The 144179-nt window shown below is 28.0% G+C and overlaps 1 protein-coding gene across 3 annotated transcripts; it reads right to left on the minus strand.

Moving 5' to 3' along the window:
• Nucleotides 1–15144: 15144 nt before the first annotated feature.
• Nucleotides 15145–119482, minus strand: LOC129958832 (splicing factor 3B subunit 3-like). 3 transcript variants are annotated; one of them, XM_056071544.1, is made up of 28 exons: nt 118990–119482; nt 106051–106127; nt 103915–104005; nt 98777–98937; nt 97467–97581; nt 92847–92950; nt 90908–90961; nt 88037–88099; nt 87876–87950; nt 85563–85666; nt 79381–79660; nt 72166–72226; nt 69280–69449; nt 63270–63422; nt 62038–62199; nt 61077–61178; nt 51926–52054; nt 51263–51402; nt 46265–46436; nt 45317–45477; nt 39344–39620; nt 38043–38297; nt 34798–34875; nt 31099–31164; nt 29329–29472; nt 25266–25388; nt 19306–19401; nt 15145–16381 (listed from the first exon to the last, which is right to left on the minus strand). In XM_056071544.1, the coding sequence occupies exons 1-28, from the start codon at nt 119213–119215 to the stop codon at nt 16325–16327; spliced, it is 3696 nt and encodes a 1231-aa protein (XP_055927519.1). In that variant the 5' UTR covers nt 119216–119482; the 3' UTR covers nt 15145–16324. The 3 variants fall into 3 exon arrangements, with proteins under 3 accessions (XP_055927519.1, XP_055927517.1, XP_055927520.1); XM_056071542.1 differs by lacking the exons at nt 15145–16381; nt 19306–19401 and adding an exon at nt 19906–20233; XM_056071545.1 differs by lacking the exons at nt 15145–16381; nt 19306–19401 and adding an exon at nt 23923–24104.
• Between the last annotated feature and the right edge of the window lie 24697 nt (nt 119483–144179).

Below are 144179 nucleotides of genomic sequence, written 5' to 3' on the forward strand. Positions count from 1 at the left end.
ATATATATATATATATATATATATAAATAACGCTAAAGTATTTGGCACGGAAATCGCTCTTATTATATATTGTCGAATGTCAAAAGTTAATAGTAAATAAATTATTATAAGAATGTTTCAGATAGCTTCAATGTATATTTTTACTACTACATTTTTGCTTCGCTAATTAATGAAGCTGTAAAATATAATTAGAAATGCTCTGAATAGGGCTCACTGAAAATTCTATTTTTGCACAGGAAAGAAGATGTAAAAGGAATTAAGAAATAAGCCTAAAACAAAGTTTAATTTAACGCCAAAATGGACTTAACCATTGCCAAATGGGTAATTGTTATGATTTTCTATAGAAAATGGTCATATCTTCTAAAACTATTATTGCGAAAAAATGGCTTTTATATTATTTTAAAACTCAAAAAATTACCTTTTTAATGATATCAATTTCATTTCTGTTCAATTAAAAAAAAATTAATAAATTTTTTAATGTAATACAGAATTTGCAACAGTTAATTTTTAATGTTATAAAATTCAAACTCATTCATCGAAACATTCAAACTACTTTTGCCAATGTTAAAATTTATGTTTACTTCAGACATTAATTCAGAAGTAGGATTTTCATTTCTGTTTTTTTTTTTTTTTCATGTTTTTCTTATATACATTTCTTAATTTGAACATGCTGTAATTTGATTTGACTTATATAATTAATTTCATGTTTTTCGGCCTTATCAAACAATGTGAAATTTTTTTTAAATATATATATTACACATTAATATTTAACATCCTAAAATGTAAACAAAGAGAAACAAAAATAATGATTATTAGACATTCTAGTGTTGCGTTCTAAGCTTTGGATGGATAAAAATCTCAAGTGAACACTTTTTCAGAGTAAATTTGCATTGCAGCTGTGCAGATTCACACATTCAATTGCAATTTTGCATGAATTACGCAACATTCAAATAAATTTGTAAAGTAATTTTATCTCAATCTTCCCATGCTCGAATGTTGAGTTGTCGCCAAAACAACGATGCTCCAAACATGGATTAAAATACATTTTACTTGAAAACGTTTTCAATAGTGGAAACTTACAAATTAGAAGAAAAAAAAAAAAAAAAAACGAAAAATCCAATACTGCAAAATTTAAAAAAAGTTTCAAAATTCTTAAAAAATCATACGCTTTTAGTAAATTAATCGATAGAATTGGTATTGCTAATTATAATGTACAGAATGAGGCAGCATTTTTTTTCTTTTTAAATGTTGCTATATATCATTAAAAGAATGTTCTTATGTTAACAAAGAATATTCTTATGCTAAGAAGCATGAGAATTTATGCTTATTTTTAAATTCTGAAAATACGTTACAATAAAGACTAAATCTTTGTAATGGTTGTAGCGTACAGAGCTACAAATATTACCTGAAAATTTAAAAATAATAATTGATTACAATGTTTTCAAATTAGGAAAACATATATTGTAACACACAATCTTAATAATGATTTCGTAATTAGTTGTACACAGAAAGACGTTACACAATAAGATTTCGAGAGAAGAGAATGTTCACTAGAACTCGAATATATTTTTCTCACTGGCAATCTGCAAGTTTAATCTTAGCATGTGGCGGCATGGTTCGATTCCTTTTCTCAAAGCGCCGATGAATGGAAATCATTTTGTAATGTACACTTCATTTGATGTACATATGAGCGCTGGCTGCACGTAATTATGTAAACCTTGTAACATAATTGCGAATAATGTTACCTAATATTCGATTTCAGCATAATAAATATTGAAAATAAATGCATGTGTGTGTTCTTTCTTCCTTTGGTTGAACATTCTAACACACCAATACCGGCTCTACAGCTGCCACAAATTCAAAGAGTTGCTTATCTTCTATAGCAGTTCTTTTTATATAACATATACAACATAACATATTTTTTATATAACATATGTATTTATATATAAGCTTAATTTTTTTATACCACCACTGAACACACATAGAGCGCAATTTCAAGCATTCCATGATCGCAAATTAGAACTAAAAAAATTTGCAGTATCTTCCAAGACCCAGCAGGAGTAGTCTCCAAAAACTTTCTCCTATACTCTCTAATAAAGGTGTTATTCCTCATCTCTACCGCCCCCCCCCCCTCCAAAAAAAATTGCTGACCTTGGATAAGGCAGAAAACGCCTTACACGGCGTTGGCATACAATAGTTACGAAATATTAACCTTCTTTGAATTGAATTGATTACTTTTACTGAATCTATTACATGATCCTTGGCGAGTTTTTTTGGCGATTAATCCTTTGCATGCGGTTAACAGAATTCCAAAATTGAATTTGTATTTTAGACGCGTTTTCCTCAACCTATTGAAATCAAAATTTGACTACAATTGCAGTCACAAAATCACACACGAAATTTTATATTTTTAAATCAAAGCATTTTTGACCTATCGTGTTTACGTTCTTCTGAAAGTAGACTGAAACCTCTTGGTGGATTTCATACAAAAATTGATAGGTGTTTACAATACAGATGTTAAATGTGTGTACTGAATTTTATCTGTTTAACTTTCTTCGCTTTATAGTTGTCGTGTTAACTTATATTCAAACAGCCGGGCTTCTTCTGAATGGCTCAAAATTTGACAGAAATCTACATATTTGGTGTAAAGATCATATATCAAACTTTAGTCATCTAACTCAAAGCGTTTTTGAGTTATTTTTGTCACAGGCTGTAGTGATTGGATTTTGAAGCGTTAGGAAATAAACGTTCATAGATGGCGCTAGACAACTAGCGAGAGTGTAATTAAAAGAGTGATGTCATTCGAATGTTGGCTCTTGGAGAAGAAGGAGTTACTGAGCAGAGTAACTCGAACGAATCTGCAATAAATTTGTTGTTAAGTTTTTTTATTTGCCTATTTATTCAAAGCACTCACGAACCAGCCACGACATTTGGCGCAGTCGAAAGGATTGAGAATCGAGTGCTATTTTTGACGAACTTGAAATCGAACTTTATTTGATAAAGGTATACTTTCGGTATCGATATGGCCTTCCTAGGCAGTGCGAAAAAGGAAGATTTGAAGTTGTTGGCAGAAGAGCTGGGTGAAACTGTTTCATTAGAGATGAAAATTGTGGACTTAAAAAAATTAATTACTGGAAGTAAAAATTATGAGGAAGAGTTTGTGAAGAAACAAATGATAGTTATCATAGAGGATAGAAAAGAGAGAGAAACTCAAAAACGAAAGCAAGAAGAACGAGAATTTGAAGAAAGAAAAATTAAAGAAGAGTGGGAATTGCAGGAGAAAAAGACACAAGAAGAACGAGAATTCAAACTTCAGAAACTGAAGCTGCAATATTCCAGTGTACCCGTGGATGTCGAATTATCAACTCCCAAGATAGAACTCAGGCACGTGATGCAGAAATTCGATGAAAAGAACAGTGATATCAATTTATATTTGCTGTTGTTCGAGAGGCAAGCCGAGTGAGCTCAAATAAAACGAGAAGATTACGTGTCGCATCTATTAGGATTATTGCCAACGGATATAACCCAACTCATAGCTCGAGAGCCAATCGAGAAAGTTAAGGACTATGACCACATCAAGAGTTTATTAGTGAAACGATTTAAACTCAGCCCGGAAAAATTCAGGCAAAAGTTTGTGACTCATTTTAAAAGACCGGAGACTACCTGGTGCGATTTTACTTACGAACTTAAAAATTATTTTGAGCAATGGATTCAAGGATTGGAAATAACTACTTTTGAAAGTTTGTCGGGTTTAATCATAACAGAACAGATAAAGCGAAAAGTACCTACGGATATTAAAGAACATTTTATTGATGTTTGGTCACAATTCACGAATCCAAACGAAACTGCAAGCAAATTAGATGATTATGAAAATGTGCCATCAAACAGTGTGAGGAAAAAGAAAGAACTATATCAAGAGAATAACTGTTCTAAACATCAAACCTACAACGAAAGAGAAGAGAATTTTTCGGAACGGAAATATGTACCCCCGCATCAACGAGAATTCAGAAGCAAAAACTTTCATAAAAACGAAACTACAAATTCAAGAAAAGTAACAAGAGACTGTTACGTTTGTGGATTGTCACATTTTGCTAGAGACTGCCCAAATAGACATAAAAAATCGCAGTTGAGAGAATCTGCGTCAGAAAAGAAACGGGAAGACATTTTAACCGCGGAAATTCAGTCGGAATTAATTAATGGTGAAAAAAGCTTAAATATCAACCCTTTACAATACGTTGATATTTGTGTGGACAATAGAGAACTGAAAACCCTAGTTGACTCAGGTGCTATGATACCAGTTTTAAATTCTAAATATGTGTCAAGTGAACAAAAAGAAAAAGGAAAAATCATTTTAAAAAGTGCATTTGGAGAAAGGATTAACGCTACTCTTTCGAGTTTTCAAATATCATTAAAAGATAAAAACAACTAAGGATTTTCCAGGCCTATTGAAATAGTTGCAGCTATCACGGATAGAATTCAAGAGCAGTTCATCCCCCCCCTCTGTATTAAACTTATTGGGAGAAAGCATAAACCACAGCCGCACCCAAAACTCGTCTGGCTTAGAGGCGCCGATGGAAGAGAGCTTTGATGAATTTATGATTTGTTGTGGAGTTAGTCAGAGCGAAGAACAACCGAGCGGAAATGAAAGCGATTCTTTGGATAAGAAAAACAAAATTAATGCATTGAAAGAAGAACAAAGAAAATGTGATACTTTGCAGTCAGTAAGAAAAAATGTATTGCTTGGAAAAGGAAACTTTTTTATGAATGATGAATTAATATTCCACCGGGATAAAATATTAGGCGAAAAAGTGAGTCAGTTGGTTTTGCCCAAAAATAAGAGACAGCAAGTTCTTAAATTAGCACATGAATCAATTTTCGGATGCCATATGGGATTAAAAAAGACTAGTGAAAGAATTAAATACAGTTTTTATTGGCCAAATACAGTTTATTAAAAACTTTTGTAAATCCTGTAAAGAATGCCAGTTGAGGAGTCCGGAAAAAATGATTGATAAAATTCCTATTACTCCTGTTCTCCGTCCCGAATTGCCATTTGAAATAGTAAATATAGACCTAATAGGACCCATTGAACCATTCTGCTCGTCGGCATAAGTATCTATTATGTCTAATGGACCAGCATTCTCGATGGCCGGAGGCTATCCCTCTTCGTTCGTTAACGGCTAAAGCTACGTGTGATGCTTTATTGGAGATATTCATGCGGACTGGAATACCCAATGTTATTGCAAGTGATAATGGAACGAACTTTATTTCTAAGTTACCCCAGGAATTCATGAAAAGATTAGGTTGTGCTCCCAGATTTACGACGCCTAATCATCCAGCTGGGAATAGCCTTATAGAAAGATATAATAGGGTGTTCAAAAATTCACTCCATCACATTATCAGAACTGATCCGAGTAACTGGGATAAATACATTCCGTATATGCTTTTTGCGTACAAGGAAGTTCCTAACTGTACGATGGGTGTTTCGCCATTCAAGTTGATGTATGGACGTGAAGCACGAGGGCCTCTCAGTGTTCTAAAATCGAGCTGGTGTGGTGATATTGCCATTCCGTTAAACATGGAGAAATCAGTTGTGGATTATTTACAGGAGCAAAAAATAAACTTTGAAAGAGCTGCAGAGGAAGCATCTCTCATCGCTTCTGGTAAACAGCAGGCATATACAGAATATTTTAACCGCCGAACCGCTTCTAAGAAATTTAAGCCAGGTGACCAAGTTTATTTATTAATACCTGATTCATCGAACAAACTGTATGCCCGTTGGACTGGTACTGAAGAAGTTATCGAGCATTGCCCTCCACATTCATATAAAGTAAAACTTAGCGGTGGAAAAATTCGGCATTGTCATGCAAATAAAATGCGGAAATACTATCTAAGAATTAATGCTGTAGGCATGATCTTTGAAGATGATGCAGAATTTGGAGAAGTTTATTCAGCCCCCAGTTATAAAAATGTATGTTACTGGAAAGAGATATTTGATCAAGTGGATTTGCGACATCTTTCTGAGGAAGTGAAATGTCAAATCCTGAACTTACTGCGGAATCATCATTCAATATTTACCGGACAAGTTAGAGTTGCAAAGGTTGGTCATCACAAGATAAAATTAGAGGACGATAAAGAAAGGAAAAAACCTTACGTGTACAGGATTCCTGAAGCGCTGAAACCTCAAATAGACTCCCAAATCGAAGAACTCCTAAAACTAGAACTAATTGAAGAGAACTCAGCTGACATTGCTTATCCTATAGTCTGTGTAAACAAGAAGGATGGATCTATCAGGATGTGCGTGGATTATCGAGCTTTGAATGCAGCGACTAAAACCGACGATTTCCCCATGGAAGACGCAACGGAATTAATATATTCCATAGGACAGGCAAATGTGATTAGTGTGTTAGATCTTTTGAAGGGGTACTATTCTCTTCCCATGGAAGAAGATTCGCGGGATTATACATCTTAAGACCCATAGAGCACAATATCGTTTTAAGGTAATGCCTTTTGGGCTGAAAAATGCAGCTGCAGCTTTTCAAAGGGAAATGAACAAAGCATTGTTGCCGTACAGAGAATTTTGCCGTGCTTATATTGATGACATTGCTATATTCTCCAATGATATTCCCTCTCACTTGAAACACCTTCATTTGGTGCTGGATAGATTGGAAGAGCTGCAATTCACTGTTAATCTTTCAAAGTGTGCTTTCGCGAAATCTGAAATTTCATACCTGGGACATATAATTGGCTCAGGAAAGCATCAAGCTGATCCAGCTATGTTAGAAACGATCTCTCGTTTGCCAGTATCTGAAACCAAGAAACAACTACGTAGTGCTCTTGGCCTGTTCAACTATTATCGTGATTATATTGCGAATTTCGCCTTTCCATTAACAGAACTAACAAAGAAGCCCTGATGTGTTGCCGTGTTGTGAAATGCATAGTGTTGCTTTTGAAAAATTAAAAGCAGCATTGTTACACGCTCCTACTCTACACACCCCGAATATGAGCAAACCCTTTGTGATGCCTCGTCAATCGGGATTGGCTCGTGTTTATCACAGATTGTTGATGGAAAAATGTGCCCTATCGCTTATGCAAGTCAAAAATTAAACAAAAGCCAACAATCTTGGTCGACAATCGAACGGGAAGCATTTGCTATAGTTTGGAGCTTGAAAAAGTTTGAAACCCTTGTGTTTGGATCCGAGATCCACATTTTTACCGATCATAACCCCCTTCCTTATCTGACAATGTACGCTCCTCAGTAATCTCGATTACAAAGGTGGGTATTTGCCTTGCAGAGATTCAACATAACATTAAAACATTGCCCTGGTTCAAAAATGCCGCATCTCTGTCATGTTTATTACCAAAATAGGCTGAAAAACATTTTTTTTAAGTACTAATATCATTTTTCTGTTTTATATATCAATATGGGATTAATGACTATAAAATAATAATTTGTGCTTGATATTTATGTATATTTGTTCTAATGTTTTTTTTTATTATCATTTTCTTAATATGTTGAATAATTGGTATTCGCAAGTTTGGTTAAGAGTATAATGTGCAAAACTATTTGAAATAGGATTAGTTACAGGAATATAACTTTTTCTAGTGTTTGTTATAAATTTTCATTCAGCAGTTTTGGTTGTATTTGAAATATCATTTGAGTAATGTTTATCAAGTGAAATCCTTTCTTAATTATGTATTAGTGTTTACTAAGTGATTATATTCATTATAAATTTGTTTTTATTAGTTGATAAGTGATTATATAATTATTAAGTATATATTAATGTATATTAACTGATAAGTGAGTTTCTTATTATCAAGATGGTATTTACATTCAATTGTGCATTTCTTATTTTACCTCATTGCTTTCTTAAATGTTTGTTAGTAGTTATTCATTCGAGTTAACTTTGCATTCGTGTTTATTTTTATTTGGATAATTTGATGTTATTAGATACGTTTAAAATCCAATTCATAAGGTATGTTTATGTTTTCATATAAACACTACTCTTACGTTGGGGGTGTAGTGATTGGATTTTGAAGCGTTAGGAAATAAACGTTCATAGATAACGCTAGACAACTAGCGCGAGTGTAATTAAAAGAGTGATGTCATTCGAATGCTGGCTCTTGGAGAAGAAGGAGTTACTGAGCAGAGTAACACGAACGAATCTGAAATAAATTTGTTGTTAAGTTTTCTATTTGCCTATTTATTCAAAGCACTCACGAACCAGCCACGACACAGGCATTCCCCAAAAATGTGTTTTCCGAACTCGGGTAGGTCTAAAACGTGAAGATTCATCAAAATCTCGAGTTCGATTTTTTGACGATTACAGAATTTTCTCCATACTTCGCACACAAGAAAATAAAAAGCATTCCTGAAAGTTCAATAAAAAAAAAAATTCAATTAAAAATATAATGCGGTCAATTTTCATTATTCTTTTAAAATTTAGACGTTAGTTAAAGTTATTTAAAATAGCGACAATATATATATATATATATATATATATATATATATATATATATATATATATATATATATATATATATATATATATATATATATATATATTGATTCCATTTTAAGTTTTAGTGTTAAATTTAATCCAGGCGCTATTTTCTCCCGTTGAGCTTCAGTATTGAAAATAGATTGTGGTACCAAGGCTACCGTTAATAGGTATCTAAATTTCTGGCGGTTCTGAAATTTAGATGTCTATTGATGTTCTAATTTTGAAATGTTATAAGTTATTTATAGTAGTATAATAATGTGTAAAACTAATGTCTTTACGCTGTTCAATGCCAGTGAACTAAAGCGAATAATGCCTTTCTGCTATGAAGATAAAACATTTTTTTCCAAATAAATATGAATATCGGATTAATAAAATACTGTAAAAAATGCTCATTTTTCTCATAATATGGATTTTTAATAAGTCCGAAAAGAAAAAGTTATTTAAATACAAGATTTACTTTTTCTCCACATGAAAAAAATGAATTTATAAAATATTTTTATAATTATTAAACAGTAATTTCATTCGAATAAAAAAAAAATTCTATATCTAATGAGAATATTTATATTGTAAAAAACAAAAGCTATGAATAATATGATGATTCTCTACAACGAGTTAACTCGCAAGAGTTAGATTTTTCAAAATGCCAGCACTCTAAAAGCAAGGTTTTAGAACACTTTTAAATTAAAATAATCCAAATTAGATTCTAAATATAATTGCAGACAAAGACATTTTTGTTTCGAAACAGAGCTGAGCACATCAGCTCGAATCTTAATTAATGTGTGAAAAAATTCTTTAAACAGGAATTTATATAATGAATGAGTCTTTTTTTTTAAAAATATAAAATCTTATAGTATTGAATGGTCAGTCATGTATTCAAATATATATATATATATATATTTGAATACAGAACTGACTATTCAATACTATAAGACTTTATATTAAAAAAAAGACTCATGCATTATATAAACTTTTGAATACAGGACTTTTTTCCCCCTACCATATATATAATATGTAATGATATTTTAAAATTTAATTTCATCCTAATTAATTTCCTAAATTTTTAGCCTAATTCAGCCCATGTCAAAGTCATTCTGAAATATTCTCTTATTTCCTGATCCCATTCCACTTTTTCTTTCTAATATATATAGTCGCTACAAGCAAAACTCGAACATCATAGGAAAAAAAACTTGCTCTGCCAAAATATTTTAACTAAAAGGAATTTAAAAAACAACAACCTTTTCTCGTTTTTTCTAACAGTGAATTTATTGTACAGCTAAAAACAAAAAGTGCCAATTCATAAATTATAATTAAAAATTTAGATATAAAAGTAAAATTTGTGAAAAAGAGTCCACAAGCCAAACAAGTACATCTTACAATTAAGCACCAAATAAATGCAACCCTGGGTAAAAATTAATGCCATCTTTATGGTTAATGTTATAATTGTTCAGGGGAATTTCTTAATTGTGTTATTTTCATTTACTGTGGAATTAAATATTAATTTAATGAAAATATCAAGGCAAAGGTGACAAATGAGCATTGAGTTAGGAAGGTTAGGTTATTGAGCACGCTGAAGATGGAAAGTATGTGCAAGAAATATCGGAGACTGTCCACAGAAGTCATTCAACGGTTAATGACATCATAAAATGCTTCAAAACGAATAATCAGATGGAAAATAAGCTTAAGACAACCCACAATAAGATTTTAAAAGAAGTAGATAATCAATAGAAAAGTAAAAGTAAATCCATTCCTTGGAACACTAAACCTATTTATTATTGCTGAAAAAGAATTAGGAAAAAAAATTTAGCTCATCAACAATAAAAAAAAAAAAAAATGTGCCCCATAAAGCAGGTCTCAATGGAAGAAAAACCAGACAAAAGCCTTTCATAAGTAAGTGAAATCATACTAAGACTTAAATTCGCAAGGAACGTGAAAACAAGGATTTTTCTTTTTGGAAAAATGTCTTATTTAATGATGAGAGCAAATTGGACATTTTTGGATCCGATGGCAAGCCTTACGTCCGGAGAAAATCGAAAGAGAAATTTCACACACACACACACACACAAAAAAAAAAAAAAAAAAAAAAAAAAATTGAAAGCAATTGTAAAGCATATAGGTGGATCTGTAATGGACAAGGGCTGTTCTTCAGTTACTGGCCCAGGAACTCTGCAATTTATTGAAGGGAGAATGGATCAGAATGTATACCTCGACGTTTTAAAGAAAAATTTAAAATAATGTGTGCTGAAACTTTCTCTTCGCAACAACTGACGATTTTATCAGGACAATGATTCAGAAACATAAACCTTATCGAGTGCGTTCCTGACTTCTATATAACTGTACTCACCTTATGGACACTTCACCCAAAATCCCCGATATAAATTTCAACGGAAGGTATTCAATTTTCTTGGAATACCTTGAGAAAAAAAGCCTGGGAACACGCCATTTCTTGTAAAGATGAAGAGTGTTGTTGCAGGAATGAGAAAATATTGAACTTAATTTTTGTGAAAAATTTGTGCAATCTATGCCTAAACGCCTTTAAATGGTTTAAAAAAAAAAAAAAAAAACAAGGACTTGCAAACAAAATAATTTACTTAAAATATTAAGTAATTTTTAAAATCTTCTTATCCATCCGAGTTTCGCTTTTGTATTATTTTTTGTTTTGTTCATTGCCATAATTTCTGGTTAAAAAGAATTAATTTATAATTTTTGTTATTTATTTTTATAATTGCAATAAATATACTATGGAAAATTCATTTAAATATGTTTCTTATCATTTTTAGTTTACAAATTTTGACTGTATTAGTAACTTTTCTTTGCTGTCCGAATTTGGCGTGGAGCGACTGTATACGAGTATATATTACACACGCACACATATAGTTACGAATCTGTGATGCGGCTTCTCAGCAAAGTTGGTGCCATAGGATGTCCCAGAGTTTGGCGCCAAAATAGATTATACTCGAAACATCGAGAATTTTCCCGATCCATCCAGTAGGAACCGAGTTACGCCTCGAACGTTCCTGATTGGTTGAGAGGCTTCTAGCCCCGCCTCCTGAGACCTATAAAAGGAAGCAGTCGCAGCTGCCGGGCAGTAGTGAACCAGGAGTAGTCGGAATCGACGGTAAAAAACTGGCCTTCCAGAGATTAGCGGAGCAGCGACGGAGTCAAGTTAGTGCTGAATTAAGCTGTGCGCTACTGTCTGCAGTAGAGTCTGTTGTGTGCTGTTGTCTGCACGTCTCGGCTGAAGATAATTGTATGCTGTATATAGTTGTCGTCTTTGTGCTGTCCTGTGTGTCTTCGTGTAAATAAACGTCGCTGTTTCTTTTAGTACTGCCGCCTGCAGATTGAGCGTTCTCCACACAATATCACTTCCACTATCCAAGCAACCCCAGGAAATTTCGTAACAATATATATATATATTAAAATCTAATTGCAATTCAAATAAATTTCTAAAGTTTTATCTTAATTTAGCCCATATTAAATTCATTCTAAAATATTCTCCTATTTCCTGATTCAATTCCACCTTTTCTATTTAATTAATTCAACGAAGATTTGTAAAAATGCTTTAGTTAGCGATTCCCACACTCCGAGTGAAGGGATAAAAAATTGTCTAGCTGAGCGAAATCTTTTTAAAATATACCTAAGTTCCTCTTGCCCTAAATCGACACATGTAAAGAAATCTCTAGCAAAACCTCATGGTATATAAACACAGGGAAAAGTATTTTCACGTTCTAATCACATTTTTAACTGAAAACTTTAATTTCAATAATAATAATAATATGTGACAGAAATTATTGCAACATTTGAAACTATTTGCAACTAATATATAAATCCATGACACCAAATAACAAACAGGACAAAATGAAGACAGGACAAAATTTTATTTGACACAACAGTTCATTATAAGCATGTAAACAATTCTAATTAAAACAAAAACGACTGAGGACTAGGTTTCACATCACAAATGATTGCTTAAAATTAGACAATACATTGATGAAATTCTGAAATGAATATTTCGAAACCACATGACAAAGTTATAAATTCTATTTGACAAATTATCAACATGAAAGCTATTAAAAACATTAACAATGTTCACTTCAATGCGTTCGTTTGACCTGGAAATTTTCTTCGATAAATTTTTTCTCAACCCCAAAAGGAAAAACATTCTGAAATATTCTCCCTCTCCACTTTGAATTTTGAAAGAAAAAAAAAAAAAATCTATGAACTTTTGGTAGGCAGTGAGCGAATTAAAAATCAATAAAAATTGTAGAAATATCCAACATTTTCTCATGAGCTCTAGATAATGGTCTTCCTAATTTTTATTTAAGCAAGTTGTTGATAATTGCTTTTACTGGGAGATTAGGAAAATGCCACAAATTGACGAGATTCATTTTTAAATAGGAATCATTCAAGCATCACGTTTTTTAATGGGTAGCAGTAATGAGACCAATCCACTCTACTTTTATTATCAAACGTATATAAATATTCGAAAAATAATTTTTCACGATAAATATTCCTTTTATACACGAAATAGACGGGGGGGGGAGAGATAATCTATATCCACTATAATGTATGAGAATCCAAAATTCTCAGTATGCAGTAAATATATGAAAACATCTGTAGACATTCCTATTCCACAAAAAACATTTATTTTCAAACATTATATACATTGTTATTTTGGCAATTCATGATAGTAAATATCAATGTATAAAATTAAAGATTGATCATGACTTACTCATTTTTAACAATAAAAATATATACAGTGATTACTTCTGCATCTTCTTTCAATGTTTGAATTATCATAAAATTAGAGGGGGGGATACCAAAGTGAATACATATGCAGAATTAAGGGATAATAATAGGTTATGCAAAAGAGTAGCTGCAAACACTTTATATAAACATTTATTACCTGAAAATTAGGACATAAATGAGACTCAAGTCGTCCAAACATTTCAAAGCGTAATTTACAATTTACCTACCTTTTCTGTTCTCCAATTTTACCAGATAATCAGGTAAATCATTACTTAAAAATTCTGAATTGTTTGAAAGCATACTTACTAATGAAAATTCACCACTATGCTTTTAATGGTACTATAGAGTCAATAAATGAAATAAATAATTATTTAAAAAAAAGTCTCATAGGTCTTCATAATTTTAGAATGTAAACAAAATATTGATATAAAATCTGAAAAATTCAGATGATTCAATACACTATTAATTTAAAAGCCTATTAAAACTGGTTGAACCAAACCAAGCCTTGTAAACAGTTTTTCAAACCTCATTCATCAAGTCCCCCTCCCCCATTTCTTCTTTTGGAAATTAAAATGAGCTACTCCTATTGAAAAAAATAAATATGTTTGAAGTCCAAATTTTATGACATAAAAACTATAAAAGTGAACTCAAAGTTTGTCATCTTTAAAAATGAAGGCATTTATCTGTTATCAAAGTCTAAGCAATCTAAAATTACTTTGTCTAATAGGGGGGAAAAAATATTCTGAAAAAACAAATTGCTTTAAAAGGTTGAAAATAATATGTTTCTATGGGGGGAAAATAGATAGTTTGATTTCATAATCTCTAGAAATATTTTTAATTGCAATATTATTTTCGGAAACATAATGATAAAATTTACCAAAATGTGCAGATATTGACGGAAACAAAATCAAGGAATAGGTTTATGGCTACGGCCTAAGTATTAGGAGAATTTGGAGGAAATCAGTATTTTTGGTATTTAATTGCTCACAACAGCATTTACTTTTCTAAAAGAAAAAAAAAAATAATAACACAGAACCAGCGACAAAAGTAGACAATCTTACCCGAGACATAATATGGACATTAAACTATTAGAAAATTGTACTTTTATAATTAATGAGAATCACAAATTTTTCACTCATAATACAGCACATAATTTATTACACTTTTAGATGATATGGAAGGGGAAAAAAAAAAACTTATAATTTAGAAAGAGTAAGGAAACTATTAATCATTTATTTATATTTTTAATAAACCGATAAATTTTATTTACACTGAGTACAGCAGTCAATTCTTATGAACAGTAACAGAGTCTATGTGCCTATATTTATATCTCAATATCGAGTGTATACATCTGGCCCCTGAGTATATACATCACGAGTCAAGGCACATTTTGAAAATGGACTCCAGACATTCCTAAACCCTATACATACTTTCACTGAAAATGAGTAATAGTAATGAGTCAAACTGCAGACCATTTTATAATGTATATTCTTTATAAAAATATAAGTCACAGCCAATTATGTGGAATATTAGATCAAATTTTCTTTTTCAATTTAAAAAAAAAAATTATAATTTGTGCACACCAGCACTTTATTCTGAATTGTAATAAAAAAATCCATTTAAATAAAACAGGAATGATAAAAAAAGTTTTGTATATTATAAAAATCTAAATAAATAAATTGATTTTCGGATTTTCATCACAAAAGCTATGTAGTACAAGGAAGACTTTAGTGAAGATTTCTTGATAATTTATTAAATAAAAACTATGTTTTTAATTAAACTAGTCAAAAACTTACAACCCAAATTTATTTGTAAATGAATTTAAAATACCAAAATACAGAAAACAAAGATATTTAAAAATGATTTCTTTTACCATATTAATATGGAATAATGTCTCTTTAACTTAAAAACTATTTAAAGGTTTTTACTACTTAAAAATTTATTCAAAATTTGGAATATTGCTTTTAATGATGGCAGGAGGTTTAAATTACCATTCAAAATGGCTACTTTTCTATTTTATGTTGCCATTAAATATTTGAATTGCCACTTAAAATATTTACTTAAAGTTTATATACTTCTTAAAAAATATTAACACTTATGAAAAGAATTGTAATTATTAAAAATTACTTGGGATTATTAGAAATCTTTCAAGAAATTTTGAAATTCTATAATGCTACAGATTTTTCTCTCTTTAAAATAAAGTTGCAGACAGCAGAAAGATTTTTTTGTCAGGATTCTGCCAACTGCTAATATTAAATGAATCTTTTTTTTCCCCATACAAGTTTATACAACTTTTAACAACTGATTTAATATGTGACAACTTCTGCTATGAATATGTGTTGCAATGATTTCAATTTTAGCTCATATACACCATGAAGGAATTATCCCATTGTCCTTGGTTATATGGAAATGGTGAAAATTGAGGATAGCATCCTAAGGGCCATCTTATGTCAAGGCCCAACACAATCATAAAAGGTATGTTCTGACATTTGAATGGAGGTAATTTAATCTCACATCCCTGCTTATATAGTAGTGAAGCAAGAATCCATTTACTTGCAGATCTCATCTTCTCATCATAGAATTCTCTCAGCAGGAAAAATACTGAAGAAATGTTTTAATGAAAGTTTTGTAATAATTCAGGAGTTAATTTTTTATTAGTTGAAAACAGAAAATAATTTTTAACTGAATAATGTGAATATTTTAACTCTTGATTTGCACTATTTGAGTATTATTTTAACAGACAAATAATATGTTCCCTTCTGAATAAACAACTGACAATTTCTTCACACTCATTCCTGTCAGATAGCATTTTACGAGTAATTGATTAATTCAAAACTTTACACCACTAATGACAAGTTTGAAAAACCAGAGCATAGAGTTTGTGCAAGAAAGTCTTACAAAATGAATAGAGAAGTTGAAATGATATATATATATTTCCTTTTATTTCATTCATAGAATAAAGAGATAAAATAAATATGCTGAAAAAGGACAGCACATTAATGCGTGAACAGAGACAACTAATATTGTTTAAAAGTAATATTAAAACATAATTGCTTTAAAATCAGAATTGATAACATTTAAAATAAAAAATCTAGCAAACAATCTCTTCTTGTGCTTTCAATTTTAGCCAATATCTGCAAGGTAAAAATAAGAAAAAATATTTCATTAAAGAGAAGTTTCAGCTACAATAAGTTTATAACAGGTGTTATGTGCAAACAATACTATTCTAATACATATCTTCAATACAATAACATATTTGACTCTCCACTGTATAAGCTAAAAAAAAATTAATGCTTAACTTTAGAACAGTTAGATGCTTTCTTTTGCACACATTTGCAATCCTAGGCAGAGCACATTATGAAGCTTTTTTAATATATAAACTAATTGATCTAGTTTGACATTTCAAGTCACTTTCAACTGAATATATTAATGATTAAATTGTGCTTATTTTTTTTTATTTTAGTAAAGAAGTGAAAAATCATATGTTTTAATTTTTAGGACTCATGGCAATGTCATCAAAGTTTGTGTACAATATTTAAACAGACACCTGATGTTTATAAATGCTATAATAATTCAGTGAATATCGTGAAACAGGTAACAGCCCGGCCTATCTATTTCAAAATTCAGTGTTAATATCCTAATATTTACAAAATTTGCATTTTTTACAAATTAATTTCTTTAGTAAGTACATTAATAAAATATTTTAATCCACATAAACCTAGTTGGAAATCCATTATCAATATCATCTTGTAAACGTGCACATATTATGAAAATGACCAAATTCATCATAAAGATTTGTGTCTGAAAAATTTACAAAATAGTTTGATTTCTACAATTTTGTAAAGACAGCTTTAGATTATGATATTCTGAATGAATATTCAGTAGAATAACCTTTAAACTCTTATTTATGTTTTTTATTCTTAATACATACATAATATTTATGGATACAATTGAAATATACATCTAAAAGTGAATATATTCCTCCATAAAGTTCTAAAAGTGAACTTTGAAGGTGAAGTTGACTATGAATTATTATTAAAACCACTTACAACATCCCTATCAGCAAATCTTGGAACATAGTGATTTAATAGTGAAAAACTAAACTAGTTGGGAAAAGGGCTAAAGAGTACGCCATTAAATTTACTAGAAACCCCAAAATTTAGATTCTTTAGCATATGATTACTTTTACAACTAAATAAGAAAATATGACTGAAGAAATGAATAATTTTAGTCAGTTACAAATTAAACCAACATATCAATAAAGAACATGTACAGAAACAAGATATTATAAAGAAAAACATAAAATATAGAATTAATTCAGTAATTATAATAATGTGAGTAACATGGAATATGTGTTTCAAAATTACTTATAAGATTAGAGGATCATTTTATATTAATCCAATGTAACCCCTTATTTCTACAAATGACTTTTACCTCTGTCTGCTGTAATATTCGAGATCATTGATTAATTATTGATTATAAGATTTGTCACAAGGGCTATTGGAATTAAATTCAGGTGACAATGTATGGGTTCTATGCTACAGTCAACATAATTTCTACAACTCTTAGTTTGAATTTAAGTGCACTGTGTAAAGATAAATATAACAACCTTTATTTGAGCAAGAATGAATCTCATTTCTCAAATTTTAGAATGCTTCTGTATGATGCAAAAAGTTGAATAAGGATTTTAATATTCATATCCTAATTTAAAACACCTTATTTCATTTTGATCCACATTGACTTGAATATTTTAAGCTTCTCTCACACAGTTAGGATATGAAATGAAGCACATGTAACTAAAATGTTTTGAGAATCAACAGAAAATGAGTATTATCAAGATTTTAAAAATTTGTATTGAACTTGTCTTTTAAAAAATTCAAGCAAATTTCCCTTTACAAATATTTATCCACAGATTTTGAGTATTGGTACATCAATGTATCTCATTTAAAGAATGTTTTTCCCTTTGCTGTACCTTTTCACACTTGGTTTTGAATAAAATTTCTCATAATATAGAGGCAAGTTTTGAATAAGATGCAAATCAAAAATCTTATGAAAGAAGTTAAATTCATTCTAATGATGATCACTGTCTTTAAATTATAAAATCCTAAATTTTGTATGGTTGATAATACAAGTGGTATGAAGGATGATTTATTCTTTATTTGAATCTGCCTAGAAAATAAATCAATACTGAATCAAGGAAATGAATCTAGTAATACTAAGCTGCTTTATCAAAAGGCAACCCCCACTAATGTTTTTAATGTAGTCATGCCCTTTACATGTTAAGAAAGCCTAACAAAGCTAAATTTTGTCTAGAATATATTGGTAATATAATGGTTTAACATTTCATAACTAGTCGTTAAGACAAATACAAACTTCCTTAAACAATGAGCTACAGGATTCATTTGCCCCCATTTACTTTATTTCATAATTTTCGTTGAATTAACATCATGGTTCCTATGCCACTTATGTATTGAAGAAATTTCCAATAAACTATAAATGAATGACAACAGTTGTAACTGTGTTTGTGATGAGAAGCCTAATTGTAATTTTCAACAGCTGTTAAATCTAACTGCATGCTTAGCTAGTCATGCAACAATGTTCCTATTTTCAAAAATTTAGGCTCTGGATTCTAAGCAATCAAAAGAAAGAGTTTGTCTAAAATAACCAAGGACTCTTTAGCTTTATGTGCTAAAAAATACAATATGAATATTACAAAAAAGTTTCAAAAGATACAATTCCTGTTCTCAAAGCCTTTTTAATGATCATTGACATAGCATTTATAAAAAGCAATGAAATAAAAAAGTATTACAAAAATAACTTCATTTCAGCAACGGCTCCAAGGATCGGGTTAAAATTTCATTTTTTTTATATCTATCTTGATTATTTTTATTATTGTTAGCAAAGGAATTTGGAATTTTTGAATAAATTGTCAAAATATCTTAAGAAACTGATTTGAAAATCCACATTAAATCATCTAATTCATTTAGAGAAATTATCCAGAAAGATATCCTAGCACAGACAAGATAAAAAAAAAAAAAAAAAAAAAGGAATACTATACCTCTTGAGGGGTTTTTCCGACTTGATTTTTAACATAACATCGAAGTCCTTTGTCCAATTTTACAAAATGACCAAGATAATCTCCATCAATTACATTCTACAAAAATATAAATTTTTTGCACTTACTTGCTAACAGCAATTGCAGAATTTACATTTAAGTTAAGATGTATTTAATCGAATATGTTTGTCTAAAATAAATAAGACCATTCCTGAGAATTCAATGAATTCACACATTGTTGAGACAGACAATATCTTAATACAATATATTCACAGCTCATTTTTAAAACAAATATTTTAACTCTAATAAAAAAATACCTATCTAGATATAATAATAAAAGACACTAGCAATCCATGAACAGAAATTGCAAGGTTCATAATCTATTCTACATTGGGCAGAAATGCCTAACAATTTAACTTAAAATTTATGTCTAATCTAAATAATTTTGATGATTTAAAAATATAACATTTTGTTTTTTTTTACTAAGGAAAACTTTTATTAAAGTTTCCCTCTTTTCTTTTTTCATATTCCTTATACTTTATAAAAACTTTTCAGTTATGGCTAAACAGAAAAAAAAAAAAAGTAAAAGTACACATGCAGAGATATTATATTTGTACTTCTGAAAAAAAAATTAATAATACAATTTTTTAAATTAATTATTATGTTTCATTTTTCATTTGAATATTAATTCAAATTTCAAGCTCATGAAAAAATTTCAACAGAAAAATTTTCTTTCTAGAAACAACAGCAGGGAAATTTTAAATGCCCCATCTATTGTCTCAGAAGAAAGGAGATACTGCTCTTCTGAAGGCACCTTCTCTTTACAAATCAAAGAACACAACGAATGTGCCCAGAAAGATATTGGTACTTCTAGGATTAATGAATAGAAGCATACAATGTCCCACTGCAATTTTCCTGAATACTGAAAATTCTGAAAGAACAACAATGGAATTTTGATAGATTTAGATCAATTGAGTGAAAATGTTACTTTATATTTGCATTCAATTTAATTTATATTCAATATTTAAGGTGGTGAATCTTTTTTTTTTTTATCGATAAAAAACTACCTGCAGCACACCCTTTGCATTTGCAATCCTATGTTCAATTGCAGAACTGTAGATTTGTTTTTGTAAGCCTGCTTATCCTTCAGATTTGCCTATGCCAAACTCAAGATTTGTCCCATTATTTTAAAAACGTACAGTGTATCAACACAAAATGATTCTCCAACAGCTGAGGAATATATTATACAAACCATCAGATCCCTTCAAAAGCGGCAGAGGAAATACTGAATTATAATATTAGGCTTCTATGATTTTAATCATTTATATCTTTTATAATGATAGATTTCTTTATTACAGTTCCTATCCATTAGCTTTATTAACTATTATGTTTTACTTCAACAATTGCATGCAATAAATATCTTATGCAAATACATAAAATGATTTTGCAAGTAAAATAATTTCTCATACCATTTTCCCCACTTACCTTCATTTGAGTTATCACTTCCATAGACTGTTACTCCAAAATATAAATATTTATTAATTTACTATTCAGAAAAAAGATTCATTGAAAAGAAATTACTATGAAACAAATTTGAATTAAAATGAATTATATGAAATTAATTTTTAACAAATTTGAAACTTCCAAATCTTCCAAAAATCAAGAAAAGTGCAAAAAATAGATTCTCTGACTACACATGCAACATTTATCTGAATTGCAGCTAATAATTACATTAGTTTCCTGCCTTTCTCCATACTCAGAACCACTTTATGCGTACGATGAATTACATTAGTACATTATTACTCTTATTAGTACATTATTACTCTTTGCAACACAAATAATTTTAATAGCAAAGATGATTATGATCTTTGTTCAAAACTTTAAAACAATTCAAGAACTAATTAGCTGCTGTAGCAGAATTATAAAAACAGTATGATTGTACACATCTAATAATATATAATTTAGCAGATTTAAACAAATGAGACTACTAAATATTGCTTCCAATCTTCTTTCACATATCATAAATTATTTCCTCTAATCAAAATCTTATGCTTTTATAAATGAATAAAAGTATTTTACTTTCATTTTTATTACAAACAATACTAGATGTAAAACACTAATTTAAAGATAATAACTAAAAATTAACTAAGGCTTATATATTACAATTAGAATGTAAAAAATTTACAAACAATTAACAATTATAATTTCAAAATCAAAATATCAATTATTAGGGTACTAATAAAAAAAACATTTGGTTTAAAACAGCCATTCCTGCTTTAAGTGAATTAAAAAGTTCTAAAACCTTAGTTTGACAAAAATTTGAGGTTTACAATTTCCTCCTTAACTCTTAAAGTCTCTTTTTGAACTGCCCCAAGAATTATTATTATTACTGCTTTTGATTGTTTGAGCTAATACTCAACTTTCCTTTCTTCCTTTTCAAATTTTCACATAATTGCTTCCCTTCCTTTATTTTCTTCATATTTAGATCATGAATTCCTCACAATTAAAATCACTTGTTTTACACTTCAAAACTTTTCTACTTTTTGCTTAAATACTGTCATAAACAATTCTTTTTTGCAATGAATGTGTGTTCTTTCATATTCAGCCATAAACAATCTTCATTGATTGAAAACCCTTTCTCAACAATACTGTTGCAATGGGAAAGTATCCTTATAATCTTTAATAAAAATATGGCATCATTGCAAGTTTTGAATTGAGAAGAGGTTGAACTATAATTTATTCGCACTCTGCTTTTTGAAAAGTGAAAACCGGTCTTTCCGATAATTTCATTAGGGTTGCTGTTAGCAGCAGTCATTAGATTATTGCTCTTCTTAAGAGAATGAAATTCCAAAAAATCACCATACCCTTGAAAGAAAGCTATCTTGGGTTGCTGTTTTGTGATCTTTTTTGCGACATTAGGCTTCGTACGTAGAGAAATAATAACGTGAAATTGCCGATTGCGCACAAGTTTGGCGCGAAATGCTGTCGAGCACAATTTTCCATGAGTTTTGGATATTTTTACGAATATCTCCGATTCTTCCCGATTGATAAAATTTACTGACTTTCTCCTGAAAAGTTCCTGGTTCTATCGCCACCCTGTATTAGACAGTCGATTATTTTTATTTTTCCAAATTTTTGATGTATACAGATTTATATATTTTATGTAATTAAAGATTAAGTAAATGCTTTTATCCATCAAAACTTGATAAAACCTTATGAAACAAGTCACATGAAGAATCTACAAAATCACTTTTCAGACATCATCACATTTTTTTCTTAAAAGGATAATTTTTAGTTAAAAACTAAGCAACTCCAAAAGTAAGTATAAACAATCCATAATTTTATTCATGGATTGCAATAAAACTAATAGTTATCAACCTACCACTTTTATTTTCAAAATATAAATCATTATGATATGAGAGTAAAAATAATATATTACTTAGACTTCATACTGTATTAAAATGAAATTAAAGAAATTTTACAGGGGATTTAAAGAAAAACAAATAAAACCTCATGAATAACTAAAAAATAATATTATTTATGAATTATTTTTATGAATTGTTATTATTTATTATGAAAAATTTTAAATGTGGGAATCCCATGGTATATAGTTTAACGATTGAAATCTCCAAATTGGCGCAATTTTTTCTTGGCACTTTTTGGTCGCCGTTACAATTGACAAATACCATTACTTCTTACGACCCATCCCTTTATTGGCCAGACAGGAGAACAGATACATGGCGGACATTCACGCCAAGTTGTAACTTTTTGTTGGCGATAAGTCGCCAAATGTGACTACCTTCCTCATCATTTTCAAATAAGCTTCAAAGCGAAAAAATGCTGCCTTAAAACCGATAAATCACCAATTTTCTGCCAAGGCATTTTGTGGCTCTAAAAACCTGAAACCAAAACAACATCACGTTCTCACATGATAAAAAGGAAATTTATTTTCAAAGCGATTTTAAGCAGAATTTTTTAGTTCCTTGGACAGAATTATTTTTAAATAAAAATTTATAAAAATAAAATATAAATTTCAAAAAATTAATATTTTGCCTGATTACAATTACAGGGTGGCCAGAATTTCTGCTGTTTGAATTTCCTTGATATTTTCAGGCTTTTTAAGAAATTTCCCTGACATTTTTTGGATGTTTCTAATATCTTTAGAACAATGTTACTTTATTTTATTCTCTTTAATTATTGCACAATATCTTCTTACTTTTATTTGAAAACTTGTTCGACTTTTTTACTAAAAAAAAATATAAAATATAATTTAATTCTACGAAAAAAACTCCCATCACCTTCACTAATTGAATTTCAGATAAGCTTCAATTATGTTAAATTCTTCGCTTTTTTTATTGCAAATATATTAACCAACACTAGAAGATACATGCCTATTCCGACTTTTAGCCAACCAGTCATATCTCAGAACTGTTTGTCAAATTTACTCAAGTAAAAAGCAGTAAAAAAATATATGCACATTGATGGAGTGCTTAAGAATGAAATGATTTGTTTTTATCCAGAGGGGTCTCCCCTATCCATACTGTTTACCATCATGCCAATAGAACTGAAAAATAATTTCACAAACAGAAAAAAAAAAAAAAAAATCATTTACAAATACAAAATGAAATCTCTGTATCGAAATAAGAAAAATTCATCAATAAAATCAAAATTGCATCGACTTTTAGCTTACCAAATATAATAATAATAATTTTTTTAAAAATCGCTTGTATGCTGGCTCAATGCTTAACCCATAAAATAGAGAAAAATGTAGAAAACTGGTCCTCATCAATTTTTTTTCTTTACTGCATAAAAAGAAAAATGTTTTAAAGGTATAAGTCTCAAAAAAGATAGAATGAATGAATTTTGTAAATTTTTGTGGCAAGAAACCATATAAGAAAAATACTACCCTTCTCTTTATTAAAAATTTTTGGAAAAAATTACAAGAGGCATTTGTATCTACAATGTATCAAACAAATTAATTTCTCGTTCAATATTATTTTAAGATTATAGAGCATTTTGTTGAATGTATGGTAAATTAAAAAACACACACACACACAAATTTTTTAAAAAAGTTATAAGAAAATATTAGCATTATTATTAATAAAATATTAACATTAATTTCATGTTGTCCTTTATATCCATTCATATGAAGAATTTAGTAATCTGTGTTCATAATGTTCCAAGACCTCCAAGCAGAGGGGAGAAAATAATTGTTGCAAAATTTTTATTTAATTAAAATAAATTTATATGGAATTACAATAATGGGTCAATATTTTACAATCAGTTTTGAATACTGATACCCAAAATTCATACTTTTGCTCTTGTAACATGTGATAAGATCGATTTGACATTCGATGGAAAAAAGGGGGTAGGATAGCTCCATATATTTTTTAAATAAAAAAGACTCATTAAAGCTTAAAATCATAACAGTAACAAGAGTTGGGCTTTCGTTAGGCTGCCTTTTCCCATAGTACGCAAAACTATTTTCACTGATTATGTCAATAACTTGTCATTCTGAAAAAAGCAAACAAAAACTTTCGGCAAAAATATTATATATTTAAACATTATGCAATGAATTAGATATGGTGGTTAATCTTCCTATTCCATAGTCTGTTTTACACTATCAGTAAAAGTTTGATTTTCATTAGTTGCCAATGCTGTTTCATATGAAATAATACCAGCGAATAATCTGTTCGATAAAAAATACCGATTTATAAAAATTTTTCCAGTTTTACAATAAATTTCCCTAACTTTTCCTGATCTTCCAGAATTCCCTGGCGATTCCCGGTCAGCAGGCCACCCTGAATTTAAGATAGAAATTGAACTGTCATAAACATGAATAAGATTATTTTAATAAGGGGTATATATTAATCTTGACAATATTTTAAAATTCTATTTTTTGCACTCTCAGATTAAATATAAAATAGATCATCTTTACCTTGCACAGATATCCATAAACTTACCTGGCATTGATAATACTGTGAACGAAACTTTGCATGTGAGCAAAGAAAATCGGTGCTGCTTCTCTCAACTCCTTTTGTCGTCGCCAACATAGCTTTATACACTGAGTCCAAAAATCTTACATTCTATAAAGATAAATAATTACTTCATGCTAATTAACAGCTGTCAGTTCATGCAGCTTTGAATACTAATGTACAAAACTAACAATATTGCTTTATTATTTACAATAAGAAAAAAAATACATAAACAGAATAACTGTTATCTATACATTATTTCTTACAAGCATCAGGAAGGTTAATTAAGTTGACATTTATTAATTCTTTGAAAGTTCGGATACAAGTACTGCCACATATTTGTTTTAAATTTTATTTCTCAGAAACAATATGTGATAACAGAATGCTAGATACAGACACAATGACTGGTGTAAAAATGTTTTGTATGGCAGTTAATATCTGAAACATATTCATAATTTTATGCATTAATGATTCTAAAACTTAGAATGTTCATAGTGATTTAATAGAGCATTTATGGAAAACAACAGAATTTGAATTAACAAAAATAGGGGAAACTTCTAATACACAAAAAATGTTTAACAATCCCAAAATTTATCAATGCAAGTGAAATTGCCACTTTACTAATTATCTTTTTATTTATGTCCGGTATTAAAAGAAATTACCTGAAAAATTCTAGCATCATTCTAAGAAATAAACTGATTGAAATTTTAATTTAATACAAAATATTTATAGAATAACCATCAAGATTAAATTCACTGTACACAGCGTGGCCAAGATTTTTTAAGACAAGTGATGGATTTTAATTTTATAGGCATTATTGTACATGCTGAATGCTCTTTAACTATTAGTTAATGTGCTGCCACAATCTCAATGCATTTTCTATAATCTCATACCATATGGATATTTTTTAGAAAAGTGCAAGATTTTTCATATTTAATTTTCAAAATGGAATAAAATTGTAAGTAAACTTCAAGCAGGTCTTGGAAAAAGTGCCAGTAAAATGTAACATTGAAAGAAACAACTTTACAGAAGGTTTGTTTAAATAGATCTAATGCTTCCCTATGACACAGATGTCTTTTAGACAGAAGAAATATTCTAAAGACGATAAGTATACAGGAAAACCAAGTTCATCAAAAACACCATATATTATAGAAAAAAAAAAAAAAGTGTGATTTCATGGCAAACCATTCTTGTGACTCCCTGAGAATATTGTTTTCCAATATTCTCAGTGAATATCTTTGAACATCAATAAAGAAATAATTCGAGCCATCTTGCATGAAGATTTCAACAAACCAAAAACCTGTGCTAAATTCACAATCGCAACTCATTAAAGATACGGTAATTTGTGGCAAAAAATAACACCTGCGTATTAAATCGTTCTTGGTATTCACCTGATTTTGCACCCTATTTTATTTCCATAACTTAAAATGAAGTTAAAAGGATACCTTCCGATGACAATGTTAAACAAACAGCTTCCCACAAAGAGAGCTCAAACTACAAAGAGAACTCAAGCAGACATTCAAGTCATTATTGAAACACAGTAACAAATACACTAAAGCAATCCCCCCCCCCGATTTTGAAAAAAAATCCCCAAAAAATGCAATTACTTGTTTTTATTTAATTTATAAACAATCTGGAAAATTTTCTGACACACTATATGTTTCAAGAAATACATTAACTATAAAAATAATCTATAAATCACAAACAAAAAAGTTTCATTTTTTTTAAACAGTACATTAAAAATATTTCAACTGTCTTCTTTTTATTACACAATACATTTCTTTCAAGATGTTGAAACATGTGATTGTTTATGTTCCTAAAAATATTGGTAAAAGTTCAGGAATACATTCTACCTAGTTGAAAATGTTGGCCCATGCACAGGTTTCAAAGAAATTGCAAAACATACAGTCTACAGACTGAAAGGATGTTAAATCTCAATCCTTACATCAATCAATCCAAAGTCAAGGGACTACAGAAAAAATAACCTTGTGCTGCAAAATAACTCATGTGGAAAAGTGAATGTATAGAAATAAAAATTTAAAACATGCTAATTCCCTCCAATTGGAACTAAAGAATATAATTCATATTTTTAAAATGATATAATTTCAAAATCCAAAAATTATTTTGTAATTCCCTTGATTTAGCATGACAGTTTATGAGGCGTAAAATTAATATAAAATGCATAGAATATGTTAAAAAATCCATTTCTAGTTATAAAAGAAATTTGCTTTCAAGTAACACAATCAACTTTTCCATATGAAGGTAAGAATTTTATTCACATGCATGATGTGCTTAACAATTTAACAAAAATTAAACATTGGAATTAAATGAGCTGTTACGAAATTGAATCATTTTTTCAATCACCATGCTATATAATAAAAGTTAAAGTTACTATTTATAAAAATGCTTGTGCTGGTTTTACCTCCTTGTAGTTTCTATAGACATTGTATGATAAAACAAAATCAATTAAATCTGCTGTTCATAATTTTTACTAATGAGAATATTATATAAAGAAATTGACAATTATTTCAAAACCTAACACACAATCTTTCTCTTGCAACACTCTTCAATATTTTTGTCTGAACTTTGGTAGTGTTGGATTTTTTAGGCCATCACCATCATAAAAGTCAAAAAAATTTACCTTAGCAAAAATTTCACTTAGGGGTAGATTCCAACATTTTGCAACCGAAGATATTATTCATAATGATAACTACTCTTTTAATAAACATTTAACTTTTAACTTTCATTAATTTCACGTTATGATAAATTTTTAATGATTCACCATCATATTAAAGACTAATCACTTCTGGCGACTAAGTGGTTCACCAGAGATATTGGTCACTTTTAATCTGATTTAAATCATGTGGATAAAACTTCTTGTCTATTTTCTTTTGCAGTATAGCAACTTTACTTTTTTTTCATTCGTTTTAATAATTACACAAATATTAAGCAGAAACATTCTTCTACAGATTTGAACACTGAAAGAAAATCACATGATAAAATAAGTGAAGAAATAATGAAAAGGATTTGAGTTTCAAGGCAACATGATAATCTATTGTTGGAAATCATTCAAAATATAAATTTAAAAACACTGCCAAAACTTCAGAAACTTTTGGGTTATTCTTAAATTGGCATTATTAAAAATAATAATTTTTTAACTTTCAAAATTCTTTCAAACTGAAATTAATTTCTGTGCAATAACATTTTTGGAAGTTATTGCAGAAAAATATCAAATCTCAGCTTAGTTTTTTAAAAAATCACTCTGGGATATATATTAAAATTCTAATTTAATTTTTAAAGAAGATCACTCTAAGATGATCATTCCCTCCCTCCATGGTACATCCATGGCAAATTTGATAGCTGTAACACAAATGATCTAGTCTATAGAGCACCAATACAAATTTTTCAATTTACTAACGTCATAAAAGTGCATATATTATTATTTAACACAACTCATAACTGGGTAGCATGCACTATAATTCGTTCGGTATTTGTAAAGGTTATAATGGCGGTAAATACTGCAATGGTAAGTTTGTAGTTATAAAAATGCAAACTAACAGAGAAACAAGTAGCAACCTGACCAAATATACTTAATAAAGTGTCAATATTTTTCCAACTATTTTATAATTGGTGGAATTTGTATCTTTCATAAAATTATTTGCAAGGCAACTAGGCTAAACACCTTTTTTTAAACAGCATGTCTTCAGCTCAATGATCTTCATCAGTTATCTTGTCTGAAATCTGTCACTGTTTCTATCGACATCATTTTGTGTTAAGTTAACATTTCGTAAAAGAGATAAACTCTATAAAATATTACAATGCTGATGCTTCTCAACTTTTTCTTAAAAATTAACAATATTGCTCTAACTTTGAAAAATACTATCAAAAATTTAAACACTTTTGTTTGCAATAGTGCACAAAATACGAAGGATGTTAATAAATAAGAAAAAAAAAAATTATATTGACAAATATGTAATTTAGTAAACAAACAACAACTACTGCTAAAAAAAGAAAGAAAAAAAATTATGCACAAATAAAAAAAAGGATATACCTCTTTCAATTTAAGTTCTGATAAGATTCCAACAGATCCCGAGAGAGTTGCATACACCACAGTTTCATATGCTTTACTTGAAAATTTAAATGTCTGTATGGATGACACAATTTCTCCAAGATAAATACAAGCAAGCAATTTTTCCTAATTAAGAATAATAAAAAGTCTTTAAAATAAATTTTTAAAAATGCAGAAAATAATCAAGAATTAATTTAGAATTAAGAATAAAATTTCATTGCAAAATATTTTTCCATTTTGATGATATAATAAATCAAGAAAATATAAAAATCCGATTTACTAAGTTTTAAAATTAATAATTTTACATATTATATTTAAAGTTGATTATTTTTCTATAACAGAGAGTGTCATAAAAAAAAGATTTTTTTTTTTTTTTTTTTTTGTAAAGGTATTGAACTTGAAAAAATATCCATAAGCAGTTGCAAAAAATTCAATAAAAATAGTTTCATTTATTTATTTATATTACCATTTATTTTCAGTTGCACTGCAGTTTAATTATTTATTAATGATGCTTAGCATGATTACACATTTTTGTTGGAAGTCCAAATTTGATTATTTAATATTAATAATCCACACAATCTTGCTGCATCTGCTTTTAGAATAACATAAAAAAAAAGTTGCCAGCATGCTTCATATCCACTAACTGCAACATGGGACATAGAGAAGTTGAAACATAAAAAATATATAAACACACCTTAGTTTTCTAATTAGATTTTCTCTGAATTATCTGTAAAAGCATAGCTCCTAAATTACATGTGTGGAAGCCATAGTCACAGTAAGTGCTTCCATTCCCTTATTACTAGTCAGTAATATTTACTAAAATTGTATCTTATATGACATATTTTTTGGCAAGGGGAAATAGAATTAACCGAAAAAATGTTTAAGCTATTCACAAGCCATTATGTATTTTGGAGAATGTGAAGACGGATTATGAAGCTGTAAATACCCAATAAATTCATAAAATATAACAAAATCTTCAATCAAAGGAGAGGCATTAAAACCACTGAAATTTCATTTTGAAAGTTCTATCTAATTTGACAATAGTAAAATCTTTTTTGTCCAAAAGTAATATATTATTATTGTTTTGCCAGAAAATGTAATAGATTTTGTAAGAAAATGAATGAATGTATAAATGTGAATAACTGGTTAAAGCAGATTTTTTTATGCAAATACTTAAAATATGTTTTTTAAACGAATTAAAAACTTACAAAATATCTTAATTTATATACTATATTGTAAATATAAAGAAAAATTTGACATTAAAACAAATAAAAATAAGTTTTAAATATAGCCTCAATATGATACACTCGTTCATGTACTTACTAGCCATTTCATTTTGCACAAAATTCTATTGAAAATCTATGAAAATGATCCATTAATTATTTGTAATATTCAAATTTTATTTCTTCTGATGTTATTAATTCATGCCATGCATGGTGTTAAAATCTAAGGATAAAACCGCTTAGAAACAAACATGTATTTAGTCAGAAAACTTATTAATACATTATTATATATATTAATACATTTCTTCAAGTTTTAAAAACAACTTTTAGAATATAAGTTGCCAAGTTCCCTCAGTATATAACAGTCCAAATTGAAAATGATTCAAAATAATTTATTCGTAAAATTGATGTGCTTTCTTTGATTCATTTCCCAGATTATGAATATTTTCATTTCAGAAAAAACCCTTTGTATAAAAATCATTACTAATTTTTTTTTTTTTTTTTGAAATGTAGTAACTCATAAACATACTTGAGAAAGTGTAAAGATAGATCCACTTTTAGTCAAAATTTTGGCTGGCAAAATCTCACGTTGAATCTAAAAGAGCAAAACAAAGACCAATTGTAAATTTAAAAATTTTTTTAATAACTTTCAACTTAAAAGATTAATTCAATAAAATATTAGATAATTAGTATTTCATATACAAAGAATTAAAAAAGAATTATTTTTAACAATTTTAATTTCAAACGCTGACATGCAAGTTTTTTCTTGTAACACTCTTTAATCTTTTTGCCTGATCATTAGTGGTGTTTGATTTGCTGGACCATCACCAACAATATATAAGTCAGTATTAAAAAAAAAAAAAATGCCTCTCTGGTCTCCTAATTACTTTTGATGACCAAGTGGTACACCAGCGATATTGGTCACTTTTAATATGATTTAAATCATGTGGATAAAACTTCATGTTTCCATCAAATTGTTAGTTATTAAAGCCTTTGCTATTTTAATTGTCTTACACATGTTCTGATCATTATGTATATGATTTATTTTAATGGAGAAAAGCCCTATGCCATCATAGCGCAGTTAGAAAGGAAAATGTCCAGTTTGTCCTTTTCTGCACTTTTGTGGTACAGTAACAATATTTTCTTATTTATTGAATATTATACAAATATTAAGCAGAAATATTCTTTTTCAGATTGAACACCAGAAAAAAAATCACATGAAAAAATAATTAATCACATGATAAAATAAATGAAGAAACAATGAATGGGTTTTGAGTTATAAGGCAACAATGTAACCTATTGTTGGAAATCATTCAAAAAATAATTTTCCATTTTCAAGAAATATAATACAATGCAATAATAAAATATAAATATTTGATTAACTAATGTTTAAAATTAATAATTTTATAAATTATATTTTTAAAGTTGATCAGTATTTTTCTATAATAGAGGATAACATAAATAAGTTTTTTTTTTTTTTTTTTTTTTGTAAGGATATTGAACATGCAAAAAATATCCACAAGCAGTTGCAAAAAAAATCAATAAAAATAGTTTCATTTATTTATTTATATTACCATTTATTGTCAGTTGCATTGCAGTTTAATTATTTGTCAATGATGCTTAGCCTGATTACATATTTTTGTTTAAAATAACTCCAAATTCTTAGAGTATATAATGAAAATAACAAACCGAGCTTTAAAACAAAACGAATTTGATAACTTAATATTAATAATCTGCATGACCTTGCTGCATCTGCTTTTTGAATTATACAAAAAAAAAAAAAAAAAAGTTGTCAGCAATGAGTGATCTACATACTTCATGTCCACTCACTGCAACATGGGACATAGAGAAGTTGAAACGTAAAAAGTATATAAACACACCTTAATTTTCTAACTAGATTTTGTCTGAATTGTCTGTAAAAAGCATGCCTCCTAAATTACATTAAAATCGTAGTCACTGTTAAGTTAAGTGTTTCCTTTTCTTATTATATTTTAGCAAGTTACATATTTACAAAGATTGTATCTTTAAATATGACTGATGGGTTTCTTGTGAGAGGGGAAAATATAAATAACATGTGTTGTAAGAAATTGCTGCAAAAATTAAATACTTTTAAGCAATTTTCAAGCAACTTAGCCAAATAAATTAAGCACCTATGTATATGTAAATCTCCATATTTTCGATGCATAGGTTATTTTTTGTTTTATAATATTGCACAGTTTTTATTGAAAAAATTTTAAAAATTAATTTTAAATGTGCATTCAATAAATTTTAATATTTATTTCTGTATTTGCACAACATTTTCTATTGTAAGACAAATTATGTCTTTTTGCTCTTGACAAAAACAAAAAGATCATAAAAATGAAGATCTATTAACACCAAAAATTTAGTCAACTTTTATAAGATTAACAATCAAGATCTGTTATCTTTTCTAATATTTTTAAAATAACACATTACCAGTTTATTTAGATGAATACATCATTTCTAAAAATGCCATCATTAATGCAGAAACATAGCATGATCAAACAGTTTGTATTTGATTTTTTATAAGTAACAATAAATAACATTTGACATAGCTGGAATAGAAAGTGCAAATTTCATCATGCATTAATTTATTACAATTAGAAATTTTTGTTGCAATCTTATAAATAAAGCTAAGAACAAAGAATTCGGTAATAGTTACAATCATAAAACTAGCAAAACGGTGGTGTAATTGACAATAGAGCAAGCAATGTCATGTTCTAAACAAGTTCCGTAAATCATTTTTTTAATAGAAAAGAATAGTAATGTTTAAAAAAATGTTCATGTTATATAAAAAAAATGTCTTAGCATTTCTAACTTCTGAAGTTTAGTAAAGCTCCCCCCCCAACCCCGCTTTTTTTTTTTACATTTAAGGCATGTGACTACGTTCAGGGTGAATTTTTTGAAAATTTTCAAATATAGTTAGTTATATTTTTTAAACTTTTACATAAAAAAATATCGGAGAAAGAAACAATTATGAAACCAAATTAGATAAGTTAAACAACATTTTTTTTTTTTTTTTTGGCTAAAAAGATGTATAAAGCAAAAATTATCTAGTTTAGAAATTTATCAAATGATTCGCTTAAAACTTTGCAGATAGCTTAAGAATACTTTATATAATTATTGAACTAAAAAAATGCTGTATTTTTACCCATTCTTTAAATATTGGAGTTTGACAGATAAATAACAAGAAATTTTCAATTTTTTCACATTGTAAAGCAATAAAACAACTATAAAATATTTCTTAATAAATAGATTGCTTATTCTCTAGTTTAGGAATTTCGGAGCATACTGAGAAATTATAATTTTAACAAATATTATGCATTAGATTTTAATTTATGCATTAGATTTTAATTATTTTTTATAAGAAAATTCTATCAAAGATTAGAATTGGTGAAAATAGCATCTAAAAATGTAAAATAGCATCAAAATGTATTTAAATGCAAGTATAAAGATAAATGTAACTACCCAAAAATGGACCTAAAAACAAAATTCTAATGATTTTATAAAGAAAATTGTTCATATATTAAGAATATTAAATTTTAAAAAAATTCATAATTTTGAAAAAAAAATCGCATTTTAAACATAGTCATCTACCTTAACTTTCTGAACATTTAATAAAAATTTGCCTTTTATCCTATACTTTAGCTTTAAAAAATTTACAAAAAAGTGCGATTATATATTTTATAAAAGAAATGAAAATAATTTACAACTTCTAGTTTCCACAAATAATGGAAACAAATTCAAGCAATAAAAAGCCACTTCTGATAATTAGAAGCAAAATTAAAATAAAAAATTCTAATTGAAGCAATATTTTAAAAGCATTTTTTTAAGCCAGCACGAGACAAATCACATTGCTTTAAAATTTAGCAAAACTCATCAAGTCAAGAATATTATTCATGACTTGATGAATAATATTCATTATATTCATCATTATATCATTCAATAATATTTGAATTCAACGAACTGTTTTAAAACTTGTAATTTTAAATTAAAGCAAAGAAAGTATTTTCTTCTTCTTCTTTTTTATTTATCATGTTAACAGAGTTAAAATAATGTGGCTCAACGATTCAAAGCAGCCGTGACATTGTTATGAATTTCATCACAATAAAAATCATTGTTACAAATTATGTCCAACACAAATTTTTCAAGAAATACTCTTTGAATCAAAATCATTTTTTTTAAAGAATGTTGTTATTCATTAACTTACTAGTGGAAGTGTAATGACAGGAGTAGTTTTTTTAACCACTTTAGAATTGTTTTGGGCCTGCAAAGTCCCAAGTTGAACCTAAAAGAGCAAAACAATAACTATAAATTTCAAAAATCATGAATGACTTTCTACTTAAAAGATAATTTAAAATAAAAAAAAATATTCGATAATCATAGAATAACATTTAATTAGCATTTCAGATATAAAAAAAATTATTATTTTTAACAAATTTAATTTTTTTTAATGTGGAATGGTACTTATCAAAAAACATATGTAAAATAATCTACCTCTGGTTTCACCTCATTAACTGAATAATGCAGTTGTATGGTATAATGAGTAACATCCCAGAAATTTCATAAATGCTTCAATAAAAATTTACTAAATTTTCCCTTATTTCACATTTTTGCTTTTTTTATTGTTAAATTAATTCTTTTATAATACATTATCGATCACCCATAATCACAGGATTCTTCTTAAAAAATAACACTTGCTTTATCAAACTTTTACTGCATCTTCGCCACAAGAAAACGGTTTTATTTCTATTGTTAATCATCAAAATGATGCAAGCTTCTATGCACCATAAAACTGTTTCTAAAATTAGAATTAGTTCAGAATAATTCTTTTAGAATTTTCAAGAGATAATGCAAAACAAAACTCAGTGCCTACAACTCTACAACTGGACTGCTTTCACCCCTTAGGAAACATAAGCTAATCTATCAGAATGCTCTATCACTGTTATGAAATCATAACATAAAACAGTCCTTTCAGCTTGGATAAGAACCATTTCATCCAAATAAGTCAACACGAATATGTTTTTCATTAATATAATCGGGTAGTATTAATCAGATTAATTTAGTCATGTCAATCAACTTTAGATAATATTAAGTTGAATCACAAAAAAAAAGTATTATTTTAAATTATACTTCCACAATTATAATAGAGCATTCCTATTGTTAACTATACTTCAAAAATGGCTTGTAAGTATATCTGCTGTGGATAGGTCGGATTTCTTCATTTTGAATACTTCATAGTAGCAAACAATTTAGGAACAATAATTGGCAAAGTTAGCACAATTTTAAGGTGTTGTGGGCTCTATCAATGTTTTATTTTGTAATATCTCTAAAAATGAAGATGAAGGGGATGGCTGGCCACTGATCTTGGAAACATAAAAAAAAGTATGAAACAAATTCTATATCAGTACAATGGTTCTATCTGGGGAATTTGCTATTTTTGAACCTGTTGCAGTTTTTCTGGATACAAAATGCACAGTAAAGTAGTGCTCTTCCAATTTCTTTCAAAAATGGTAATTCATGAAGGATGGGCAGTCATCAATGGCATATTTAGAAATATTGAATTTTTCTATGAAAAAAATTAAAGAAATTGGTTGTTGGTTAGAGCTGTTTAACTGGCTCTTTGGCTTTTTTTCTTTCCTTATTATTTCATAGATAAACTGTTCATTATTTGATTAAATCTTTGCAAAATGTAGAATGTTTGTTCCATGGAAATTTAAAAAAAGTATTTAAATGAATATTAAGACTAGAAAGATAGAAATGATTATTTTGATTGTAAATGAATTTCAAATGCTCATTTTCTTGTCTTATTCTTAGATTTGTTTATTTGTTCATTGAATTTCCCCCAGTTATTCAAAGAAAGGATAGAACAAAACTTATTATTATTTATTTTATTTATATATATATTTTTGCTCATTAGTATTGACAGTATAAATGTGTATAACTGGAAAGACAGACATGATTATTTTAATTCCTATGATGAATTTTGCATTCAGGCTTAAATTTATTCCTGCTCTAATAATCTTTCATTTCACGGGCATTTGAGGATACTTGATTGAAAGGAATGTAAAGAAATAGAGTTGGTTAAAAAAAAATCCTGCTGTTTATCTACAAATTCTTTTGTTTTTGGAAATATCTGCTTAATTGGAATAATCAATATTCCTTTCTTCTGACGCTTTTCAATTTGATTTATTCTTTTCTTCACCTGTTCAATCTACATTCTACCTCTTGATCTGATAAAGAATCTTTGTTAAAAGAAATTCATCAAATAAAAATTTACAAATCTAGTGGAATTTATGTGAAACTGAGCCTGGTTCAAATATAAATTATTAATCTGAGGATGTATATACTCCTGCCGATGACAGTAAGCTTCAGTAGCCAAATTTTTATTATTTAGAGAAACTGCAATGAGCCATTTCTTCTCAAAATCAGAAAAATGAAGAAAATATATGTTTAAACATTGATATCCAATATGCAAGTATTTTCTGAGAAAAAAGTTGAAGGCAAGGATGAAGGGAGTTTAAAAGAAGTAAAGTACAGAAAACAGGCCATGAAAATCTCTTTCAAAATGATCAAAATAAGTGAAGTTAAGAAGCAACAACAGGCGAATTATACAATTTTATTTCTAAAGACAATCTATGTGATTTGTGACCTCAACTTTACATTAGAAATGGATTGAAAGAAATCATGGAATATTTGCTCAGTGACATGATCCAAAGAATTTGAAGGTCTTTGAAAATATTAATTTATTCTAATAAAGGAATCTGGAAAATGTTTAGTGAAAATTGTTTACTTTGTTTCAAAACAGGTCAAAACATAACAACAAATGAACAACTATTTCCTATATGAAAGTCCATTTATATAAGAACCATAAAAATTGCATAGCCTTGGAACTCTTGGAACTAAATTCAGGGTAGCAGTTTATGTTCTATCAAAATATTTGTGGAATGCCTTTCCATACTTAGGAAAAAATGCATATAGATCCACTGATGAAACTGTTAGAAAACATGTAATATGAAACTTAGCAGAGACATTTCATAAAGTTAGAATGAATTTCAGAATAAATAGCTTTTTTAGATCGTTAAAATTAGCAAAAACTTTATGGTGTAAAAAACCTCATTGATAGTGTGAAATGCATTAAGTACCCAAATAAATGAAACTAAAAAAAGGAAGAATGCTTGAGCATTCTGACAGCCATACCCCCCTCCCCAAAAAAATGCAATTAAAATATTATAAAAACTTGTTCAGCAAAGAACAAAAAAAAAAAAAAAAAAAAAAAAATGTAGTTTTTTGTTATTTGAAAAGAATAATCAAAATGACTGCTCTTAGTCTTTCAAGGAATATAAAAAACTATCTCTCTAGTGTTAATCAATTGCTTTGGAACTGAATATTAATAAGTAGAAATGGTTGTTTGAACAGTTGAGCTAATGATAAAGTTAATTTCACTGTACTTACTATAAAAATGTTTCCAGATATAGTAGCTCGAACCATTCGATCACCACTTAAAATACAGGCTGCTGTTACTTCGTTAGGTTTTATATCTTTTTCTAATAAATGCAAGGCCACTTTCTTGATCTTTTCTTTTTTTCCTTTAATGTGGATTAAAGTTTCTCTTGATTCGTACAATAAACAAGACATGCCACATTTCAAATCATTGACCCAAATTCTTTCATCAACAGGATATATGGCTGTTATAGCTCGGAACACACACTATAAAAACAGAACAATCAGCACATTGTAAAAGATACATACACCCTATAAAAATATGTTAATATTATGCATTTAATATGAAAAGCTTGCTTATCAATATTTCAAATTACATTATTATCCAATGACAGTTTTGTAATTATATGATTAAAATATTTTTTGAGAATACGTAAAATAGAGATAAATTTTGGTACAAGAAACTTTTTTTATATACAGATTTAAGTTATGTCATGTAAAAATAGATCAGAGCATCACAGAATTCTTCAAAAATATTTTACGCTAAAATGTCTCACCAAATTTGGTACATAAAATTAAAAGTAAAAGGATATGAGAAAACATTTTTAAATTATAAAAAAAATTATGAATATTTTTTAAGACAAATTAACAGGCTTAAGACTTCTCTTTTTAAATGTCAATTAATAGTGTATATTTCAGTAGCAGCTGGAAATAATAGCTTCAAATGATATTATTTAAATAAATACAATTGATTATAAGATGCATTACAAATAATTCTAAATATAATTACATTCCAATTTTTTTACCACTAAACAAGAAAAACTTTGTGTTTACTGCAATCTTTAATAGTTATCTTAATAGAAATCAACTGAAATCTATTTATCATTAAGATGGTTTGTTCCATAAAATCCACTACTGCACAGTCAAATAAAGCTTATTTGAAAACTAAATTTCAAAATGGAGTGCTATGATTTTTTATTTTTTCATTAAAAAAAATATCTCCTTACTGGAAGTCATAATTTTTTTAAATCATAAAAAAGATTTGTTTATTTCTGGAGAATCTTGATATAAATCTCAATCTAATGGCAACTCCTAATTTCTTATTTTTTTCTCTGTCTTTATAAAACAATAAATAGTATAATCACAGAAATTTGTCCAAGAAACTTCGTATTTTAAGTCTTCAATACAAACTGAAACTTTAAATATAAGATTTAAGTGCTAAACTTTAAGCATAATGATCTTCATAAGATTCATGAAGTACCCTAGGAAGGAATACAATAGAGATCAGCAAATAAAAACTATTAAAAACTTACTTCCTTTTCCTCACATACTAGCTGTAATCCATCAAGCCTTACAGAATAAAGTGCAAGTTTCCTTCCAATTCCAATTAATACTTTTTTTTCATAACAGCACATAGCTAAAGGGGCACTTTTTGTATGTGTTTTGTGTAAAAATTTGATAATTTGCCCCTCCTCCAAAATTTGGAATGTTTGTATTGCTCCTTCTGCGCAGCATCCATAAGAAGAATTAAAATCTTTAGCCAATCCCACCAAAAGGAGATTATCGTTGCCTTGTTTAAAATAACAAAGACTGAAATAAAAAAAAAAAAAAAAACATAAAGGCTGCATGAAAATAATAAATATTATATATATTTATAAAAATATAAAAATAATATTTTTATGACAGAAATATTGCAGTCCACATGTCACTGAATATCCAAGTAATTCATTTAGTAATTAAAATTTCAAAAAAAAAAAAAAAATAGTTTCATACAAAAATACTATAAAATCAGTTTTCTGCACAAAAAGGGGGGGGGGGCAAAAATATAAAAGAATTTGGTTCACAATTTTTTCTATCATTAAAAAAAACTCTTCAATGTTATCAAAATAGTGAATAATCCCAATAGCAATACAATTAATACATTATTTGAATGATATTACCTTACTGAAGCACAAACAAAATTTTATACTTCTACCTGTAAAAGTTTGCAAAGCTATCTTTATTTCCACAGTAAGGGCAACTTATCATAAATTTAGATGGAAGCATTTATTTCTGAAATGCAAATTTATTCAATGCAGTAAAACTTAATATTTTGCAAATATCTGTCCAAATGCACATCATTCAATCATTATGATTTTTAAAAAAAAGATGCTACTCATGTATACTTTCATTCACTTTGAAATGTTGACAGTTGTAAATTCAACTTAATAAAGAATAGAATAGAAATTCAAGAAATTGGACATTTAAGGTACCTCTGAGAAACAGTTTGAACTCGAAAAGAAAATAAAACTATTTACTCACAATTGTGTGAGTGAGGTTTATATATATTATATATATATATATATATATATATATATAATGACATTTTAAACTCTAATTTCAATTCTAATTAATTTCAAAGGTTTTATCTTAATTTAGCCCATAGTAACTTCATTCTAAAATATTCTCTTATTTCCTGATCCCATACCACTTTTTCTGTTTAATTAATTCAAGAGAAACTTTGTAAAATGCTTTAGTCCGCATTTCCCAAGCTTCGAGTGAAGGAATAAACATGACTGATCTAAATAAATTCTTCTAAAAGATCCCTATAATTCCCTTACCTAATTCGACATGTGTAGAGAAATCCCTATCAAAATTTCACAGTATATAAGCACTGGGAAAAATACTTTCCCTCATTTCGTGTTGTGCCCGTCACTTCTGCTTATACAAAAAAACATGCCTCCCGGGATAAAAATAAAACAAAGTTAAAAATTCAAAGCTTCTTCCCTCTCTTTGGTCACGACTCTGCTTTAAGAATTATCATATATATAAACAGATTTTTAGTAACAAAAAAAACCCCCTCAGAAATGTTGATAATTTATACTGCATGTAATCATACTGCAGCTGCATGCATATACATAGTTAAAAGAATGCAACTTTACATAGAAGTGGAAATTTTTCATTTTAAACAAGTTTCTCTACTCTGACTACTATTAATGCTACTCTTACTTTAATCTCTTATTAATTTATTGTAATATGTATATTATCCTTGAAATATTCAATTAAACTCTTGTAGCATCAGGTACAAAATATAAAAGAATTTCCCATGTCAATAAAATTCCTTTTCATATCTTTGCAAATTTTATAGATAAAAGTGTTGAACAATATGAGTGTACAGAGAGAAAGTGATATGAGTGCAAGAGAAACATTTTAATAAATGACAATTTTACACTATGAAGAATTCTTTAACTTCCTAAATAAAATTTTATATTTAATATTTTTTACTATCAATCTCCAAAGAAATCAAATGGTATTTAATCATTTTCCTATAGTATTTAATGAAAATTTAAAATTAGAAGTATTCATTAAAATATTTAGAGAAATGCAAATTTGTTCTGCTTTCTTGTAAGTATATCATCATCGTTCAAGTAAAAGTACCAATTTCGAACTTTTCAGTTTTGAAATCTATACCTCATCTACATCCCCAATTAATTCTCTATAGACTGTATATCTTTCTTCTACTTCCTTTTCATTACAGGATTGTTTGTATTCAATAAGTCATATACTTATCTCATGGCACTTATACCATCAGCTAGAAGTCACTTAGTCCAGTGACTTTTAGAAGATTTATTGTAGATGTATGTGAGGCACTGAAAGTATTTAGTGATTGTTTGATACTAATGGGAAGAGTATGCTAAATACTAGCCTCTGAAGGAGGACACCAGGGGTCAAATGACTGGAAATGATTGAAGGCAAAGTGGGCAGGCCTGTGTGAGACATTATGAAAAAGAATAAGTGCTCGAATATAATACAGTCCCATGAGATACAAGCTGCAAGATGCATATTAAGAACACAAATATCATGAAAAATGTAGCGACAGATGATAAAAAAAAATTATGAGTTCATTCATTTGATCCTCAAAGCCTTCTTCAGATTCTATTCTATTCAGTGATGTGTCATCAATATATTATAGCAGGAAGTTGTAATTTTGCAGTACATAAATTAACCAATCTCCCAAGTAATTCATAATGTTTTATGTGGCATGAAGTACTCACAAAAAATATACAAGTGTCCCTTCTCCGACACATGTGGGGGTCAGAATCAAAACCAAAATATAGCATTTTTATTGATGTATTTGGTTCAAACAACTTGCATCGAAATTATTGAGCGAAAAATGTGTGAGATCAGGACATCTGAACTGATGGAATGTGATAGTATGAACAGTTCTATTTAAGCTACAAAAAAATTAATGCCAGTACACTCTAATAGGAAAAAAAATGCCCTCCCATATTTTGCATGGAAACTTAAGATAGTGATTTCCTTGATTTCTTAAACCTTTCTCAAATACTTACACTGAATAAAACAAAGGATAATGAAGGAAATAAAGTCAATTGGCTGAAGGTAAAATTTTTTCACTGAGAAAAAAAAATAGCCTAGATGACATTTTTCATTTAAAGAATTATTCAAAAATCAATACTTATGATCAGGGTATTTTAAAAACTCTTACACTTTTAAAGACTTGTATTTCTCCCATTTTAATCTTTAAACGAAAATATAGTAAACTGATTTAATAACAAAAAGAGAGATACCACAAGAGTTTTCATTCTTAGTATAAATGTCTGCCAACTCTGCTTGGTATAACTCTTAAGAATCTGAAGCCAGAAAATTATGCAAAAAATTAGGCTGATTTTGCTTGAATGTATAATTAAGGTATCTCTAAAATAAATGCAGATTTTTGAAATAATTGTTTATTACAATGACAACACATACTACATAGAGAACATTAATGGTAAATAGCTAATAGCTATTTGAATGCAATGAATAGCTAAGGCAATGCATTGGGATAAAATATTAATATAAATTATAATTAATAAATTATTTGTCTGAGCAAATATTGTTGATACACAATTAAACTGAAGATACAAACAAATAGCTTAATTGAATAAGGTATTTGACTAATTCAGAAGAACTCATAGAAGCAGTTTACATTTTGGTAGAAAAATTATGGATGGACTATTGCAGGCTAGTTATAATTTTAAATTATTTATTTAATGTTTAAATCAATAATCTAATCATCAGTAAATCTACCATGATTGCTACAAGCATGCAAACCGTTTAAATAGACCATGCAACAAAACTATATATTTAGACTTGGTGATTTTTTTACTTGAACAATGGTGATAAAATGAAATGAAAGAAATAAATCGTAGCATGAATTAAAAGAGTTTCTTTGCAATTTTCCTTATCTTTTTTACACACTGGATTAAACCTTATTACAATTTCCTAATTGAATAATTATTTTAAAATTTGAAAAAAATTCTTCAAAGAATTAACATTTTAATTAGTAAATAAAATAACACTATAAGTCTATGAACATCTCAGCAAAATTAGTACAAAAATATAAGGAAGAACAACTTTTTAAACAAGGCACATCAAATTCAGAATGACAGGAGGAAAGAATGTTTTTAATTTATGAAAACTGAGAATTAAACAGGGTGTGTAGTGTGAAATGGATGCAAAAATTAAGTACTTTTAAGCACCTACGCAAAAAAAAAAAAAAAAAAAAAAATTTCATACATGCATAAAAACATAAACTAAAAGTTTCCTATGCATAGTATTTTTTTTTGTCATATAATAAATTACAGTTTTTACAATTTTTTTTAAATTAAATTAGATTTAAAACAGTTTTTCAGTTTTTAATCGATGCTTAGATATTGAATCCAGCCTTATCTCCTATTTAAATTGACAATATCTTTAGCAATAATTAATACTGTTTTCGATTTATTGTATTCATCATCTGCAGAAACAAAAAAAGAATATCTTCTTTCAACTTCTCGAGAAAATTAAGCACTTTTAAGGTGCTTAAAACTGGTTTTAAAATTTAAGCACTCTTTAAAGAACTTTTCATAATGCTACACATCCTGTTAAAACAAATCTTTAAGATAAAGCAAATTTACTCCAAAAAAGTTAGAGAATGATTGCTTCTGATTTCTCTGCTATGAGAAGAAATAATGTCAGAAATATTTTCAAAAGTGATCCAATTTCCAGTGATTCTGAATCTTGCAGGAGTTATTTTCACTCTTACAGGAAAAATTTTTATATTGACAATACCCCAGACATGAAATGTTCATATCACGTCTATGAATGTCATAACTCAGATAGTAAATTTTAGTGAAATACTTAAAATTACAGATAAAATTTCAATAGAACATAGAATATCAAACAACAAATTTTCTCGGCAATTAACTAAGATGACTTCAGTACAAAAAAAAAAAAAAAAAAACTTTAGCTAGCAATTATTCAGTAAAAAATCACTAGCTAGCAATTATTCAGTAAATGTTAAAACATTCAAATACCCCTTTCTTCATGCAGATAAGGCAAGAAATCTCAATAATGTCACAGCTATAAAATGTAGTAATCTTCCAACATAAATATTAAGTTAAAGCCTATTTCCAAACTAGAAATTTCTGGAGAGACTGATATTTTTGAGTGATTATTGATATATTCACCTAGTCAACCAGTGATAAGATACAACTGCTACATAACATTGATCGCTTGGTCATATATCAATATTCCTGTTTTCATGTTCATTAATGTTTGACATACTGCGATGGAGTTAAAAATCACCTTGACAGAACCTGAAATGGTTGTTGAAACGATATAGAATTTTTTATGTTACTACTTTTACATTTATTTAGATAATTAACCAATGAAATATTTATATTTCTCTAGTTATAATAAGGCTGTAAAATTACTTGGCACTGACTTGTTTCACCATGTCATAATATCAAAAGGGTGAAAACTAGTCATTACTAAAAAAACAGCTAGAGAATGAAACATTAATGGCATTTATTTATTCTAAATAACGAATAAACCGGAAAAACAATACATACAATCTAATCACAATAACAGGTTTCATTACAGATGTAATTATTGAATTTTTCAAAGGATTGCTGAAAAATCAATACTTCATCTTAATTTACATAGGAACTAAAATGCAGACTCCATAATTATAAATAACAATCAAGTGATCAGAATTTGAAGATACATTAAAACTTCCATGATAACTATATCACATCCAATTTTTTTAAATCCAATTTTTCCAAAACAAAAAATATTTTAGTTGCATTATACATGCACATTATTTGGAATTTTCTAAGTATTCTTTAATGAATTAAATTATTAGTAAGCATTTTATATTATGATATTACATATTAAAAAAAGGAAAATTTTTTTAAAAATGAATTCCTTTCATGCAATAGAAAGTGTGAAGCACAAATCTTTAAATATTATCCAAATTATATTACCTCAAAGCTGCTTCGCGTTGTTTCGCACGTATTTCCGCAACTTCTTTCACATTTCCCTCATGAAATTTTATAACTCTTATAAGGGAAGCCCATGATTTTGGAATCTTCTCAACAGCAGGTGGACGTGAGGTCGAATGTGGGTTTTTAGCTGCAGCTATATGCTATCAATAATTAAAAAGTACATGAACTCAAATTATAAAAATAGCATCGCATCACACACACACACCATATTATATATTTAGTTACCACTAATTTTGGTTTCTGAAATCTGATTAAATAAACTCTGAAAGTATTAAAATTACATGTAATAATATATTAATTAAAAAAATGTTTGTTTTTTTGAGCAAAGCACTATTTTTGTTCTTTACTTTCAATTATAACTTATTTTGCTAATATCTTTTGTTACTTATTAACTTGAAGATCAATTTTATAAACAAAATACAATTTTCTTCTTAAATAATAGCATTTGAAGAAGCCTATAAAAGAAATCACTTAAGAGTTCAAGTTGAATAATCAGATATAATATCTCAATACAGCAAATGAAATAAAAAACACAAAAGTTTAAGCATTTTTAAAGTCCTTTCTTATGATTCACTCAATTTTACACTGTCTTATATTTATTAGTAGCTTCAGAAACTAAAATTTTATTCAAATATCTAGAAAACATAATAATTACATAAAAACACATTGAGTTGCTTGGAAGATACTATATTTCAAACTTTCAGACACAAGAAAAATTCTTTATCAAAACTTATTTTATAGTTACTTTTGCAAATGCTTTATGAGTTCTTCATATTTTGAAGTGCACAGAAATTCTAAGAATAATAACTAAGCATATTCCTGGTAAATGAAATTCCCAATTATGGTTCTGATTTCAAAAATGTATTGCATAATATAGACATTTTCAGAATTACTTTGCCAAAAGTAACAATACTTCTAAAATAGTACCATTTCAAGTTCCTTTCTCTTTTTTTCCTTTGTTTCTTCAGTATAACTGTTATTATCACTTTCGATGATGATAATATTTCCAGAAAGAGGATCAGTAACTAATTTCTTAGGAGTATAATCCAAAGGAATGGTAACTTGAGGTTTACAGTGGAGATTTTCCACTTCAACGGCCCTGAAGAAATACACAAAGCATTAAGACTCTTTATCATCATATGAAACTATTGGAATTGTAATAAAAAAATCAGTTACTACAAACAAAACATTTAATAATATGAGTTCATGTTAAAAATGCATGATCTTGAGATTATAAAATACAACAAACAAGATATTTTTAAAAAAGTTGTCAGTATGATATTTCACGAGAATTTTAATTACACATTTAAAATTGTTCTATTTAATAGATTTTGTCTAATAGAAAATAATCAAAATAAGTACTAAAAAAGAAAGAAATGAAAGAAGCATATATTATAAAACATTTGGTAGTCGCAAAATCTGTGCAAAACTGAACAGTCAACTAATAGGAACTTGCAGTGTTCAAAAGAAGGCATCTTAACTCTTTTAATATTTTTTTTATGAAAGTCATTGCATCACAGTTATCTTCTTGATTGACTACAAATCTACAAAAAGATCTGGTGTCAACATCCTTTTTCTATTAGCTCTAGTTTTTTATTTATTTAAAATCTAAACATTTGAGTGAATGTCCATGAACAGATTAATAACCTAAAGAAAAAGGAAGAAAATATTTAACAACAAAAATAAGCTCACAAATAAAATTTTAGAATATCATGAATACACTTGGGGGTTTCTTTAAAATCACACAGCACAGTATTGATTGAATGTCAAAAGATTTTATTAAAAAAAATTATCAAGTAGAAAGTTTCTTCATATTTCGCAGATAGCTATGTGGTTGAATATCTACAATAATATTAGTTCAATTGGCAAAATTTAAATATAGTGTGCAAATTGCAAATAAAAAATCAGTTTCAATTTTTTTTAAAGAAAATTATTATAGATTGAAAAAGGATGGAAATAATTAAGACATTCTATACATTTTCATATAAAAAAAGATGTGGGAGAGGATGATACAAGATACAACTTAAATAATTTGTGATGCTTATCAGATACAGTTTAAGTATTTTCTTTCAGTCTGGAAATTTTGATATCAAATATGCTCAATTACTACTCATTCACTCAATAAAAGAAAGCAAAGAAATCTTAGAGATGAATGGCACCATTTTAACTCAGCAGTGCTATAAACAATATTTCACAAGATCTAAAATGCATTTTTTTATCTAAATCAACAGAAGTGTTTTCTCTTCGACTCTTACAAATGCTCACACAATTTGATGTATTTAACTTTATATAGTGAAGAGAATCGTATATACATTTCAGACCTCTTCTCATCATCCTACTGGGTCCAAAATTAACAGCTTTGGTATCAAAACTACATATTAAAATTCATTTATCACGCTTAATTTGTTTCAAAATTACCATGCTCATATATATAAGAGCAATCTGTTCAATTGAAAGTTATGGTCAAATATTAAGGGATTAATTCTAGAATAAAGACAATATATTAATATTCATTAATCTACAGTTTGCTGTGATTATGAATTATAACATTTATGTATGAACAAACATATAAACATTCAACCATATAAAAGATTTAGTTCAATTTAGAATTCTAGTAATAAAACCATATGCTGAATTTCACCTATAAAGCTTGCTGCATTTTTAATTATCAAACTTTACATACAAGCTCACGGATGCAGGGATAGATTTTCTTTAAACAAATTCAGTCAAAACTTGCTGGAAATGTATAATTTTGGTTTAAAGATATATATTAAATTCATTCATCTACCTTACAGGGTTTTTGAATTATGTTTCAAATAAAGGGTTGATTGAGGGTGAAGTCAAGAAATTTAATAAAGTGTGCAGATTCATTAAAACCTGGAAGCCAAATATTTTTGATGATTATAACTCACCTTTTATAAATTGTAATGAGAAAATAAAAATTGAAATTAACTTGCATTAAGCAAAAATTCTTAGATTCAGTATAAAAGATGAATTTTACAATAGAGCATAACAGATGAACTACAATACAGCATACTTAACCTTTTCTAGGGCCTTGGGAAGTATGCTTCCCACCAAATTTATCAATCTTTGTATGAAATTATGTAGGTTGGCATAAGTTCTGACAAATTTTTTTAGTATGTCAGAAACTTGGATGCTTCAGTTCTTTATCTCAGACAAAATGATGTGTCTTGATTTGTTACTTAATTACTAATTAACGAAATTAATTAATTAATCAAATTAAATTTATCTAATAAGTTAAATTAATCCCTTTTCTTCTTCTATTTTCAAGTCTAAAACTATTTTAACATAATATGACTAGAAAAAAAAAATGGCCCCTTAAAGGGTTAAATAAGCAGCACTTAAAATTTTTTCTAACCACTGAAATAACTATATTGAATTGAGACAATTTAAAAAGTGCATATAAATTGTTCTTTCAGTACTCGATTAACAAAAACTCCAAAATAAGTTTGTTTTCCCTGTCATATAAAACAATCATATATGAACATTTGATTAAAGAGAAATAAAAAAAATATTACTATAATCCTAAACAGGAAACTCTTACATTCCCCGAATGTTAAAAGGAAGTTTATATTATATTATATATAAGTAAAGAGAAGCAAGGCAGGAAGTCGAAAAGAAGGATGCCAGCTTGTGATTTTTCATAGTTAGGGATGGTGTCTCAGGGCAAGTCCTCTTTAAGATTAACTCTTTGAAGTTCTTTCCTAATATAACAATGCTATCTTTTGAGATTCGATATTTACATGAAAAACAGGAAACTGACTATTCAAGGGAAAGACAAAACTAAACAGTAATAATCCATTCAAAATATATCAATAGTCATCAAAGGTCCAAAAATAACTTAAGCTAAGGCTTTTACATTTCTTTTAAGATATGTTAAAATATTTTTAATAACTTTTTATCAAAACCCCACTTTACGATAGCTTGATTTATCAGATTCAACTCAAAATTTCTCATACTTTTTTTTCCCTTGGGTAAAATGATTTTGGAGAAGTATGGTTAAAAATTGTTCACATCTATGCTTTTATTGAAAAATTGCCCAAAATAATCCTAAATATCCACCAAACCATAACTTATAATTCCACTTTCGATCTTTAAAAGGGTGCAGAATGCATTTATCCTCTTAATCAAATTATTGTGAATAGAGATTTTAAATAAAACTAGCCACCTGTGATGATCAGTTATTCATCCATCATATTAATAATATTTATTTAGTCAAGTCAACCAAGCAATGAACTACATTTTATTACAAAAAAAGAAGGTTTTGGTTTCAATTTTACTTGCACAATAAGAATAAAGCAATTTGATTATACAGCTGTGTTTAAAAAGTGATAAAATTATTTGGTTGATAAAGTAGTGAAAGTTACTCTAGTTGTTGAGGCTGAAGGCTTTGCAGAAATTTTATTTCATAGTATTTCTTCAAACGGAAGAGAAGTAGGAACAGGCAATCACTGATAATTTATCTAGTGTCATAAACTTTCATATGAAAATAAAAATTTGTAAAGTCAGAACAGTGGTTAAGAATGGGGTACTACTTATTTGGCAAAAAGCGAAAAAACACGCTTTAACTAACAGCACAAGGGGGAACCCGAATTAACTAGGAAAAGCACATTCTAATTGACAGTGCTAGGGAGAACTGGCTTTCTCAAGTTATTTCCCATTTTGTCCATTTAAAACTGCATCAATTTAAATTGTTACTTGTGAAATTTTCAAAGCAAGTGTAGTTATCTAGTTTTATTCTTGGTGAAATGTGCTTGTGCTGGTTCAGTTATAACTGGTGCTATTTGATCAATAAATATATGGTTATTACTTATATTTAAATTCTATGAATATTTATACAGCAGACAACAGGTAATCAGGGTACAAGTTTGATAAAAAAAATTTATCATATTTATTGATTTTCAAATTTGAATTCGATGCGATTCGATTTTTTTTTAATGTCTTGTAAACTACACAGATATTAAATAGAAGCCTTGTTCTTTAGCTTTCCAGAATGAAAAAAATAAATAAAAATCATGCACTAAATTAGTTGATGAAACAATGAAAACAGTTTGAACTTTAGGGCAGCAATATAATCTATTGTTAGAAATTACAATACTTTTAAACAATTGATAAAAATTCACATGACTATTAATTTTTTTATTAAGAATTAATTTTTTAAATTTTGAAGTGATGTAAAATTTATATTTTTGTGATAATATTATTGGAAATTATTGAAAAATGCCAAAATTCAGTATAATTTTGTATAATTAAAATTTTTAAAAAATGCTGAGATTCACATTCCTGACCTCAAAGGTATAAAGGTGCCAAATTTGGCAGCTTTAAGTCAAGTGTTTTGGCCTCTAGATCACCAACATACACATTCATCTTTATTATAAATATAGATATATTATACAAATGTATAAATACTTGCAATAAAGAAAACATGCAGTAGCCGCATTTTGAAACCATTTCAAGCAGATACCGATATATTTTGACAAAATTTCACAACATCCTTTTCCGTTAAAATTTTTTAATAGAATTTTAAAAAAACAATTATTCTTCTTTAACGTAATCGTGTTATTTTTATAAACCAAAGCTTATATTAACACATCATTTCTCAATGTAATCCTTTCTGGAGGGTTTTGAGAATTAGACTAAGAGCAATCTAAAAGATATGAAATGCTATTTGGAGCAAAATTATTAAATATAAAATTAAATGTGAATACTTATTTTTTTGTATACTAGTTATAAATTTTCTTTTATTCTTCTTATATAGAAATATTTAGTGCCAATAAATTCTTATAAAATGTATAAATGCATATCTTTTTTTGTTAAAAATGCACTATAGTAAAATTAACAACAAACTATATTACGTGGAATAATTAATTTTTCAAGTAAAATTTAAAAAAAATCAAGTTTTACCTCAATAAAGCGTCAGAAACTGTTGCTACACTTTCAAGCTTTGGTATAAAACAAATGCACCAAAAAAGTGCTACTCTTACTTGAGTGAAATCCTCATCAACAGTTTCTTTGCACCAAGATTCGTCTGAGATTGCTAGAACCTACAAGTATATCAATACACTTTAAAAACATGAGGATATATTTCAATAAAGCTGAACAGAATCATAAAATAAATATTAAAAAAATTAATAAAAATGTTTAACAATTTTTTAAGGCAAAATTTAAAATTTATTCTGTTATCAATACTAAACCAACAGCTTATAACAGTATACTAATACACTATGGTTACACAGTGTCAAAAAAAAAAAAAAAAAAAAAAAATGCAATATCCTTAATATGACCTAAGAGTTTACACTTTTTAAACTAGAATTCAGGAAATAAAAAAAATTAAATATAAATATGGGTGAAATAAAACAAGTAGTTTCTTTTATTATTATTAAATGGAACAAAAAAAATCTTTCAGTGTAATAAACTGCATTTTATTATAGTAATATTTAGAAATTATCCTCCCTTACAAATTTTAAAATATACAAATGAATTAAAACATGTTATCTAGCCTAATAATGCATGAAATTAATTTAAAAGTCAATAACTTTCTATATAAATAAAGTAAAACCACATTACACTTTGTTTCTCATCAGCACACACTTGCAGTAACCGCACAGATCTTGCGCCAACAGCTTCAATCTTCATTATATTAAGTTGACATCCCTTATATGTCTTTTCCATAACAATAGTAAGCACCTTTCCATTCTGTTAAATGAAAAGCATAATATCCTTAAATACATAAATGCTATAAAACGAAACAAAATAAAAATATTATTTTCACATGTTTTTCAAAATAATATAGAAAACCTAGTCTACAATTTAAGTACTACCCTTTTTCCATCACCTCAAATTTGATACATATTCAATATCCCGAAATAAAAACTACCTATTGCATACACGGCTAATTTGATGACATTTTTGAGTCATTGTGCTCACATACAAACTACCAGACAGACCAGTCTTTTCATTTGAAGAAAAGATTAAAAAAAAAAAACTATTAATATAGTTAGATTATAGTGTTCTATTATGTCTGAATATAAAAAAATTACAAAAATATTATTCATTTTTTAGGAGGGGAGGGGAAGAGAGATTAAGGGAGATCCAAGACATTGAAATTCAAATATTATGATAATGTCATTAATTCATAATTAAAGATTGTAATAAAATAGGTTACAATAAATATCTATTAATAACTTACATTAAGCAGCATTTTTTAAGCCAGGATGGGTGTTTCCTCAAAATAGTATTAATCTTGAAATGTTTCAAAATGCATTAATTCTATAATTCATCAATATATGTATATTTCTCCAAAAATTGTTCAACGATTTATTAAAAAAAAATTAAAATGTTAGTTTTTAACATTCACTTATTTTAAAGCATTTTCTCTCAAAGTATAGGATGTTACTAATTTCCATCCAATATATAGTATATGGTGTCAAATGATGTATACTTACACAAAATGGTATGAGGCAAATACAAAAACTGTGCCAATCACTCTTTTTTGCAATGTGATCTTAATCCCTCCTCCCCACTCTTTTCATCAGGCTTTTTAAACCTTTCTGGGGTTATGGAAAGTATGCTTACTACTAGATTCATCAAACTTTGAATTACGTTAAATAGGTTGGGATAAGTTCTCCCAAATTTTTCAAAAACACATTATCATAGAAGCTTCAGTATCTTATCTCCCACAAAATGATGTGTCTTGATTGGTTACATTATTTATTAATTAATCAAATTAATAAATTAATCTAATAGGATAAATGAATTACTTTTCTAAAGCCTATCTCAATCTAAAAAATATTTAATATACCATGAATAGAAAGAAAAGACCTTTTAAATTGTTAAACCAATGAAGTTATTGTTAAACCTTTAAAGAGCAATTAAGCTTAATTGCTCTTTAAAGATTAAAAGAGCAATTAAGCTTAATATATAAAACATTTTTTGAATTGATATGACTGAAACATTACAAATAACTTGATCATTATAGAAAATGGGAAGCCTTTAATCTAAAATGTAGTATAAGAATATTTCATAAAAATGTTTGAAAAGCAAATTTTATATTTAAAAATCCATTATAACAATTCGAATAAATAATATTAGGGAAAATAAGTCAACCAAACGGTTTTTTATGCAAAACTTTTGCTATACTAGAAAAATACAAATTATACACGATTTTTATTTATACCAAGTTGAAAAACATAAAATGTATATAAATCTCTTAATCTGCAGAAAAAGGTTATATACCAATACATACGAATAATAATAAAAATTTATATTAATGTTTTGTCTATTGACTTATATAAAAACAATGAATATTGAGATAAATCTTTCAAAAAATATAAAATCTTTCAAGTCTTAGTAACTGATATATATAATTATACAGAATTGTTGACATATCTTAATCTATCAATGTTAAAAAAAAACAATGAAAAATCAAGAGCATAATTTTCTAATAAAAGTGAATACTGGCCTACATAGAAAAAAGAAGTTAATTTATAAGTAAATTGATATAAGGATAAAGTCGGGAAGTGAAACATTTGATCTACTACCTTTGCATTTTGAAGTTTTTAAATTTTTGTGAAATATTTCTGATTTCAATAAATACTTTGAACAAGATCAGCTCAATTTATGTAAAACTGGAAGCAGCATTAACTGGTAAAAATCAAAGTATCATATATTATAGAACTTATGCATGAACTACAAATTTTGTAATTGAAAAATTTTGGAGAAACTATAACATTGCATATTTGAACTTTAAGTTATTTCAACAGTTTAATGCAGTCCTTTCTTAACATTTACATTACTTCATGAATTTTATTAACAATTCCAGTATCAGTTGCAACAGCAGAAAAATCATTTTCAGAATTGAAAATTAAAAATTACCTGAGATCAATTATAAGTCAATATATTACAATTATTTCTATAGATTTAGTTCCAAATCAATTTCCTAAAAATAAAGTATGCAAAAAACAAAATACAAAGTATGTAAAAAAAAAAAAAAAAAAAAAAAAATACAAATTAATTTTCAAAAAAAAAAAAAAAAATGAAAAATTCAACTTTTATCATTTAACTTCAACCAAATGTCGAAATTTTTCAAAATTGTTTTAGTTTATTTGTTTATCATACGTAAGCCATATGCTTTATCACATGTTATATGATAAAGAGCTTATGTGAAAATAGATTTTATGTATTAATATATTTTAAAATTAATAAATAATCAAAATATTTACTCATCTGCATAATTCATCTCTTTATATATTTTTCAAATACATAACATATATATGTAAATTAATTTGTTTCTAAAGGTAAGAAGATTGTGCTAAGCAATATATTTGGTATTAGATCTGTTTACAAGTAAAGTGAGATAGTATACTAATGTTATTTTTTTTATTTTACTTATATATATTATTCAATAAATGTGTCAAAATATATGTTTTAATAAAACACAAAATATTTACACATTAAAAAAATTATGAGCATTTTTTTCATATTATTTTTATGTTAAGAACAACTTTTGTCAAGTGTTTACCATAAGTCACTTCATTTCCCATTAATATTGCCATTGCATACAAGAATTTATTAGATATTTACATGATCTCACCAATTAGGCTTCAAACAGCCCTGGTAGCAGCCTATATTACACCTTAGCAATCTATATGACATTTCTTTTAAATATTTTGATAGGCCATTAAAAAAAATCAATTCCATGATATCTTTTCTTTTGGATAACAAAATATTACATCTTTCTGGTATTATTTAATCATATTTAAATAAGTTAATTAATCTTCCTTACTTTGCTGCTTTTCAGATCTATCTTTAACACTTTTTAACCCCAGCTTCTTGCTGAGCATTTTAAGAATATAAATTAAACTAAAATAAGAAAATAGAGTTAAAAAGATAATCAAAAGAATTTAAACTTTACTTCTAGGGGCATGGCAAATAGAGGAAGGCGAGGGATTGCGATATTCACTCTCCTCCAGTTTTTTTTTTTTTTTTTTTTTTTAAGAATCGGCATTTTGACTACATCAATAAATTTTGAAAAATAATCAAACGTAATATTTTATACTATACATCTACAACATTTGAAGAACATGATTATAGTGTTAAAAAGCACTAGGAAATTTTAGTTTCTAAATCAGGTATTAAATACATTTGAAGATCAATGCTGTTCCCTTTTTTCCTCTTTATTAATTGCCACTTGTTTCAGAATTCAACAGTTTAGGAAAATTTTTGTATGCAACAGCAGAATACATTAACAAGCAGAAAAAAAAAATGTAAGGTACTAACAACCGATCAGCAACCAAAATGCCAAACAATGTCAACTGAAGAGGTGACATTGTTTGGCAGAGGAAGCTGGGTATTTTTGTTTCCTATTTGTATCCAACAGGAGTGGTTTTCACGATATCTTCTCATATGCTTCCCTTTTAAGTGTTATACCTCCATGCCTACTTGAAAACTATATACATTAGACAAGATCATGAATCTCATGAGTACTGATATTTTTATTACTTTAAGAATATGAGAATGGACCAAAGCAGGAGAGTGACAAAATTTTGATATCAATTCTTTTTATCATTGAGCCAAATACTGATTACAACAAGTAACAAATTATTTCATGTTGGAGTATAATCTGAGAAGCAAAATATTAACATTCAGAAAGGAAGTGAAAATCTGAGATAAGACATAAAACAGGCTTGCAGCAAGATTTGTAATAAAATTCTACAAGTGGAATTTAATTAGTGGAAGGCCTTTCTGCAAATTAAGCTATCATAACTTGCAGCTGTCTTGCCAGTTTAAAAGTAAAGAAATAGATTTATGAATGGATAAAAATAGTTGATTAATTATTAGTTATAATATTTACATCATTTTAAATCATGTTACATATTTTTAATGTTTATAATTTCGGTGATAAGTCCTTTTATTTAAAAAAAAAATTATTTACAGTTTTTACCATTCAATTTAATTTCCAAAGTTAGCTTATTCAGAATACTATTGGGTCCCCCCCCCTCTTCTTTCTGACTAATGAGGTCTTTCAAATAATGAAAATGAAGAATGTGATCTTTTGGTTTATTTACATTGTGTTTGATGCCCCCCCCTTTTTTTGCTTTAACTGACACTTGAAAAAAATAAAGCAAGGGAACTTAGTTTTATTACAAGCAATTCCTTATTTAATCATGAGATATTTGCCTCAGTTACCAATTTAAAAAATTAATATTCATGATTCAATTTTAAAAAACAGTTTTCTGTTTTACTATCAATTTACTTGAAAATCAACACCTTTCTAGACCAAATTTAATACTTTTACAGAAAAAGTTTGAAATCAATATAACATTCATGTTATTGGGGATGTTTGTTGCTTAGAAAAATCAAAAAGCATACAAAAAAAAAAAAATTCTTCAAAAAACACATACAAAAAAGTCTCTCATTACTTTTCCTGCAAAATCAGCATGAATGATCTCTATTAACTCTCTTATATAGATGCTATTCCCCCTTCCCCATTATAAAATTGTGGACATTAGACAAGCTCGTGAATGCCAAAAGTATTCATATTTTTATTTTCAGAGCCCTGTACAGGAAAGCTGTATGTTTTGTAGTAGAGAAAACTAACACTTGTATATTAACTGCATGTAACTGGAAAAGAACAGTTACGAAAGATCAACCTTTGGCATAATAAACAAATGCCAGAAAATCACATGTTTTTTGGATGACTTTGACAAAATTTGATTTAAAAAAAAATACAATTTTAGAAATGAGATCATATACCAAATTTCAATAATTTAAATCAATGCATTCATGAGTAATCATATTTGCATCTATGTGCAGGCTGATAGACAATGAAATCTTTGATGAATTTCATTCCAAATTTGATAAAGATTCAGATTTTAGATGCCAAAACTGTGAACTGAATTTCAACTATCTAGCTCTTCATGTTTGGCAAATATTTTCATTTGTTCTTGGGCAGCAAGCTAAACTAACTTCCAGTGAATGGAATTCCTTCAAAATTCGAAGGAAATCCACAAATTTAATATAAAAAACATAAAACAAATTTAATCTGTCTAACTTGAAGTGTTCCTGAATAATTGTATTCACAGGAAAACAGATATAATTCCAAAAATGTATTTTTCAGACTCTGAAAAGTCTGAAATATGAAACTTGTGAAAATATTAAGTTTGAATTCTATTGTACATTTTAAGCACGTTTAGAGAAAAAAATTAAGAACCAGCCTTAACCTTATTTTTTTTTTAATTATTATTATTATAGAACTATCAGTTCAAATGGAATAAATTAAGTTGGGTATTAACTAAGTAAATGTCCAATTTTATACAAATATAGACATAAAATATAACCAGGAATCAATGAACATTTTTCACTAACATTGAAATTAAATTATTTAAAATGTCTTTTTATGCAAGTTCTGTTTGAAAAACCTTATTAAAAGACTTTCATCACATATCATAAATTATTTCATTACACTGCAAGTTATTATTATAAGGGGAGGAGGAGGTTATACTGCAACTTCATTAACATTCCAATTCCTTGAAAAGTATTAAGAACACAAGTAAACAAGTCTAGAATATAAAAACCATGCTAATTCTTTTTAATATATAAATAAAATATAGCTTCTAATCAGATTACCCAAACACTTTCAACTTTTTCATTAACAATTTTTCCCATCTAATTAATTTTGTTAGTAATGAAAAGTATCTGGCTTGTTGAACAAGTAAGTGGATTAGCTTTATATTCAATTCCAGCAATTTCTTATTCCAAAAGATATTTCTTTTTCATAAAGAGTTTTAAAAAAAATCAAGAGTCTAATTTTCTTTATGTCATTGACAACTATTTCTTTCCCCAGAAATAGGCGATACTCTGAATGGGCTGATATTGTTAACTTCATCAATTCTTTAATAATGTTTATGGATTGATTCTGATATTCTTTATATGGTCTTGTGTACATGTTGTGAAACAATATTTTTCATTCAAATTTCCCAATTCAATATTTTAATTAATGGCAAATCCACTTTAAATAGATGCTTGTTCACAAGAAAGAAATGACTCTCCACAGTTATTTTAAATTTATTATCTTCAAACAGAGAATTTAAGAAAACTCATTCAATCTCATTTTCCTGACATGAAAATTATTGACACTGAGTAAAAGTGATTTGACTAGGAAATTGATAAGCTCCATAAGAATAGTATCTTCATACCATCTTTTATCCTTTCTGATGAATGTACAACACAGTACATGATTCATTTTTCATATTCAAAATTCCTTATACTGATGCACAAGTTACTGAATTCATCATGCATTCCAACATTTTTAAAAGAAACTAGAGACAATTCATGCTTGAAAAGCATACTAGCTTACGCACATTGTATACATAAAAAGGCAAAAATGGGTCATGACTCATACATTTGAAGAAATGGCTTAATGCATTTTGCCATAAATACACGTGAAAACATTTGAGAATGTCCCATCACTATTTGGTTGTATATTTCCTAATGAAGATTATCATCCCTCTCACAGGCTTTCAAATTAGACATTAAGGGAGGCTGTGAATGCAACAAGTACACAGTTTTTAATTTTCAGAGTTCCAGTTTAGAAGGGGAGGAGGGGGGACAAGTATGTCCCGAAACTTTTTGGTTGGCTGATTGAATCCAAAATTTATGATAAAACAACAATTTTGGAAACAAGATAAGAAATTTCCTGTATCTAAGTTGTACTTTTTGATACAGTGTTTACATGCAGATGAACATACAGACCAACAGGGTTAATTCTTTAATGGATTTGGCATATTTATACTAATGTATAGTTCATTTGAACTATACTTTAGACGCTAAAGCAGTGTAACAAATTTTAACAGTTTGCATTTTGAAGTTATCCTGCTCATTTGTACTTGGATAAACAAACTAACAAAAACTCCATGGTAATGGATTTCATTAAAAATTTGGTTGAAATCAGCAAATTTAGCATTAAGAAATTTCAGCTCAAAATATTTCTCAAGTTAATTCTTTCTCTTTGAATCTCCTTCGTATACGAAAAAGTAAAATAGAATTTTGTTAATTTTTTTTGTATCATTTTGCAAATGTAACAAATAGCCTACAAATAACTATGGAGAATCATTACCATTCTACTCTATTTTTATTTTTGGAAGCCTTGAATCATTCAGCATATTCACTTTCAAAAGTCCATAATGAATCAAATGTACATTTTCCGATATACTGTTAAGTTTGAAACTTTTACAAAAAAATTAATTTAAACAAAAAATTTTTAATAAATTACTAATGGAAAGTCACTAGATGATGTTGAAATATAATAAATAAATGCTCTACACACAAGTAATCACATGCAGAAAAGCAAGAATATGCTGAAGTTACTGTTAAAAACATAACATGAATAGTTAAAATTATTTCTGAAAAGAAAGGATTTTCCCATTATCTAAACAAGCAAAAGGAAGTGTAAAAATAGTCAAGTAAATGTAAAGGATATATTTTTCTCATTCTATCAGTATGTCCCTAATCTGAGATTAAACCTTTTTCATTGACCTCTGGATTCATTAAATCCATTAAATATCGAAAGATCCAACATTGCAAAGAAAATACAGCCCATTTTCAGGCAGATCTAATATGGTGAAATGACTTTTTTTCATCCATCAGAATATATAAGCACTTGTATAAAAAATAAGTCCTTTAAAGGCCCTTATGTAAGGACCATAAAAAATAAGGAGTTTTTAAGGAGTTTCAATGATGCTATGCACCCTGGCTTGCTTCCATTTATCTTGATTTCATAGTCAACTCATGATGATGAATTTATATGCAAAACCTTAAGCAATCTCTATCTTTTTTTGTAATCTTTATAATTTTCTTGATAGATTAAATGCACCTAGCTTCTGCCAGATAAATCAATTTTTACATAAACCACTATCATGATTCTAGCATACAAATTATGCTAATATTGCAAATAATCAGGATTAAAAACAGTGTAAAAATAGCGAAAAATTAGAGTGAACTAACATATTTGGAAGTGTTAATATTTTTTCAGAACTCTGGAAATCATTTTGCACCTTGCATAAACATTATCCTCTATGTTTCAATTCATGACGATTGAAAATAAGAACACTTTTTTACTAATTTACCCTGTAATTCAGGCAAAGGCAATGTTCAAATATTATGAATAATGATGATATAGCTTTATTTTAAAGCATATCATGTGTTAATTGGTTCTGAATTATTTCTATGATTATCCCCATTCTCCTATTCCTGACCCACAAATCTTTTATAGAGACTTTCCTTTGAATCGAACTTCTCACAGAAAAGGTTTTTGATCATCAAATCATCGTAATTTCATATTATTTGTTATTTCAAATAGAGAAATCTTATTTGTGCAGATTCCTGCACTGCATAAAACTTTCTCCTTTTGATTTTTTCTCAATTTTTTTCAGCCATTTTAATTTTAAAGAATCTTGGCACTAAGAGCCATATTAAAGAACTATTACATATTTAAATACAACAAACTGATTTCTTAATTTTGCGTAACTAGTAACTATACCTGGGATACATGCTTTACCTTCCCCACCCTAATTATGCCATTGTATGTACAAGGTATGAGTACAAATTTGTTAAAAATTGTAATCCATAAAACAAAATTCCAAATCAGGAAAGAAATCAAATATGTGATTTTATAAGGCATTTTCAAATAAATAAGAAAATAATAAAGCCCTTCTAATACCTCACAACCAACCAAGAAAGATGGTTGATTAGGATCTATATTCATAAAACAAAAAGAATAAGGAGAACTTTCCACACACAGCTTGCATAGAAGTCTTGTTTCCTATAAAAAAAAATCATGGAAAAATATAGGTAACAAAACAACATAATATATTGGTATTGAAAAAAAAAAAAAATTAAGCCTGCAATATCTCAAAATTTGAAATAATTGCTTCATAAGTCTAAGGTCTTCATAAGTTGCCTAATAAGCAATCAAATTTCTAAAGACCTCTGAATTAATCATAATGTCTCATTATATTAATAACTAGACATCTCAAAATTCATCAAGCAAAATATTTTAAATAATTCGATAAATTACCATCAAATGAATTATTATGAAATATGTATAATAAATACACATTAACAGATGGTAAAACGTGATTTTAAAAATAACTTCTTTACTTTTCAAAAAACTGGTCAAATTTTTTTCTTTAAGTTTTCTAACACTTTATAAATACACATTTGATGGGGGAATAAAAATCTTTGAAAAGATTTGTTCAAAGTCTTGAAGGCAAAAGTACTATCTAAGATTGTTTCGTTTATTTTGATTAATGCTCAATTTTCAAACTACAAAATTTATTTTAGGATAGAATACCAAAATTCTGAAGTATGGTTAAATGACAAGAATGACACCAAAACTGATATCTCATCTATAAAATCTCACACTATAAGAGAAATATGTTTAATCACAAAAAATAAATAAACAAAAGACTAAGCCTCTGCACACAACAAATGTTTGGTTTAGCAAATTTTAGAAACCATTTGACTTGTAAGCTAAGGATATGGCAATAGGTTGCTGCAACCTTAAAATCAAGGTGAGAAAGGTAGACATAAAAAAATACAATGCAATTTTCAAAGCACTAATTTATTTCATTAACAAATATTTGAAGAAAATATTTTTACAAATATGGAATGATACTTACTGGAAAAACATTAAATAAATGAACTTCAGACACAACAGGATTAGAAGTGCAAAGGCCAACTGCCAACAGCTGGTCATTTCCACTATTGGCAGACAAAAGCAAACAGGTGACATTTCCATTGACTTCCCAACTGGGAATTTTGGAATCCAATAAAGAACCATTCTAGAAAATATTAATTATTGGATTCTCAGATATAACTGAAAATGTTTTAGCCATGTTAAATACTGATGTTATTTTTATACATATGACATATTAAAATCAACAGCGAGTTTCATATTCCATAGTAAAATGTTATTCAAAAGAAACATAGTGAGGATTCTTTATTAAAAAGCATAAAATTAAAAAGATAAAACAGATAATAAATTAAGATAAAGTTCATTTTTAAAATTTTCTTCCATTGAAATTTCAAAAATTAAAAATGGGTATTGCAGCCGTGTATAACATTTGATTTTTGATTAGCAGCATTAACAAATTTTACACATTTTTATTCAATAAAATTTGTTCGTGTTAATAAAAATGAAGTGATGCAATCAATTGGTTATAGATTTCCTACATCAGATAATTTTGAAGTTTTGCCTAAGTGTTTTTCTTATTGATACACCAATCTAAGCACTTTCAACAGTTAACTAATCAAATTTTTATTCTATAAATAAAGAGAAATCAAAGATTTTAAAATATATATAATAATAAATTGTTAATATAAATTTTTAAAAATAGTAAAATTTTAAAATAAAATTACATTTCAACAAACAATTCAAAGTTTGTTCTCGAAAACTAGTTTTATTAAATTTGCTTATTCATTTTTCATTCAGACTTTCAAGTTGCCAAAATAAAACTTTATTACATTATCAGTACTTTATAATGATTAATTTTTTTAATCTTAAGATAAGGAGCCTTTTAAATTAGGATGACAAAAAAAAAAAAAAAAATTGAAGCTTTATTTTATCAAGATTTTTAAAAATATACATCAAAATAATCTTGGTTTAAAAAGCATTTTATTGAAATTTGCTAAATAGCATTCTAATCAAACTTTATTTCAGCTATAATAAATTATGTTTCATATTCTTATTTTTCAATTCCAAAACAAAGCAAAAATTTCATAAATTTAAGTACAGGCAGAAAAAGAATTTTAGTTGAAAAGAAATCACAAGTAAGAAAAAAGTTTTAAATGCTTTCCTCTCCCACCCCCTCTTCTCAAAAGATATTTTTGGAAAATAGAGGGGGAAACTCACCTCGCCAATTTTACGAGGCTCCAAAAATCTATCTCTATAAGCTAAAATGAGAGTTTGCTTGTTCATTGTACAAGCATGAATTAAATTCTCCTTAACTGGAACAACAAGATGATTCTTTTTAGCTGTGATGAGACAGACCCCTACAGGGCATACCTGTCAGGGAAAAAAAAAAAAACCTAATTATAAAAGTGTGGGAATCAAATATTTGTATAAAAATAGCATTTGCTCTATAGTTATAGGATAACAAAGCACAATGAAATTTTGATTAAAAACCTGATTTTGAATAGATGCTATTTTATTATGAAATCCTTGTCACTTTATATAGTAAACTGCAGAATATTTAAAAACATTTAACATTTGATACTGGTTCATATTTTACAAATTATGGGCATTTATAGTTTGCAGATTGTAGAAAATGGACAAAAAATCAAGATATAATATCTTTTGTCTATAAAAATCATGTAAGGTATTAAAAGTTTGAAAATTTTCTAAAATACAGTTTTTACTATAGAACTACATAATTCCATTGCAAAAATGCAGCTTATTCTTAAAGTATTGAAAAGATTTTCTAATAAAGTAAAAATCAACTAATCAATCTCTTTTCAGTACTGACAGAATATCACAAATTATTTATTCGAATTGGTGTACGACTGTGGGTAAATATGGCTATCATTATTCATATAAGTAAAAATATTTATATTTGAGATGCAAGAAATATGTATACAGAATATTTGCCAATAGAATCCACAGCATATACTGGTTTATCAGGCAACAAAGGAATTCCATGAAGGAAGAAGTGTAGTCATTTTGAAATAATCCAATCAAATTAGTGTTGCTAGCTGCCAATTTTCGATCTCATCACTAGAGCAGAATTGTATTCTAGAAAAGATACCTTGCTTAGTTTGAAAAAAAATGTAATACAGAAGAGTAGACTTTTAAGAAAAAGCCAGCTGCTGCAATGAATTTTTATGAAGTAAAATCTGGTGTGTAGTGCAGCCAGAAAGCCATTACAGCTCCTCTTTAGAAAACTTACAAAATACATTTTTTTTAAAGTAAAGGTTGTATAATTTACTTCCCTGAAACAGAGGAATCTGTGTTTTGCCTTTATCCTCAAAAATATCATTGGTATTTCAAATTAATAAAAATAATATATTGTTGCAACAGCAGTAGGAATGGTTATAAACAACAATGTATTCTATGTTTTGATTCTCAAAGCCATTTATTTTCTGTTTTATAACTTGGTTCTGATAAACTGCTAAGTGTGGTGTAATAACTGCATAATAACAGAAAAGTATTATGATGCTAGGAAAGCAACAGATCTAAAGTTGTTAGATCTGCATTCCATTCCTGGATCATGCTTAATTAGTCAAAAATATTCTTAAATAAAGAAAGAGAAAAAAACTATGCTGAGATCAACACAATCATATTTATTGCAATTCTATTATTCACCACTTCATACTCTCATCCCTCTCAACAAATTCATTTGTCTGTCTGGTGTAAAGGTAAACTGCCAAGCCATCACAGTGTTGCTAGACGGAGTTGTTTGTACAGTCACTGGGAGGGGGAAAAAAAGGATGTTTGAAGGGCTTGACATATTCTTAAAGATTTTTTAAATAATTTTCTAAGGGTCTAACTATATATTGAAATAAGAACTAACTTCAAAATTTCCAACGACAACACACATTTTTCTCATCAAATTTTAAAACTTATTAAAGAAAAAGTTATTAATGAAAACCAAGTTTTATTAATTTAGGTCTTTTAGCTTTGAAATCATGAGCTAAAAAATTGAGTTTTTAAAAGATTTTGAAATTTTGATAAAAGAATTTTGATCAAAATTGAATTTTTCCATAGCTTAAAAATTGACAAAGTTATTATTACATTCATTTTTTCATTTTATCAAAATATGAAGAATTCTACACATTTTGCATATATATTCAATATGGAAGAATAATTTTTAACATATGAAAAAAATTACAAAATTAAAGTTTAAAAATGTTTAAATTGTAAAATGCTTAAATTTTTTGCATAAATCGAAGGACAAGACCATTTTATAAGCAGAAGCAAAATTTCAGCTTATTCCCAAGAGTAGTTTCTCCATTACATTGTCTTCCGTATTGCCCTAAAACGATGCATTTAAGGGCACATTTACAAATTTCAAAATATCGACAGCTTTTTATTCGGTATTGAAATTCTGATGATCATTCAATACTTGAAACAAATATTCTTTTTCACATAGTTACAATATAAAAACATATTTAAAAAATTCATTAGTGGCAAAAAATATGAAATTAGATTAAATTCATTACCAGTCGCTAATTTCTAATATGGAGGACAATCCTGGTCCTTGTAACAAGCTAGACTTTTTATTCATCAGCTCATATAATGTCACTTAAGAGAATATAATAAAATTCCATAAAAAAATGGGAATTTTATTTCATAATAAATACTTTATAGTATTTCAGTATTTAATTTTACAAACATTTTGACAAATAAAATCTCTTAATAATTTACCTTAAGAATTTATAAATAACAAATTCTATACTTTCTGACAAGAAAAAGGCCATTTGTGTTTTACTGAAGTTTGCTGTTTTTGTTTAAGTGCACGATGTTTCTTACACAAATCTCATGTTTCATAAGATTAATCTGCCATAATTATAATTATTGTAATATTGTATATAATCACAAATGCAATTAAAAAATTCAGGTATCAAAACATTATTGACATATTTACCATTCACATTTTGTAATACATTTTCACAATTTGTAATTCTTTTTATTGTTTTTATTAATAATTTTTAATACAGTTGGTTGTTAAAAAAAATTTCAATTTAATTAAATTAACCTTGAATAGTATATACTAATAAAGTAATGCAGGAATAAAATGCAAAAGAAAGAAACCAATTAATTTCTTTCTCTCTCTCTCTCAATCAGTAAGATATTAATTTTAACACTAAAATTGACATTTATTTAAAATAATAAAAGAATAATTAACATTATATCTTTTGCTCATAAAAAAGAAAATTCCATTTTGGAGCTTTCAGGTTCAGGTGCAATTTACTCAAAACTAAATACCTTTGAATATTTCTTTGTGGAATATAATCAAAATTCTTCAAAAAAATTTCAATATTAATATTTTGTTATGAATGAAGCAGCTTTAAAAACACTTTTAAAGAGCACAAAATAAAAAACATGCTATGACCGACGTATAAAGAGTATCAAAATCTTACACATCTAAATACGAAAACAACCCCTTAATAAAAAATGGTAGATATCTCCCAATATAATCTGGTATATGAAACAAACTTTATGCTCTGGGCATTTTTTTCCCATAGGAAATCTATATCAAAAAAGGGTGTTACCATGGGAAATTTTAAAGTTTGTACAATTTCAAATATGCAGCAACTCAATATGAAAATTTTAGGCATAGCATCTTTCAGAATTCATAGCTAAGTTTAAAATGGTACTTTTAGTTTTCACACAGGATGATCAATCACAAAATAAATCTAAGTGGTTCTCTTTTTTTTTCTTTTTTTTTTTCCTTTGCGATCGTATATAATACTGAAATAAAATGTATTATAAAAAGGTCGAATTGTTTATGAACTCAATCTATTCCAGATTAAAGACATGTTACATATTTTTTTTTATCTATAAAAGAAATTTATTATATTCAATAGTGTTTTCTACTAGGCTGCTGCATGATATTTGTTTAGAATGATGAAAATTTTACAGCATTAGTGCACATTTTTGATCAACTGGCATTTGCCAATATGATAAATCTGGAATTGTATTTAAAATTAAATTTGAGTGTCAGCTTTTTATTTATATATATGCAGGTAAATAAAAAGTTTGGATGCAATAGAAATATAAATTGTTGAACAGATTAGCTGCAAATTTTTCTCACAAAAGCCACAAGACATAAAGAACATCTTGTGAAAAATAGTTAATTTTATTGAATTAGAAACAGCCTTATAAGCCCATATCTATAAAGATTTTATTATTAGTGGTACTTGTATTAAATGAAAATATTTGAAATAATTTTATTTATTTTGTCCATCAGCTGCCACTGCCAAGGTTTACTTGAATCTTATTCTTTAATATTAATAAAACAGAAAAAAAAAAAAATCTTATAGAAGAAAAATTAGTTTTGGGCTGTTTTATAAAATTGCTTGGTATAATCTAATTTTTTAAGAAGCAAGATATAAAAATAGTTAAATACATTTGACACCATCATTTAAATTTTAGAAATGCTAATTTTTTTTATGTATTATAATTTTATACATAGTGTTTAAGTATTATTATTAATTTTATACAAAGTAAGTATTTTTACAAAAATATTGTTATGAAAATCATCTTCTGGATGTAAAGCATCTGTGAATGTAGCCCAAACAAATTGGATAATGAAGAAAGACACTTTATATAACATGAAATATTCCAAAAAATATATAGCACAAGTAATCCCCCCTCCCTCAAAAAAAAAAAAAAAATCAGGAAATACACAAGAACAGCATTTATAGAAATTATAAAGCAGATGGAAAATCATTAAATAACAATTAAAATCTCTATCAACAATGAATATATCAGAATCTACAGCTACACTATATCAGAAACTACAGCTTAACACCTTGCACTATAAATAACACTCCAGAGAAAGTAATTTTCTTGAACATTTATGATATTTGTAATTTTCATCACATGGAATTCTTTATGGAATGATTTAGAGGCATATTTGAAAAAAACATATATGCATTTAAGAGAAAACAAATTAAATTGTCTTGTAAACACATGAAGACTTGGTGCCAAAATTTAAAGAATCTCTAGATCTCAATTCCTAATAGAGATAGTGTCACAATTTGTGCATTGTCTAGAACCAACATTTTTAATGTCAAGATTGAAAGTCATTGGCAGCATTCATAAATAATCTCTTTTTCAGGTCATAAAATTAACATGGCAGGGAAACAGTTATATAGATTTGCTCTCCTCTCCAAAGACTGCACATTCCAGTAGACTCATAACTTGGAACTATGAGTCTACTGAACTAATAATCCAAATGGATATAGCCAGTTAAAATAATTGACTTTTGAGTTGATGGTGGGAGACTTCTGAACTCTGTAGATAACATTTTTTAATTTCTTGCAAATAGTGTAAGGTTCTTTTCATCCAACATAGACAAAAAAATAAGTCAGCACTGAGTTCAGATCTCTCTGGCACTTCGATTATAAATCCAAATTTGATCACTTTCTTTAGAGTTCTGGACACAAATCTTCAGTTGTTCATAAGACAATTTAATTCTATCTCTCATAAACACATGTGCATTTTTCAAATGTGCTTCTAAATTGTTCAAATATTCATTCTGCAAGGAAGGTGTATTACTAGCCCAGCTACAGAGAATATTACATGGTAATTGCACTCCTGATTCTCTATATTTATGTCAAATCATGATTTACCCTTTTGTTGAGAATCAATGATTTACATTCAAAGCATGCAGGGTGCTTGTCTATTCATAATAAATAATAACTGTACTTTTTTAGAATGTCATTTAATTTTCTGCAATTAACACAGAATCGTACCAATCTTTCTTCTTCACATACACAATAAAAGAAGCTAAAGGTTCTGGCAATTCCCTGATTATTCCATAGCCCATTTCTTCAGCTACTTTTTTGCCAAAAAGTAAACATCATGGATGTTGCTTGAATTGTGGATAGTCCTTATTAATTTTTATTTACAGTGGTTGGCATTAGCATTACAATTAAAAAAGCAAGCTTTTAAAGCCTTATTTTTTAAAAAAAAGTCATACTGCTGTTCACTATTTAATAAATCCTCGAAAACAGAAAGAAGTGCCACAGAAATTCTTGAGGACAAGTAAGGGTGTATGTAATTGATTGACATATTGCAGTAACATCTTCATCCATTCATTTGTATACACAAGAAAATAAAGAAATTTTCTCATCAAAAATTCATGAAATCAGAAATAAAATTAAATACAGAAAAGGTTTATAATAACAGATTTTACCTGAATAATAGCATCTTCACCAATCTTGGCACAGTATAGGGTATTTGAATTTAAAGCCAATAGTGCTTCTTCTTTTACAATTCTTTTAAAATATGCTGAATTATTTTTTACAGCATATACAGCAGTTGTCTCTACAAAAGATATAACTATGAGCATTTCTGCTTCCTGACCTGTAAAGAAAGAAAACAATACGATTGAAACCATTATCATTATTTGGCCGTATATTTATATTAGCATCAAATTTGCAAAATTTTCATTTCTAAGATTAATACTATTAATAAATTATTAGAAATGTAAACAAGAATAAAATTTACACTTTTTAAAGATGACAATTTATTTACGCACACAAAATTCTGATTGGCATTTTTTAGAAACAATTTTTTTTTTAAAGTAAGACTGACAAATAGTAATTTAATTGTATTGCTAGCACAAGTATGAGTATTTTTCTTGAATAGTTTGCTTGTACTGTTACTGACTAAGCAACTTCTTAGATCTACTAGACAGAGGGAAGCAACGTCCAGGCTGATTCAAAAAATTTATTGGCCCAAGTGCCAAATAAATTTGTTAAAAAAAAAAAATGAATCCGATGAATTATAAAATATCACATATACAATGAATATTTACACTGAATTGTTGAAATATTTATTTAGAGTATATTGGAATAAAATTACTGATTTAACTGGTTATGCTATATTGTGCTTGTGACAATTTCTGTAAGACAGTTTTTTGGTTTGGTGGTTTTGATTTTTTTCTTTTTTTTTGGTGCAAGGACAATATGCTGACCATACTGTACCAGACTAAATAGCAAATAAATAAGGTCAAGATACAAACAGATTTACAAATAAATAATGAGAACATTTTATTAAAACTGAACAATGAATATATTAGAGAATAAAAATTGATTGTTTTTAAAAATGCAAAAAGATAAAGATGTGAAAAGTTTCCCCACTTTTCCACATCTTCATCTCACAAGTAATGCAGTGTTTAAGAGGGAAAAAATGCTAACATTGGGAATTAAATTTTCAACATTTTGGAAAATATGTACAAAACAAACATGGAGCAATTACATTTCAAGCATACTGGTGCTCACTCTCTAAGTACGAGTGTGAGTACAATAATAATTTTTAAGGTTATACCTGGAATTTGTTGTTGCTTTGTAATTACAATAATTAAATACTTTTATTTGTAATTAAGAGCATCATTGGTTATCAGTTGTGGTAAATAATTCTAGTAGTATGTTATTATTTTATTCAGTTTTTCTTAGTCTTTCATGTATTACTTTATTTCAAACATATATAATACATATTTTCACAAATTCCCTAAAAAAAAAAATTTATTTTAATAATTTATAAAATAAAAATTATAATATCATTAACTTTAAAAAAATTATTTGAAAGCAAAATTAAAGTGGAAAGTTAGTAAATTTAAATTAGGGCAGTTTAGTAAAGTTAAATTAGTAAGTAAAGTTAAGTTAGTTAATTAAGGGAAGGAAGTAAAGTTAAATTAGGGCAGTTTAAACAGTTTATGGTTGCAACATTTTGAACTGCCATTATTACAGGCTATTACAAATTTCTGAAATTTGATAAAGGAATTGTGAAAGAAAAACTAAGAAATCACATTACAAAAATTAATGTTTGGCAGTATCTAAATAAAAGTAGATATTTATGAATGCATTCTAAAAGCTAATGTAGTGAATACATTTAGCAGCTTCAAAAGCAGCATCTCATGTAAAATAATGTGGTCTTTCCGCTCTTATCAGACCAGCATTTCATCTAGGTGAAGTTATTAGGCTCACTGTACAGGCCTATTGTCACGTATGATTTCAAAATAAAAAAACCAATTTGAGTTTTTAAATGTTATTAGATAGGGTGAAGCTACAAAGTTTTTTTTTTTTTTTCATGGCATTTGACTTTTATGTATGGGCATTAGTTTTTGTTCTGCACATCTAGATTTGTTGAAATAAACAAACAGCTTTTTAAAAATGCATATATGATTTAATGGGACTCCGGCATTCTTGTTGATAGTTTTGATTTTATCAATAAGCGAATATGGTAAAGAGCATTCAGCTGACTGTTGCCAAGGATGAAGGTGAAATATTTTTGGATAGGTTTAGTAGAAGTAGTCGGTGTACATATGCTGGGATTATATTAAGCTTCATTTTGTTAGTTTTGGATAAGAGACTGTGTTATCTTCAGAAATAAGTGAAATAATAGAGATTTTAGTAATAACAGCAAATAATAAGACATATAAGAATATAATTATAACATGCCATTAGATGCTTGGTCTGAACCTGCAGGTAGTTGGTATTCAGAAATAAAACACAACCAAAGATGGAACTTTCTAGCAAGAGCTGGCAGAGTGAGAAGTTTTAAATTGGAATTTTACTATCTATAGATTATTATTCTCCAATTTCTTTTTTTTTCTTTTTCTTTTTTTTTTTTTTTGAAGAAAAATTTCAGATGGACAGTATTCATAATTTTATTTTCATTTGTATATTTGTTGTTAGTTAAAACTTGAGTATTTTGCATCTTTCATTCATTTTTATTAATCTTATACTCTTCATATTAATATATATTTAGAAGCAGTATATTATAAATGCTACTTTAGGTTTTATATTTAAATGCTAACTTTTATATAAGGTGTGGGTGTTTTTTGTTTTTTTTAACTAGGCTTAATTACAAAAAATACATGTGCCAATGGTGATACTCTATTTTGGAACATTTGGTCTTGTGACAGAACTTCTTTGTTCTCCAAGCACTGATCCTGAAGGGATTAAATAGCATGTAATTCAGGAGATCAATAATAAAAGAAAAATTATAGAATGACAATACTCAAAAGCATGCAAAAAATAAATAAATATTAACACAATAAAATAAATATACATACTTATACTTGGTATACTTTCTACTGCCCACATATCTATGGGTCTCTCATCTTTTTCCTTTTCCTAAAAAGAAAAAATGTACCCACAATTAGCAGAATAATACAAACTAAAAGGTAATTTAGATCATTATAAGAATTAAATATGACAAGACAAATATTAAATTTGATTTTAGTATTTTCTTTTATAAATATTACTGAAGGTGTAAATTTGTTTTTCTATGAAATGGTACAAGAAGGATAATGGCAAATTTTGAGCTACATATAAGACGTTTGTACTAATACATCATTTATAGTATAAAACTGCCACTGTTGAGTTATGCTAAAAGGAAAAATTTAAATTTTGAATACGAATCATGAGTAATCAGTAAGTATTTTCAAATATTTCACATATCGATATGAGGCAGATAGATTTGTGAACAGATAAAATGTGAATAAATTCTGTAACTTGATTTTGAAAATAAACATTAATTGAAATTAATACTGAAATCCACAAATCTAAACTTGAAACAGAGCCTATAAACAATATCTTTCGAATGTTTCAATTTTTACTTTATTGGGAATCAGCATTATAAAAGAATGGAAGTGCAGCAGCATCTCAATGTGGAAGTCTACTAAACAGAAAGAAATTAAATGATATATAATTTCCATCTTTAAAAATGCAACTATTTCTAAAAGTAAGAGAGCATTTCCAATCCTAACACAAATCTTATAGCACTAAAGTAAATTAATGAATTTAAAAAATGAAACCTAATAATTTACAACCATTTCATCATTCAAATGTAATATTCATACCAAAATTTCAATTTTTTTTACGTGTAATCACATATTTAAAAAATTAATTTTAATATTTTACTGAAAGGTAAAGTTTTATGTAAAAAGTTATCCAAACAGAGTAGAGAAATTCCCTAGAAAATCCAATACTCTTCAAAAATACATGCACTAAATATGTATTAATAAATTTTGTTAGGAAAATTTATCAGACTCAAAGAAAACTGATTCTAATGTATGATCTTTAAATTGATTCCAGTGTGCATAATAGTACAAGAGATCTTGAATAGTACAATAGATCTTGATAATATATGATATAAACTCTTATTAAAATAACTCCCCAAAAAATAATACAAAAAGGAGATTCAGTTTGGAAAAAAATCAAATTATATGCATCTTCATATCAATGGTACAATAAAATATTTTAGTTAGTAAATCAAATCTTGGCATTAGTACAGTTTGCATTATAACAAGAGTAAAATGTGTTCTTTCATCTCCACCACACCCTTTACTGACAAGGCAGCTATATATAAATCTTAGCATTATTTAAAACTGATAAATAAAAATAAATTATCTTGTTCCCAACAACAAAAAAATAGAATCAAATCACATAAATTACAACAGATATTGTCTAAATTTTAACAGTGAAATTGTCATAAATTTACTATTAAAATTTGATACTAAAATGTAGTACTTCATTCAGTGAAAGAATTTTCAATTAGAAAAAACAACTGGTACATTTATTAAGGAATACATTTGGCTAAATATAAATCTAAGATGTATTGTGAAGAAAATTTCTATAATTAAAAAAAAAAGCATTTTAAAGTAAAATTGTATTTTATAATACAAGCATTATATTATGGCCTTCCCACAATATTCAGATTTTGTTTAAGAAGTGCCAAACAAAAACTATTTCTAATGCTCTAAGTATATTAAAGTAAAAATGTTCTATAATCAGTTTCAACCAGTAGGGGTAGAAGCTAAGTTGGTGCTCCCTTAATTAGGCAAAAGCTTCCAAAATTTACAGAAATTCCAAAGAATTTTTCAGCAAGAATAAATTTGTTATTGAGTATTTGGCAGAGTACATATAAATAGGTCATGTATGTATGCTTTATAATACAATAAATGTATTTGTTACATAATTTCTTGAACATATGCCATTTTTATATTAATATATATACACACACAGTATTTATGTTATGATTCGACTAAACTAAGTTAGTACTGCATAAAATTAAGAATTTGTAAAGATTAAAAAGAAATAGGAAATTAAAAAAAAACAAAAAACAAAATTTCCAAATATAATTGGAATAATATTATTGTGGCATATATTTTTATTGAAAAATTAACAGAATTAAAAATAAAGCATCATCTATTTTTAAATGATAAAACTTTATTAATCTACTTTTCCAAAAAGCAAAGACTTCTATTGTATTATCAATATCCATATAACATTTTTTGTGTTCAAAGGTCAAGACAAGCAGATTGGCCAGCTTGAAAGTACTTATTGTTCATCATAAATAATTTTTTATCAACTTCAATTTCAAAAAGTTTTTCTCACAGCTGAGCACTGGTTATGTCAATTTTCAGGAATATTCAGAGCATCATTATAATATTAGGGAGAATATCATACAGCCTGAATTTCACTATACATTGTAACAATCTATGTAAATCCACATTTATTTTCATTGCCTGTGGCAGCAATGAAAGCCCACAATCAAACTCATTAGAGTTTGAAATCCTGCTCATTATTTACAGTAAATGCCTAAACAATTAGACTACATTCAAGTGTTGTCCAAATCTGGTATAACAGCTAGCATTTTTTTCTTTCTGCCAAACAAATTGGCATTTCTACTTCTGTATTCAATGATGTGACTTCTAAAGTCTTCACTAATAACTTCTGTATAACTTATAGAGCTATCTGCAGGGTGTGTAGTAAGAAACTGCTGCAAAAATTAAGCCCTTGTTAAGCACCTTATCCATAAAAATTCAGCACCTTTGTATAAATATGCAAGCGTAAACTGTGCATTTTCTAAGCATAGGTTGTTGTTTTTTTCTGGTTAGAATAATGCATATTTTTTTTATTGAAATTTTTTTTTAAAATTAGATTTAAATGCTTATTTTTTTTAATTTAAAATTTATTTCTGTATTTGTACATCTTCCATTTTAAAATTTTGTATTTAACAAAAACATAAAAATGAAAAAAAAAAAAATCAATTTTTAAAAGATTAACAATAAAGAACTGTGATCTTTTTCAGCATTTCTTAAAATTAATAAATTACCAATTCATTTAGATAGATACAACATTTCTGCAATGATCGACAGTGATGTAGAAGCACAGCATGACCAATAAATCTATATTTGATTTTTATATAAGCAACAACGAAAAAGGTTCAACATGGCTGGGATGGAAAACATAAATTTCTTCTTGCACTAGCTCATTCTACTCTAGTAATTTTATTTGCCACCTTATACAGCTAAGAACTAAATCATTCCTATAGTTATCATCATAAAAATGGGAAAACTGCCTTGAAACTGATGACAGAGCAATGCCATATTCTAAATGAATTTTTTTTTTATATAGAAAATAATAGCAGCGTCACAAATTATCAGACTAAAAAGAAACTGTCATATCGTCTCTTACTCCTTAAGTTTACTAAAGTGATTTTTTGAAGGTTTAACGTTCCTAACATTTAATAAAAACCTGCTTTTTAACCTATAGGCAAAACTTCTTACTTAAAAAATTGCAGAAGAAATGTAACATATATTTTACGAAGAAATGAAAATGCTTTAACAAGTCCTAGTTTTCATAATGAAAGCAAATTCATGAAGTTTAAAAAAAATTATGTAGTTTTTGAAGTAAAGCAAATCCCCTAAACTTTCTCAAATATTGCCTGAAAATGCCTTGCTTGGTATTGGCATATAATAGATAAACATCAACTTTTGGCGTGAATTTAGCATTTTTACTAAATCTATATCCTTGGAAGGGTTTTTTTTTTTTTTTTTGGTCGATTAATCTCCAGCATGAGTTCATAGTATTCGAAAATCGAATTTGTGCTTTATACACGTTTTTCTAAATCGACAGAAACAAAGATTTTACGAAAAACTACACTTGAAGTCACAAAATTACATATCAAATTTGATATATTTATGTAATTTCATTTTTGAGTTATCGCGTTTACATATTACTGAAAGTACAGATGGACATACGATGAACCTCTTGTTGAATTTGGCTCAAAATTTGGTAATGTCTATACTATAAATGTTAAATCTATACCAAATTTTATCTACCTAGCTCTCTTCATTTTGTAGTTATTAAGCTAACTTATATTCGAACAGCCGGACAGACTTAATCTAAACGGATGTTGCTCAAAATTTGATAGAAATCTACAAATTTGCTGTTAAGACCGTATACGAAATTACATCCGTCTAGCTCAAATTGTTTTTTGTGTTATCTCTGTCACAGACATTTTCCAAAAACGCGTTTTTCGAATTCAAGGAGTTTTGAAACGTGGTGTTGCGACAAAATCTCGAGTTCGAATTTTTTGACGATTGCAATACTTTCTCCAAATTTCATATACGAGAAAGTAAAAATGCCAATTGAAGCATTTTTTAAAAAAGCATTTCTTGAAACCAGCCCTGGATAATATATCGCATTGCTTCAAAATTTAATAAAATTCATCAAATGAATTTTATTCAATGAACTGATTAAAAATTTTTTAAATTTTAAATAAAAGCAAAGAAAGCATTTTTTTTTTTCTTTTATTATAATTTTAACAGCTGCAAAATAATGTGATTCAACGATTTGAAAAAGCAATATAATTATTTTGAATTTCACTCTAATAAAAATTTAATTATTTATATTAATTATTTAAATTTAAAATTTAATTATTTTGAATTGCATTATAATATAAAACCTTGTTTTAAACTATGTCCAAAATTGATTTCTCAACAATTAGTAAAATTAAAGAAAGAAAAAAACATTCCTTCAAACAAAATTTTATCATTGAAAAGCTATTTTTTTAATTTTCAAAACGATGTTAAATCATTTTTGTGCAATAATATGCTTTGATATTATGATGAAGACACGTTAAAATTCTGTTTTTATTTTTTGAACAGAACGTATTATTTTTCTAAACTTCGAATTAAAAGTTTGAGAAATCCATTCTTAGTGGCCCTCTAATACCTCAAAAATAACTTCCCAAATTTCATTCTCCTAACTTCAATAGCTTCATACTGGGCCTTGCTCAGGAGAAATTTTTATTAAACGACATTCATTGGAAAAAAAATTCTATAAGAGTTATCAGAAGGGAAAAAAAAAAAAAAAAAAAATGTTATAAAATGATAGAAAACTTAAAAAATAAAAATTTTGGAAAACATTTTTTATTCCGCTAAAAATTTTAAGTACCAGATTCAGCCATTTTTTTTTTCTCCGCTATAAGTATATACAGAACGTATTTCGTAACACCCGTTTCAGATAACTATTCCAGTATTTTAATAAATGGCAATGGACATTGTTGAAGAAAAAAGAGGCAAAATAGAAAAAACAGAAAAAAAGAAAGAAAGGAAAGAAAAGAAAATGAATCATTAAGCATTATCTTAATATGTGCTGGAACCCCTGGATTCTGTATTCGAATTCTTTGCTTTTATTGGTTTTCTTTATTGTTACATCCAGTAAAAAAAGCCTTTACGACCATGATTTCGAATTATGATATTCAACCTGTGGAGAAACAAAACAAAATGAAAAGCCTTCTTTGCTATTCCCAAAAAAATTAAGCACTTTTAAGGACCTTTTATGAAAATTAAGCACTTTTAAGGTCCTTAACAATGGTTTTCAAATTTAAGCACTTTTCATGATGCTAAGCACCCTGATCTCTCAGTTCTTAACAGCAATGTTTGCAAAGCACTTGCTTCTGAGCATGCCATATCATGCCAAATCCCTTTTTTTTGTAAATATTTTTATGCATCATTCACTAATACAAAACACGGATTGCCAGTGGCTCAAGAAACAAAGAAAAGAAAATGGCTGCATCGGAACTCGCTAAGTTCTTGTGTTTAAGCTTTCATTAGTCCTGGTTAGCTTTTTCAGTGGCCAATACAGTGGCATAACCAGGACAGGCAAGGCGTCATTGCAAAAGGCCACAAAATTCTGGATTAAATTATTTGAATTTAATAAAAAAATATTTTAAAAATCTTATTCTCTTGAATTAAAATAAAGCTGCTTAACAACGCAAAAGAAAAAAATTTTCCACATTTTAAAGTTTCTACTTATTTAGTTATCTAAATTCATTATCATATTCAAACTACTATTCAAGTTACATACACAAACTGTGATTCTGAGAGAAATAAGCCAGGATATTTGAAAAGACTTTTTTTAAGTAATCAGAGCAAAGGCAAATATATTGTCACAGCATAAGTGAATAATACAAATAGTATTTGATCAACTAGACTCAATGTGAAATCAGACAATATAAATAAGCTCCACATATATTTATTCACCACATATTTTTATCCACAAATTAAAAAAAAAAAAAAATAATAATTTGAAATATTTAATAGATTGTTAAATTTGCTACAAACTAAACTAAATGAGAAACACCAGTATGAAATTTCATTAAGAATAAAAGTGCCATGTATAGAAATGATAAAAACTTTTAAGTGATGGAGGAAGCGTGAACAGAGAAAAGAGCTATTAATTGAATATTTTTGCAAATTTTTGGAACTGAAGTAAATTTATCATTACAAATTGGTATTAAAAGAACCAAGAAATAAAATTTTGATATTTTTTGGCTCTTAATATTAGCATTGCTCTTGAAAACAATCTTACAAAATAGCATTCTAGATTTTTGTATTTAAAGAAAATAGATTTCAAATAGTACATAAAACTGCTTTTGTCTAGTTAAATTTAACAAAATAACTCGTTAATCAATGTCACAATCATTGAAGATGAACAAGGAAAAAATATTAATTAAATAACTGGGTAAAATTTTTATTTTTATCAAATAAAAAAAATCTACAGTAAATTATATAACTTGACATTCAAAGTCTATAGAATCTTCATTATTATGATTATTTATGCACCAAATTATATAATTTGGTATACAAATAGATTATCTGCCTTATATGTTATCAAATTTCCTTTTATAAGTACAGACAGATATAAATTCCCAAAAGTAAAGAAATATTTCATTTTTCATTATAATGCTAACATTTATATATCAAAGCCTTTTTTATAAAAATTAACCACGGACAGAAAACAAGAGAAGATATTTACCATGCTATCATAATGATTCAGAAATATATCTAAATGAAGATCTGTTGCAAATAATGTACAAATGAAAAATAAAGATTATACTTTTGTCCATGAATTATGTTAAATTAAATAACTTCTCTGAAAACAATAAATTTTGAAAATATTTTTTAAAAAAATAGTTCAAAAATAACACTCACTATTTTTGTATGAAATTGATAAATAACATCTCGCTCAGAGATCGTTAATTTAGATAAAGATCCTCGACCACTTGCCAAACACCATTGATATTTCTTGGCTGAACAGGGTGAAAATGCAAATTGCATGATAGGAGATATACTCTTTATTTCAGATACTGGCGCAATATCCAGTGTGCGATGCATGAAAAAGAAATGTTTGCCTTCCGGGAGAGGTAGGGAACTGCTGAAAGAACTATGGACCTTTGCATCATTTTCTATATCAGCTATTTTGTAAACATAACTGAAATGTAGAAAGATGACAATTTTATCATACAATTCTATATTCATTACATAAATGTCAAAATAAAAGCATGCTAGTGCATCACAATAATAAATGAAATTTTTACTTCCCCGATCTTTCAAATTATCTGTCAAAAAAAGCTCCAATAAATAATAAATAAAAAAGGAGAGAATAAAAGAAGGAAAAGATAAAGGAAAGGAATAGGCTGACATATATAACGAAGCATAATGTATAAACTTAATTAATCTCTTGTGAAGATTAGTGCTATAACAGGTTGTTTTCCAATCAGAACCAAGTCTAAATTTAATTCATCTTTGATACATAAACCAATACCAAGCTCTAATAAAATAGTAAAACATGGTAAATAGTCACAGTTCTTTTAGGCCTACAATTCTAGCAGTGTAAATAAAAATAATTGGTTTCAATAACTTTTAGCGAGATTGCTTGATTTTTATAGTGATAAAATAACAGATTGCTTCCAATATGCTTAAAATAAAAAGCAGTTTTTAATTTTAATTGAAAAGAAAAAACTAATGTCACAAAGTATAATAAAAATAAATTTGAAGCACCAATTAAGTCACCCCTGCCCCAAGAAAGAGGAGAGAATATGATCAATGTTATCACCAGTATAACATCTCACTCCACACAAAGCTAAAACCATAATCTGCTTATTCTCGAAGAATTGCATTTCTCTTACATTTTACAAAAGGAGAGAAGAGGAAAACTTTGGCAGGGAGGAAGAATGTCACTTTAGGGCTGGATGCATCCCTCGCCTGATATTTCCAGAATGAGAGCCAATAGACAATGAAGAATTATTAAGGTAAAGACGGCAAACAAAATCCTCTTGTATATCAAATATGTAGATGCTATTAATAATAATAAATGTTTTAGATAAAAACATAGTCTGTGTTTGCTACAGATACAATGAATCGGTGCCAATATCAAGTCAGCTTTCTTAATAGTTTAAAGATTTAAAGCAGATAGATAATATCACCATTGAGATATAGAGCTGAGACTGTTGAAGCAGTCACTGCACTAAAATGAAAGAAAAAAAAAAAAACTGTACTTAAGTTCTCAATGTTGTTGCTAGTGCACTATTCAAATTATTCACATTGCATCCAATGGATAAATCCAAATCTCCAGCTTAAAATATGAGAATCAATTTTAAAATTTATTTTGGCTGGGAATGGTACATTTTGCCTGAAATAATTTTATGTAATTATTCAAACATTTAAAATAAAAATGGTTATGTTATGGTATCGAGCATCCAGCATCAGTAAAGGTATTAAAAATTTTCAAGAATGAAAAATAAATTTCCTGGTTTTGCTAATTTCTGGAAAATCAGTTATCTAGAAAATATACTTTTAATGTAATCTCTGTGTGTGCGTGCATGAGCGTGTGTGTACATATCGTCATTTTAAATTTATAAGTACTGAGTATTTTCTTAATGTCATACTTTGATTTTCAAAAATTTATAAAGGAGTTACTTTGGATAATTCTTGAATGCTATTCATTTCACATGCAAAGAAAAAAAAATTGAAGTAATATTTCTCTTTAGTATGATTTTTTACTGAAAAATAAATCGGTTAACTCCTCATCTACATTTTTTAAAATTTAAATTGCATAGTGCATGTTACTTTTGTAATTTATTCTAGCAAGTTTATTTTAATTTATTCTGCCAAGCACTAATGAATTTTTAAAGATGTGATTTACTCTTCAAATGATTATGAAAAAGATTTTATTATAAAATCCATAAAAATTACAAATGAAGAGACGAAATTTGGTTTATAAAAGTTGCAACTGCAAATAAATATGGTGAATAGAGTTTTGTATAGAAATAGAGAAGTTAATTTAATGTAAGAAAGAAAAACCTTTTGGAAGTAGCCAATATAACAATTAGTTAAGCAAATGAAAGAGGCCTTACAAGAAAATATAGTTACATAGTAATATCATATACAAGAGTAATTTTGTAATTGTCTTATAATAGTAATTAGGAAGTTGAGGATGTTTGTAAAAGATTCTCTCTTTTTAAAGGAGTCTCCATAAGCAAAGAGTACACCAACCAATTCTTTCTTAGAACTGTGAAGTTAATGAAGATTTTTCTAGTGAAGATATGAAAAATATCTCTTCAGATATTTCTGAAAATAAGGATGGATGTAAAAATCACTCAGAATAAGATATACCCGAATCACATTTGTACAGTCTTAAGGTGCATAATTTGAGGGATTGAAAAAACACTGCTAATAGCAAGTTAAAAATAAACTAAAAACAACAAAATGGTGAAAATTTAAAAATTGGTTGGAAGAATGATTGATAAAAATGGTAACAATTTAAAATTCCTAATAAGTCCGAACTGCTTAATGAAGAGAAGGATTTTTGAAAAAGTTGATCTACAGAATATAAAAAGCGAGACTAAAATATTCTGGAAAATCAGAAATGCAGTACAAAGGTGCCTGTAAATAAGGATCTGGAGAAAAAACTGCAGAGTTGTGTCATTAAAAATTTTCTGAAATATCTAAAAATTTCAATATTCAAAATTGAAAAATAAAAATGCTTCAAAATTAAATGAAAATTTCAATGATAGTCACAAAGTCCAGCAAATTTCGCATGAAAATCCTTCACCTGCTACAAAGACTATGTGTTAACAGTCTCTGATCTGTTACACATAAAGAAAGTATTGTCATAATTATTTACTTTCTAAAAGAATGCCCTTGAATTATTTTAAAGAATCTGAATCAGGCAAAAAATCTATTTAAAAATTTTATTTTAAACTTTATTTAAAAAGAAATTTGCATCCTTTGAAATCCTATTACAAAAATACAGATGGATTAAAGAGAATTTCAATGGTTATTTATCCTTTATAAATATGAATTAGGGGACTGATACAGTAAATGAGTTTTATGGCAAATGGATTTAATTCATTTTGTTAGAATTTGAAGTACAGAAAAAAAAGTTTAATTGTCAACCTATTTTTTCTTTTTTTGTGGAAACCTGAAATAAACATGAATTTAGTAACTCAATGTCAGAATTAGAGTTGTATTTAATTATTCTATTTCATTTCTTCAAATTGAAAAAAAAAGTGAATACAAATGAAGTTGAGTAATCCAAGTTAGGAATGATTTTGAATGTCAAATTTCAAACAATACTGTACACTTATATGATACGACTTATGTGAGTAATTTATTATCAAACAGATTGGTTATCATTAATAATAACTAATCCATCACTCTAATTACAACATATATATTAAAAAAATTAATAATTTCTTTCTGTTTAAAACTGAACCAGTGTGTGTGTGAGCATGCATGAGTAAGTACTGGGATTAAACATTTACATACTTTACATATATTATTCACATATTTTAGTAAGATGATTTAACTTTATTTGAATTAGTACAGAAGTTTATAATTAACCATATTTTAAGTGATTTATTTATTCCTGAATAATTAAATTTAATAAAACTTTATTTCAAATAGAAAATTTTCAACAAATTTGATTAGAATTTCATTAGGATTTTATTAATGTTCTAGTGTATTCACAGCTTCTATTTTCATACTGTGTAGCTTTATCTCAATTTTTATGTTATGTTATTTTTATGTTCAACTCTTACAGATTAAGAATTGCAAAGAAAAAAGTATGAAAATATAGATCATGACAAGGCATTACTGAACTTCAAACTATTGAAACGCAAATGTGTATACTAACAATGTGAAAAAAAATTCAGAGCGATTCAAAAAATTTTATTCAATTATTCTGTGTCATATTTTATACTTCCTTTTTAGTTGCTTGTCCACGGAGCATATTTAATTTAGCAATAGTAAAATATCAATTAATGAAATGATTTTTATAAAACATTGTTTAACAGAAATTATTGTATTACTGGAGTATTGGAATGAATGGTTTTATTCCAGCTTTTTACATTAATTGAATTTACATAAGAAATAATTGAATTTTGCTATATTTTATATCACTTAAAGATAGTGATTTAACACAACAATGGTTTCTTTTACAAACTTGCATATTTTTTGAACTGCTGTATATAAGCACATTACAGTTAAAAAATACCCACCTTTGAGACTCAAATTCCAAATAGTGAACTGCAGCTTGAATTGTTCTATATTATAGCTGCATCTACTGTGTAATTGAGATTAGAAGATATACTTCATTCAATTTCCAATTGAAATGAAAGTTCAAAATTTTTTTTATTTTAAGACTGATTTGGACTTGAATGCATTTAATGCTATGCACATTACAAATCACTAAATCAGAAAGGAAAATTTCTGCATAATAATTTAAAATTAAAGGCACACTAATCCTAGTAGTAAAGTTTGCCTATTACCACTTGCTAATCACACAATATTTACATTCATGACAAGAAATTTTCATTGTCCAGATTAACAAAAATTTTTCCTAAAGGAAAGGAATTAGATGTAACATTTCCTCAATATACATGGCATGTTAGAGCTGAATAGGCTCACCGACTACCGATTTCTCTGAGGATTTTCAAGAGAAGAGAAAAATTTTAGCAGGATAAAAGAAATGGACTTCGCTCTCATCGGATATTTGTGAAATGATCACAGACACACAATTATGATGAATCACAGATGAGAGACTTTACTATTCTTGCAAATAATCAAGAAATTAAATGTGTTAGACAAAAAGCATTCTGTGTTTTCTATAACAGTTTATCTTTCAGATATCAGAAATTGATAAGAAATTAAAAATATTCTCCTAAACGATTTAAATTTTAGGAAAACAAGGCGGAAAAAAAATCATTTACTGAAAAAATATACCACCATACCAAAATAGTAATGTAATAATACACATCATTAAGCTTAACTTCAAATATATGTACTTATCATAGCAATGAAAGTGGAAGAAACTGAATTATCTAAATATGAGAAATGTAACCCTGAGAATTAAAAAATTCATATCCACCATCAGATGTTAAATCTCAACAAGTGTTTTAACATAGAACAATTCAGACCAAGTTTTTTTTTTTTTTAATTTTTAAAATGGATTTATAGGATTAAACCTAGGCATGAATAAAAATTAGTCATAAGATAAAAACTTCAAATTTTATTTAATTTCTTTTTTTATAATCAATAAGCTTAAATCAATGAGCTTAGATCCGCAGTTTAAACTATTTTATATTTATATTTATTCATAATATTTTCTCTTCAAATGGAAGTTATTGTTAATATCTTGCTTCAGCCTTATTTTTATTTTGTATTTGGAATTGCTTTTTTTTTTCAGTCCTTGAATTATCAATAGATTATTATTTGTTACAATCTGATTTTGATGGTTAGTTTGATTCAAGTATCTGTAAACATTACAAATAGAACAAACCCCACAACAAAAAAACAAAACTTCAGATGTAAAGATATAATAACAACCAAAGTAAACAGTTTTTTTTTCTTTTCTTCTTTTTTGATTTCTTGAGCAGTGTCTGCCAAAGTGCATAAAATTATCTACTATAACTTTTGCTAGTTAATCTGAGACAATCATATATGAGATAATAGTAACAAGATAACAACCTATTACAATTTCTTTATAATTATTCGGAGGCTTCGTGAATAAGCTACAACAACATTCAAACAAATAATTTGGAATTTTTCTGAACATGAGATTTGCCAGAAAGCAAAATTGCTAGACAAGTATTTCATTTTTTGAAAAGTTTAAAGCACTTTAATTTTGAAATTGTAGAATAATAAGAAAGACTTAATATTTTGATATCAATATATATATATATATATTCAGTTATGAAAAGATAGCAATAATTTTCTGTTCAAAAGATGCATAACACTTCACAAGAAAAATATGCATCTAAGAATGTAGATCAGAAAACAATTTAGCAGCTTAAATTTATCAATCCCAACATTTAAAATGAAATAGCACTTACTGGTTATGAGATTCAGAGACGACAAAGAGGAATTCACCTTCTAAAACGCATAATGCAGTTGCAAGAGGCAGGGTGATAAAATATTTTAGTATTATTTCATTCACCTATAAAAAAAAGTAATAGATAAAATTTTAATTTATGATACTCTAAACATTCATTCATGCATAAAATACAAGACTGACAAACGTACATGAATATTTAAGTATTAATAGATTTTACCATCAAAGATTTGAAACACAAATCTCAAAAATTATCTTATTATCTAAAGAAAATTAATATTTCAGCAAATCTGTGACAAGCCAAAAATTCAGAAGCATAACTTAAAATAAAGTTTTAAGAAGAGTGCTGGTTTTTATCAATGTTTCAATTTTAAATAGCAAATCATTCAAACTACTATCGCTAATATAAACTCAAACATTCAAGCAAAGAAAAGGAAAACTTATCATATACTTTTAGATACAATTTCACAATCTAATCCTACTGCAACCTAATCCATACAGCTACACTACCACTAGGCAATCCAATTATTCATTTCTAGGTCCCTTTTACTATGATTTGAATGAACCAACAGTCAAAGCATTATCATCATAGCTTGCCATTCAGATTTTATAACACCCTTCCAAGATTTATTTAGTCAAGAATCTTTATAAATAACAATTTAAACGTTCTACTATTATTAGATAAAACAAAAATGTGAATATGAAATAAGAATGAAGTAGTATAAAAATTAGCCTATATGTAAGTTACTAACATCCTAAGTCAAATAATATGGATCACTGAAGGTGTAATGATATTTGATAAAAACAGAATCAAAAAACATACTAGGACTTTTAGTGCGAAATTGCTTCATGGTCTGTTTCTGCAAAGTATTTGATAGTAAACTTTGGCATGCTCTTTATTGCAAAAGAAAGTTGAAAAAATGAAGCTACAATTGTAACATAACTGAAATGGCATTTAAGATTTAGACAGAAAATTCTTTTGTTTATAGTTAGTTCTGAAGTAGTTATAAATATTTATTATATTACCTAAATGTGAAAGAAAAAAAAAACCCTTTGCTACTTAAAGATTGTATTAAATTTCAGAGTTTGCTCTTATTATTCAGAATTGAATTAGATCAAAATTAACAGGATATGACACATATTTAGTAAGATCTGGATTCTGCAAGCATAGTCGTTTAAATGCCATTCTAAAAGTGAACCCTCCTGCACATACATAATTGCAAGCCAAATCAAAAATTTTAAAGAAATATTAAGAATTTTTTTAATACATATTAATTAAATTTTTTAAGTTAAATTTCATTTTCTAGGCTAATCTTCTTCACAGGAATTTTCAATTTTTATAAGAATATGAAAAACTTTAAAATTAAAAAAATTCAACAGTAATTAACAAAATAAATAAAAATATACATTATAACCGAAAAATCAATATCTAGAACTGTTCATATAATTCAATGAAATATATTTAAAAATTTTCAAAAGTAGTTCTAAAATCGTATCTACATAAAATTTTAAATTCTCAGTTTAAAAATATGAATATTTTCTTATATTCTTTCTAATATTGAGGCTTTAAGTGCTGGTCTAATTTTCAAAGCCCAAGTAAAATCGTTAAAATGACAGATAAATTAAGGCTTATCTTTCAGTGTTCTTTAAAAGTGTTAATTAAGCCACCAAAAATATTCAGAAGTCTACCAATATTCTTATTATTGCTAACTCGTGAATGAATCTGAAATTTATAAATATGCGCACTTTTTATTGAAAAATTTTTAGAAATGTAATATTTTTTATAAATTCGTTTTGTTGATTGAATTATTGATTAGTTTACAAGTATTTTTAACCTCACAAGTAACCAATTATTGTAAATATAAACTTTAATCACTGGAAATAAGCTTTAAAAAATAAATTATGTTTTATAATAGATAACTGGATCATGAAAATTTTAAATTTGTACCCATGATGTTTAGAGAAATAATTATAAATTATCTATTTTAACATGAATACAATATATATCAACAAACAATTTGGTACAGAAAGTGGTTTGAATGTTCGTTTAAATAAGAAGATAAACTAACTGACTAATAAAGCAGTAAAAAAATTTGGCCTAACCAATGAAATTTTTATCTAAAGTGATACACCCAATTAAAAAACAAAACAAAGAATAATTCTTTTCAGTCTAGTAATTTCTGTCAGAAGCTCCCTTTATTAGTTGTTATTTAATTTTAATTTCGTTTTTTAAAATGTCAGAAATATATTGATAATATATGGCAAAGCTTATTATAAAGATAAATTCTTCAATAAAGAATAAATAACTGCTTACCCCACGCTCATTGACAACAACCTGGATTTTGAAGATATCTCCTTGTTCAGTCTGAGCAAAGTAGTAAATGGACTTCTGAATAGAGACATGTGTATTTTTAAATTAATACATTAAAAGAAGAATTTAATTTAAATAGCTTGCAAACATAAAAAGGGTCTCACTTTCTTATTTTGTATAGAAGATGCATCAGCTGTAGATGGTTCATTCAGCAGATTAGGATCCGTCTAAAAAAGTTAAAAATAGCTCTTAATAATTGTCAAAAACAATGTTATAAATAAAATAAAATTTTAATACATCTGCATTCATAATAAAATAACTCATCTGCTTATTAACATATCTGTCAGTGCTCCACAGTACAGGTCAGTGAATCTAGAGTACTAAATTTGGCAAAGTATATACTTTTAAAGGTGGGAGCGTACAACATAAAGCCTTGTTTTTCCCATTAAAAGTAAAGTTTTAATTAATAAAAATTAATCAAAATTCTTATTCACAATTCCCCTAGACTTCTACAAATATTATGGCACAAAAACAATTCTTTTCCTGCATTTTATATATCTTTCAATGATACCAAATTGTTTACTGTATAATTTTCCCTCTTTAACAATTCATTAAAAATATTTTTTTTATCATAGTTTGCTACAACATTTTCATTATTGTCATAAAAGTTAAATCCTTTCCACAATAAATGCAACATTTTTTTCTTTTTCTTTTATTTTTAGTATATAGTTTGAACCGTTGTATTGTTTGAATTTGAAAATAATTTAACATCATATACAAAAACATTATAAAACACATTCTTAATAGTTTTTAAATCTCAAAAACATATTAACTTCTATAAAATAGTTTTTGCTTGTTTTTCACTCAATTAGGAACAATTTTTTAGCATAAATAATTTTTAAGAAGTTCGCCCCTTTCTAAATGCTGTTATCTTTTTATGTCACAAATTTTATTTTCAAATTTGTATTTTTGCTATGTTAATTTAAATGTTTTCCTTTCTTATTGTAGTACAACTCTTATTCTATTAAAACTGCATTTGGATTCCTCTAAGATGTTAAATAATTATGAAATATATTTGTCGTCCCATATATAATTCAGGTCAAGAGAGATGTTGATAAACTTTTCTTACATCGTTATAAGCTAGCTTCAACTCACCGGTAGATTATTGGAATAGTTGCTCATTTGATAGTACCAATTCCTTTGACTCAAGTGATGTCAAGGACATAATATCATTAACATCACTTGAATCAGATGCAAGAGTAAAATGAATAATAAAAAAAAAGAATAAAGCTTTTTATTACAATTTTAAAAATTTTGCTGAGGAAAATAAGATTATCACGTTACGTGTAAGAGATTTGATTAAAATTGAGCAATCTATAAAATTTGATTCAAAACTCAATGTACATTTTTTGGGGGGTGGGGGATGTAGAAAATTTAAAAACAAAAAAGGTATGGAAAGGAATGCATTACTGAAACCACAATCTGATCAGTTGATGAACACACAAAGATGTAGAAATTATAAACCAATATGGGAAGGAAATTCTAATGATACTTTATACCACTACAGTGCTGGAACTGTATTGATCCCAAACAGATATTTGAAGAACGCCATATAACTCAGGCAATATCTCCACCAGAAAATTGCAATATTTTCAGCCATTCAGTCAAGATGGTATTGCTCAATAAAGTAATCCTTAATAATACACATCTATACATTCATGGAGAATCAATGTTGAGAAGAAAAGGTTGCATAATTTGCGAGATGTTGCGACTCAATTGTGTTGATAAAAGTTCCCTTCACAAGAAAAATTAGCTTCATCTGTGAGTAGAATGAAGATAGGAAATGCTCAAGTTACAATGATTGGACACTTTACAAATAATATAGATGTAATATGTACTATATATTGGATTGAAAAGCTGCAATAATTATGGTTCAATTGACTGCGCTGGCAGCTTTTTCACTTGACACAAGTTCACTGCTTTGATGGCAATTCCAAGTGTTGATCGTGGTTGGCTTGTAACATGCCTACTACTGCAGAATGTCTGAATGGGAATTTGCATAGCAATTTGCAATGCAAATCCCCAAATATTTGGCGATGCAATCCACATTTGTTTGGATACCATTTGCCATACAAATATGCTGCAGCCATTCCATTGCAGTCAAGTACACCATAGACAAGGTACATATTTGCCATTTCAGTGTTCATAAATTGTTTCATACCCTCCATATGTAATCGGAATTCTAAATGAATGATACAGCATTCCAACTACAGCATCTTTAAGAGTGCCTAACTGTTGAAAATAAGAACTTTGAGCATTTTCAATGAAGTGATGATGATGTGTACGTGTTACCATGGAAAGGGGGTGCAGTAGCTTCTGAGGGTAAAGACCCCTGAGCACCCGAGGGCAGAAGTCGGACTTCTAGCTCATATGAAGATGAAACTCACACATTCGCTTGCACAACCCCTTTCTACAGGGGGGCACATTCACACATCTCACAGATGAAGAACAACCGTGCCCGAACCGGGATTCAAACCCAGAACGCCCAGATCACAGGGAAGATGTGCTACCCCTATGCAAGGACGCTGGCTTTCACTGAAGTAATGAATACATATACTGTCAGAATGTTAAGTGTTGCTAAATAAAGTGATTTTGATCCATTATTGGTTTATCATTTCTTTATTTATCAAATCAGAGCTTCCACTCACATTTTTCTATGCATTTTTTTAATTCACGTGTTTTGTACCTCTCTTGAAACTCTGTACATTAAGTTTTGAATCACCCAATATTATTTCTGGATCAGGTAGTAATTAATGACAGCTAGATATTCATAAAAGTAATAAACGATTATGTGTCAAATATACAATGAGAATTATCAACTATTGACAATAAGTAGGATTTTGATGATAAGAAGATCTGAATACAACAGTACATGGAATTCTGAACAGATGCATGTTTACATGCAATTTGAATAGCATTAATATTTAAAAAATTACTTTAATAAGCTTTTAACGATTTAAAAAAAAAAATCTCACCTTTACATTGTATTTCGTAAAACACACAAAGATAACATTGGCTAGAGGATCAGTCTGAAATAACAGTAACAAAAAAAGTTGTTGGCGTTAATTGTTTACAAACTGTGTTGTACAGAGAATAAAACTGTAATATTATTTTTAAAAAATCACTTCTACCATAATTTTTGAGTGAGAAGATAAATACAATACTCAACAATCGGATTCAAATAAAGTTTTAAGTCCAGCAAAAGGACAGAGATATAATTTATTCTTTATATATAATTCTGTAAAGATTTATAACAAAGCATAATAACAGTAGTTTAAGAGAAAAGTCGTTTGAGCATATTTGCAATGGCAAGATGAATTCATCATGCTTATAACTTTGAAATATGGCACACAGTAATTGCTAACAGTCACTGAATATTCAACCAGGCTTGAATTTTAAAATTTAATATAAAAAAAAAATTCTGAAAGTTTCATTAAATTTTTAACATGTTGTGCTTCTTGTGATCTTTTTTTACATATATTTATCTATAATACTTTTCTAATAATAACACAAAGAAAATCAGTGCATTATTGAATAGAGAAAATAGTTTCTCCAGTTTAATATGTTCTGGACATTAAAATAATTTACTGAATTTTAAAAAGTATTTAAAAATTAGATTTAAAATTTTAGATTAAAAATAAGATTAGAAAGAAATTAGACGAGGTTTTAGATACTTCCAACATCAATTATGATTCTTTTGGACTGTCACACAGGCTCTATGTTTTCCTCTTTTAGCATGACTAGAAATTGCCTTTTTTCCCATATTACTTAGGCTTATTATTTTATTACAATGTAAGCAGTACAAAAAAAGAAAAGGATTTTGCCGAACTTCTTGAACCCATTCAGAAAAATCCGAATTTATTTTTTTAATTCATCCAATTTGTATTAAATACGGATTTTGAGCAGATGACTGCTTAGAAAAAAATCTCTAATCTATTTTAAATAAGCACATAGTTTCTCAAATAATAAATAAACCATTCAATAAATTCAAGTACGATGCACTTAACACCATCGCGTTGTTGCTAATCCCACCAGAGAAATGTATTCTATTCTTTCACACAGTTACAGAAGTCTTCCAAGTGCTCATTAGGTGCATTTCGGGAATATCATGGAAAAGAACAACTGTATCGCAAATGGAATAATATATACAGAAAGAAAAGGGAGAGAGTACAAAAATGGCGCGTTTCCTATATACACAGCCGCGAATGATATTTCTTCGTTTTTGGAAGCTGCGACTGCGATCTTTTATTCTTGTATTCTTTAGAGATCAGCATTTTTTAAAGAGGAAAAAAATATCTAATAAACTTTACATTCCCTGTATTTTCCACGTTTTTATGAAAATTTTCCTGCATTTTCCTGACAATTTTTAAATTGCCTGTGTTTTCCAGATTCTCCCGGAAGCGTGGCAACCCTATTCAAAGTTAAACACTAGAAATGTGCATTTCGATGCTTTATATTCAATAGAATTAAGCATAATGACACAAAGTGCAGATACCTTTAATTATATGGCATATGTAGTAAGTACTAGGGAAACAGAATATAGTTCTCCCATTACAAACTAAGCATTTAAGAATGAAGTCAGTTATTATTTGAGAAACTTTTTTTAAGTTCATATAAGCACTTTCACAGAAAATCAATAAATGAAACTGAGGTTATATAGAGTCCTATTTATATAAAATGATTTTATATAGTTTCTTATAAATTGATAAATAGAAAATCTTACTCTCCCTCTTATCCTTTCTCTCTGCTTGATTTAGGATACATATGAATTTTATTGATAAAATAATAAAAATATAGATTGCAAAACTAATAGAAAATTTTATACAGAAAAAAAATGGGCAGTTAGTGAAAAACAAAGATTTTAAGTCTTTAAAACTTAAACTTAATATTTCAAAAAAGAAATACAATTCATACTATTCTTTTGGGAATAGAACAACGAACAATACCATCTTGTAGATTCATAGGATAGTAAGTAAGAAAATTTTCTGAACAAACCAGTACACCTTTTTCACCAGGAACTAAAAAAAAAAAAAAAAAAAAAAAGAGTAAATTTTTAATGAAATAGTATCTTATTATAAAAAAAAGTTAATATTAATGAAAGAAATTTCAAGTTATAAATTAAATGGCTTTTATCATTTGACAAATTTTAATATTTTTAATTGAAAATTAATTATTTCAATATTTGTTCCAGTTTATTTGAAATCGTCAGCCAAATATCCATTGAAGCTATTTATATCATTATAACATTTCAAAATATCATCCAACCTTTAATTTAATGTTTTGGAAATAAAAGGAAACAGCAGAATAAATACTAAATTAGATTATCATAGCAGATAATTCAACAAGCAGATGCTATATTTTGAAAAAAATGTGCAAACAATAATTGCAATTCATAAAACAAGCACCAATTGTTCACATTCCAATATTCTAGATGATGGCAACACATTTCAAATGCTTCAAAACATTTAAGTAATATTGACTAATAATTATTTATTCAGTGGGGAAAAATTCTTATTGAAGTCTGAGATGAACACTTTTTTTTTTCCAGGTGGATATTTTCTCCCCCTTCTTTTCTTTTGTTTGTTGTAAAGTGGGTTTCCCTCCTTCCTTTCTTATTTTGTACTTTATTGTAGGATAATATAGATAAAACAATTCTGATCACTTGTAACTGTGATTACAAAAAGCTTGGGAATACTTTCAGCTGTAAAAATGACATTTCTGCAACATATTTTCAAATTTTTGCTGATTAGTTAAAATATAAAAAAAAAATTATAGCCCTGATTTTCATTTTGCTCAAACTTTTGAGCAGGCTATTTTTAATTATTTCTTCAAAAATTAATTGTTTAAAGACTCTTCCATCATGCTTAATGATAGTTTTGTGTGTGTGCGCATGTGCAGGTGTGTGTGTGTGTTTGCAATGAAATTGGGCACTAGTCCAACAATCTCTGATGTTACAGTTAAAGTAATTGAATATCTATTGTATCTCTTCTATCCGAAAAAAAAAAATAGTCCTTTCCATAAGAAAAAAATTCGAAAAAACGCACCAAAACTGTTTCATCAATTTCTGATGCACTTTTATCACATTTTGAATAAAACTGAATTGCCACTCAAATCTGGAAGAGAAAAAAATTCCATGTGTTTTCCCATATTTTTTCCTGTATGTATATTCAAGATATGAGGAAACGCGTGAATAGTACTCATGTGCTGGTTATAATGCAATATGATTTTAAGGAGTGGAAAAAGCAAGGAAAGGAATCAACAATTTCACATTATTTGAAATAATAGCATATTAAAAGAAGGTTTACATTAACATACAAAAAAAGCAATTTATCTTTATTTATTATCCAGAGTTTAACAAGACAAAATTTATATATTAAAGGGGGAGTATATTACCTCTTATTGTTTCAATTATTGTTTAAAATTCCCCAATTGAACAATAATTGAATTAAATTTTTAATTTTGAGCAAAATTTCTTTAATCTACTTTGAATAAGATCAGTTTCTCAAATAATAAACAAACAAAACAATAATTCAAGTATGATTGAGTATTTGAGAGAATTTTTTAAGAGTTGAAATATATGAAATCCCATTTTTTGATATAGGTTTACAATTTTCCTAACCTCTGACAAGGAAAAATTTTGCTTACTTTTAAGAGAGAGTCTTATTATCAGTACTCCATTCTGAAAAATCTCAAAAGCTCAGTAAGATCCGCAACAGATAATATATTTAAATAACTTGAGTCGACAAGAATTTGTTAGTGTACCATAGCATCCTACATGGGAATGTCCCAATTATTAGGGCTTAAAGCCCCAAAGAGAATTCAGCATAAATTTCCAAAAATTGCTGTACATGTATGCACATGCTGTACAAGTATGTAACCCATATGAATTTAAGCACCTCTAGGTAAATGAAAACCAAAACGATATCTTGAGAAGGTATTATATGAGCACCACACATGTAAAGCCTCACTCCTCTGCTCGCAATGATAATTGCAAATTAGTCAGGAGGGGAAAGGTTACACGACATCCGAGCAGAGGAAAAAAAGATAACGATGGAGATGAAGGAGGACACACAAATAAGGACGGGGGGAAAAGAAAAAAAGCCATGTGTTCTGTCATGAACTAATGGAATTTGATATTTATTTTCAGAAATATGTAAATTTCAATAAAAATGCAATAATCTATCATAGGATTTGCTTGCTAAATTTCTGCTTACAAAGTTATCATGCACACATCAGTGGGAAAATTTAACTAAGTGACAGCTCAGATGTAGGAGGAAAGGTGTGACACTTGTTATTTTGGAGTGCTAGCCTAAAAAAATATGTAAAGAGAAATTACACCTAATAATTCATTCTGCATGCAACACACACTTTGCAGCGACATCTTCCTTTCCCACATCAAATCGCTTCCAGTCATTGCATCACTTTTTTATTGATTTTAGTTTAATATCTAAATAAACAATTTTTAAAAAGCTATCATTAAGACAGACTGAAGTAACAAAACATTTCAAGAAAGTTGGTTCCAGTATTTGCCAAATTAAAAAAAAAAAATTGAAATAACTTTAGCATAGAACATTTTAGTATTTATTTTGACAAAATTGTACAATTATAAACATTTTTAATGTCATTTAGATACTCTAAAGTTTACAAGAACTATTAGGTCAAGAGTCACTCAGCACTCGAAAAAAAACACTGATACTTGATTTTAGCTCTATAATATTTTAATACATGGTGTAAGTAAGTAACTGAAATATTAAAATACGGTTAATTTAAATATATCTAGAACTTTACATTACAAAAATATCTAGACTTCAAGACCCATAAGCAGTTGCCTATTTGATAATTCAGCCTTGGTGTGAAATAAGAAATAATCTGAGTAGCAACAGATTCACATTCATTAGCAAAAAAGAGAAAAAAATTCAAAAGTAGGAGCTGCAGGGAAGGGTAATAAGAAAGTCATACCTAAAAATATAACCAAAAACTACTTTGATTCAATAAGCATGTCACAAGATTAGTTGTTCAACTATTGGATTATTATAGCAACTTTAGGTGAAATGGCTGCATTGATAATTTTTTAAATAATTATTTTCTAAATGGGTTGAATGATTTTGTTTAAAACTGATCCAGTTAATGAAGGAGAAAAAAAAAAGAAAAAAAAAAAAACTTCTGCAAGAATGATTTGGCATCTTGTCAAATTAGAATCCTGGAAACCAAGAATTATGAAGGTAAAAAAATTTTTTAACAAAGCCATTTAGGTAATAGAAAAATCTTGTAAATCTGTTAATCACCAGTTGGCAACAGCTCACAAGTTTTGATTCTTTATGTTCATGAATCAGTGGAAAATCTGAAAAAATGCTTATTTTCAAATATAAATTGAATTTAAAACAAGGATGCATTAAAATGTTATAAAGAAATTCAGCTCCAACATATTTGAATGACCTTGCTTAGTTGTAACTGAATGAAAACAGTGTTTAAAAAAAAACATTCTTGCAGCAAGAATGAGAATGTGAAGATATGTTTTATATAATGCAGTTTTCTCACGAGAAAAGTAATAGAACATTAATAACTTATCTGGAAGTCATGAGTACTGACATGAAAAATGAACTTTTGAATCTGTACAATGACCATATTGTATGTTCTTTTACTTAGAATATATATATATATATGCTTTCTTTCGGTCCTAGTGAGGGGTAGGTGACTATTAATAATACACACAAGGTCATGAGTTTTCATATGGAATTAAAATTTTTGAAATAGCTCCAATGGTTAGGATGCCACAGGTTTTTCAGGTTTGATTTTGCTAACATTCCATGTGGGTCACAGGCAATTCCATGTGGGTACAGATAGTATTCCATAAAAAGAATCAGTGCATTTCAAGGTGGGGAGAAAGAAGAAGGAGGAAAAAAAAAGGGGGGGGGGTTCTGAAAAGAATTTTTGAGGAAATTTACCATTACTTATTTATGAAGTTGAATGTTAGTTATTATTAATGAAATAATAAAAAAAAATTAGTAAAAGTATGCTTTAAACAGAGACAAATTCAATATGGAGAAATAAATTTAATCTTCACAGCTTCATTGTCTACAATGGAATGAAATTTTATTGGCAACAATGAAAATGATTTGGGTTTCATTTTAAATAAAGAAAATACTATTGTAATATATACTTTGAAACGTCTTTAAAAATTATTTAAACTAAAGAATTTTTACAACATTTAATTGCTATCAAAGGATAATTTTTTAAAGTTTAAAATGGTACAAAAAATAATTTGAGCAGGAAATATTTTCAGACGCCCTTGTGAAAAATGCCAAAATCTCACTTAACTTTTAATGGAAATTCTTAAAATTTCAAAAAATAATCCCTTTGGGGAAGCACATTCCCACTCTACAAAATGTGCTCAATTTGGTGGGTTTAGCTGAAATGATCGGTTTGTAGATTGCCAATACACAAATGGCAATCTTTTTTATTAATAGTGTTTATAAGTGATATCAAAGGATTTCACAAGAAATATGTAAGCTTTCAACCATTTTTTAAACTGACCTGATATTAAAGAGTTGGCATGATCTATAAATATGATATCTCTTTCTCCCTCTTCACCATCTTTACTAATGTTAGAAAAAATCAGCCTGCAATTTGGTCTCTTTCCAATTTCGTACTTTACAGCATCATGAAGTTCAAAAAAAGATACATAAAGAAAGAGAAAAAAAATCAATTAAAAATAAATTTTCAAAACTCCTTTAGTTATCAAACAGCAAAAGCTTATTTTAATTGTTTTCATTTTTTTAAAAAACATGAGACTGTTGTTTCCTAAATACAGTGCAAAGTAATGCAACAAAATGAAACAAAAATCTAATTTAATTAAGGATTAAATTTTAAGAATGCTATAGTGTTTTGTCATTAAAAATAAACAAATGTACAAAATTTAAACTATCTGGCATATAAAGTCAGCAAAAAATAACTGATTTTGACATAATGGAATAAAATTACAAAAGAAAATTCTACCAATTCCACCATATTCACTCCTAATATTATAATATTTGAAATGAAATTTATAACATTCTCACTGTCAGTAACATATAAAAGAGATTTTCACATAAAATCCCTCTATTTATAAATATAAATTTCCCAAAGCATTATGCAAGCAATTAAATTTTAATTCTTGTCAAAAGCTAAAATTAAAATCAGTAAATAAAACGTTTTTCCATGATAAAACTTTCAGATCAAGTATTAAAAAAAATCCCTCCAATATTTTATTCAAAAACTTTCTACAAAATAAATACAAAACATTATAAGTAACAATTATTTTTACCCCCCCCCCCAAAAAAATACCACCTAAACATAAAAAAACAATGAAAAAATAGAAAACTAGATCATTAGTTATAAATAATGAACCTTTGTAAGCTAACAAGAGAAATGAAAGATTCAATTTTGATTTATAATAGATTTATTAACTTTGGATCCAAATCCCAGTTCTTTCAGGATTGCTTGTATATATTGAGGGCATCTTCAATAATAATAAACCCTAAATCAGGCAGAAAAATTTGGAATATTTTACTAAAGGTTTACAAATGAAACCACTTAATGATATGTGTGTGCATATTTATTATTATTATTTTTTTCTACTTATAACTACTTTTGGACTTCTTTACAAGTCCTGCAATCACAGATGAAGTCACAAAGCATTTTTGAATATGATACAAAATATAAAATGTTTCAAAAGTTCCATTTTATAACACTTTAATGTTTTTTTAAAAAATTTATTAAACTAAATCAATTTTTGAAACATTAAAGAGAGGAAATGAAATTGACAAAAATGCAAAGACTTTTTTAACTGTCATGATGTCACTTACCTCATAAGAAGCTGCTAAATATGCTAAAACAAAATTTTCTGAGTTATCATCCACAAAAGTTATGTCATAAATAACAGTATTGTCTACAGAAAATTCCATATAAGCCAAATTTCTGTTGTCTTTGCCATGATAAATCCAAAATTGCATTGCTTCAATTGCAGCTGAAAATAAATTGAAATATTAACTTGTAAAATTAATACATCATAACATTAATATATTTTATATAAACAATAACAGTATTAAGATAAAAAAAATAATATGCCTGTCAATCAAATGCACTGAGAACCTTAGTGATTGACAAATTTCTTAAAATTAGTTTCCTAAATGAAAGACTTCATAAAATAACCATTATATAAACAGGAATTTCTTTTGAAATTTAATTAACTAGGTATTACTTAAATGGAAATATATGATATATTTCAGAAACAACAGTATTTGTGAATTTAAAAAAAAATTATAACCAGATATTTTAGTGATTCACAAAATGCAAACTATGGCAACCTGGGAAATCTCAACTTCCTCTCTGGTGCAACATGAGATAGGTATGTAGTTTTTACAATTAATTACTTTACAAACTTCTTATTTCTGCAAAGCTGGCAACTTACTGCATAAAAATGAAAACATTAAATTAAAAGAAATGTAGAAAAGTATATGGTAGTAACAGTGGTTATTTTAATTTCCCCAGTTTGAGAAATGCATAGTGATCAATAAGCATATCCTAGTAATTATAAACTTTATTAAATTTGTTTATTCATTTTTTCCAGGCTGGCAAACATATTTGCTGTTTGAATTTTCATGACTTTTTCTGGATGTTTCTAATATTTTGAGAACAATGTCATTTTATTTTATTCTCTTTAATTATTGCATAATCTGTTCTTAACTATACCTGAAAATTGTTCTACTCTTTTAATTAAAATCAATGTAAAATACTCAGGGGGAAGAAAAAAAGAAAACATCATTTTCATATATAGAATTTCAGATAAGCTTCAATTATGCAAAACCCTTCCCTTCTTTTACAAATATATTAACCAACCCTGCAAGATACATGTCCATCTAGAGTAATTTTCAGCTAACCAGTCATATCTCAGAATATTTTGTCAAATTTACTCATGAAAAATGCAGTACAAAAATTTATGCACATTGGTGGAGTGCTTAAAAAGGAAATGATTTGCTTCCTTCCAGTGGGGTCTTCTCTATCCATAACTGTTTACCAGCATGTCAATCATAACTGAACAATAATTTTATTAACAGAAAAAACAAACAAACACCACTTATAAATACAAAATGAAATCTCTGCATCAAAGTAAGAAAAATCCTTTAAAATTGCATTGACTATTAGCCCACCAACTATAGTAAAAAATTGACTGAATGCTGGGTGAAAACTTAACTCATAAAATAGAGAAAAAAGGTGGAAAATTGGTCGTTTTATCTTTTTCTTAATTGCATAAAAAGAAAAATGTTTTAGAGGTATAAATTTCAAAAACGATAGCAGGAATGAATTTTGTAAATTTTTGTGGCAAACAGTTCCATATACCATCAAAACATAAAAAAAAGTGCTTCCCTTCTCTTTTTGAAAATTTGAAAAAATTACAAGAGAAATATGTACCAATAATGTATCAAACAAATAAATTTTTTGTGACAATTATTACTTTAAAATTATACAGCATTTTGTTGAATGTATTAAGAATTTTAAAAAAACAAAAAAAAATGTTAAAAGAAAATATTAGCCCGTAACAAGTAGCAAGATTGATTTCACATTCGAAGGAAAGGGGGGGGGGACAATAGCCCTATATATATATACGAGACGCACTAAAGCTAAAAATCATAACAAGAATTGAGTCTTAGACTGCCTTTTTTCCTCATAGAATGCAAAACCATTTTTATTAATAATGTAGATAACTTGAGGTTCTGAAAAAAGTAAGTTTCCCGGTGGTTGACCATCCTGCTTTTGTGACATAAAATGAGTTCCATTTATTTTTAACAAAACTATACACGAACTAATTTGCAAAATGTATTTATTAAAATTTTATATAAAGGTATTATGGATAAATCTGAATTCAGTGAGGAAGCTAAGGGAAGTTTGAGATTATGATGCTTTTTCATACAACACTTCTTGAATGTGTCAGAATTTATAATCAGCCATGAAAATAATCATAATAAATCTAAATCCACCAACATGACCTGAAGAAATTTAATATTATTCACATTTGTTATCCTTAATTAATTAAACACAGTTTCCATCTAAATTTATGGTCATTATTCACATTTCTCTTTCATACTGCTTTAAAAATAAAAAATTAGTACTTAATTAAAAAAAAAATCCACTTGCAAACTAACTTAGTAGATATTTCTTACATTTCTAAGGAAAATGCGACTAATTTTTACTAAACAATTTTTATATGTAGGCAGAATTAGTTTATTATCCCTCACCTTAATTTGACCCTTTAATGGCACTATATTAAAGAATAAAACTTTACTTTTAAAAAATGCATGGATGAGTTCGATTCCTTGACAATAAAATATTTTACATTGAATTAATTTTTTCTACTTTCTGATGGCATATATTTATCATCACCATCACCCTTTAAGGGATTTGAAAACTGCTTTGGACCCTATTCTAACTCAAGTTATTTGTTATTCCCTGATTACACTGGAAGTATAGAACTGATACCCATTTTCTTCTAACACCTTAAATGTTCAGTGTCAGTGAATGTAAATGAATGATTTTTCCTATAATTAGCTCTCAAACCTGACCATCTTCTATATATTATGACAAATTTCATCCTTTTTGAAATTCATCCTCTTCAAGACAAATTGGTCACTTGCATCTTATTCTCTAAGATGCTTAAAAAAGGAATAAAACAGAAATTGATTATCAATAGATGCGTTCTGAATCATTCAATTCCAACAAAAAAAACTAGACACAAAAACCCACTAGAGAATATTAAGTCTAGCAAAACACATTACTGATAAAAGCTTCTCATTCCCAATTAAATTACTTCACAAAGAGAAGTTACAAAAATTTCCCCTTGCACAAATTCAATAACCAATTGTATTATACACAATAGAATATGCTTTGGAAAAATAGTGGGTACTTTTTCAAAAGCAGAAGGTAAACTGAAAGGTATGCTCTGCTATTCGAGAAATTGCAGATCATATTGCTGAAAAAGAGTGAAAACTAATAATTTAATTTTCTATAAGTTGCAAAGTCAAAATATATATATTATAATTTTTTTAATTCTGTAGTTATACTTAAAATATAATCAAGTATAGCATTCTTTAAAAATATTATATCTGAATGCTGTATTTTTGTATTGTTTATTTTCTTGAGAAATACTTTTAATACATTGAACTATGAAGTATATATATTATTTTCATTACATATGCATTCTTTTTAAGATGCAAGTAAATTCTAATTTATATGGAATCCATTAAAAAAACAAAATAAAATAATATTCAATCAAAAGTTAAATAACCTTCAATATATAATAAAAACATTTATCTATGAATTCAAATGTTCAAGCATTATTTTAACCCTTTGCTATCGGATGGTGACTGTCACTCACTATTCAAAATGGTGCATCATTTTGACATTTTTTTTCTTTTTAAAGATTTTGATTTTTAAAAAAATACCTAAAGAATTGCTAGAAGATGTAGATTAAGTTTTAAGTAAAATTCAACTTAAAATTATAATAAATATATTTTTTTTATAGCAATAAGCAAGTCCTTGTGTTAGTTGAATAATTTTGCATGGAATTATTTTTCTGAGTACAAAGGATTATTATCAATTAAAATAAATTTGCAACAAAATAAACTGAACAAGTTTATTTTAAAAACTTAAAAAGAGGGTCAAAATTGCATCATTGCCCCTCAAAAGATTAAAGAATCGATAACAGTAACATTTTAAATTAGTTAAAACACTAAGATAAAGGCAAAAAAAAATCATTCCTATGATAAGAATTCAACATAATTATCATCTTACAAATAGGACATTAGACATTATAATTATTACACTCAATCTTTACACAATAATATTATGATATTTTTACAATATTGTGCACCAATCAGAATATTGTGCAACATTGTACTGATATTAAACAATATGTGCTAAAAGGGAAATCATTCATTCAAAAAAATACATCAAAAGAAAAAAATATTGCTTTGAAATTATGATGATTTATTTTTCATAACTCGATAATAAATAGATCTACCAATCAAACTTGTTTAGGAATACAAACTGATTAGCAAGACAAACAGAAAAAAAATTCATTGTTTTGAGTATGAGTTTGAAATGATTACGCATAAATATCCTAAAGCTAATATGTTAAGTACATCCATTGGTCCATATTTTTTTTATGTATTTCTGAAAAATGAAAGAAAGAGGGCACATATTATTTCAACACAACTCTGACTTTCACCATTTAAGGCATCTTTCGAGAAAATAAATATTACTGATAAGGAATTAACACTAAATGCTACCTCTGAACACTTAATATAGTTATGCTCATATAAAGGATTGAGGAATCTTCTAGTAAATCACTTCTTTCTTCAAGTTTTTTTTTTTTTTTTTTTACTTTACTTTACTCTAATTACAACAACTTTTCACATTCAAAAACTTTTTATTCAGTACCAAAACTGGAAAAACATACATAAAAATTAAATTTCAAATAATAGTAAAAACCAATGAATTATAAGATTTTTTATACCCTTTTTAGAAAAAAAAAATTATTATTATACATTAATTCTTTGCATACTAAGGAGAGTTTTTCTCATCAAAATGAATTATAGTATATTTCAATACAGAGATAAATAATTATAGAAATTTGATTTCTAGATACAAAATAATACTTTCAAGTAAATTTAAATATTTTTTTACATCTCAAAAGTTAGGTTCTATCATGAAACACGAATCAAGTGCAAAAATTAAGAAAATTGAATTTATAACACAAGAGTAGATTTAGTATTAATGCTATATAATTTGATTCTAATTTTTTTAAATCATATATCTTAATTTATAATAATCCAAATGAAAGATAAATTTATTCCAGATTACAATTTGTATCAATGACTCAATTACTTTATCCATATTGTGTATAAAATATCCGATTAAATTTAATGAAAAGTAATCACTTTGTTACCTGTACAAAAAGCACGTCCTTGAAAATCAAAAGTCAAATAATGCAGAAGAAATTTTCTTGGAATGTCAATTTTTAACTGTTTTTCAATAATCTATGGAAAAGTATACAAATTTATAATGCACTTTCCTTTTTTTTTTAACACTTTTTCATACCAAAAGTAAATGATTAACTTTTAAATATAATACGAACTGAAAAAAGAGCAAGATTACAAAATAGTTGAAAGAAAAAATAGAATTTGTAAAAATTCTATTTCTAAGATTACAACTGAATTTAAAATAAGTATCTGAATATAATCTTAAATAAAGGAACATTAAAATTTGTTCAGTTTTATTTTAAACAAGTTAAAGCATAGACATATTGCAATCATTCCATCTAACAAATTAAGGTCAAATACACTCCTGCTTAAAAAGTAAGCAACAAATGCAAAACTTGAAATAAAACAAAAACTATTTAATGGATAAGCGCAACAGCTGTATACAAGGTAGGTGTAACATTACTAGACCACATATCAAACAATAAAGCAAAAAGAAACGAAAATACATATATTACGGTCATCATGGCACGACAGACCAAATTAGTAGGCAAAATGCGCAAAGAGAACCGCATGCTGATAATGAATACGATAACCCTCTAGCTGAAGTGCACACTTGACAATAGCGAGACATACTGCAATAAACGATCGTTGATCATTTATTGTGGCATGCTCATTCCTGTAATAAAGCTTGTTGGAGCTCGTAAAGGGTACCTGGCGGTACACAGCGACTTGCAATCCGGCTCCCCAACTTATCTCGCACATTCTCTATGGGATTCAGGTACGGTGATTTAGCAGGCCATCTCATCTGTGGAATGCTTTCACTCTCCAAATAACTCCGCACGAATTGTTGTTCTGTGCGGGCTTGTGTGATGGTTCATAAATATCGTGTCAGTACCCATTACAGGGATAAAAGAGCGCACAAAAGGGTGTAGGATTTCGTAGTGTTATCAGTCAGCTGTGACAGAACCCTCAGCGAACACATGGAGGTCGGGTTGGGCGGCTGGGAAGGTTGTTTGGGCTGGCATAATGCCTGCCCAGACATGTAAACCGCCACCTTTGCAATGGTCCCTTTCGACATTGTTTGGAGCCCGATAAAGCGTCCCTGGTTCTCGCCGTATCCTTTCCCTTCGGGAATCATTCTAGGTGTCAAATAGAGACTCATCCGCAAAGAGCACAAGGCCCCACACGGGCTCAATGCAACAGCTCTCTGATGCACACCGAGGACAAAGGAACCCAAACAACAGGTCGGCATGCAAACAGTCAGTCTTCATGCAGTCTGCGCGATACAATTTGACTGGATATGGGCTTTTCTGCAACAGCTAAGAGCAGCCATGCCAGCTGTCACTCTGCTAGTGTCCTCCGTGCGTCAGGCACATTGTAACCTGTAGCGATCGTCTGATGATGTGGTGATTCTATACAATCTCTTTGATAATGGTTCCATAGTCTATGGATGTCACTATGAGACACATTCAGCTCTCTGGCAACAGCAGATTGTCTTGCACCAGCTGCAACATACCAACAGCCCAAAAACGTATCTCATGGTGCAAATGTTTTATTCTACTTATGCTTTGCACTTTGGCAATCTCGGATTTCGTGTAATTATCGCTGCTTACGAGCTGAAGCGTAAGTAAGCGTCCAGTAAGCCCCTTTTTAAGGTGCTGACTGCAGGATTGCTTTTTGTATTAATTTTGGTTACCCATTTGCATTCGGTGATGTAACCTCTGTCTCATATGAAAATTGTGTGTTTTAATTTACCGTTTTGCATATGTATCTAGTTTTCTCATGTTTGTTGCTCATTTTTTGAGCAGGAGTGCAGTATTTTAAAAAAAATGCAATATTATGAAATCAATACATCATTGCACAATTTGTAACCAATTTTTACTTTAACACAATGATACAACAAAAAAGAATGAACTAGTTCCGATTGCAAATAAATATTTTATTTTCACTTTAAAGATACAGGACTAAGCAATGCAATGCTTTAAAATTACTGGGGGGAAATGATATGTCAAATAAAATTGTTTTTCTTAAAATAAGAAAAAATTAGGTTCTTAAATAATCCATCATAGTAAAATAATAATAATAATAATAATAACACTTACCCATTCAAATGCCATTTTTTTATCATTAACAACTAAAACAATTACAAATCCCCTCTCTGTTGTAATCACTATCGAATCTGAAATAAGAAAACATTAGGAAGTAATGGAAAAATAAACTTGAGTAGTTTTTAAAAAATATATGCTACATTTAAGATATGTTTAAGAAATAGGCTTTCATAGAAAAATTATAAAAAAAAATAATAAAAATTGTGGTGGAATGACGATCATTATGATCCATGCAGTGGAAGCAAAAGGTCGTATATTTCGGGAACATTTCTTGAATGATCACATATCATACAAAACAAATACAAAATCCGGAAAGCAAGACAAGACATTAACGCGCGCACCTCTAACAGAACAGCATCTCATCTCATTTTAATAACAATCGCAACATACTATGGGATGCGTATCTAATCAGGCATCGCCATCTATTATCCAAAAGAGAAGATAGAGTAACGGAATTGATACATCTTCCCCTCACACCACCTAAAACCGTCTCGGCGAGGTGGTGTAATTTTGGATATTTTGGTGTTTGTCCCAGAATTGTCATTAGCATTACAAGGTCTTTTGGGAGGTCGACTCTTTTACTTAAAGGCATCACAGGAGATTGGTTCTGTGTGACATTTTGAAAAGGTGTAAGAGCTAATGCATGGTATACACTTAAAGGTTCATCAGGTTTGTGTCAACTAGCTATTACGAAAGATGAAGGTGATTTCTGGGATAGAATGATATAAAGTCCATCTTTCCTTGGCATAAACTTTTTTTTAATAGATAATGCCTCGGTTGTTGTTGTTTTGTTATTGTTTGTTTGTCCGTGTGAAGTGTAAGAAGTTTGCTAAGCTGAGGATAATTGTTGTTGTTTCTAATGGCTCTTGTCTAGACAAGCCCACTGACTTTAAGAAGTCAATTGTGGTTTTAAGCCAAGGGTACGTCTCTTATTTTTTTAGTAGCGCCATTTAGGGCCAAGAGAACGACTTAGCTACACACACGTAACAATCCTTTTTAAGGGGCGGGCTTCATTCATGCATTTCATTCACTCATCCACAGATAGTAATTTAGACCTGAATCAAAGAACGATCACCCCTGATCAAAAAGTGTTGTTTTTTTTAAAAAGAGAATATAATGTCATTGATTGATTACTATTAATACTTTGAGGAAAATAGATTTATATTTACAATGTTTGGATTTTATATAAGGTAATTTATGAAGTATTTCTTCCTTTTGTGAGAGCCCCAGAATTTTATTATCAGTATAGTATCAATTATTTCTTTTTTTGAAAAGTAAATATTGAGCCATGAAATTGTTTGACAGTTTATTCAATTGCACAAAATTTTGCTGTTAGGTTTTATTTCATATTAATTGAATTATCCATCACCCAGGTAGCAACTTGATATTTTTGAATCATAAATGTAACTTATAATAAATTTCAAAATTGCTTGTAACGCATATCATCCCTTGTATAATAAAACTGCTATTTATGGATAATGTCTGTTATATAAAAATAAATTCTCAACTACTATATTATATTATATATATATATATATATATAATATAGTAGTTGAGAATTTATTTTTAGTTGTTTTATTTTATTGTTTATTAATTTGTTTTATTTTGTAATATTCTGCAGTTGAGTCGTAAATATTCTTATTGAGTTATTAAATATTTTTATATTACATGCAATATATTTTTAATTTCAGATCAATAGCAAATTTTGTTGATTTCCATTGGTTTGAAGTGACAAATGAATTACGAAGGGTTTACCAGATTAATCTAACATATAAAAAGGAATGTTTGTTTGTACGTATTTTATGTGCTGGCGCACCGTTCATCCGGTTGGGATAAAACTTTGCCAACTCACTGCTTGCACTCACATGAAGATTATAGGGCATAGTACAAATATATTTCTATTATTCAACATCATTTTAAGATTGACAATCGAAAAAACAAAACAAACAGTAAACAGCACATGTCATTCGGAGTTAATTGCATATATATCAAAACAAATAAAATTATTACCATCCACGCCAATCAATGTGAGTGAAATGGAATCGAAAATATTTAGTGTAAGCGCATTTTTTTCGTTAATAAATGGTTCATCTACACAAGATATTGTCATTCAACGTGCAAAATATTTTGGCTGCTGCGTACCGCACATATTATTCAGAGTTTATTTCACACATACGAAATATATTTATCATTATTACCGATGCCGATTAAATTAAATTATATTTAATGGAAATTTTCCAGAACAAACAGTAATTTTTTTATTTATTCATTCAATTGACAAACGATATTTTGGTCATACAAGCGTATATCGGGTTGATTGTTTCGTCAAAAAATATGCCACCCCAAACGTTAGTCACTTTGTAGATCTACCAGTGCAGCACGCAGAAATAAGCGAATTCGAGCTTCTCAAACAAACGAGGAATGACAAGCGAGCGATGAAGCAGATCGTTTACGAATCGCAAATTCACGTGCTTCAGAATCTCAAAATCAACATGCAGCAAGAATCGAAAGACAATGTTTTATATGTTAACCGATCACGCGCATCAGAATCAGAAGATCAACATGCGGCAAAAATGGCAACTATTCTAAACGGAAAGTCGAATGGAGAAGATGTGCTCATTCCACGCATTCCCATTATTCCCACCGACATGCCTTTAGATTTCAAACGACTGCAGTTCCTAATTGAACTTGCATTCTCGGCGACCATCAACAAGGCGCAAGGTCAATCACTTCAAGTGTGCGGATTGAACCTAGAAAATCCACGTTTTTCACATGGCCAGAGTTGTATGCTGGATGCTTACGAGTCGGATAGCCAAGAAATTTATTTTTTTAAGAAGAAATTTATTTATTGCTGAAGATGAAAAAACAAAAAATACTGTCTACCTTAAAGCACTTGAATAAAGTAAAACAAGAAAAAGGAAAAAATATTATTTATATTTATCCTTTATATATATCACTCACTTTCAATGAATGTATTCATTATCGACAAGAATATTTTCTATCATTCCTAATTAAACAAGATAGTTATATCAAATTTGAAACGATATTTCCACAATTATTCTTCTAAGGCAGCAATGCGCCGGGTACCAGCTAGTTTTTTCTAACATAAAAACCTTGCTACATGATCCATTTCCATGACTACCTCTTCAGTTTTTTTAACGTGAATAAGTAAGTTCTTTGAATTAAATATGTTATATCAATGTACATTTCAGTGATTACCGAGTAATATAATATTAGAGTAAAAGGAAAGTAATGTCGTTTCTGTTTCTACGCCTGTCGATATTCGTTAGTCATTTATTAACTCATTGTGTCCTTCAAAATCGCGCCAAAGACATTTTAAGGTTAAAGTAATGTGTTTGCTCGCAAATAACTTTTTTTTTTTTTTTTTTTTTTTTTTTGCAAATTATGGTGTAATAACTAGCCAAATACAAGAAGTACATATCCATGCTTTTTGAATTTCACAAGGATAGTAAAGCAACGGTTGCTGCCAAAAACATTTGCGATGTTTATTCAAATGAATTAGACGTTCTTAAATGTCTAGGGCGGTTTTCTAAGCTCAAATCCGATAAATTCAATCTTTCCGAAACGTACCGATTAGGAAGACCCACAACTTTAAATAATGGCTGTTGAAGCAAATCCATGTCAAACACTCTGTCCAATCTTGGTTGACCATCCAAAAAAATGTGCAACAGATTGGTAATGTAAGCAGAGCAGGCGTTTGGGTCTCGCATAATCTGTCCGAAGAAAACAAAGCTACCCTATCCACCATATACAACTTACTGCTTCAGCGACACAATACAGTATAGTTTTTTTTGCTTGCTTTCTCATTGGAGATGAAAAATAGGTCTTCTATGATAATCCAAAACAAAAAAGACAATGACTCTCTCCAAAAAGATGCTTTTGTGGTTTGGTGAAGTATTCGCAGTCATTCATCTTGAAGTGCTGAAACCTGGACCAACTGTAAATGCAGATCTTTACTGTAAACAACTGGATCAAGTAAATCAATCTTGAACTGAAAAGAGCCCAGCGACTGTCAAGAGAAAAGGTGTTATTCTGTAACACGATAATGCATTAACCTTATTGCATACAATAATCTAACATAAATAATAACCTAGTAAAATTATTGTATAGGGATGAGAGGTATTGCCTCACCCACACTTGCCCGATATTGCGCCATTAGAATTCCATTTATTCCGATCGCTACAATATTTTCTAAGTGGCAAGAAATTTGAATATTCGGATGATGCTCAAAATACCATCTCCAGATATTTTGCTCAAAAAACAATTGATTTTTATTGATTATACTGAAAATTTGCGCACTAGATGGCAAAAGAATGCTGCTAAAGATGGTTATTACTTACAGATTAAAAATAAAAACTTGGTAAAAATTTATCTGTTTGAATTTAATGTAGAAAAATAACATTACTTTCCGATGCCCTTAATACATGTCATTTCATCAATGCAAATATATAAAGAGAGAGAGATAAAAATGCTTTGTTTTTTTTTAAAAAATATTCTTAAAGTTCTATCTAAATTATTTAAAAAAAAAAAAAGACATAAATTGCATCTAGATCACCAAGATATAGAATAAAATATCCTCGAGTTTAAAAGAAGTGGCACGATAATTTAGATTTTCCTCATTTGAAGCAATTCCATCTAATATAGGTATTGTTAAAAATTATTAGTAAATTAAAAAAAAAATAGTTTGCAGTTTAGAACCGATCATGTTGGGAATGGCATCTTCTGACAAGCCAATCAGAGCCAACCAGAACTAACGTCAGCTGTTCTGTTTTTCACTTTTCATTAGATGTACTAAGAATTTTCTTGATGAAACGTTATGTTGTGATTAAATGTTTTATATGTCACATCCTTGCTTATTCAGTAATTGTTAAATTCACTCAGCCAAAACAGACATCGGCTAGATGTCAGCACAGCATAATTACAATAGTGTAGTATAGAGTTACGTTATATAATTTCTGGCGCCCAACGTGGGACCCGCTTTAGCTATTAGTTGATGAGCCTGAAAACTGGATGCAATACCACTTAAAACAAACGAAAATCGCTCCGTACGTCGCTTACCGCTTGTGGTAAGAATGAAGAATATGAGCTTAATAAAGAAGCTCCTAATACGAAAGAACTTTCGGTTTTGAAATCGCAAACTGGCGATAAATTTACGCGCTTGAAAAAGTGCTAAGCAGATATAACTGTTCTTTATTTTGAAAGATCAAGACACCGAAGCGACGAATGAAGATTTTCTGTCTGCTAAAAAATACAGAGACAGATATTTTGAGCTGTGTTTGCAGATAGAACAAGTATCTTTGAAAGATACATCTACGAAAGAATTTTCTGTAAAGAGAAAGTTTAAGCTTCTGAAGATAGAGCTTAAACGGAAATGCTAAGGATTATCTAGCATTCTGGAGTCAATTTCGGAAAATACATGACGACGCAAGTATTCCTAACGAGAATAAAATGCAGTATCTCTTGGAAGCTGTTGTGCCTAAATCGAAAGCACCTCGCGTGGCGGAGAATTTCCCTGCTATAGCGAAAAATTATCCAATTATTATTGTTATTATACAAAATTATCCAATTATATATTTTTAAGCGATCTCGCAGTTTCAAGAGAGATTCGGACGTGACGATTTAATAGCGCAAATATACGTGAGGGACTTGTTATCCATGGTTATGAAAAACGCAGCCACCGGACGTTCGAAAACTGATCTACCTTCTTTGAACGATAAGTAAGAGACCAAAGTACGAGCACTGGAGAGGCTTGGACGTACTCAAGAAAAATATCGTGATTTTTTAAGTCCTTTAATGGAGTCGCGTCTGCCTGAAAAAATATTGATAGCTTGGGAACGAACCAGAAGTATGAAAAACCAATCTCATGTTGAAAACCACTCATTGGAGAAATTAATGCATTTTCTCAAACAAGAAATAAAAGACGAAGAAATTGTAGAATTAGCACGAAGTGGTTTTTGTTCTCCTTCCAATCAAAAGAGAAAAAAAAGGTATAAATAAATTGGATAATTACCCTACCGCTGCGACACTGGAAGCACTCATAATAGGAATAGCACAGACAAGCAAAATTTACTATGCATCTTTTGTAATAAGAAGCATCCTTGCAAGGACTGTTTAGAAGATAGAAATATGTTTCTTGATAAAAAGAAAGTTTTGAAAAATCGTGTATGTTTTTGTTGTTTCTCCGTTTCGCACTTTTCAAAATTGTGTAAAGTAATAAAAAAAAATCATGTTTATATTATGCCAAACTGTATCATTATTTATTGCGTGATCACCTTAAAGAAAATAAGAATAAGTCTGATGCAACTGAAACTAATTCATTATCTAACAGATGTAGTAAAAATAAGGTATTTCTCTCCCCTAAAGTCCTACACTGCTGCCTCATCGCGGCGGGGGAGTGTTCATAGGCGGAATGGGCGAAGTACGTCGGGAGAGTATTCTCCTGGTAGAGTCACCCAAGGTGTGAAGGCCATTCCATTACGCTCAGCTAAATGCAATGCAGGCATGAGGCAAAATCAGACTTCAGCCTTTGGTGCCTCTCGGTCCTTGACCTCTTGAAGCTGCACTTAAAGCCCTTTTACCATGCCTCGTCGATTAGGGGTCAATGAGCACATTGCGAAGCTGTGCTACATTGCTTGAAGGCGTTCGGGCTCATGGACCTGGATTGGTGTTACTGTCGAGCGGGTGGGATAAGCCACACGTATTTCTAATGACTTTAATTGTGAAAGTGTGCGAATAACAGTCATAACACTGAGAGCTTTGATTGATAGCGGAACTCAGTATTCTTACATTTCAAAACATGCAATCGAGAAGTTGGGCAATTAATCAAATAATAAGATAAAAATGCAACATATGTTGTTTTTGGGGAGAGTAACGCATAGTCAGATTTATGATGCATTTGAATTGCTTATTACATTAGATGACTCAAAAATCTTAGTATTAAAGCTTTAACGGAAAATAGGATTTGTGGCACAGTGCCAAAAGTTAGTAATCCTACTGTGATTAATGAGTTGACTAAAAAGGGTATAATTTTGTCAGATCTAGAATCTGACGACTGCGAATTTGGTTTATTGATACGAGCGGGTATTGCTAGCGTTTTGTTTTTAGATGAATCCATTAAATTGGATTCGGGATTGTTTTTTTGTTAAAAACGCGTTCAAGATATATTTTGACTGGGAAACAGGAAATTGCTAATACAGGTTGTACAAACAGTGATAGTGTTTTAAATGTTATTTCTTTATACGTTAACGATTCCTTTATCATTGAGTTACAAAGTCTCAAAAGCATTGGAATTCTTGATCCAGTTCAGAAGTTAAATAAAAATAATGAACATTCTAAAGTGATTGAAGAATTAATAAAAATACGAAAATTCTGCCAAACGGTAGATACGAACTTAGTTTGCCTTTTAAATCAGATGTTATTCAGTTACCTTACAATAAAGAATTGACTTGGAAGCAACATAAAAAGTTATTTGAAATATTGTGCAGTATAGAGTTACGCTACAAATTGTAAGGTTATAATATGATTTATGTTGAATAATGTATAAATTCATCAAATCAATAAGCAATTTCAAAATGTCTTTCAGAACAATTTCTAATATCTCTTGTACAAAAATATGAAAATAGTTAATTCTTAAAAAGTCTAAGAAAGATAAATTCACATAAGTTGATTTTACCTTGTGATTTAGATTTTATTTCACTTCCTGTGTCATTAAATTAAATGACACAGGAAAATGATCTGAAAACCATCTGACCAACTTAATTTAATTCTCATATATGAAGCAAAAGTCGGGCAACAAATGAAATTATAAGATATTCAGCAAAACACCACATTAGTTTCCAGTATCACTGTTCATTACAGGGGAAAAAGGGGTATGAAGAGAGGAAAATACAATGGAAAGGATTAGAGAATATGAATCCACTTTTATGACAGAAGAATTTGCAAGGCACCATTATTATGGCTGAAGCAGTTTTGTATATTTTCAATGCACCTGTTACTACTGCAATTAAAAAAACTTACAGCATTTTTAATTGAATTCCTCACAAAAAAGAAAAAAAGTCGGTACTGGAAAGAGCAGCTATTCTCATATATAAATCACATATTTAAAAGTTTTTAAAGTGTAATAAAGAGACAAATTGTAAGAAACAAATTTATATTAATAAACAAAAATATAACTAAAAAAATTTACAAATGAAAAAAACAGTACAGAAATAGATCATTTATGCATGTTGCCTGAAATTCAAACTCTTAAGCCTTGACTATAAAATATATGATCTTATTCAGATTAACATTTAAATCATAAGCAAAGATCCCAAAAAAAATTGTGAGCAACTTTTTTATTTTAGTTTCCATTATCAGGTCTTTATTATTTCAGAACCAAACTCAATATTTTCTTTTATAAATATAGTTAAAATAACTCATTTTTAAAAAACGAGTCTTTAATCAGTCATTAAGTCTTTGTAATCAGAAAAGAGATTAGTATTTAAATATTTTATATAAAATGCATAATTACATTTTTCTATGGCTAATTTTTTAAAATTCAAATGAGATAAAATGTTCTTTTTTTACTTTTACATTCAATATTTATTGGAATATCATTCTGCATATAAATGCAAACATTTATAGATAGTTGAATTTATTGAAAAATAAATACACACTTTAAATATTAACTCAGAAATTTATAACGGGTATTAACCCTTAAAAATAAATACTCAAGTATTGTACAATATTACCTATTATTTTTAAACAATTATTTTTTGCAGTATTAAAGCCTATATTTTCAATCTCTGCAGCTTACATACTTCAATCACTATATACATTACTTTTATATTATAAGAATAAAAACGATGACATATGTGAAACCATTTAAAAAAACATTCCGATATTCAATAACATAAAATCTAGTCAAATTTATAAATTTGTGCTGTTATTTTTTTTAATACTTGATTGCTATAAGCTGTTAAATCAATTTATTCTGGTAAACTTGTTAAAAACTATAGTATATTTGGATTAAAGAATGCACATAGAAGTGATAACAAACCTAAATTTTCATAGCTATTCTATATAATCAGCACATGACCATTTGTTGTCTCTATGGTCATAATAATTGAGATCATAATTTGATTTCAATTAAGTATGCAATGACATGCTTTTTAATTCGTCAAAAAACATAAAGAAATAATATCATATAATGAAGTTTAAAATATGTAAATTTTATATTTTTTTAAATGTATTGTGCTTTTTTAAAAAAGTAATAAATTTCTATTCAGTTTAATTACAACATAAAAGCGTCAAATATAGTTTTTTAACTAGAAACTTCCAAAAGTTTTTCTATAATATTGACTAGCAGTAAACTTATATTAGAAATCGGTAAATAGACATTTTATAAATATGTTTATATAGAAACAAAATTTGAAAGATTGCTTTATTTGTACAAATTCATAAGAAATAAAAAGTCTTCATTTGAAAGAAAATAAAGGTATTGAAAAACTGAAAGGAAAAGCTTTAAGTTTAATGGTATGACTCAGAGTTTTTACAGCAATTTACTAACACAAAAGTTATTTTACTTTATAAATACAATTTTTCTTCATAAATAGTATTTTAAATTAAGGTTTCCAATGTATGGCTAGGTTAAAGCACACAAAGCACTTTAAATAAGAAATTTTTCTAAATATTCTAAGGATTTTTAGGAACCCAAGAGAATAAATTTGGTTTAATAATTTGGAAGATGTAAAATTAATTAACTTATGCATTCATAAAATAATTATATGGTTAATGAAGAATAAAAAATTTTGAATATGAACAAATATAAATATTACTGTTTGATAATCCTAAGAAGCAGAAGGTTTCATTAAGATAATAGAATATTCTAATATAAGCATATGTTTAAAAAATTGTATTCAAATATCCCTTATTTTGTATTAAAATCACACTATATCTCATTTTCTGGTCTATTTCAATTATCATAATTAAATGCTTATTAATAAACAAAGACAAGACTCCCTTCCCCCATTCAATCCAAAATATTCAAATTCCAACAGGGAGTCTAGTAAAACAACTGGTATTATATAGAAGATAATATACTGGTATTGGGAGAAATAAATGCCATGAAGTAAAAATAAAACAAATCTTACTTTTTAAAATTGTTTAGTATTAATTGCAACAAAGTTTTATTGCTTCTTCATACAGATCTGCATGCTTCTATTCATGAATCATGCTGAGATTTCATATAAAGATATCAACTCTTACCACAATATTATTCTTGTTCATATCTGTCAAAACTATGTCTTCAAAACAATTATTTACTCATTCAAATAAAGTTCAAAATTCTTATAAGCAAAGGAAATAATTTGTCCTAAATAAATGAAATATATTTCTTTCTGAAATTAGATTGTCAGATAAACTGTATTAAAAATTTAATTTCATTAGGAAACTACTTATAACAATAACAACATACCATGAAAACTTATAGTTTATCTATGTAATAAATCAAGTTAAGGAAACAATCACAAAAAAAGCCAAGTTGACATGACACAAGCATTTCTATAAGATTGTTACTAGACATTAATGCACTTAATCTATGGTAAATAGAAATTTAATTTCCTGTATGCAAAATCAAATAAACAAAAGCAAGCATGCTTTAACAAAACATGATACCCTCAGAGAAATGTATTCTATTCTCCCATGCAGTAACAGCAGTCTTGCAGATCTTCATTAGCTACTTCATTCTCATGGAAAGAGAACAAATGTCTCTGAAGTCGAAGTTAGGCTAATTTATACAGAAATATAGGGTGAGCGAGTATAAAAGGAGCAAACTTCTGCGATTACACAATTGTTTTGTTTTTGGTGCTGTGGCTATGATCTTTTATTCTTGCAATGTTCAGATACTGACAATTTTTTTGACATAAAAAAAGCAACAAAAAAAATTAAGGAACTTAAAATTCCCCGTACTTTCCCAGTTTTTATGGATATTTTCAACTTTCCTTACATTTTTCCTGTTTTTAAAATAATTTTTAAATTCCCTATATTTTCCGATTCTCACAGTGCCATGGCAACCCTGGTAATGTATTGGTGTTCTATAGGGCAGACCACAAGACCTAAAACTATGAAATTTAGCACAAACATACTTTGGAGGGTAGGGGAGAAATATACACATTGAGGTTATTTATTCATTTTTTTTTTAGAAATATGGATTAAAAATTATGTAAAATTTTGGTAGTTTTCTTTGACAATTTCTGAAAATATTACAGCACAAAAATAATTTCCACATCATGTGAAAATTTTAAAAATTGCCTTCCCTATAATGTCAATTTAGTTGCGAAATTTTTCATAAAGTTTAATAAATTTAGAAAATATTTTAAGTACATTATGCAACATTACTTTTTCACTACAATAACGAAATTCAAGTCATTATCATTGCTAATATTTTATCCTTCAGCTGTTATATTTTTATAATGTGTCATCTTTATTCTTTAGATTATGAAGTCAGTATTATAACTGCTAATCTGATCTTAAGATTTTGACATCCTCCAAGATTTAGACCTCCTTGATTCTTTATAAAACATTTTTGATATTATGACTGTCAATGAACACAATAACTGAAAAACACATTGAATTAGAGGAATGGAATTTTGAATGTAGTTTTTAAATTTGTAAATTTCTATCTAAATTTAGATAAAATCTATCAAACAAAAGTTTATTGATCCATAAACATATTAATGCTATAACACAAAAATACGAAGAGTTATACAGATAAAATATGGTTCACAGATTTATCATCAGAATTGTAGATGTTTAAAAGATTTTGAACCACAATCTGTCAAAGAACCATTTGTTGATCTGTATAATCATGTGCATGCGAATCTGGTAAATCTCAAGAACACAAAAATTGTGACCAAAATTAAAAATCTATGTCCAATTTTGAATCAAACTGATGATATTCAAAATATGTAATACTGCATCACCATACATGAAGGTCATATAGAGGGGAGGGGTCTTATGGTTAGGGATTGCCATGACCTTTGAGGATTTGTCACGTCCCTTCTTATATTTTCCCTACTGTGTAATCAGCAGAGGCTTAAGAAAACAGAATAGAAAAGAAATTACTGATTATTTAAATATACAAAAATAAGTATATTTTATTATTTAACACTATAAAGCTGTTTAACTTAACTTACTTTTAAGCACAAAAACTTCGTTTTACACATTTGATATTCCAACAGGATAACATATCAAAATAGCTCGATAAATATTAAAAACATAAAAAAATTGAAAAATTTCTATTTGCAATTCTCCTTCTGCCACGCACATACACACACAAAGAAAAATAAATATATTTGAAATCTATTTTGGTTCTATCTTATTATAGTGACTCACAAGATTCAACAGCTAAGCTGATGATAAAATCTCATCAAAATACAAAAGGCTTGTAGCACCTATCTTAGCAAAATCTTAATGCTGTTGAGTAAGCTAAGAGTAGCAATAATAAAGTACTTTTATTTTACTGTGTAAAATAATTATATAAATTCGAAACTAACAAAAAAACAATTTTACAGAAGTGTATCATTAAAAGAATCTTGGAAGATGAAATGATATAGTCATCAGATTTTTTACACATAATGGCATATTTGCTTGGTCTAAGAAAAAAATACACAAAACAATTTAATAAAAGGACAAAGGCATAAGTATAGGAAACTCAAAAACAAAGTTTCCATTAAATTATACATGAACTCTTCTCTTTAACAACATAATAGATATTTAATACTCTTAACTAAAAATAATAATATACTTAATTCTCTGAAATTATCCAAAACAACATTACAGAAATTGCAACAAATCAGAAGGAATTTCAAATGGAAAAAAACAATTTTAGAAGATTTATTAACACATATTACACGGTTCATAATATATTCTTACCTTTGAATTGTCTTTTCTTGCGAAACTTCCCCATGGCACAAACAGTATCAAAAATATCCACAGATATCATGGTGTGAAGCATAGCATAGCGTGGTTCAAACCTCAGTAATTTTAAAACTTTCCCAGTACATATAAGGATGTCTTCTTTGTTTCCATTAAGAAAATTGCCTACTGTTGCTTGAGTTATATTTGTGGCATCGTAAAGTGTTTGATGATAAAACGTCATTGTGAAGATAAATGTCTCAAAAAATCTTTTTAACCTATATGAATTATCGATGTAAAAATATTTTACGTATCAGAAATATAGGATTTTAAATTAAAACACGATAAAAAATCATTTACAGAAAGGGCAATTGCGAATACAACTATCAGTTACTTTTCTTCACAAAATTTGGAATCTTTCCTAGCTTGAAAATCCTATTTAAAAAAGAAGCCTCTTAAACAAAAGGCGAAACATAAACAAGACGGGTAGCCGGTTAGCGTTAACCGGAGGACGCGAGGAGGCCTATTGCAATTAATGCCTGTAGACGGCGCCAGCAGTCTGCAATCGTCTATAGGCGCTAACAAGAACTATCTCAATTCCAAGACTAGCTATTATAGGAGTTATAAGATTTGGCAAATAAGCATATTTCTGGCGAATTATTCCAATCTTTTTCATTTCCTATTACGCGAATTTGTCTTTCATTTTATTCCGCTAAAACTTTGAATCATCAAACTTTTTCGTTTCTTTTACTCTTTCTGGAACTTTACTCGTTTCTTTTTTACTTGTTTCTTTTACACTCTTTCAAAATTCATCTGATAATTTTTTTATTTGAAATTGAATTTGATGTAAATATTTTTTTTATTATTAAAATGTATTTACTCATTATTAACAATTTTTTTAAAGTCATTTGCTAAAAATTATTATTAATTAAATGATTTACTAAAAAATATATATGTATTTATTTATTATTTTTTTATTTATTTTATTATTCTATAATTATTTTTCATGTGAAAGAAAACATCTCCAACCGTTGAATATAATAGAAATATTTTGATGCAAAATTTGAATACATAAATGTTTTTATGTTATTGCGATTCGAAGTAACATTTGGCTGCAAGAACACTCCATATAATATATGTATAAATTTTTTTACTATATGCAAATTCTTTTCTAATAAAAGAGAAAGCGTGTGTGTGTCTGCAAAGGAGAATAAATATGCTTTGGAGCAGAGGTGGCGGTAGAGATTTGCCGACGGGGGCAAGACAAATCCTACAGGGGGGGCAAACACAATATCTCTAATTTGGCTTAAAAATAACTAATTAAAAATAATTAATTTTGCATTTAATTAAAGAAAATCAAGTATTATTTCATTCTTTTTTATTCAAATGCTGATCCTTTTTTTCATTGTTAAAACTTTATTAAAGTATTTATAAAAAAACAGGTTCTCAGTTTCTTCTCAGACTCTTGAGATTTAATTTCTCTGCGATCTAATTTTAGAAAAAATATAGTCATATTCCATTCAAGATTGTAGTATATAAATAGAAACACAGATTGTACCAGAATGACGTGTCATGCTAAATGGACAAATGCATACTCTTACTATTTTATATCAGAAGCTATATAAAATGAATGTTGAAACACAAAGTTATATAAAAGTAACTGTTTTAAAAATCCAGAATAATAAATAAAAAATATTCGATGTTTTCTCCAAAAACCGATTTTTTTTGTTTAGTCCCCTACCTAAAATATTTGTTAAGTGAGGATTGCAACAACCACCAAGAATTAAGATATGTTTCGAATCCGAGGAAAAAAAGTGCGCCTACTCAACTAAAATTTACTATAGTTCGCGCACGAACAATATAGAATGCAGAAAACATGCAATGATGTTTTTTAAGAAGGCCGGAGAAAATATTTTGTAAATATATGTGCAAACTTATTATTTTATGTAAGATATGAAAATTATTCTTATGAAAAATGGACTGCTTAAACGTTAGACCCCCCCCCTTGTATTTATTTTTCTATATATATTTAGGCTTAAAAAAAAACAATGCATCTTATTTGAAAAAAAAAATTAGATCTTGAACATGAATTCTCCTATCTTCATTTTTGTTTATGCACTTTCTGACTATTCTATGTACTATTAAGTACTTTCTTAATTCAAAGTTATTACAAGCTAATATTCCTAACAAAGGGTGAGTTTTGTCCCCTCAGTTGCATGCATAGGCTTTTTTTTTAACCCTTCATATACAATGGCGAGTCTAACTCGCATATGGAATTATTTAATTTTTAATTTTAAATCTGTAATTAAGTGAGAGTATTAAGTAAATTAAAACGTTAAAATCACTTGAAAACGCATCAATACCTCAAATGCCCTTATATTTTTCTGGGGATTAAGATAACGATAATTGTCCCAAATAAGATCTGCCATCTGATTAGGAAATTAAGTAAATTCGTATATCAAGGGGTTAATGTGTTATTTATGAGTATTCTAAGAATAACTATTTTAATCATCTTTTTATCAAGACAACTTTATTCAAAGTCTATTAAAAATTTAGGAGCATCTGAAATTATATACTTTTTGCCGATAATAGTAATTGAAAGAAAAGTATATATAAATGATACATTCTCCGATTACATAGTCATAATATTGAATGCAGAGTCTTAAGCACTTAGGTAATAATTTATTTTAAAAAAAATTAGTTCATACTTTTTAGTATAGCTAAAAAGCTGCCATACCAAAAATATTTTTTTTGTCATCAACTGCAGTCGGTAATATTTCTTTAGTGTAATAATTGTAACATGATAAATTAGATTTCCAAAGAAAACATATGTTATTGTTGAATGGATTTAATTTACAATAATATAATTTACTTACTCCAGTGATTTATAAGGAATTCACATAATTTGGTTACAGCAAAATAACTCTTCTTAGCATGCATACTCACAAGAGTGTCAAAAGAAAACAGTGGGGTTTTTTTTTTTTTTTAAATTTAGTTTAACCATTAACTAGATTTTAGTCAGGCAATTCTCACAGTGAAATGAATAAAATAAATTTATCAATTCGTTACCGAGAAAGTAACAATTATATGAATAAAATGATGATTAATTTAGAACTTGGATTTGAATTATGAATTATGGAAAACAACTCTATCATCCTACTCACAAATAATATAAAAGCTTCAATTTCTCTAATAATTCCACTGGCAGGTAATCGAAGTACCCGATGAAAACATTTTTTTTTTTCCCATAATCTATGATAAAATCTTAGCCGAAGGATAAAGATTGGTCGGAAAAAATGTGACATCGTATTCATTTGCCAGATTATTGATTCTTCAGCTAAACATAGTATAAATTATATGCTGAATGAATATTATGACATTTAAATAAAATGACTGTGAATTTGGATTCGTCGACATCCCTTCGCACTGAATTCTTAGTCAACCGATCAAAAATTTTTGACAAAATACGACATGTCTTATGTTCTATGCACATGTCATCTTGTCGGTTATATTGCCAAAAGTAGTGCAAATTAAAAGCTTGATGAATGACATTTGAATCAAATGTCTGAAAATCTGTGGATATATTCTTCGACATTCATCATATTTAGTTCATAATGGGCCGCCTAAAAGTTATCGGCAGAATGCGGTATCTTATTCACTTGTCGGATATATTGCCAAATCTAATGCAAATTATAAGCTAAGTGAACGACATTTCAATCAAATGTCTGAAAATCTGCAGATTTAACATCTTCGGCACTCACCACATTGAGTTTAGTCGACTGACCAAAAATTGCTAGCAAAATGAGAATATCACCTTGTCAATATCTTATTCACTTATTACCTTGTCGGTTATACTGCCAAAAGTAATGCAAATTATAAGCTTAATGACGGACATTTGAATCAGATGTCTGAAAGTCTGCGAACTTAACGTCTTCGACATCCATTGCATTCAGTTCTTAGTTTGGTTTATCAAAAATTGTCCGCCAAATACGACATATTATTGGCCTACTGCCCTATCGATTTTTGACCTGCCCCCACTTGATTTTGCCAAATATAGCCAAAACACTTTAACCTTTACTTGGATATTTCGATTGTTTACAAAATATTAACTTTAAAATGGATTTTAAATGATCATATTCGATAATGCTCAACTTTCTACAATCATTATGAAATGGTGAACACTTTTGCCGCCGAAAATCTGAATTGCTCGCCGACAGGGGGGCAATCGCCCCCCTTGCCCCCCTGCTACCGCCGCCTCTGGGTGGGAAAGTGTAATGTTTGGTAGAGCAATTTTTTAATTTTTATTACTTAAAAACGCCGAAAAAGTTTGATGTTTTTCTGAAATAACTTCCGAAAATGTTTCCCGATTAAAAAAGGTTTTAATTCATCTTTAAAATAAAAGTATATTTATACATATATCTTTTTAATTATAAAATCTTATGATATCCCTTCTTTATTTTAACAATTTTTTAAATATTGATTTTCAACAATATCGTTATAATGAAAGACAAATCATTTTCTTTGTTTAATCAAAGCCGAACGGTTTTCCGTTGTTAAAAAATATGAGATAAAATTATTCATAGTTTTAATATAATAACATTTATAGGCTGGCATGCTATCAATAAATTGCGTCTTTCGAGGTAGATTGTTGGACTTAGAGCTTACAAATTTAGCTGACAGTTAGCTATTTCTTGGATAGCAATTGTAAGAAATTAAATTAAACTAAATTAAAATTTTAATAAAAAATCAACAACATTTCAGCATTTTCTTTAATAACTTTGAATCATATCACTGACTAAAAATAAGTTTCCACCACTTTAAATTTAAAAAAATTAGTTTTTCAGTGATCTCTTTTTTAATTCCATTCAATATTTTTCTTCTCTGATCTTAATATGTTTCAAAATACTTTTAAGCATATTTTTCAAAAATATTTTTCATTGGTTTAGTAAACTATACTCATATGAGCACATTGCAGTGATATTAAATATAATTTTATGTGGATATTATTGTTATTTAAATTTTTTAAAGATAATATAAAACTAAACAATTAAAATCTACAACCTTGGCTTCCTATAATGTTTTGGATGAAGATTCAAATCTACTTTATTATTTTCATTTCAATTATCTATTTTTTTATTTATTTCATTTCATTTATGTTAGGTTAACATCAAATTAAAAATTAGACATTAACCCTTAACAGGGGAGGTGAAATTTTAGGACTTAACTGGGGAGGTGCGGTCTACGAGACCGCATTTCAATTACACTCAAATTAAATTTTCTAATAATTGTATTAATATGAAAAACTGCCAATATATATTGCAGATATTTTTCTTGATATATAGATATGTTTTAGAAATTTTTCAAAATATATTATCATTGAAAAGAGTAAATGCGTTGGAACATACATTTTCTTCTCAAATTAGATGTTGCAATAAATAATATTCTTGAAAAAGCATATTACTTTTTACTTTTTAAATCATATTTGTTTTTACAGTATATAAAGGTATATAGAAGACCATATGATGTAAAATTCAACATTTATATGAAAAGTAAAAGAAATGACAATGGGTAAAATTGGCTCTTTTTTTATCGGCTTGTGTGACTTTCATAGCACGGTTTTCTAGGGCATTTTAAATATACAGGTTAATAACTAGTATAAAAATCAACCTATAAATTCTGTATATATATCTCTTGGTATATTAATATATTTTATAAATTTTTCAAAATACATTATCACTAGAAAAATTAATTATGTTTGAACATACATATCAAAATCAGTTGAATGCGAACTTTCATCGAAAAACTCTTCTAAATAATTATCCTTATCACTAAAATCGCTTTATGCTTCATTTAAAAGTGTCTGAAGCACTGCTTCATAATAGGATCAATAAACTGGATGATATTTAGAGGCCCAAGTTTTAGCGCCATCGGCTAAGCCTTGTTTATCATTGGGGCACTAACAGGGAGATGCGGTCTTAGAGACCGCGCTCGAAGAGATAACTGAATTATTTTAAAAAGCATCTGCTAAAATCGGTTGAAAAAGTGTACGTGTATTGAAGGTCACAAAACAGGAAGCTACTGGGTCAACCCATTCAATTGAGCTAAAAATAGAATAAGGGTGACAGAAAATCCATCGCTTGCGGTCTCACAGACCGCACGTCCCCAGTTAAGGGTTAAACATAACTGGAGCATCATCTTTTTTTTTCTAATAAAATACAATTGATTTTCTTTATTTTACCAGTTTTTTATGGCTTTTTTTAGAGCATTGAAAAAAAAAAAGCTTTAAAAATTAACTTTCTGTTAGTTTTAATATATTCACTTCTTAGTTTAATCATTAAATAATTCTTTAATCAACTGATAGATAATTCTTTTTGAAGGTTATGTTAATTATATATATATTATAGTTTACTTAAATAGTAATTCTCATAAAAAGCTAAAAAACAGTATTTCTCATAATAATTTATAACTATATATAACTGTTCTTAACTTGCAATTCATGCAATAATTTAACAAAAATTAAATTTATTGCAAATACTTTATAATTAATTGATATAATTAAAGCAATACTAAATGTTTGATGGAAAGACCAGCTGGTCACAGAAAGCAGCTGGTACATCCATAGTTATTTCGATTTCCTTTCCAAAGTATACGTCTAACTATAATCATCCTTATAACGTAAATGTGTTTTCAATGTGAAACAAAGCGGTGTATATCAGTGGAGAAAGCGGTGTTAATATATTAAATAGTTTTAGCTAACATTAGAGCTCGTGTTTCTTCTTGGGCTCTAGCCATGTCATACATGGAGTACCTGCTTAGTTATGCTCCAACTCCTCTTAAATTCAAAATTAATATTTATTGACTGATTCTCTATTCAACATTTATGATCAGCTGCCGGGTATGCGCCCATATTGTTATATTAATGTTGAATGTGTAGCACGGACCGTTAATTGTTCTTTAAATTTCTACATATCTTTTCTAATCAAATACTATTCTTTGAATAATTTACATTTGTTCTCTGAAAATGTAACAAACTTGCTTGTTGAATATTTGGTGAAAATTAGCTGGAATGTATAAATCCCTTCAAACCCATAATGGGATTTATGATAGATTATTTTATCAAAAATTTGTAAATTCTTCCTATCCGAATTCAAGTCTTAAGAAATAAAAAAAATTCAATTCAATTTGCATCAGAAACTATTGTTAGGATTGTTTTAAGTTCCATCATTAGAAGGATATTGGAAAACCTATCAGGAAAAATGATAGAAAAAAACCAAGAAGGAGCCGAAAGTGGAGTGGTTCTCTTAGTTTTCGGAAAGAGGATATCCTACAATGGCAAATTTTCGGGCATTGTATTTTAATTTTATTCAATTAAATCCTATTACTCCTTCCAATGGTTAATCAATTAATATTATCCGGTATCAATGACACCATGTAATTGATCTTGACCACTTGTTATCTGCTAGGAGAAAACAGATTAAGGGGGAAAAAAATGTCTTTGACGGCAGATCAAAGAGATCCTTATATTTTCTATAGACTACTTATATTCTCTTTTAAAATTTATCACAGAAATTATGCAAAAAAATAAATACTAAGATGATTCGAACCTTTACTTCGAAATATCGTAGTATAATAATATTTGAGGTTTCATTTTACTCTATCTTTATATTATTCTTTTCTCTAAATTACAACAGCTATAAAGTAAATAAAAATGGTGTTCAATATCAACAATATCAAACACATTCTTGAGTATAAGACCAAGAATTAAGCAGGATCGGTCTTTAGCGTGGCCTCTGAGAGACAAGGCCTGCTGGCTCTACCAGTCGCTGCTGCATGAGTCATCGCTGCTAGTCGATCGAGAAGCCGTTTAACAATCGTCACTCTGCACGTTTTCTGCGCGAAGTGAACGACGGCTAGCGTTTATAAGCCTTCATTTTTTTTTCTATTTTTATATTTATTTCGTGATCCAAGATGGTGTTATATTGAAATGGATGAGACGCAAAAGCAAGTTTAGGATACAAATTATTGAAGGTAAGTGTATTTCTTTTATAATCCTCAATATAAACTTAAAGTGTTATTGAATCTGTTACTGTTAAGCCTATTTGTTCATCACGTTCTGTTTTAACAACAGATTATAATTACGATTTAGTTTTTCAATATTATTTGTTCTCTCAATGATGTAGCGTTGATTAAGAATGAACTTAATGAAATAAGAATAAATACCTGTAATCTATTTATACAAACTTTCTATTTCTTTATGTCAAAAATCGAATCAATTTTTAGATTATCATTTGTTTATCTATGATAGTCCTGTCAGGGTTCTTACTTATTGGATTCTTATTCATAATTTTGGTATAAAATTTCTGTTTAAATAAGCTCTTTATTAAATTTTTTCATCGATTAATCTCAAGCTTATCTTTTATTTACTATTTAGTTACTTACAGTTTATAAAGTTGCATCCATTATCTCTTAAGTATTGACAGTGAGTTTTATTTTTAAAGTTACAATGTATATTAATATCACTATGAATATCTATAAACAAAGAAATTTATATTACTTTATTTGAACTTTTATTTTAATTAAATCATTTATTTTTTGGTACATAAACTTTACTTTTTCTTTAAAAAAAGAGAGAGAGAGAGAAATTGTTGTATGAAATTCCAAAAAATTTTACCATTACAAAGAATCCTAAGGTTAACAAAAATTAGCATTGATAATTAATACGTTTTAATATTTTGAAATAGTTTCAATTATTTTTAGGTGTAAAATATTATAACTTGTGTTAGTTACAGTCTTAATTTTTGTAAAAAAAATTAATGTCATTCTGATTTAATTAAAATTTATTTATGATGCATTAATTTTAGTTCAATCCTAGCTTCACTATTTTGTTAATGTAAAATATAGGCCACTCAGATTTATCTTTTTAAAAATAAAGCATGAAAATAACTGATTTTTAAGCAGTAGTTTAAAACATTTTTAGAACTTAAAAAAAATTTCCTCTTGATTTGTAGGTTTATAAATATAAAAAAGTTATTCTACATGATAGTGAATTTCTTTTTCTTTCAGGTATGTGAAAGACATTTTAAAGATTGTGAAGTGCTTTACAGAACTACTTTCTACAATGAAAGTACTGGGAAAACATTATCTGCTCCTCTGAAGAAGCCCAGGCTGAAAGAAAATGATGTGCCAAGTATTTTTCCTGGCTGCCCAATATATTTGTCATCATCAACATCCTCAATTCAAGAGAGTCCTTCAAAAAAGAGGCAACGATTAGAACAAGTCCAAATTGAACGTTCCATTATTGAAAACTTAAATTCCAAACAGAACTATGACAGCAAGACTGCATTTACTAATTTTAATGAATTAAAAAATGTATTAAAGACCATACCTTTTCTTCCTTTTGGACTATTATTGAAAAGAATGAAAATATGTTATTCATCCACCTATCTGTTAATGATGGCATTCCTACCATAACATATGCTGTTAGTATTAACATTGATCTATTTTTAAATGCATCATTTATGGGAGAAAGGATTTTGAAACACGAGCAATTCCCATTACCAGTTAAAATTAATAATACAGGGTGTTTATAAAGTCCCGGACCCATTTTGATGTTTAATAACTCGTAAAATAATAAAGATATAAACAAACTTATGGCATTTATTGATGGAATAACTCATATATTTTCCTTTTCAGGATTGAATATTTTTACTTTTGTAAATATCGTCTGCACATGTGGTTAATTTCAGATAATTTCATTTTCCAGTCTAAATATCTGTACTTTTCTAAACATTGTCTGCTTATTAATTGCATTTCTCTCTCTTTTGTTTTTGGCAACTATTGCAATATTATGTTTACTTTTGATGTGTTTGTTCTATGTAGTACTTTTGTATGTGATGTTTTATTCGAGCGGATATTAAGGAGAATGCATACACCACAAGAGAAAGCACAGATTTTATGGTGGTTCATAGAAATGAAATCGATAGTGCAAGCACAGAGAAATTTCAGAAGAATTTACCAAAAACATCCTCCATCCAAAAACAGCATCTTGCGGTGGAAAAATAATTTTCTAGAAATTGGAAGTATCGAAGATAAGAATCGTTCCAGACGTCCTTGCACAAGTGATTTTGATGTTGAGCGTGTCAAAGAGACATTTTTATACAATCCTAGAATATCTGTGAGATCAGCGGCAACAGAATTGGATATGCCAATTTCGACGGTGTACAAGGTTATTAAGAAAAAATTAAGACTACATGCATACAAAGTTCAAATTGTTCAAGTTTTGGAACCGAACGATAGGCCTAGGAGGATGGCCTTTGCAACAGATATGCTAAGGAGGATAGAAGATGCTGCTGATTTTCTGAAGAGCATAATGTTCTCCGATGAAGCATCCTTTCATGTTTCTGGCATTGTTAATCGCCATAATGTGCGCAAATGGCTCTGTGGATGCCTACATGCTTGTCGCTACCTGGCGTGAAATTGACTATCGACTTGATATTCTCCGTGCGACGAAGTGGGCACAAGTGGAAGTTCATTGACAAGGGTCATGAAACTTTTTGAGTCTATTTAACCATTTATGTTATTAATTTTAATCTATCTTTATTATTTTATGAGTTATTAAACATCAAAATAGGTCCGGGACTTTATAAACACCCTGTATAAATCAAATATTTGATATTCTTGATTATTATGAAAAGGATCCCTGTGATAGATTATCAAGTTCATTGAATGTCAAAATTAATATTATTGAATCTATCATCAAAAATTCAGAAGATGTATTTACTGACTAATGTAAATGTTTCTTTGAATTTCTTCTTTAGTAATTCATCTGCTGAAGTGTAAACCTGAACTCCTTTTTTATACAGTATCTTTAATGAACCTTTTTTATATAGTACCTATTTCATATAGTAATGAACTTTTTTATGTAGTACTTATTTCATATAGTAATGAACTTTTTTATATAGTACTTATTTCATATAGTAATGAACCTTTTTTATATAGTACATAAAAATAATTGTTTATTAATCAATCACATTTTAATAGTATTTCTATTTTGTATATGTATGAGTTCTGAATAATTGTTTTTTTTCTTGCTATTATGTTAAAATAAATAAATATTTACTAATATGTGTCTTCATCTGGTTCATATTTTATAATTTCTTAATTCATTCACATTTATTAACTAAAATATGTTATTTCTTTATACAAGTACAGCTCATAGATTTTCTATATTTTTTTTAACAAACATTTCTAGTAAAAAGTTTCAAATCCAATATTTATATAAATCATTAAAAAATGAATGAATAATCTCATTATGTTACTAATCAAATTTTTTGTTTACAGAAATTTTATTCCCTGTATATGAATCTTTTACTAGTTAATTAGCTTCCTTTTTTAAAAAATAAAATTCCTGAGAACTAAAAAGTTTCCATTTCAAAGAAAATTTAATGTAAACATCTATTTTACACAAACACATAATAAATAATTCGTAAATAAGCAATTATTATATACCTATTTAATAATTCGGTGAATGTGTTTTTAATAACGAAAGTTGTCAAGAAAATGTGATATTCAATATCGGAAATTCTCAAACCGCGATTGTAATTATTTAAATGTCAATTTTTTAAATATACAAAGTAATATTTCTTAATTAGTATCTATGCAATTATTTGATAATTTAGAGATTTGACGAAAACTGTCGAGGAAGCATAACGCTATACATCGTAAGTTACGCGTTATGTTAATCTCCGTCCTTCTCGGAGCATCCGCCTAGGCGTGATCACTAATTACAACAGCCAGCAGGCCTTGTCTCTCGGAGGTCACGTCTTTAGTCAATTGCTTCCAATTGGGCGACGCTCACAAGGTCTCTTTCGTATTTCTTGCATACAGTACTAATTTTTCTTATGCCTTGCTATGGACCTTAACAAACATAAAAAAATCCTAGCAGTCTTTTTAAGAAAGGTGTTGTATGTTCGTAACATAAAATTTATAGATACTTTGTTTATTAAGAGGGGGAAAAAAGGGGCACGGGAAGGGAATTGGGACCGGACATTTCCGTACGGGTCAAACGTCCAATAAATCATTCTTAGCTCATTGAAAATATTGAGTGATTAGTCTTGGTTTGCTAAAAACATATAATCCTGCTGGCAAGAATGTTTGGTGAGAAAATGTATTGGTATTTTAACTAAATTTTGATACTTAAACATAAGGAAAGAGTTTCTGTCTGTTCGTGCATGTGCTGATTCTACAAACCAGCCTTTTTGACATGTATCAATCAAATTTGGAAAATATATAGTTTGGTGGGTAGAAATGTGCTTTTCAGAGCAATATTAAAAAAATTTTAATGAATTAAAAATTAAGCGAAATATTGGCCTTTATTCGAGATAACTTTTTAAAAGTTTACAGAAGAAAAATAGTTTTTATAACATTATAAAATTAAAAAAAAATTATACTTTTAACGATACCAAATTTTTTACCATACAATTTTTCTTACTATATTTAATAAATTTTTTGAAATATTTTAAACGTATTTTGCAACAATATATATTTTATTGTTGAAAAAAGAGCTCAAAACCGTTTTCGATGTTGTTACTAATTTCATATCGGCTTTTTTCCCCCCATTATTACTAGCAGTTTTTTTTTTTTTTGTCTATCATTGTTGTACCCAAGAATTCGGAAAGTTTGAACTCTCCAATCAGCAACGGAAATTATTAACTTCTTGTCCACTTAACATACTATTTACTTTTCTAAATGGATGTTTGGCGAAAATTTTCATGAGCAGAAAATAAATCTCAAGGCATTTCTTTTTTAAAAAATAATTAGCGTTTTATGCATTGGATTCAGGTTCATTACAAAAGTGGTGTTTTCTATAAAATTTGAATACAAGAATTTTTTAATAAAGGTTTTTAACTAGAAAATGTGAATTTATGAAATTATTATTCTGGAATGAATTTATTAAAAAACAAGATATGTGTTCTTAATTCGAATTCTCCTGTATTCCTAAAGGGTTATTTTTAAGAATTTTATTTTGACTTTTGAGAGCTTAAAGGCTCAAAAAATAAGTATTTTTTTTTTCAATTTTAGCAACTTTTTAAATATAGGCTTGCACGAGAATCGTGCTTCTTCTGCTCTTTTAAAGTGACTCAGTTTCTTACTGGTCATGGGGATTTCGGTCAATACTTAAAGAGGTTCCATCGACAGACTAGTGACATATGTGACTGTTCCTTACGAGAAACTCAAGACGTTGAAAACATTATTTTTCGGTGCCTGCATGCGCAGGATTGCAGGAAAGTTCTTCAACAAAAACTTGGCATTTCAACAAAGGATTGGAAAGTTGCTCTGGTCACTTTTGTGAATACAAAGTCCTCCTTTTTATCTTTTGCAGAATTCGCTCAAGCTTGTAAATACAAATAATTTTACTCTTATACTACAGCCTAGAAATTTACACCTATCATTAACTACTTTGCATAGTATTTTTTCTAAACTTTTGCATTCATTTTTGTTTAGTATTTTGGTTTTTATGTGTATTACATATGTGTGTGTGTGTGTGTTCTATTTTGTTTACTTTTATCTTATTTCTATTTGTCTTGTTTTTCATTGCCTTTTAACTATCGTTAAGGAGTTTCGTAAAAGGTCTAATTGTTTTTATACTTACTTCTGTAAGCCTCGTCTTGTACATTGTGGTGCACGAGGAGTATTTAATGTTTTAACTATAAATAAAATAAATATTTACTTATTAAAGATAGTATACAAATTTTATGTTCATTTGTTGGCTAGCTTATGTGCATTCACGTATTTAAAATTAAATCATATGTTTTAAAGTATATATAAATTTACAAGTATGTTTGGTTTATTAATAAGTGTGAAAATCCCATTCTATTCATTTTCCATTTAGTGTTAATTTCTATTTGCGATTTCCATTCTAGTGCTGAGTTATATCTATAACAACCTTTTATTTAATACTAGTCACCGACCAACTGGCTCGCCAAAGTTAATGGTCGCTAAAATTTTTAATTAAACATTTTACATAACTGGGTCTTAATGGCTTCTTCAGCAAATTATTTATAAGCTTCAAATTTTGATAGATAGCCTATAATAAATATTACATTAGACTTCTGTCATTCTATTTATTATACTATACATTTCTCTTATTTTCTGCCAACACCACTAACCATCATGGATACACTTTGATATTTTTAGCCTTTTAACAATACAATATAATTTCTAACCTAAAACAAAACAAATATTGGCATTTTTCTTCATATAAAAAGTATTTTAACTGTAAATTTTTCCGATTTTTTTTTTTTTGCAGAATTAAATAATTATATTGCTTACTTTCCTGAAATCTGCTTTGCCATTAATAGTTTTTGTAAAGGAGAGGATAGTAATTCGCACTGTAAAACGAAAAATGAATTTTTTTTTACAAATTTAATAATAACTTTTATCAATAACTTTGGTGTTCTTCCAGAATTCTTATGCTTTTGCATTATCATTCTTGATACGCTTAATATTTGCTCAGAATTCATAAAATTTTTGTTGGAAAATGAGCTTAAAATATTTTTTTAAAAATTGATTAAATATGGAAAAAATATTTATACGGCAAAAAATTACAATCATTGAATTTTTTTTTGAATATGTAAAAATAACATTTATACTGTAATATTTTCGAAAGCTATCGAGGAAAAAAAAATCACGAAGAACTTGCTTAATTTTTATGTAATTAAAATTTTAAATGAAATTTTTAAAACATTGCTCCGAAGTGCACATTTTATCCGTCCAACATAGTTGTCTAATAATTTTGGTAGCCATATGTCTTACGATGTGATTAATAGAGCGTCAACACCCAAATATACAGACACACAAACGCATATTCATCTTTATTATCAGTAGAGATCGCTCCTGGTGACCAGCTGGTTAGACAAAAATATTGATTTTATTTAATTCCAAATAAATTATTTAGATGTCCATGATACAGCGAAATCCATGATACATATCCATGACACAGCGAAATTCCAGACGTTAAAGACGTGTTACTTTTATTGTTTTAATCATATTCCACTCTTATGTACTTGAAACTTTCTAATTTTCTGATCTACCTTGTAATTTCATGATTTTATCCATCCTGTAAATTACACAGATATTAAATAAAATCCCCCTTCTTTAGGTCTCAAACAATTTAAAAAAAATTAAACGATTAATAATTTGGAAACAATGAAAACGGCTTGAATTTTAGGGTAACAACGTAATTTATTGTTGAAAATTAGGCAAAAAAAAAAAAAAAAAACCAGGAAATATTTGTACAATTAAATTTTATTGCTGAAAAGAAAATATTTTGAATTTTAAGATGATGTAAAAATTACCTTTGTGCTATAATATTTTCGGAAGTTATCGCTGAAAAAAGTCAACATTTAGTTTAATTTTAATTAATTGAAATTTCAAAAAATCGTTCTGAGTTGCCTATTCCCAGCATCCAGGGGATATATGTGCCAAATTTGATAGCCGTTGATCAAACGGCATGTCATGTAGAGCGCAAATACTCACATACGCAGGAAGACATTTCCATGTATCTTTATTATTAGAATAGATAATGCATTTCATGTTTCTAAAGATGAAATTTTGTAATGGAATTTTCATTTACTCTCTCAGGTGACAGAGTTTCGAAATTGCACGGCACGTTTGTATTCTCTATGACTATACATAATTTTGCTAGGAATTAACTTGTCAATTTACTTAATTTTTGATTCCACGTGAGTAACGCCATTCGGTAATGAATTTGGGAAAAAACAATTAATTTTTAAATTACATAATGCATATAATCTACAATAATTATAAAGATAAATTTGCATGATTTTGTATTGGTACTGTACAGGGTGAATCGTTTGATTTATAACTACCAATTTGTGCACATATATAGAGGGCGGAAATTTGCATTTCGGCTGCGATTTTTTGAATTTTCAGTTAATTAAAATTTGGGAAATTTTGCCGTTTTTTGCAATAATTTCTGAAAATATTACAGCAGAAAAACAGTTTGTACAGCATCTTAAAATTCAAAACATTTTCTTTTAAATGATACCAAATTTTTTGCCATATAATTTTCCATTTTTTAAAAGTTTTTAAGCTTATTTTAGAATACTATATTATTGAAGTGAAACTAAAACCATTTACATTGTTGCTCCTATTACCTCGTCTTGGCCTTTTCCCACTGATAAGACCAAGATATGAAGGTTCGGTTCATTTTTCCATGTTGAGTTGGCTTCAATATGAAGCCTGCTTTTAATTTTTTTTTTTTTTTTTTTGATATTTTGTTGCATTAAATAAAGTTCGCTCTTTTGCAACCAAAACTGAGCAAATTATGATAATTTGAATGTCAGTGTTTTATAAAAACGTGGAACTTCATTGACTACCTCGAAGATACACCAATCAGTGCCCTGAGTTTCCTCAAGATTGATCGCTCTAAAATAATTACATTTTTGATTGTCCTAAAATAAGGATATTCAAGTCTTTACAACTCGGTCAGATTGGCCACAGAAGATGGAAACGTTAGATTGTCAATATTATTTTATTGAATATGATTCCTAGACCTGAAGAACCTAGACTTCATAACTTAGACTTCATAATCGCTTTCAGAAGTACTTTTTTAATTGAAATAAAATAAAATATTATGTCATTTAAATCCTTTAGAAAGCAAAATTGAAAATAAAATTTTATGATGAGGCCAAAGAAAATATTACTGAATAATGTTTTTAAATAATTCATAAATTATAAAAATATTCTGTAATACAAATAAGATTTCAATTCTGAACTCATATTTTTTTTAAAAAAAGACATGTTTGATTTAAAAAAATGTATTTATTGAAGTTTCATCACTTCCACTTCAATTTCAAGTTCAAATTTTACGGGAGCTGATAGAAAATTAGAGAAATGCATCGTAGAATAAACAGAATAAGGTAAGGCTTCTATAAGGCTTCTAGTATCAGTGATATGTTTATAAAAATTTGAAGCCTAAAAATATTTTGCGTGAGAATCTATTAAGAGAGCAAGTTACATAAAATATTTAATTGAACATTTTAGCAAGTTTTAATTCTGGTAAACCAGCTAGTTGCCAAAGGGGGATAGTAACAATAATTAAAAAAAAATCAATTAAATTTTTTTAATCTTCTTTTAATTCATTAATCAGCATATCTTTTAAAAAGTGTTTGTTATTAAAGTTATTTTATATTCTTGGTAAAAATTGGCTAGAAATAAGTATTATCGAAAATAGTTTCAAACTGGGCCTAGCGCCTTCTAAGACCGACCCTATAACTAAGGCATTGGAACTATAATTATAAAATATTCTTTAAAATATTTTCAAATATTTAATTAAAATATGAAAAGAAATTGCACAGAAATAAAATTGATATCACTGAATAATTAATATATTGAATTTTAAAATGGCGTAAGAACGGCTTCTATGCAACAATATGCTCCGAAGTTATTGAGACAAAAGGTTAAAATGTTAGTAAATTTTTAAAGTAAAAACCTATTTAAAATTTTAAAAGCATCTCTTAGTGAAAATCTACTACTCAAATTACGAACTAAACTTTCGGTCGAACGATCTGCCCTACATAAATCTCGAATATGTTTTTGCATTATAAATATCTCCTCCTTAATTCAGAGACAACATCCAGTCTATACATTTAATCATGTTAAAAATTTAACAATTTTGTAAATAATGCGATATTTTTTTCAGAAAAATTAGACATATCAACCGAATGAAAAACGGAGCTCAATATAAAAATATATAATTAAAAAAATAAAAGAATAAATAAAAACCGATATTTTAACTTGAATTTATTTTGGCAAACAGTTGCCTTTATTTGAGAAGCTACTTTTAAATGATATTTTTCTTTGATGAATACAATACCAAGCAAGAAAGGGGAAAATATAAAATTCATGTTATTAAAATTTTTTGATTAAAAATCTTCATCACTAAGTAGATGAATAAAAATTTTGCTAGATGCTGCAGTACAAATAGCTCTTCTCGATCCTTTTTAATGAATATTAAATCAAAAGAATAACGTTAGAGTATGATGCTGATACACGTTCGCAATTCCAATCTTATTGAAGAATAATATATTTGTTAATGTGTTTATCTATACGTTAATATGAGTTACAAGACAGACTGCCGCCTCCAAAGCTTCAACACTTAGCAAACGTGATTTAAAGGTTAAAAATGTGTACTTTTAAACAATTTATCAAAATTTACAACTATAATTTTAATTAATCTCTCTCTATATATACATTGCATTTAATATTTAATATATATATAGGTTGAAATAAAACTCATTCGACATATTTGTATTAAAAAGCGGTTTTGTCCATTCTTGCTATCAAAACATTAACTATATTAAAATTCAACTCAAAAGAGCGAACTCAAAAATTGACTAAAATACATCTATAAAAAAGTATTAAATAAGAAATAAATTATTGAAACATTAACTCAAAATGAAAACTTGGAATCTCTGCATAGTATAACTGATTCTGAAAGGTATAATTCATATATATGAAAAAAAAAGTTTAAATCGCTTCATCGTAATTATCATAATTCCAATATTCTTCATCAAGCATTTATAATATTTATATGCAACAAGGGAAAACCAGATTCAGTTTAATCAATTTTATTTACAAGAAACATCCTTTAAAAACATCCGTTTAAAATAGATATTCACAGACTAATGCGAATGTCAAATACTTTATTATATTTGTACTATATGTTTAATCTTTTCTTAATTTGTCATTTTTAAAAAAAAATCTATAAAAATTTATTCATTTGCCTTTATAAAATGAAAGTATTTATTTGAAGGAAATTAGACCATGAGTTCATTGAAATTTCCCATCTCCAGGCATGGGTTAGAGTGTAATTATCAAGTTTCGCATGGGAAAAATGGTGATTATCCCATAAAAAAGAATCATTATCCATCAATCATTATCATTATAAGAATGAGAAATATGCATTCCCTACAGCTTTTCTGTTTATCAAGTTTTCTTCTAAAAGGTAATTAAATTCCGTTAATCCTACAACTTTAGCACATATGATACTAGATAAGAACGCATCTGCCATATGACTACATAAACTACATTTAAGTAATTTTATTTTGATGATTAAAATGCTAAAGAAGAAAGGGAAAAATATCAAAATAATGTTTATATATATACAGGAAATCTCTCTATATATTTTTTCACCGGCTATTTCCATCGCCTTTCATGCAAGAGATGCAGGTTCAAGTATCAGTTGAATTGCAGTTGACTTCCACAGTAGGGTCTAGATCTTTGGTTTTTTTACTATCACACACCAAAGAACGAGCCCACTACTCTTGAAATCAAGCAGAAATAAGAGTGAATTAAAAAACAAATCTTCAGAGAGAAATCTTCAAATATTCATTACATTTTAATTATTTCTAATCATCTAATACTAAAAATGATTAATTTAATTATAATCTAGTGTAACGGATTCTCTGTCTGAGAAACCGAAAAATTTGCTCTATAAAGTTCTATGCATTACCTTTTTTCAAGTTCCACATTGCAGATCACATAAAGAAATTTATTTCAGATTTTAGTAATTTCAATGATTTATTTTTGGTTTCTAAAATGTAATAAAAATTCTACATGAATACGCAAGGCAGCTACGAGTTACTGAAAGAAATTTCAGACTTTTAATTAGGGAGGAATTAAGATAAGATGTTTTGAGAAACAATCGATCTCTAGAAATTTATAGATTTTTCTCATCTTTATTTTTTTATAGTTTTCTTTCAATTTAGATAAACACAAACACAAAATTTATTTATGTTTGTACAGTTTTATTTTAATCGATTCTGGAAGTACGTTGAATTCTTTAATTTTATTTTTCTCAACAGGACAACTTCATTTGGACCTTCATTTCGCAAAGAAAATACCATCCAACTGAACGAGATACTATTTCATATTTTTGAGTTTGATTTAAATTATAGTTATTATATATATTATCAGTTGAGCTCAGTCATTGAAGTTATTTTTATTAAAAATAAATTATTGTATATTATTTATAAGCCAAATATAATATATTTTTAGAATTTGAAGAATATGAGATACTTCTCTTGCTATAACGTAATTTCAGGGATATGTTGTCAGGTCTCATAATCAAGCATTTGGATGAATAAATTAAGAAGAAGATGCAGGTCTTTCTTACTTTGATTATAAATTAAGACTAATAAGTATATCTCATTTATCATAAACATACAACAAAATATATATGTAAAAAGAGCAGATATTTTTATTAAGAGAAAAGTTATAAAAGCAAGGAAATAACTCTCATGCACACACCTGTATCGAACACACTATCTACACAAATATAGATTAAACTGATGTATTAAAAATTTATACCTGTAACTTTTCTTCTGCTCTAACGATATCCCAGGGAAATTTCAATTTGATAATGTTTGAATTGAAGGACAAAGACCAATATTTCAAAAGTTGCTTATGTCAGACTTTGAAATATGAGTCTTCACCGTTCAAACCAAAAGACACTAGTAGATACCTGCTTCTTCTTCTTTACTTTTATTATTTGTAGACACTACGATAACAAAACCTTTTTATAAATCAATTCAGATGAAGATAACGGTCTTCCTTACTATGAATAAAAATTAAAGACTAATCAGTACATATTATTTATTATATACTAGCCGCCTTTGGCGACCAGCTGATTCGCCAATCTTAATGTTCGTTTAAATTTTAATAATTAAATATTTTACGCAATTCCTACTTTAATAGATTCTTCATCAAAATATTTTAAAACTTCAAATTTTGATAGTCATATAATTCACTCATAATATTATAAAAGCCTTCAGTCATAACGTAATATGTAGCTCTCTAATTTTCTGTTAGCTCCCGTAGAATTTATGCTTTAAATTAAAGTGGAAAGAATTAAACTGCAATTAATATAATAATATTTTTTACTGAAACAAAGCATTTTTTTATAATATGATTACTGATAACAGAGTCACTGAGCGTTTAAACTTTATGGCCACTAAACAATATCTTTCTTAATTTATGTAATATCTAAAGAATTTGTCAACAAAATTTTCTCAGATTCATCATGAACAGATCGATTAATTAACAATGTTTAATTTTAAATGCATCAAACACTAAGAAAATAAAATGAATCGTTGAAAATAATTGGTTGAAAATAACAGGTTTAAAAAAATTACTTAAAAAACGATGTACTTAAAACTATAAGCATATACAAAAAATATATAACTAACATAAATACAATTTAATTACAAAAGCATGCAACTAACCTAAAAATAATTTAAATCAAGAATCATCCGTTGATGATATTGTCAACAATCAGAACACAATGCGCATGCGTGATTTTTCAACGGCAGTTACGGTAACGTAAATGCGTGAATTTTTCTACGCCAGTTGGGGTAACGCTATGCAGATTAGACATTTTTAATTTCCTTTATTCTGTGTTATTTTAATTCAAAAGTACTTCGGAATGAATCTGAAAGATCGATTAATTAACAATGTTTAATTTTAAATGCATAAAGCATTAAGAAAATAAACAGAATCGTTTGAAATAATCGGCCCGAAAAATGTTAATCCTAGCCTCATTACTGTTGGAAAAAAAAACAACTGAAGCCTTACTCATTTGGCGGTGGGGAAAAATGGAAGATTTTTTTGGAGGGGAAGTTGGCGGTGGGGAAAATTGAAGATTTTTTTGGTGGGAAAGTTAGTTTTTAATTAATAATTAAAATTCTAATTAAAAATTCAAAAAAAGGGACCCCAGGTGCACATTCCCGACCTCTAAGGTATACATGTACCAAATTTGGTAGCTGTATGCCAAATGACCTGGCCTGTAGAGCGCCAACACATACACACACACACACACACATTGAGCTTTATTATAAGTATAGATATAGAACAAAAATTAAAAATGTAAAAAGAGAAGAATTTTTTAAAATGAGAAAAATTATAAAAGGGAAGAAACAATTGTCATGCTGACGCATCTATAGAGATGATATAGATATAAAACCTAATTAAATATGAAGCTAATAAAAAAAGACTAATCTGTATTTCTTACCTATCAGAAATATACAAAGAAATTTAAGAATGTAAAAAGTGCAGAAATTTTTTAAAAGAGAGTAAATAGAAAAGTAAAGGAACAACTCTCATGCACACACATCTATATTACTGACAAAAATGTAGAGTAAACTGACACCTGAGAATTTATACATGTAAAATTTCTTTCGCTATGTCGATATTCTGCAGAAATAAATATTTCATAATGTTTAAATCGAAGTGTAAGGACCCATATTTCAAGACTTGCTTATGTCACACTTTGAAATATGAGTCTTCACCGTTCAAAACAAAAGATACCAATAGATTTCTCATGCTTCTTTGCTCTATTTGGCATATGTAGACATTTTGATAATGAAATATCTTGAGAAATATTTGTAGAAGAAAAACTGGTTACCTCTTATTAACATTATAAAATAATTCAGAATTTCTGCGTGTATTTCTTTAATGTGAGAAACGAATTTATAAAGATGTAAATAAGAAAATCTAAATGATATCTAATCTAAATGATAAATGATCTAAAATGATAAAATGAATTCTCTTTGATGTAAGAAAAATCATTACTTGCAAAAAAATTCAAGATCCTATTTAGGGTGTTCTCTCTAATCATGACTCCACCTCTTATTTCTAATTTTTTAGAAACTGGAATATAGTTTCACATGGAAAAATGCGTTAAATAGTGTAAAGAATCCTTATTTAAGATATTTGAATGAATATAACTACTACTAAAAATACAAAGAAATCTACATTTTTATATAATTTCCAGATTCTATAAAGCCATTTTTAGTAAAATATTTTTGGATTGTTAATACTTTACACACAAAAATTAAGATTCTGCGATCAAAACTCATTGTATCATGAAACTTAAATTTTAGTATTTCTGATCAATTAAGTGTCGTTTCGACAAAATGGAGTCTGGTCACGAGATGACTATTCTTGAGGTAATCCTTGAAATTGTGTAAAATAGAAACATTTCAAGTTTTATGACTCGACAAGTTTAGGGCGCAGAAGAATTTAATTTCTTTTTGACTAAAATATTACAGCGTTTACAATATTTTATTAAACATGCCTAATAGAATCTGGGTAAGATATTGAAATTTGAAATTGTTTATTCTTTACATCATTGAAAACATTTTTCAAACTAGAATTGTATGCCTGTATCTAATAGTTTAGGAATTAAGTATTCAGTCATGATTAGGATTGGCTCACTATTTAAAAGATAAGAGTTATTGTTAAATTAAATTCATAAATGCACTATCTAAAGATTTTTGAAAGGGCACATGTAATTATCATTTCTATTCATTACACATTAAATGCTAATGTGAAGCATTGTTTTTTTCTCATTTATAGGGACAATAAGTTGATTTTTATTCGCCTCTGTCTAACTTTAGATAACTTGTTCCAGACTTAGTATTCCTTTGCTTTCCGGCTTAATTTGAAATAACGCTTAAAAATAAAAATTTCCTTCCATTGAAATTTACGCCTTCAGCCTTCAAATAAATATAGCTTTAATATTTCTATAAAAAACAGCTGCAATTTATAATTCTTTATTCCGTTTCTGGTCACTCAAAATAACAGAAGGACTGTGGATTCGGTACGTTTTCGGTTGTGGGTATTAACGACTTTCCAAAATTCAGTTATCTGTCCCAAAATACTATTGAAGGTTCAAAATCGAAGGTTACAAACATAACCTAACAGGCAGAAAATATTCAACCAAGGAATGAACACAATTTCTTAGGATACTTATAAGCGTAGATCAAAATTTGGAGAGTAATAGTAATAGTAATAGACAATGGCACATGACATAATATTACAGAAGCCGTAAATCGAAAAATGAACCAGCAGTTATACAGGGTGTTTATAAAGTCTCGGACCCATTTTGATGTTTAATAACTCATAAAATAATAAAGATATAAACACAATTATGGCATTTATTGATGGAATAACTCATATATTTTCCTTTTCAGGTTTGAATATTTTTACTTTTGTAAATATCGTCTGCGCGTGTGGTTAATTTCAGATAATTTCATTTTCCAGTCTAAATATCTGTACTTTTCTAAATATTGTCTGCTTATTAATTGCATTTTTCTCTCTTTTGTTTTTGGCAACTATTGCAATGTCATGTTTACTTTTTATGTGTTTGTTCTATGTAGTACTTTTGTGTGTGATGTTTTATTCGAGCGGATATTAAGGAGAATGCATACACCACAAGAGAAAGCCCAGATTTTATGGTGGTTCATAGAAATGAAATCGATAGTGCAAGCACAGAGAAATTTCAGAAGAATTTACCAAAAAGATCCTCCATCCAAAAACAGCATCTTGCGGTGGAAAAAGAATTTTCTAGAAATTGGAAGTATCGAAGATAAGAAATGTTCCAGACGTCCTTGCACAAGTGATTTTGATGTTGAGCGTGTCAGAGAGCCATTTTTACATAATCCTAGAATATCTGTGAGATCAGCGGCAACAGAATTGGATATGCCAATTTCGACGGTGTACAAGGTTATTAAGAAAAAATTAAGACTGCATGCATACAAAGTTCAAATTGTTCAAGTTTTGGAACCGAACGATAGGCCTAGGAGGATGGCCTTTGCAACAGATATGCTAAGGAGGATAGCCTTTGCAACAGATATGCTAAGGAGGATAGAAGATGCTGTTGATTTTCTGAAGAGCATAATGTTCTCCGATGAAGCATCCTTTCATGTTTCTGGCATTGTTAATCGCCATAATGTACGCAAATGGCTCTGTGGATGCCGACATGCTTGGGCGTGAAATTGACTATCGACTTGATATTCTCCGTGCGACGAAGGGGGCACACGTGGTGGAAGTTCATTGACAAGGGTCATGAAACTTTTTGAGTCTATTTAACCATTTTTGTTATTAATTTAAATCTATCTTTATTATTTTATGAGTTATTAAACATCAAAATGGGTCCGGGATTTTATAAACACCCTGTACTTTACTTAATATTTTATCAGGAATCTGAACTAAGAATAATATCTTTGGCCAGCAAATACTGAATTTGAGGAATTCTGAATTACACTGATGGTGCAGAAAGGCAATTTTCAGTTTTTGTATTAATTAAATCTTCAATAAGTTTCTGATATAAAAAAAATCTGAAG

This window comes from Argiope bruennichi, chromosome X1 (assembly GCF_947563725.1).
Source record: "Argiope bruennichi chromosome X1, qqArgBrue1.1, whole genome shotgun sequence".
Lineage (NCBI taxonomy): Eukaryota > Metazoa > Arthropoda > Arachnida > Araneae > Araneidae > Argiope > Argiope bruennichi.

Coding starts and splice junctions, on each gene's coding strand:
- LOC129958832 (XM_056071542.1), bottom strand. CDS start 119,215: ATGACGTTTTATCATCAAACACTTTACGATGCCACAAATATAACTCAA. Junction 90,962..92,846: donor GTTCTATTCCCAAAAGAATA/GTATGAATTGTA, acceptor CTGTTATTTCAG/ACTGATCCTCTAGCCAATGT. Junction 51,403..51,925: donor GTGCTGATGAGAAACAAAGT/GTAATGTGGTTT, acceptor ATATACTTGTAG/GTTCTAGCAATCTCAGACGA.